The following is a 144,179-nucleotide window of genomic DNA, read 5'->3' as shown; positions in this document are numbered from 1 at the left end:
ACTTACTAATCAATTTTGTTTCCGCTTTAGGTAGCTGAGGCCACTGAGGGTAAATTTCCGTGACAATGGCCAGCCAGGCATCACGTTTTGAAGAGGAGGCTTTATACTCTTCACTGGTGCAGTCCCAGACCTCCAGGTGTTTTTCAATCTACAATGTTAAGAGATAACCAGTCAATACATTTTTTAAATTACACAGGTCTGCAAAAAAAATTTTTCAAGAGCTGTTTTGGTTATTCCACGTAATCTTTATGTTTTTAAGTGCACTGAATCCGAAAATGACCTCCGTTTTGTCATAGGACATCACATTTTCTGACAATTTAAGTAACTATGTTAAATAAGACAATACCTCAAAATAAATGAAAATAGACTCATAAAATTATTTTTTTATTACAAATGTTTCATGAAAATCATTTTTTAACTGCAATGAGCTCACTAACACACACTAAAATCGATTCTTCTTGACAGTGAGGCTTCTCTTGGTACATTTACGCTTGTGAGTAGCATCTGGAATGTTTCTTTGAAGCGTCCAACAGTAGTCTGCCATGATTGTAATGCTCCATCTTCTCTGGTATCTTTTTTCCATCTCTTTAAAGTACTGGTGGAATCGTTCACCTTGCTCTTCACTCACAGCTCCCAAATTTTCAGGAAAGTTGTCAAGGTGGGAATGGAGGAAATGCACTTTCAAACTCATCAGGCAAACCTAAAGCTTGAAATGCTTTCAGCATTCGTCCGACGATTTTTTTGTAGTCAGTGACTTTGTTATTGCCTAAAAATTTATCTACGACCTCTTTAGATGCAAACCACTCTTCTTTTTGAAGATGCGTCATGGTATTGATAAACTCTTGATCAGCTGTAACTGTAAGCCTTCTAATGTCTGGTCCGACGAACACACCTTCCTTCAATTTTGCCTCCGAGAGGCCTGGAAACTTGGTGACCAAGTATTTGAAGCATTCACCATCTTTTGGAAGTGATTTTACTTATTGCTTCTGTGGCATCCCTAGGGGTATTTGCCACAAAAACAGTTACTGACACTGGATACAAATACTAAAATAGCAAGACTGCACTACCACCTCCGGCCAGAAGGGGGAGCTCCAGAGACTCCCCTTGATCTATTCTGGTCTGAGAGAAGAACTGGCAGTTGGGCCAAGGAGCTGATAGTGAGAGGTCATACAGTTGAATCTCTAACAGCCCTGTGACTGTTACCAGGCCTAAATCACCGGCCTGAGGAGAAGAGGGATAGAGAAAAAGGACATTGTGAGAACCGGGTAGCATTAATCACTACCCAGAACAGGCGCAAAGACGGATACCGGATCCGTGGCTGTATTCATTATATATAATACAGCAACCGGAAAAACGTGAGGTGATATCAGCTTCACTAGGGTCGGATGCAGCAACAGACACAGAGTTCAGCGGTACTCCCAGAGGGGGTAAACCGATAAAAGGACTCGGGTTGCCCGTCGAACCAGGACCCGGAGGGGACAGATTGGGCCGGCAGCCAGTTCACATACAGCAGCAGGGCCACACAGAAATTGCGCACAATAAGAGGCGAAGACCCCGGCAGGGTCAAAGTAACTCAGAGTTCCCATACAGACTCCGGTGACAGGACTGGTTGTAAATCCTTTTATGTTAAAGTAAACTGGTTAAACGTTTCAGTGCCTCAGTCTTTCATTTGGACAATAGCCATCTATCCAGGATCGAGATCGTCACCGCTGGGAGAACCTGCTGCTGATCAAGTAAGTGCCTGTCCCCTCATGATACCCCTTACACTGTGCATTGCCTGAGGCCACAGCACCGGGTCAAGCCACCCGTGACATCCCCCTATCCCCCTCAAGAGACAGACTCCATTGGTCCGGTGCTGGGTATCCCGGTCTCCTGGGCGTCACAATTGGCGTCACGAACAGGATCTAGCCAGCCCGTATACCGGGTATTGTGTGCCGTGATTGGAGCCCAAAACTGTGAAAACTGGGATGAAAAATCTTGAAAATTGACTTTATTAAAGAAAAATCCATTCCCCATTGAAAACTATTGAAAGTGACTTTTCCCCATTGGTTATAATGGAGTAAAGATGGCCGCCATCCCCTGAGGTAATCACTTCATAACCGTTAGGCACGAGACTGTTAATTGAGCTACGCCATCACCTGAGCCCCAGTCTAACTTAAACACTTCAGAATCCGCCATTACAGAGCGCGGTGGGTGGGAGCAGCAGGGGGCGTGTCATTGTGGGCGGCACCAAGCTGAGCGCTCTGACATCAGAGCAAGGGGAAAATCGATCCTGCTGCACAGCGGAACGAATCTACACTATCCCGACGGAAGCGGAGGACCGGAAGGGTCCGGATTAACTAAGGGGGCACAGTATGTCGCAGCACGGAGACGCCGCAGCACTCGGCAACGCTAATGCAGCTGAAAGACAGAGTGTCAATAGAGAGTCCGGCAGCGCAGCGGTGCAAGGAGTGGCGCCCATCATGCCGGTGCTGATGCCATATACCCCGGGTGGCCCATGGCTTCCAATGTATGAAGGTGAGCCTAATACCCTTGACGATTTCAGAGAAAAGATGCTGGCCCATTTTGACATGTTCCCTGTGGGTGAAGTTCAGCGTGTTAGTCTCCTGATGATGCAGTTAAGTGGCCATGCTAAGCGAGAAATCACAGCATGGGCAGCTGATCTAAAAGGCACTGTTGAACACATATTTGCTGGATTAAAAGCTACATTTGAAACCACGGCCAGCAGCAAAGCTAAAATACGATTCTTTAGTTGCAAACAAAAAGCTAATGAGGGCGTGAGAGACTTTGCCTTAAACCTGCAGGAAGCCCTTAAATCACTTACACTGGCTGAACCCATTTTTAACACCGGAGCGGATAAACTGCTAAGAGATCAATTTATTGAGGGACTCTACACCCCTTCTCACCGGGGGCATGTGAGCATGCTTGTTTTTAAGAACCCTGAATTGACATTTGCCCAATTAAAGGAGAGCGCTATACGTCTCCAGCTGGCAGAGGCACCTCGGGATCAGGATCCTGCGCAACCCATGGCAGAGGCACCTCAACAACAGGGAGTGCCAGTGACATCAGCTATGTCTGGGGCCATTGCTAAGCCCCTGGGGCCCAGTACTAATGAGGCTCTTCAACAAAAGCTTGACTCTTTAGCTGATGTTGTTGCTTCAATGGCTAAAACCATGCAGGAGATGAGAGGACACAAGATGGAGTTGGCAAACTGTAGAGAGGATGTTCCATGGATGAGACCCCGGAGATACCCGACATGGAGAGGACGACCCCGCGACCGCTACCAACCGGATGGACAGCCCATTTGCCGCCGTTGCCAGCAGCCGGGCCACTTTGCATGAGATTGTGATTTAAACGGGAATCCCCTGGGAATGCGGGCCGCTTCGCAGGAATGAACTTTCAAGGCCCAACACCCTGGCACGACAGGTACATCGGAGGACGACCCATTATCCCTATCGTGCTGGACGGAATTCCCCTCAACGCTTTGCTGGACACAGGTTCCCAGATTTCATCTATACCGTATATCCTTTATAAGAGGTACTGGGCTGATGCAGATATTGATAAAGGGCCCTCTGATGTTGAACTAGATATATGGGCCAGTAATGGTAAGTTGGTACCGAAACTAGGATTCAGGGAGATGACCATAAAGATTGGTAAAGTAGAACTGAAGAAACAGGGTATAATTGTTGTTGATGTTGACCGGCGGAACTGTGAACCAACTGTATTGATAGGAATGAATGTGTTAGAGAACTGCTTTTCCGAAGTCATTTCTGTCTTACAGCAAATTGCTGAAACTGCCCAATCCTGCCAGCAGAGAGTTCTCCGGAGGGAAATAAAAGTATTGATGTTAAGGCAACAGGTAGAAGTTGCAGGTGGAGAAATCGGCAGTGTGAGGGTAAGTGATCCAACGTCTATTGTAATCCCACCAAAAACAGAAATGCTGGTATGGTGTAGAGCAGCCATTGGTACTAAGGGACGAGATTATCAAGCCTTAATAGAACCAGTGTACACCGACAGCAGGCCCACTATACTCACAGCACGAGGGATAGTCGAGGTACACCGGGGACGAGTGCCGGTACGACTTTTGAACTGTGGAGAGGAAGAGGTCACTTTGCCAAGGTATGCTACAATGGCAAAGCTATATACTGTTGACAACAATGCCATCACAACCATTGAGCCCTTAGAACCAACCTGTCAGGTGGAAGGCAATGGCTCAGATGGAGAAATGGAGGATTGGTGCCAACAGCTACACGTGGGCATAAATTCAACACCTACCCATCAAAAACAAGGGGTGTATAGGCTAGTGACGGAATATGAACAAGTCTTCAGTAAACACCCATTGGACTTCGGACGGATAGAAGGGGTAGAACACACAATCCCCACAGGTGACCATCCCCCAATAAAAGAAAGATATAGACCCATACCGCCCGCTCACTATCAATGTGCAAAAGATATGCTGAGGGAAATGAAACAGGCCGGGGTAATAAGAGACAGCTGTAGCCCCTGGGCGGCCCCTCTAGTGATTGTCAAAAAAAAGGACGGAACCATGAGAATGTGCGTAGACTACCGGAAGATTAATAACATCACCCATAAAGATGCCTACCCCTTGCCTAGGATAGAAGAGTCCTTAACTGCTTTGAAATCTGCTAATTATTTTTCCACCTTAGACTTAACAAGCGGGTATTGGCAAGTCCCTGTGGCTGAGAGAGATAAGGAAAAGACGGCATTCACCACACCAATGGGTCTATGTGAATTTAATCGCATGCCGTTCGGACTCTGCAACGCATCCGGTACCTTCCAGCGGCTGATGGAATGCTGCCTCGGACACAAGAACTTCGAGACCGTCCTCCTGTACCTAGATGATGTGATCGTCTACTCAAAGACTTACGAACAACACTTAATAGACCTGGCAGAAGTGTTCGAAGCCTTATCCAGGTATGGCATGAAAGTCAAGCCATCCAAATGTCACCTTCTCAAGCCAAAGGTACAGTACCTGGGACACATCGTGAGTTCGGAGGGAGTAGCACCAGATCCCGAGAAAATAAGCGCCATAAGGGATTGGCCAAGACCTACCAGCGCAAAAGAAGTGAGACAATTCCTAGGATTGGTGGGTTACTATCGCAGATTTATAAAAGGATTTACCAAGTTGGCAGCACCCTTGCAAGACACCTTGGTAGGGCAGACGAAGAAACCTTCAAACCGAAACCCTCCTTTTCAGTGGAACGACGAAAGGGAAGACTCCTTTGAACAACTAAAGAAGGCACTAACCGGAGAAGAGGTTCTGGCATACCCAGATTACCATAAACCTTTCATCCTCTACACCGATGCCAGTAATGTGGGACTAGGAGCGGTGCTGTCACAAAAGCAAGAAGGTCGGGAGAAAGTCATCGCCTTTGCAAGTAGAAAGCTCCGGCCTACTGAAAGAAATTCAGAAAATTACAGCTCCTTCAAATTGGAACTACTGGCAGTAGTTTGGGCTGTGACGGAGCGTTTCAAACACTATCTGGCCGCTGCAGAATTTATTGTCTATACTGACAACAATCCGTTGACCCACCTGGACACAGCCAAATTAGGTGCGTTAGAACAGCGATGGATAGCCCGGTTATCTAATTACAACTTCATAATCAAGTATCGAGCAGGTCGCAAGAATGGAAATGCCGATGCCCTATCCCGGATGCCACACTTGAGAGATGTAGAAGAGGAAACGGGGGAGCTTGAAGAAATTGAACTACCAGCCTTCCATCGTCCCAAGGCAAAACATCATCAGTCAAGTACCTATCAGAAACAACAAGAGGTGAATTTTAATCCGTTAGCACACCATAGATGGGCTGACACCCAAGACAGCAATCCGGCTGTGAAGTTGGTGAAGGAACTGTTGACTGAGCAAAGTGCATATCCCTATGAGGATGCCCCAGAAGAGACGCATCAACTCTGGAAAGAGAGAGGCAAAATGTTCCTGTATCAAGGGAAGCTCTGTAGAAGATACACCAATCCGAAAACACATGAATTGGTTTGGCAGATTATTGTGCCTAAACAAGATGTGAAGATGGTCCTCAAAGCTTACCATAATGGTGCTGGTCACTTCGGTTGGAAAAAGTTAGAAGTACTTCTAAGAGAAAGATTTTATTGGGTCAGGATGAGAAAATCAATCGAACAGTGGTGCAGAAATTGTGGCCCGTGCAACCTCAGAAGAAACGATCAAAAGAACCAAAGAGCACCACTGCAGCCCATAATCACCAAACAACCACTTGAACTTGTAGCCATGGACCACGTGAAGTTGACACCAAGCCGGTCCGGCTATGTCTATGCCTTGACCATCGTGGACCATTATTCACGTTTCTTGGTAGTAGTACCCGTAAAAGATCTGACAGCAAAAACAGCAGCCAAAGCGTTCCAAACGTACTTTTGTAGACCCCATGGATATCCGGAACAGGTTCTCACCGACCAAGGTACAGCCTTTGAATCAGAGATCTTCAGAGAATTCTGTAATATGTATGGTTGCAAAAAGATCCGGACGACGGCCTATCATCCACAAACAAACGGCTTATGCGAGAAGATGAACCATATTGTAATAGACCTACTAAAGACTTTACCTGAGACAGAAAGGAATCAATGGCCAGAGAAATTGCCTGACTTGGTGGATCTGTATAATCATGTCCCGGTGAGCTCCACCAACTGCACCCCAGCTTACCTTATGCGTGCAAGACCCGGCCAATTACCAATCGATCTAGAAATGGGAATTCTGAAACCAGACGCAGAAGTTCAAGACTCCAATTGGGATATCATACGGCAAAAGCAGTATCGCCAAGTGCAAGAGAGTGTGGAAAGAAGCCTTCAGCAAACTAGAGAAAGACAAGAGCGAACTTTCAACCAGAATGCTCTAGCGACCCCATTAAGACCGGGTGACCAAGTGCTCAAGAGAAATCGTCGAACCAATAAACTGGACAATCAGTGGGAAGCCGTACCCTACACAGTTTTACCAACAAGAGTGGATAATCCTAAAATGTGTCTCATTAGCAAAAACGGAGGCTTAACATCTGTACTAGTGTCAAGAGACAATCTTAAATTATGTCCGGAAGCATTGAAAGAGCCAGACGTTGTCCAGCCAGAACCAGAAGTTATTCAACCCATACAGGTTCAACCAGTAAAGGAAAAAGAAGAGGAAGTGTATCACACCTGTATAGGAGACTTTCCCAAAACCCTACTAACATACCATGGTGCAGTAGTGGTTCCCATGGTGGCCTTTTACCCAACACCGAACCCAATACCAGAAGTCCCAAGACAGGAAGAGGCTTACCCCGTACTACAGGAGGTTCCAGGCCAGGAAGAACAGATTCCTGGTCAGAGTAATCCCATTCACGGTGGACTTGCCAACTCCATAGTCGTGGAATTATCTTTAGCAGAGCGGGCAGATACTACATCCGCAGTAGACAGTAGTACACCACATGAAGAGACACCGCTATTACGTAGATCACAGCGTAGTACCCAGGGTCAATTACCGGCCAGGTATGCAGATTACCAACTATAAAGCTCATAATGTGAATTGTATATATGTTATGCCGTATATAGTTAAACAGAAAATGTAGTATAGTCATTGCTATCATTCTGCAACGTTTAAGCCCAGTACCTACAGAGACTTGTCTGTATGAACTTCTTGCATATTCTTGAACTTTTTATCAGCCCGGAGGCACTAAATCAAAGCTCCGGAAAGACTGCTTTTTGAACTTTGCTTTTTGCTCTTTTTGAACTTTCTTTAGACTTTATATTGGTAACTCCGTTGGAAAAATGGAACTAAATTCTTGGACACAAAGTGCAATGCCTTTCCTAGTACCTTCAAGGATAGAACTGTATTCATGGACGCTATTTGAAGTGACTTTTTACAGAACTCTATTTTTGTTTCCTTGAGTGGTTTTTGTAACTTTTCATTTTTAAGACTCTGTACATATTAATTGTTATTTCAAAATGTTATCATCCCACAGTCCCGGAGTACTGTTCTTAACTAAGGGGGAATGTGGCACCCCTAGGGGTATTTGCCACAAAAACAGTTACTGACACTGGATACAAATACTAAAATAGCAAGACTGCACTACCACCTCCGGCCAGAAGGGGGAGCTCCAGAGACTCCCCTTGATCTATTCTGGTCTGAGAGAAGAACTGGCAGTTGGGCCAAGGAGCTGATAGTGAGAGGTCATACAGTTGAATCTCTAACAGCCCTGTGACTGTTACCAGGCCTAAATCACCGGCCTGAGGAGAAGAGGGATAGAGAAAAAGGACATTGTGAGAACCGGGTAGCATTAATCACTACCCAGAACAGGCGCAAAGACGGATACCAGATCCGTGGCTGTATTCATTATATATAATACAGCAACCGGAAAAACGTGAGGTGATATCAGCTTCACTAGGGTCGGATGCAGCAACAGACACAGAGTTCAGCGGTACTCCCAGAGGGGGTAAACCGATAAAAGGACTCGGGTTGCCCGTCGAACCAGGACCCGGAGGGGACAGATTGGGCCGGCAGCCAGTTCACATACAGCAGCAGGGCCACACAGAAATTGCGCACAATAAGAGGCGAAGACCCCGGCAGGGTCAAAGTAACTCAGAGTTCCCATACAGACTCCGGTGACAGGACTGGTTGTAAATCCTTTTATGTTAAAGTAAACTGGTTAAACGTTTCAGTGCCTCAGTCTTTCATTTGGACAATAGCCATCTATCCAGGATCGAGATCGTCACCGCTGGGAGAACCTGCTGCTGATCAAGTAAGTGCCTGTCCCCTCATGATACCCCTTACACTGTGCATTGCCTGAGGCCACAGCACCGGGTCAAGCCACCCGTGACATCCCCCTCAAGAGACAGACTCCATTGGTCCGGTGCTGGGTATCCCGGTCTCCTGGGCGTCACAATTCATCAATCCCAATTTTATGTGGAGAGGTGGTAGAAGAACTTTATGGGGAGGAACCAAAGTTTCTCGGAGGACATTTTTTTCACCAACTGTGAGCACCCTCGTCTGCCAATTCTTCTTGGTCCTGTGATTTTGTCGGTCTCGACTGTACCATAGACACAGAAAACAAGGGTATTTGGTATACCCAGCTTGTTGCCCGAGCAGCATTCACAAGACTTTCAAATCCCCGCACACTTGCCAACCGTGGTCTTCATATTTAAGTTTACGAAAAAAACAATTCCAAGTTCTCGTAGGTTTCCTTGAGGTGTACAGAATGACCTACAGGGATGGAAGCATAAAAACCACCGTTGTGGAGTAAAACTGCTTTGAGACTTCTTTTTAAAGAATCTATAAAAAGAAGCCATTGCGCTGAATCATATTGGATTTTGAATTGGCCCATCAAACCTTCGACATCGATGCAATAAACCCACTTATCTTCCTGGGCAAAGTAAGGAACGAACTCGTTTTCGCGATGACTGAACCATGAAAAAGACACTCCTGGCAATAATAAATTCTTGCTTTTGAGCCTTGATCCGAGTAACTCAGCGGCATCTTTGGGAAGATTCAAGTCTCTTACCAAATCATTCATCTCCTCTTGGGAAACAATTTTGGTCTTGTATCATCTTCAAAGTCAGAACTTGATTCATCATCTGGTTCAGGTATGACTCCACCTTCATCGGAGCTAATTATCTCTTCCAAGGTAGCAGGGGCCTTGGGTACTGATATATCTGTGCCATGGGGGATGGGACGAATTGCTGAGTGAATATTGGGGTATGAAATGGAATGCTTCTATTTTGAATTATACCCTTTCACATTGCATGAACAAAAGTAACAATCGTCACTATGATTCTTTTGCTCTCGCCATACCATAGGAATCCCATAACGGAAAGCTTTTTTCTTACCCTTGAACCAATTTCAGAGGTCCTCAACACACTGTTTGCACACTTTATGAGGCGCCCAAGCTTTATCTTGATCTCCAAGCTTTAGTCCAAAATAAGTGAAGTATACTTTTTTTCACAAAGTTTGTAATATTCAGCTGTTGCTTCAACACTGTATATTCACCACAAATGTAACAGAAACTGTCAGGTGAATTAATACACTTCCGCTGAGCCATAATGTTAATTTTGGGAAACACAGTTGAATATGACAAGCTAACACGAACTGAGATGAAAAAGTGTGAACAGGCGAGAACCAAGATAAAACAATTGAATCATTCAGCCTGCAACATGTTGATGCTGGTTTCATTAGCTCACTCTGAAAGTTCTTTTCTTTGAAAGTTATATTTTTTGGGCATTGTATATCTTCAATGCATTGATGTGAATTAATTAATAGTAATTTTGACTTTCAAAGCCCTAAGATAAAAAAAAATACCAAAAATTGAGAAAAATATACTAAATTTGAAGAGACTTTTGCATTTTGTGGCAAATCCTGACGTCCAGGATTTTTTTTCAATATTTTTTTGCTTTCAGCACACCAAAATTCATGGAAATTAGATGAAAATAATCAAACAGCTTTTTAGTCGCAGACCTGTGTTATTAGTTGATTAAAAAATCAAACTATTATATCTATATATACATTTGCACACATATATGTCTATATATCCATACTGAAACATACACGCAAAACCAATGTAGATATGTATGAATCCATGTACACATGTGCGCGCACACACACACACACAAAACACCCCCTACACGGCTCTTTCAACAGAATCTCCTGTACGAATCTAGATATTTTCTACACATACGTTAAAAAACATAAGCAACACATCACAGCTGGACACAATGCACAAAGCAATGTGTTTCTGGACGTTGAAAAAATATATTTCTGGCCACAATTTTCCCATTTCCCATGTGCAAAAATTGGACCCCAAAAGTTTTTGTGCAATTCTCCTGAGTACACCAATACCTTGTATGTGGGAGTAAACCTAGGTTTGGTTGCACGGGAGAGCTTGGAAGGGAAAGAGAGCTGTTTCACTTTTTCTACACAGAAATGGCTGGAATTGAGAACAGATGACAGCTCGCGTTTGCAGAGCCCCTGATGTGCCTGAAGAGTAGAAACCCCCACAAGTGACCCCATTTTGGAAACTAGACCCTCCAAGGAACTTATCTAGATGTGTGGTGAGCACGTTGAACCACCAAGTGTTTCACTAAAGTTTATAACGCAGATGAGTGAAAATAAAAAATCCTTTTTTTTCACAAAAATGATTTTTTTACCCCCACATTTGTATTTTCCCAAGGGTAACAGCAGAAATTGGACCCGAAAAGTTATTGTCCAATTTGTCCTGCGTACGCTGATAACCCATATGTGGGGGCAAACCACTGTTTGGGCGCACGGCAGAGCTCGGAAGAGAAGGAGCACCATTTTACTTTTTAAAGGCAGAATTGTATGGATTGAGATCAGACGCCAGCTCGCGTTTGCAGATCCCCTGATGTGCCTGAACAGTAGAACCCCCAATTATAACTACAAACCTAACCCCAACACACTCCTAACCCTAATCCCAAAATTAGACCCAAGTCAAACCCTAACCCTCTCCCCAACCCTAGCCCTATCCTTATCCCCAACCCTAGCCCTAACCACAACCCTAAACCTAACCATAACCCTATCCCTAACTGCAACCCTAACCCCAACCCTAACCCTAGCCCCAACCCTAATCCTAGCCCCAACCCTAACCCTAACCAAAACCCTAACCCTAATCCCAACCCTGACCCTAGCCCCAACCCTAACTCTAGCCCCAACCCTAACCCTATCCCTAACCGCAACCCTAACCATAGCCCCAACCCAACCAGTCCATGTTGACGTGCATCATTCAGGAAGATGGAAATCATATCATCTTCCTGGATTATGGGATGCACGTAACATGGCATGATTGGATGGGCACGATGGGATGGCCACATGTCACTTCCTGTTTGCTGCGTTTTTTACCGCTGGTAATGCTCTTGAAATCCGCAAAGATTTTTAATATTTGCAGATTTCAAGCATTTCAATAGAAGTCTATGGGAGCGGAATTGCCGCGATTCCACAAATTAATGAACATGCTGTGTATTTTTCCGCAATACATTTCCGCTGTGGAAAAAAATGCAGTATGAGCACAACAATTGTGGATTGCATTCTAATAAATAGGATGCTTAATGTTAGCATTTCTTTCGCATTTTATAGTGTTTTTTTAGCGAAAAAAAACTTTTAAAAATGCGAAAAATACGGAACACAGTCTTAGCGGGAAGACCATCAAGGTCTTTCATGGGCTCTACTTGGGGAAGGTGAGCAATAGTGTCGTCATTGATATTGGCAGGGCAATAAATGATGCTCTTGAATTGGTCACCACCGATCCCGAATCTGTTTCTTTCCTGTCATCAGCATAGTTCTGTTTGCATTGAGGAGAGATGAGGAGTTGTGTGATTGGGGTCCATATACAGACTTTAGCGCATCATAGAAGTGCCTCAGGTCGTGACTGTCTATATAGCCCTGGATTTCTTCAGTCTTCTTGCTAAACCAGTCCAAATACACTGTTATCCCTATTTGTAAATGTGGTGATAACAGCAGAGATTCAGAGCAAACACTAAAAGATTATTAATGTGTAGTAGCAAAATTAACTTTCAATGAAGGAAAAGCACCTAGGAAGAAAGTAAGGAGATTGCAAAGAGACTGCAGTCTATGAGCTACTCAAGATGCTCACCAGGACTGAAGATGCTCACCAGGCTATCATACTGTGCAAGAAAACACACATAAAATTATGAAGCTCATCAGTACTTAAGTGGATATACAAAAAAAATCTGCATAATATCTATAGCACCCAATCATTTAGACCAGACATCTTAAAGGGAAAAAGAAAAAAATATATACCAGCTCACCTGTCGGCATGTGTTGTGGGGAAGCACGAATAACGTGTAGTCATCACGTGAGCAAGCAATCCAAAAAAGAGAAAAAAATCCAGCTTTCAAAAACTTACAAATTTATTCAGGATAAAAGGCAAAGTCCAGTCCAATCCAATAAATTACATAGTGAAGAGTAGCAAGCAATGCGTTTCGAACAATGGTATGTTCTTTCTCAAAGCTTTGAGAAAGAACATACCATTGTTCGAAACGCGTTGCTTGCTACTCTTCACTATGTAATTTATTGGATTGGACTGGACTTTGCCTTTTATCCTGAATAAATTTGTAAGTTTTTGGAAGCTGGATTTTTTTCTCTTTTTTGGACATCTTAAAGGGAGCCTGTCAGCAGGATTGTGCATAGTAACCTACACACAGTGTCAGGTTGGCGCCGTTGTACTGAATAAAATGATACCTTGGTTGATGAAATCCGTCTTGTTGGGGTGGGGTTGGGGTTCATGTATGTGGTGCTCTGATTATATATTCATAATGCAGACTGCTGACAGGTCACTGATCCCTCACTGACCTGCCCCCTTGTTTGCATAATGAATATACTAATTTGTGTATTTGAAAAAAAGCATGTGACTTAATCCAAATGGCAGTGCCTGGGCACTTTCTCTTATCAGTTAGTGCCTATTATCTTCCTGTGTTTCAAAGGAAAAAAAATCACCATCAATATGGCGCCATCGGGTGCGCTTGCACACTAGCATCTATCGTGTTCCGATAGATGCTACTGCGCAAGCGCTGCAGGCTCATTGTTGATGCAGCCCAAAAAATGTACACTGCAACAAAATGGAGGCGGCGCTTGCGTAGTAGCATCTCTCAGTATGCGATAAATGCTACTGCGCGTGCGCCGCCTCTGAATACCTAATCAGAGCACCACATACACCAACCCCTCCTTAGGCCACGAGAATCTCATTAACACAAAACTGAAAATAAAGATTAAGAAACAACTACAAGACAGATTTCATCAACCAAGGTATCATTTTATTTAGTATAATGGCGCTGACCTGATACTGTGTGTAGGTTACTGTGCACAATCCTGCTGACAGGTTCCCTTTAACTATTATATCTTATGCTTATAGATGACACTAAATTACCTCCAATTTAATTAGATAAGATAGCAGCCATCAGAGTCCAGTGCCTCATTTCATTTTTCATTCCTGAAATTACCACTATGCCTGGTGTATCAAGTCATACCCTGCTTCAATGTTACCTTCTCTATGACTGCCCTGTGGTCCAATGCAGATCATATTCAAGAACCAGACCACGACCAATAGAGCAAATTCTATCAGCAACCAAATAGCAGACCAATTAGGCAGATTGTATGCCTATGGTATGCATAAAGACAGTCTGCAGAAGGCTGTAGAAGGGCTCATACTCATCATGGTTAAAAAAAACGATTTTGGTCCAGAAAAGTGAGATGAGTGTCAACCAAGCGTTGTAAAATATTTGGAATTGAGAGTCCTCAGTTGATACCTTTCTATCTACTGGCTAACATGGTACCAAGATATATATGTTTCTTGTATGCAAGTGCTGTGCGATTTTCTTGTGAGTACAATCCGATTTTTAACACCTAGCATTCAATTTACATCCGATTATGATGCCAATGCGAACTGATTGCAATGAGATTTTAACATGAGTTTTTACATAGAGCAATTCTCTAAGTTATTTACACTTATTTTTACAAGGAAACATTCTTCAAGATAAATATACAGTGAAGAGCAAAAGGGTAATAATGTTTTGAACTTTTGATTTTCAGGCTCTGTATCTCATCATCAACTTCTGATTTGAACTTGAGACTGCCATCATTTTATAAACAATTATCTTGAATATTTAAAACTTAAATATGATTTGCAACTATTTAGCATATGATTAATAATGCAGATTCTTGTCATGTCACTGCATTGTTGCTGTTTTGCTCCTTAAGATCAAAATTTGTAATTTTTATTATTTTGTTAGTATTTTGTAAATCTACTTTTGACTTTCAATACTGCCTGAATCCTTCTGTGCATGCTCTCAGTCAGATTCAAACATGTGTCTTGATCTCAGATCTCTCCTACACCATCCCAAAATTGTTGCATACTGGTCATCTCACTTCAGTATGTATACAGTTTATTCTTCATTTCTACCTGCAAGTGTTTGATTGGGTTGAGGTCTGGGGACTTTTAGGGGCATTCCAGCACCACTACTTCATTGACATTGAACCATTTATTTGCCAATCTCGATATATGCTTCTGGTGGTTGTCCTTTTGGAACACTAAGTCATCCTTTTCATTCCCATAAGACTTGAGTGTACAAAGTAACTCATCTTGTAGGATACTCACATATAGCTTAGCATTGAGACCACCATCGATCTTGGTCAAATATCCAAAGATTCACCGAACTTGACATTTTCTTCAATTTCTCAATCCGTTAGCCCCTTTTTCCTTTTTTTCTTTCAAATCCATTTACACCTATTAGAGCCTAGTCTATTGACATTTGTGTCATCTCTCCAAATCACCTGTTTCAAATCTTTAAATATCTACTCTTCGTACTTGTTTGCAAACTCGAACCGACGCTTCTTATGACAATATTGGAGTTGGGGCTTCTTCACCTTTTTTCTGGCCACCATTCCAGACTTATGTAATGTGCGTCGCACGGTGTTTGCATCAACATCTGTGATCTCACTATTATGAAGAAAATAAGACACCTCCACTGCCGTGTTTGTTGCGCCAGAACTTATATACTTTGGGATGTGCCAGCTTGTTGACTCCAATATTTTGCCTAGATGTCCACCTTTTGGCTTCTGAATGGATGGACGGACTTCATTTCATATTTTTCCAAGAATCACAGCACTCAAATGATGCAGTTTGGCAATCTTCTTGGCTGAAAGACAGCTATCGAAGAGCTGGATGATGCCGTTTCTCTTTTCTTGGAAAATCACTTTTGTGGCTGCTCCTCAATTCGAACCAATAACCTTTCACTTGGGAATCAACCTAATAATACACTGATTGATTAGGAAATGTGAGAACAAATTGTATTTTGTAGTATTCAAGAAGAAAAATATTTTTTCACTACCAGGAGCAAAACAGTAACAATGGAGTGACATGACAAGAATCTATATAACTAATCTTCTGCTAAATATTTGCTAGTCAAATTTGTGTATGAGGTAGCCAAGATGATTGTCTATAAAATGATGGTAGTCTCCCAATGAAAGCAGCAGTGGATTGTAAGATATGGAGTCTGAAAGTCAAAAGTTCATAACATTGTTATCCTTCACTGTATATATTATAGATAGATTAGATAGATAGATTCATGATAATTTTCATGAATATTTAAATGAAATAGATTAAACAATCAAGTTCACATTAGTGTCTTCTAAAATAAACATACAATTTGTAAATGTTCTATTTAAAAAAGAAAATGGTAAATTAACCACATTTCTTTTTGTCAAACAAACAGACAGAAACAATTTATTGATGTACAGCAGTCAACATCCACTCAGTATGGTAAGATCTAAACCCCTGAGCCAACTTTTAACATTGCGTCAGATAGTTAATGAAATGGATAAAGTGAATGAGGTCATGGATTCCTTAGTGGAAAAGTTTAGGCACAGGGGTTATCCTGAAATTTTATTGGGTCAAAATAACAAGAAGGTTTTAAAACAAAAAAGAATCTCATTATTACGAACTAGACACAAGAGAAAAGAATTTACTCGAATCCCGTTTGCAACAACGTTTACGGAATAAAGCAGGGATGTAGCAGGCATCATTAATAAACATTGGGGGATGCTAGCCAGATGTAGTAATATAGAGGGATTCAGGAATTCACCACTCCTCTCCTATAGAAAAATAAAAACACTAGAGGCCATCTAATAATATCGAATATTGGCCCGTTATAAAAGCTTATCAGGCATCTTTAATGGGAAAAGAGAGGAAAGGCTGTTTCCCTTGTCTAACATGCGTAAATTGTCCACTTATGATAAAGGGAGCAACCTTTGATCACCCTCGTACCCTCGTACCCACAAAATGTATACAATAAAACATTATTTGACGTGAAACTCCGATTATGTCATCTAACTTCTTCTGCTCCCACCATCTACTAACCTCCCTAAACCTGACGTTTCCCTTTCCGTGGGTGGCACCATAATAACACCCCGGCAGCAGGTGCGCTGTCTGGGTGTTATGTTTGACTCTGATCTCTCCTTCACATCCCATATACAATCTCTTGCCCGCTCGTGCCGCTTACACCTAAAGAACGTCTCTAGAATCCGCCCTTTTCTCACCATAGAAACAACAAAAACCCTCACTCTTGCCCTGATCCACTCCTGCCTGGACTACTGCAACGCTCTATTAATTGGCCGCCCCCTTATTCAACTTTCCCCTCTCCAGTCCATCCTTAATGCAGCAGCCAGGGTCGTCTAACTAGCTAATCGTTATTCAAACGCGTCCGCTCTTCGCCAGTCATTACACTGGCTGCCCATTCATTACAGGATACAATTCAAAGTACCATATAAACTCGAGTATAAGCTGACCCGAGTATAAGCCGACCCCCCTAATTTTGCCACAAAAAACTGGGAAAACCTATTGACTCGAGTATAAGCCTAGGGTGGAAATGCAGCATTTACCGGTGAATTTCAAAAATAAAAATAGATCATTATTTCCCCATAGCTGTGCCATGTAGTGCTCTGCACCGTTCATACTGCCCCCATATCTGTGCCCCATATAGTGCTCTGCACCGTTCATACTGCCCCCATATCTGTGCCCCATATAGTGCTCTGCACCATTCATACTGCCCCCATATCTGTGCCCCATATAGTGCTCTGCACCGTTCATACTGCCCCCATATCTGTGCCCCATATAGTGCTCTGCACCGTTCATACTGCCCCCATATCTGTGCCCCATATAGTGCTCTGCACTGTTCATATTGCCCCCATATCTGTGCCCCATATAGTGCTCTGCACCGTTCATACTGCCCCCATATCTGTGCCCCATATAGTGCTCTGCACCATTCATACTGCCCCCATATCTGTGCCCCATATAGTGCTCTGCACCGTTCATACTGCCCCCATATCTGTGCCCCATATAGTGCTCTGCACCGTTCATACTGCCCCCATATCTGTGCCCCATATATGCTCTGCACCGTTCATATTGCCTCCATATCTGTGCCCCATATATGCTCTGCACCGTTCATACTGCCCCCATATCTGTGCCCCAAATAGTGCTCTGCACCGTTCATACTGCCCCCATATCTGTGCGCCATATATGCTCTGCACCGTTCATACTGCCCCCATATCTGTGCCCCATATATGCTCTGCACCGTTCATACTGCCCCTATATCTGTGCCCCATATAGTGCTCTGCACCGTTCATACTGCCCCCATATCTGTGCCCCATATATGCTCTGCACCGTTCATACTGCCCCCATAGCTGTGCCCCATATAGTGCTCTGCACCGTTCATACTGCCCCCATATCTGTGCCCCATATATGCTCTGCACCGTTCATACTGCCCCCATATCTGTGCCCCATATAGTGCTCTGCACTGTTCATACTGCCCCCATATCTGTGCCCCATATAGTGCTGTGCACCGTTCATACTGCCCCCATATCTGTGCCCCATATAGTGCTGTGCACCGTTCATACTGCCCCATATCTGTGCCCCATATAGTGCTCTGCACCGTTCATACTGCCCCCATATCTGTGCCCCATATAGTGCTGTGCACCGTTCATACTGCCCCCATATCTGTGCCCCATATAGTGCTGTGCACCGTTCATACTGCCCCCATATCTGTGCCCCATATAGTGCTCTGCACCGTTCATACTGCCCCCATATCTGTGCCCCATATAGTGCTGTGCACCGTTCATACTGCTCCCATATCTGTGCCCCATATAGTGCTGTGCACCGTTCATACTGCCCCCATATCTGTGCCTCATATAGTGCTGTGCACCGTTCATACTGCCCCATATCTGTGCCCCATATAGTGCTCTGCACCGTTCATACTGCCCCATAGATGCGCCACATAAATCTGTGCCGCTGCTGCAATAAAAAAAAAAAAGCCATACTCATCTCTCTTGATTGCAGCTCCCGGCGTCTCATTCCGGCGTCCGGTCCCGGCGTCTCTCTGCGCTGACTGATCAGGCAGAGGGCGCCGCGCACACTATATGCGTCATCGCGCCCTCTGACCTGAACAGTCAGAGCGCAGAGACGCCGGGAAGACGGAGCGGCGCTGGGAAGATGGAGTGACGCCCGGCGGCTGGAACGGGGACAGGTAAATATGCGATATTTACCTGGTCCCGATGTCCGGCTCCCTCTGCCTGTCCCACGGTCTTCGGTGCCGCAGCTTCTTTCTCTATCAGCGGTCACCGTTACCGCTGATTAGAGAAATGAATACGCGGCTCCACCCCTATGGGAGGTGGAGCCGCCTATTCATTTCTCTAATGAGCGGTCCCACGTGACCGCTGAAGAGGGGAAGAACCTGCAGCACAGAAGACCGTGGGACGGCAGGGACAGCGCCAGGATCGCTGGGACTAGGTAAGTATACCTCAGCGCCCTCACCCCCTCACCCGCCGACCCTGTCACCCACCTTGACTCGAGTATAAGCCGAGAGGGGCACTTTCAGCCCAAAAATTTGGGCTGAAAATCTTGGCTTATACTCGAGTATATACGGTACTTGTTCTCACCCACAAAGCTCTTCACAGTGCAGCACCCCCTTACATCTCCTCCCTCATTTCTGTCTATCGGCCTAACCAACCTCTTTGCTCTGCAAATGACTTTCGACTGACCTCTGCACTAATCCGTACCTCCCAATCCTGACTCCAAGACTTCTCCCGTGCTGCACCAATCCTCTGGAATGCTCTACCCCAAGAAATTAGGACAATCCACAATTTGCATAGTTTTAGGCGCTCCCTCAAAACACATTTGTTCAGAGCGGCCTATCATGTTCCCTAATCAGTTATTTTGTTTGTGTGTAGCCCATTCACTACTTCCATCTATCCCCCACTCCCTGAAGATGGCTGGACCATCATTGTAAATACATCATTGTAAATAGAAACCTGTACTTTGTATTTCCCCACCTCATTGCAGATTGTAAGCTCTCACGAGCAGGTTCGTCTTGTGTTGCTTTAATTATTGTATTGTTAACATTGTTACTTATTACTGTTGTGTTTGAAGCTGTTAAACTGTAAAGCGCTGCGGAATATGTTGGCGCTCTATAAATAAAGATTATTATTATTATTATCTACCTTCTTCAGTGTCCTTGTAAATCTGTGGTATGTCGGTGAAACAACCTATGATTTTAAAACTCTACTAAATGACCACCGGTATAACATCAGAAAAAAGAAAAAAAGAGGTTAGACCTTCTGGTCTCTAAGCACTTTGTTGAGTTTAAAAACATACAAAGAAACAACTCTGGTTTAGGATAATAGATACAATCCTGATCCAAAGAAGTGGGGGTGACAGAGTGCATCTCCTGAAGCGGAGGGAACGTAAATGGATTTATGAGTTAAATATCCTTAAACCGATGGGACTAAATGTAGATTTCAAAATTCATTTTCTCTCTTAATTTCATCTATAAACCCCTCCATATAAAATTCCTTGTCCTTTTTGTATAAATAGGAACTATAGTGCCTCAGAAATATTTTTCCATTTTTATATTTATTTTATTTATAAAACAAATATTTTAAATTCTAAAATATGTATACTTATCTTTTCAGATACGTCACTACTACTCACGAATCACCAACACGTTATATACTCACCCAAGAGTATACGCAGCCGTATGGACAAATGATTATTGTTGATATATAATTATTATTATTTTTCAGTAAAAAAGAGTTTTTATATCATTGCATTGCAAAAGACTGTTTGCCAATAGTAAGAAAAAATGTAGAACTGTGTTATAATCACTTTTGAGAATAGGAATTTGGGAAATTATTGTGTTGGGACAGCTTGGTATACTCACCTTTATGGAGACTTTGGCTGAGGGATCTTGGTACCTCCCAATGATACCATTGGTGACTGGAGGTAACCCAGTCAGGGGACCGTTATGTACACAAGGGTGAGTTCAAAATACCAGTATCCCTCGACACACAATACACCTCCTCCACCCTTGCTTATAACCACAAATATAAAGAAGATACATATCAATATATATGAGAATATAAGGAAGATATTAAAAATATACCGGTGGCTTAGAATTTAATATAAAGATTTGGCATACAAGCACATAACAGTATATAATAATCAGCTGTTTTCTTGGCCTTTTTTTCAGAGAATATGAATAACACCAAAACTTTTTCTCCACTCATGGTTAGTGGTTGGGTGAAGCCATTTATTGTCAAACTACTGTGTTTTCTCTTTTTAAATCATACTGGCAACCCAAAACATCCAAATGACCGTGATTAAAAGTTCACATACTCCATTTCTTAATACTGTGTAATGCCTCTTCTAACATTAATGACAGCTTGAAGTCTTTTGTGGTAGTTGTGGATAAGGTTCTTAGCTTAGTTGAAACTATATCATCTTCCATTCCAGGCAAAAACTTGGCTTTATCTAACTGATTCCAGGCAGCTGAAAATCTGTCAAGCAACTTTATATTTGGACCTGATGCGTGCCACAATTTATTAACATGTTTGCAATAATTAGTTCATGAATGTGGTGCCTACATGGCAAACTCAGTAGTTTTTTGATGCAAGAGGACACACGCACCTGCCTTTGTACCAGGGTAACTACTGGCCAATCCTGCAGAACCTTGAATACAGCCTTGTGCTGCTCCAGTGCTTTTAGGTGTCACGGTCAGCTGCAGCCGCTGATGCAGCTCAGCCCATAGATGCCCCACGTTGACCGACCACAAGGGCGTGGGGCGCGCGTCCCCCAGGGATGCAATACGGACCCTTTATACCGCAGAGGGGGACCTGGGCCTACCCGAACTAGGGGAGGGCAGAGACTGGGGTTCTTAGGCAGCTGAGTTTGTGGACAAGGAAAGAGACATGTATGGCTTGATTACACCGCACAACTTCAGGTATAGAGAAAGTAAGTTTACTAAAATAAAGTCACACAGTACATAAGCAAAACATGATGATGTCAGGCTCCCGATTCCACACCTCCAGAAGGGTACCACCCAGTGAACCCCAAGGCACCAACGGATCACCGAGGCACACATAGGCGGGACATCAGGACACAGGCAGGACATCAGGGTACATGAGGACATAAGGACACAGGCAAGACATCAGGATACAGACAGGACATCAGGACATCTGGACACAGGAAGGACATCAAGGAAAACGAGGTCATCAGGATGCAGGAAAGACATCAGGACACACGAGAATGTCAGGACATCAGGGTCAATGAGGTCATCAGGACACAGGCAGGACATCAGGGTACAGATGGGACATCAGGACATCTGGACCCAGGGTCACCGGCAGACATCAGACAGTAGTCGTTCGGTTCCGGACATCCAACACGACATACAGGCACCACCAGTCATCAGGCTCCAAGCTCCCGACAGCGGTTGTCAGGCTCCTGGCATCGGACCTTGGAAGGAACTCAAGTGGGATGGTGCTAGATCTGCAGGATTACTGGGCCTGCCAGGAGCTAGCACCGCATGGTATCCAGAGCACAGAGTAGATGCTCAGCAGAAACACCGGTTACAAGAGACTCAAAGTTACTGGGTGTGATGCTCCAGATGCAGAGGGATTCCAGGAAATAATCACAGCAGACACAGTTCAGACAGGTTCAGGTACAGGACAGGTATAGGATCAAGGATTCGGGCATGGATATACCGCCTCCAGGACAGGCACCAGAACAGGACAAAACAGGAATCAAGGCAAGGACTTTGGTACCAAAACATAGACAGGAGAGGTGCAGGAACACAAACACACATAGCAATGTTTAGGAGCTTTGTGAGTAGCTCAGGCCCCGCCCATAGGGCAGGGGAACTTTATATAGGAGCTGCCCCGCAGCAGGAACACAAACACACATAGCAATGTTCAGGAGCTTTGTGAGTAGCTCAGGCCCCGCCCATAGGACAGAGGAACTTTATATAGGAGCTGCCCCTCAGCAATTGGCTGGGGACAGCATTTCAAGTACACACCCTAACCCTGATAAAAGCAGGGGAGGTGTGGCCGCGCACGTCCTTAGCACACACAGAAACTATTATAGCACAATCAGTGCAGGAACTGTGGCTTAGGGCACCAGGCTGTGACTGAACGCATTGGCACATGTGGAAAGTCATGCACCAGTTGCAAATGACCTCACAATCCGTGGACAGCTTCCCCAGTGGCAACCAAAGACCACACATGAGGAAGGTCATGTAATAGAAAAGACCTAACCACCATGTACGGCTGTACAGCAGAGCAGGGAACTGAGAAGGCTCCATCCAGGTAACAACCAACAGTATCCCAGCTCAAATTAGGAGGAAAAGAGTAAAGGGTTAAAGAAAACATATGCATTGTCATGCCGAAAACCAGATACAGACAGAACGGCGTGACATTAGGGATCTCTGGGACCTACAACAACCTCTCAGTTCCTCCTCCTGACACTAGTATTGCCAGTTGCTCAGAAATTTTACTGCGGGTGTGGTTTGCAAACCATTTTCTGTCCCAGTATACAGTCAGTGAACCACTGTTATCAAAGGAAGCTTTGAAAGCATTTGCTGCAATCTCTCGATTCCAGCAACGAGACTGTCTGATAGATTCCTTATTCAACGTGACACTGTCTGGATCATGGCCAAAAGCCATGATATGCAGCAGCAAGCAGGTAGGTCAATTTTATATCACTGGTATTAGCTATGTCTAGAGCTGCAGCTACTTCTGAAGTCACAATGTTGACAGATCTTATGTTTCTTGAGACTAAAATGCTCTTCACCCTCTTGACTATTGTTGTTGGAAGTGCCGTTATCAATGCAACTGCTACTACTACTGCAAAGTTCAGCCGATTCTGTTGACTGCTGAGCTCGTTCAGTTTCCCTTTTTCTTTGTTTCTCTGCCTGTTATTTTCTCATGAATCTTCTTTGTTCAACCTTGGCGAACTTTCTGTCTAATGGTCCCATGCTTCCACGGTGACCTTTTTTTCTTTGAACTAGGAAGAAGTCATGGTCTTCCTAAAGTTTTATAGGCTTCATGGCATCAGCATGAGTGACATGAAACAAATCATCAAGTTTATTAACTAATTCCTTTTCCTTGGATTCATGTGTTTTGATTCACTGTTTAGCATTCTTCTTGAGACTCTTCCATTGACCAAACAGACTGTTCAAGTTACTGATCACGTGATATTGTTACCTTGCTTTTTGCCAGAGCCGAAGTAGTTCGCTGACTGTGATGGTAACACTGTTACATGTTGATTGCAATTCTGGGCAGTGTAGGAGATAAAACCTGGCCAACACCTGTCGATTCTACAGCAGCTTAGAACCAGTAATACTCATGCTGTCTCTCCATTTAACCATATTCCTCTAACACTGCAATTTGACGATGCCATTTTTTATGATAACAGTTACTAAACCTGTAGAAGGACTAACTGTCAAACATAAAACCACATTTCATTAAAGTTTGATATGTTGCTGCTAGGGATGAGCGAATCCCTGTGTATTCAGCCGTGCACGTTCTCCTTCGCCATAAGCAACCTATACTAATGACTGAGGGAGGTTATACAGCCTCAAAGTCTGTTGATTGGCTGCCCTGCATTCAGCCTTTTACCAAACTTTATTGGAAAGTGAATGGAGCACGAGTGCTACTGCACATGCTTGCCCTCCGCTACATTCATTTCTAGCGCAGGCTGGGCAGCGGCCGAAAACTAATACACAGGGACTCGCTCATCCCTAGTTGCTGCATCTCACACTAATATTGCTCATCAATGCTTACAAATTACTATTATAAATTAAAGTAAGTGTATTTCATGCAAAAAATAATTAGACTGTAAAATACACATGGGAGAGGTGTATGCTGTTGTGTAAATATTTAGAGATTTAGACTTACCTAAAACCGTGAATAATACTGAATATTGTCTGTAATTTGGGAAGTTTACTTTGAAACAGAAAATATAAACTAATAATAATATTAAATATTCTTTATAAATTGCAAATAAGTAAATTGAAGAGAGTTTCAAGGAGCGGTGGGGCCCTCATTGCTGCTCTATATTAACACTACCCAAATCCTATTGTAACGACTCTTAAAGGGAACCTGTCACCCCCAAAATCGAGGGTGAGGTAAGCCCATCGTCATCAGGTACTTATCTACAGTATTCTGGAATGCTGTAGATAAGCCCCCGATGTATCCTAAAAGATGAGAAAAAGAGGTTATATTATGCTCACCCAAGGACGGTCCCGGTCTGGTCCGATGGGTATCGTGGTCCAGTCCGGCGCCTCCTATCTTCATCAGATGACGTCCTCTTCTGGTCTTCATGCTGTGGCTCTGGCGCAGGCGTACTTTGTCTGTTGAGGGCAGAGCAAAGTACTGCAGTGTGCAGGTTCCAGGCCTCTCTGATCTTTCCTGACGCCTGCGCACTGCAGAACTTTGCTCTGCCCTCAACAGGGCAAACAAAGTACGCCTGCGTTGGAGCTGCAGTGTGAAGACATGAAGAGGACGTCATCTGATGAAGATGGGAGGCGCTGGATCGGACCTCGACACCCATCGCATCGGACCACCCGCCCAGGTGAGAATAATATAACCTCTTTTTCTCATCTTTTAGGTTACATCAGGGGCTTATCTACAGCATTCCAGAATGCTGTAGATAGGCCCCTGATGCAGGTGGGCTTAGCTCACCGTCGATTTTGGGGCGTGACAGGTTCCCTTTAAGTGTTCAAGGACTGATATTGAGCCACCTTTTAAACACAACCAACAGAAGCGATTTTTTAAAGGGTATTGCAGATGATTATGTGTAATAACTATAGGACGTGAGACTTTAAATAAAACTAATCTATATCTTTTCTATAGAATGCATTGTTACCGTTCTGCACATCCACCTGTTATTGATTTGAGTATGGAGAAGATGTGCAGTACTAGGTCGGGACCACTATACAGTCGATGGAGCTGTGCCGCGCAGATCCATAACTGAACAGTGCCAGCCGCCGCCAATATCGGGATCAGCTGATCATCGGGGTGCCAGGTGTCCCACCTCCACCGATCAGACATTGATGACCTATCACAAGGATAGCTCATCAATGTTAAATTACAAGACTGCCCCTTTAAGGAGTTCATTTACTGTTTGCAAACTATTAACTATTTAATAGCAATGTTCATTGAGAATCTTTGTCCACCTTCCTTACATATTGGCTTCTTTCCATTCTCTCCCAGGAGATGAAATCCCTGTAGTACAGCACTTCTTAAAATTGCATGTTCACAAAACAGAAACCTTATAAAATCTCTCTGCCTTCACAAATTGCTACACAGCTGTGTTTTACAATTTCCAAGCATTTGTGGTACCACATTACTTGAAAAGATGCTGCTATTAAAGGCATTGTTTGATAATTGAATAATTTCATATTTCAATCCGGGTTTTTGCTCTTTACTTTTTATCAGGACCCTTATTTTTCATATATATTTACTATTTTAAGGGGAAAAAAAATAACTGAAAAATATTTTTACATGCAGATTTCTCATTGTGTTTTCCTCCATTGATGTAAACTGCCGTGCTGCAATGAAAATAATGCATCATTAAAATAAAGTATTTGCATCAACCCAGGCTTTTCTGCATATAGGAAACTCGGAATGCTATGCTCAGAGCAGCGGAGGCCGACGAGATGACAGATAGATGGATGTGATTCAGCAAGAGTTCATATAATAATCGTAGACCAGCTTGAGCAGATAACATTAACATTAGCAGATAGCATTAAAAGCTATTACAACATTTCATTCCTTTCTGCAGTTATGCATATATTTAATAAAAGCGATGGGTTTCTTCTAATGGAGATTCACTATTCTTCAGCGCTTAAAATTACATTTTTTTTAATTCTCATGAACGTCTACTTCATCACCGTGCTAGGAAACATTGTCATCATTGTCATCATTTCTACAAATAGACAGCTACACACACCAATGTATTTTTTCCTTATTAATTTGTCTTTCTTAGATATATTCTTTACCAGCACAATCGCACCAAAGTTACTTTCCCTCCTGGCAAATGGAAATGGAATGATCAGTTATATGGGCTGTATGATACAATGCTACAGCTTCTTCTTCTTGGGTGCAACAGAAATATTACTTCTAACAGCTATGTCATTTGACAGGTTTGTGGCTATCTGCTATCCTTTACGATATACGGCTGTGTTAAGCCCCAGACATTGTCTATGTCTAGCTCTGGGCTCATGGACATGCGCTTTTGTAGACACCATATCCCCAACCGTACTGGTACTTCGTCTAAATTTTTGTGGCTTTAACAGAATTAACCATTTTTTTTGTGATGTAGAACAACTTTTAAAGCTGGCCTGTACAGACACCAGATATCTAAATCTTTTAAATTTCATGGTTTCTGCTGTGATTGTGTTTGGATCACTTGCGCTTATTATTTTATCTTACTTAAATATAATAATTGCCCTTTTGAAGATACCTGCATCAGGTAGGCGAGGAAAATCATTTGCAACGTGTTCTTCTCACCTTCTGGTTGTGTTTATATTCTATGTTGGAACGGTGTTTATGAGCTTAAGATCTATTAAAACTTCCTATGTAGATTTTAATAAGTTGGCTGTAATATTGAACACTATTGTCACGCCACTTTTCAATCCATTCATTTATACTTTGAGAAATGACCAGGTAAAATGCGCTTTGAGGGGCTGGTGGAACTGTGGAGACAAATATATTGGAAATAGTCTTGGGAACCATCACAAAAAAGTGGCAATCTCACTCCAGTAGGAGAGTGTCATACAAAATAGAGACAGTGTTTTTTAATATAAAGATTGTGCAACACCTTATTATATCTGGAAAAAATAATGATAATAGAGCCTCAATAATTGTGACTTAAAAAGTCCAATTGTAATTTTTCCTTTTGTTTCTAAAGTTAATAATATGAGATGAAGTTTACCTGTGAGATTAAAAAGAGGATTATTCACTCTTTTGATATCAAGGATTCTTGTGGCTATATCAAGTCTGATATATCTAGTATACATAGTTGAAGTTGAAGAATTAATGTTGAATACGAATTACTTTTTAATATGATACTTTATAACAGATTATGAATTTTCATAGTAGGGATATGTTTTGTGTAGCAACCTGCATTTGTTTAATGATTTATGTCAGAAAGACCATTCAGGAGATGAGAAGATGGATCTCCAAGCACATTAGTGCTGTTAATAGTGGCAAAGACACACCATTAGTCGAGATATATTACACCAACTCGTAGAGGAAATACAAAGCTACTTAATTGAGATGCACGGATCTTTTGAGATTTGAATTTGCTAACTGTTGAATTTTCCCAAAATATTTGATTCGCAGTGAATAACTGTGCATGAGTCGCATAATTCAAAAGGCACCAATTGCCTGGAAAATATGTGTAGAATACTGTGAGTTCCCCCTACAATTTGAGCTCTGCAATGCAAATAGAGCCATTTTAATGTTCAAATGACTTTAACCAATCCAGTTGGGAGAAAACAGATGGTAACCAACAGCATATTTAACAAACAATGCAGTATCAGCCTTTAACACTACTTAAATTGTTTAAATAGTCTAAAAATTATCTATTTTAGGGGGCAGATTCAGGCATTGCAATTGTTTGTGCAAAGGTGGTGCAAAGAGAAGAACAATTTCACATGATTCGGTGTAATAATTACCGTATCCCTATTTCAGGAGTATAAAGAAGCTATAGCTTTTGCATAAGCATTCCAAAAAGTATTCTTTTAATTAGGGAGACAACACATGTGTACTGTTTTCAATGTAAAGAAGTAAAGGACTTCCAACAAGAAAGGAAAAAAAAATCATTTGTGGGAGATCTGAAACTCATTTGCTAAACACAAAATGAATTAGGCTATTAAAAAGGCATTCTATGAAGTCTTCCAAAAATTATCCCCTGGTATCAAAACAGTTGCTGTGTTTTAAATGTGAAAATGTTATGGCTTGTTATAACCAAACATTTTAACCCATTATCTACCAATGTCCTTCTTTTGGGACACCTAATCTTTAGCTTCTAGCAACTAAGATTTAATAATTTTTATAATTAGGTCCAATTTTTTCTGTTGTGTTTGTAAAATGAATGTTTTCAAAATAGGAAATCATGTCATTGTCATTTTTAATTGCATATTGGGACGCCCTTTTCTGAAAAATCCATACTTGTAAAAATTTTAATTTGGCAAGTAATGGGTTAAATAAATAACTTTATATTGAGAACTTTTGCTTTTTTTACCTCATTTTATTGAAGAATAACATATTTAACATAACATCTAGTATACGTATTTTGTAACAATTCTCGATAGTTCCAGACAAACCTAAGACATTTTGTTGCAAACTTATTACAGAATACTTTGTCCTTTCAGTAAAACAAAAAGAAAAAACATGAAAAATTATTATAACTTTTATGGATTATAAATGACTAGTGATGAGCGAGTGTACTCGTTGCTCGAGATTTCTCGAGCACGCTCGAGTGACTTAAGAGTATTTGTTAGTGTTCGGAGATTTAGTTTTCATCACCTCAGCTGAATAATTTACAGCTATTAGCCAGGCTGAGTACATGTGAGGATTCCCTAGCAACCAGGCAACCCCCACATGTACTCAGCCTGGCTAGTAGCTGTAAATCAATCAGCTGAGGTGATGAAAACTAAATCTCCGAACACTAACAAATACTCGGAGGACACCCGAGCGTGCTCGGGAAAACCAGAGCAACGAGTACACTCGCTCATCACTGCTCATTTATAATTCATAAAGGTTATAATAATTTTTCATGTTTTTTCTTTTTGTTTTACTGAAAGGACAAAGTATTCTGTAATATGTTTGTAGGCAACGAGTACACTCGCTCATCACTATAAATGAGCTGTTTACTGTATCCACGGTTTGCTAGGGAAATTTAGAGAGGAAGATTGTAAGTAGGTCTCTTGTTGGCATATAGTCTGAGGATTGACTTTTCTAATATGAACAAAATAGAATTACTTTTTTTGTAGTTCCAAAACCTCTCATATTACAAGATAGAAAACTTAGTTTCATGAGTCAAGTAACTAAATATCTAGCTACAATATATATAAAACAAAATAGAACTGTTCATTATTCCCTAGTGCAGGGGTGAGGAATCTTTTTTCTGCCAAGGGCCATTTGGATATTTATACCATCCTTCGGGGGCCATGCAAACTCCGCTCACATAGTACATCCTGACCCTGGCACTGGTTTCATTGCATGCCCTTCAGTGTTCAGTAGTGAACACTGCGTGTGTGTGCTAACAAAGCAAGAAGACATTAATGAGCTGGTTGTAATCCAAATTCACCTCCCTGCGCAAGAATGCGGTCCCTGAGAATCTGCTGGGGGTCTGATAAAAGGTCATAGAGGGACGTAAATGGCCCTGGGACCTGAGGTTCCCCACCCCTGATCTAAAGCAATAGTTTAGACAGTTTTACTAACTAATTTCAGAAAAGATTTTGATGTCCAATGGGCACTGTTATTATGGTGTCTTTTATAGACCAAGTATCAGTTACGTGGCTAATGGTAATAACGGAGGTAGTCTGGGAAAATAGAACTCGTCTTGTGTCACAGACTATAGCTCATTTACTGAACAATATAATAAAACTTGGGTGTTCAACAGTATTATATCAGTATGCTACAATATGCCTCTAAATACAATATGGTATATTACAAAAGGATAGAGAGGAGAGAGCAACAAGAAAAGATGCAGGGCAAAATAAAAAGGGGGAATAAAAAACGGAAAAGAGGAAAAGAAAAAGTTAGGTGGGGGAGAAAGGGGATGGGGATAAATATGTTAGACAATCAAAGATTATTATCTTTCGTTAGTATTATGTAAGTCAAAAATATCTCATATGGATGTCCACAGTATTCTTATTGTACTTCCAAACTGAAAGTCAGCAAAAGAGTTTGTGCAAAGATATAGGTGCAGTTTCTTCTTCTATGTCTTCAGCGATTCTTGTTGCACTTCAGAAAATTTAGCCAGTTATAAGCCTCTGATGGAGTTGAGAAGAACAATGTCTTTTCATCATGTATTACTCGCAGGCGGACAGTAAAGGCCATAGAGTGGGAGATCTGTAGCTCCTTTAGTATTTTTTTAACATTCATAAATGTTGCCCTAGATTTCTGCAGCGATGCTGAGAAGTCCGGGAAAAGTGCTATAGATGAGTTATTATAAGTGATTGGGCCTTTACTGTTTGCTGTCTCTGCTACATAGTAGTCTTGCCAGGAGGGGTCTGGGTTGAGCACCCGGTGGAGGTGGTCAGGTTGGAACTCGATGTGCTCTTTCTATTATAAATGTGGAAGACAGGTTGATATCTGTAAATGTAGATTTGAGCCAGCTCTCAAGGAATGTACAGAGGTCTTTGCCCTCTTCCTGCTCTGGAAATCCCAGGATCCTCAAGTTGTTACAGCGGAGGCAATTCTCTAGGTCCTCTGCTCTTTGGGACCACATACTAGCTGCCTTTTCAAGAGATAGCAGTATACGTGCCACTGAAGCTGAACTGTCCTCCAGAGAAGATATTCTAGTCTCAGTTTCTTTAACCCTTTCCCTGAAATTTCGCAGGTCCAATCACAAAAGTCCCACATCTATCTTCACCTCATATATTTTTCCTGTAAGAAATATCTTAGTGTGTTGTGCAGATACCTGCTTTAAGGTTCTTCTGGGTGTATTTCACTCTCTGCATCTTTCTGTGCCATCTCCTCCCCCTGTTGTTGTGCTGAAATCTCGGCACCATCTTGCGATGAGTTTCTGGCGAATTCACTGAGCTTTTCCATCGCTAAAGTTTGGCATCTTCTATTCACCTCTCCTCTCCTGACACACACCACAGTACAAGGTTCCCAAAAATGTGGTGTGTCACCCGATTGCAACAGGATAAAGGTAAGTAATCTGAGTTAGAGATGAAGCTCTCTCTAAGTGCCTCTGTTCATGTCAGCTGCTGACCACACCCTGACAGCTGTTGCTTAACGGTATAAAAACATTAAAGTAAATTTTTTCCAGCCTCAGCAGTACTCTCTAGCACTATAAAAAACATAGTTGGTAGCCAGGAAATATATGACTCACATGGGTATGTAGTGATCGCGGCAGAAGTAACATTTTAGAGAGTTTTACAGAGCTGGTAAGAAGATGCTTGGTAGTTTAGGGCCAGCAATGGCAGCCTTGGCAGCAGCAGTTCAGTCTAGCACTACGTATAATACACAATGGGAAGCCAGGAGGTGTCATGATCTACTTTTAGATTTGTGGCAGATCTGGTTTCCCTCAGATTAAAACTTTTTTCCTTTCAGGTCATCGGGGGTTAATGCAGTTTGCCCCTCGGTGGCCGCTGGTGTAATTACATTGCTGCCTAGTCTGCTGATGTGTTGGTGACCACTCCCACCATCCTTCAAAAGGTCACCTGATGCATCAGCTCACTGTTGGTTATACAGGTCCTTTTGGAGACCAACCTAGCTGGAGACAGGAGCTTGCAAAGTGCCATGGTTCTTCAGCTGAATACTGATATCTGGTGCCTTATTTTTCTGTGCTGTGCATTGCAGCAGAGAAAGCTAAGTGTGGTGTTTATTGTTGCTTTGTCCCTTTGTTGTCTGTAACTTTCCCCTGTGTTGTATTAGTGCAGCGGTGGGACCAGTGCTCTCACCTGCCAGTTCCCTACTTAGGAATAGGAGCAGGGCAAGTGAGGGATTAGATATCCTGCTCGGCAATGGGGTGAAAGAACCCAAATAGGGACAATAGTAAGAGCAGGGCACATCCTCAGGTGAGTGCAGGAGGTGTCCAATTCCCCGTTCCCTATTGTCAGAGGCCACCGCTGTTATTATGTCCTCGGTGTACCCTTGTGTTTCACCATTTTGTGACCGTCCACTCGTCGGGCCGAGTCATGCTAGGACAGTCACTTTGTGACAGGAGGCGTGTAACTGGCATGCCTGTGCAGTGCCTGCAGCAGGAGCAGCATGGTAGTGAGATAAGATGAGGAAGGACATGAGATGATTAGCAGTTTAGAGCCACCAACAGCATTAAAAGAGTATAGATGGCATTATGGAGAGGAAGTACATGCCTAGAAAAGTGTTCTTCATTAGCACTAGCAGCAGCAGAATAGTTGACGAAAGTCAACAGACAGTCAATTGGGCAGACAAATGGTATGGCTGATTTAATCATTGGTATCAGCCATTGGTGCATGAAAGTCTGTACTTGTCCACACCGGATTCATGTTGACACATGTTTATAACAGATAGCCTGGTCTACTTTAGTGTGTCAAATCCACCAGCCTTGCTGAACAAACTCTGTGATATTACAATGGAGCTTGGACATGACAGTACACCCATAGTAAACTAGTTCTTGCAACTGGTCCAACTACTTGACCTAGAAATCCATGGGATCAGAGCTTAGGTTATCTGCTTGAAAAAGTACATAGGTTAGATAGGACTGAAACTGGGTGTTGAGGTGGTGCAACTCTGCTTGCTAATGTGCAACAGTTTTTGCACCAGAAGATAAACCACCTGGTCCACCATGATATATATATTGTAATCGATGCTGAAGATGGAGAAGGTCAAATGCTGATGGTGTCGCTGTCAGAGGCTACATCGTCCTGCTGGATTGAGATAAGGGAAGGGACTTATACTCCATTACACCTACACTTTATCCCCACTAATGCACTTACAAGTGTATGCAAAGGAGGCCAAAGGTGACTTGTGTTTGGTCCTATTACTTCTTAAACAGTTTCTGCTGCCAGCACTATCATTGGATTAAAAGCTGCTGCTTGCTTCAGCCACATTCTTGTCAGTGATGTTATTTTTTTTCTATTGTTCTGCCACGCCACATCCATTACCTCACCAATGTTTTGGTTTAGCACAAAAGTATAATGTTTGATTTGTTTATAACCTTTCTTAACAAATTAAACCAATTTTGGTTTAAAATTCTATTACCTTTTACAAAAAAAGCTAAACCCTACATAAAAAGGTTGATACCCAGCTACAAGCATGGAAAGTAATTTGCAGCACTGGCGATTGTTAAATGTGACTAGTTAAACAGTTGCAAAATCCTACTTTTAAATTAAAGGTTAAAAAAGCCACCTGCCTTAACAGAATATAATGGGACCATACAATCTAGAAAATCTAGGTAGAACTAAGCTCCAATAGCAAGCGCGTGCAACTGGCACCTGAGTTCAGGTGGCGTGTGTGCATGAAAAAAATTAAGCTATTGGAACGGGCTCAAAAAAATATTTTGAGCAATGTGCACACTGTGGTAGGTAAACACTTGTATTTAAGTTTGAAAATTATAGAGGCATGTCTCAAAACACAAGTATTACACATTCATTTATAAATTAACACAAACCTTGAAAAATTGGCAATTAGTGGTTTTAACTGCAATTGCTTGCTCCCACTGTGTGAAAAAAATCATCTATAAGGGCAGGTGACTTGTGCATATTTTTGTTCAAGTGCTATCCGATAAAACATGGGATCGCATTTCGACCAATGTTAGTCTATGGGGCTGTGCAAATGTTCGAGGCTGTATAAGGAAAAATTTGATGCATGCCCGAGTTTGATCCAATAATCAGAGTGTGCTCGGCCATGTAGGTTAACAAGTGCATGTGAAACATCGGACTGCATTCAGATGACATCTGAGTGCAGTCCGATTTTCGCGCACTCGCCTGAATGGAGTAAATGGAGAATTTTTTTTGTCCATCTTCTCATTAGAGAGATCACACTATTCTCACACTCTGATCAGAGTTTGCTCAGTGTCATTTGAATAATCAATTGAATTCTCTCAGATGGGAGAACATAAGTCCATGTGCACCTGCCCTTAAGGTGCTGTTGCTGCTGTATTTCAAAGATGTATAATTCACAGACACATGCTGAGTGGTGATGATGAGACTCTGCTACATCAGTTCACTGTATATCACTTGAATATTGGATTTCTATTTTTAGACTGAGACTATCACTCCCATTTTCAATCTGGTACATCAGCACTAAAGTAGTACACCAAAATCACATTAGGCCTTTGTCTATCCCTATGCTGTGTGCTCTGATTGCTCCTATCCCTAAATAATACAGTTATAAAATGATATTCCTGGGTGAGTCCCTATTTTTTATACTGCCTGTCATAGCTCCCATGATTGGCTGTGCTAGACCATGTGATCGGATTGCTGCTGGGTATTATGGGGAAGATCGTGCTGCTGTGCCTCTGTCACGGGGATACCACAACAAAGAGGGCTCAGAAGATCACGGTGTCTGGCTACACATGCACCTGTATTGGATGGGTCTGCTTTGTCCTCCATTTTGCTGTACAGATTTCCTTTGTTCTGGTGTTGCAAGGGTTAAGTGGTGTATATTTCCCTTGCTCTGAGGTTGCAAGGGTTAAACAGTTCTGTTCTTCTCCTAGAGCCCTCCATTCAGAGTTATCTCAGCTGTTCTGAGTGTGCCACTCCCCTTTGATATAAATGCTAACTTCTTAGCTTGAGTAGTTGGCAGTGATAGCTTGCTATAACCACCTGGTTTGGAACTGGAAGTGTGAGCTTTGTGAAGAGAGATTGTCTAGGGTTGTTCTTAGGGAAAGACAGGGATAGGAACATGATTTCCGCATGGGTGAACAAACCCGTCTAAGCACACTAGGGAGCTTAGGTTGCACAAAGCTAGTGTCATGGGTGCCCCACTTTAATCTTATCCTAGTGACAGAGCTTCACTTCCCTTCAGTCTCATCATGCGCTATCTTGCTTCTGGCAGAAGTTTGTTAGCTTCTAAACATGTGCCATCTCACTTAGCGTGCAGCATGTGCGACATGATGCAGAGAATATCTTTTGTCGATCCTCACAAGCCGAATAGCAGATTGCTTGAATTTGCATGGAACGTGAATACCAGGAAATTTGAGCCTCTGCAAAATAATTTGCTCATCTTTATCTTAATATATACTTACTTTGTAATATCTTCACATCCTGTTCCTTCCAGATGTGTCCGGATCCCAGAATTCCAAGCGGCGGAAGTTCACCGACCACCATATTGGGACACCCAAGTGATGGGTGTCCCAATATGGAAACTGCTGGTGGCACCAGCCTCTTGCGCGGTACCACCATCGGAACACCGTCGCACCACACACACACACTGTATATGTCGTACGCACCACCACACACAAGCACACATTGTATATGCTGTGCGCACCACACACACTGTTAAGGACTGACGGAACGCACCAAGTATAGCTGATATGAAACTAGGTGCGTTCGCAGTCCGAGGTCCACCGTGCAGGTATAAACCCTGCTGCTAGTAAGACGGACTATATGGCGGTACTATAAGTATACACGCACGGGTTAACTTGACCCTGCGTGAAGGAAGCGATCCTGTTGCGTCACAGGACCGCGGTACCGCACATAGAGCGCGAGCAAGAAGTCAGCGAACACAACCCCAACTCAGGATTGAAGTCCGATTAGACCACTTGCTGGCACAACACCGCAACTGGGTGTGTAATGAAACTATTAAATAGCGTATAGAGGCACGAGAGTGCATGCGGTGCCACACTGACGGACGCCACTAACCACCCAGGCTTGGGTAAGGAAAGCGCAGAGGAAGCGCACGGCGCCATACTGGCAGACACAGCAACTGGACGCTGTGATGTGTGTTACGTGCAGATGGCTAGTCAGGCGCTAGATAGCTACCATCATCCGCGAGCAGTCAACAACACTAGGGAGGGATACTTAGGAGCTTACATCCATCGACATACATCCATCTACACACACACATTATATCAAGACAATACTAGTGCATGGCCGTGCGGTCATGCGCAGTTTATATAGTTGCAGCACAGGAAGTAGCTACAGAAGTTTTGCCCTTTCAGGACCTGCCAAGAGGACCAATGGGATGTGCTGCAGTGCCTGAGCATGTGACCCTCGATCTTGCCCTGGGCATGCTCAGTGTGTGCAAATAAGGACTTAGTCCCAGAGAAGCCCGCTCGCCGCAGATCAGTGCAGGGTACAACAGGAGAGCCAGAAAAGGCAGCAGTAACCCCCTGCACAGAATCAGTCCCAGCAAGATGCTGGGAGCGACGCCTCCGCTGAGCAGAGCCCACTGCGGCTGAAGCAGAATGGGAGACCGCAGCAGACACGGATCGAGATTCCCCCTGTGCAGCAGAGGAAACTCGACTCCTAACATTACCCCCCCCTCCTAGGGCCCCCCCTCCTTGAGCCTCACTACGCTCAAAAGCCGCAATAAGCAGCGGAGCCCGAATGTGCTCCACAGGCTCCCAGGTTCTATCCTCTGGGCCGTGACCCTTCCAGTCCACCAGATAAAATTTCTTGCCACGTACCACCTTGCACCCCACAATAGCATTCACCTCAAACTCATCCGTGGATGAACCCGATGTCCCAGCAGATAACTCAGAAAACCGGGACAAATGAACGGGCTTTAAGAGGGAAACGTGAAAAGTATCGGTGATACCAAGGCGTGGAGGAATAGCCAAACGGTAGACCACAGAGTTGACCTGTTCCAGAACCTTAAAAGGGCCAATGTAGCGAGGAGCAAACTTAGTGGACTCAACTCTCAGCCTGACGTTACGGGCGGAGAGCCACACTAAGTCTCCAGGAGCAAAGACAGGAGCGGGGCGCCGGTGTGTATCAGCCGAAACCCTCATTCTCTCCTTGGAGGCCCGGATGGCATCCTGTGTGCGGTCCCAGATGTCACGTGCCTCCACTGCCCAGTCTGCCACCCTAGAATCGGTGGATGACACGGGCATGGGCACAGGGACACGCGGATGCTGGCCATAATTAAGGAGAAAGGGAGTTTGACCAGTGGAATTGGCTACAGCGTTGTTCAAGGCAAATTCCGCCCAAGGTAGCAAAGATGCCCAGTCATCCTGCCTAGCAGAGACGAAATGTCGCAAATATGTCACCAGAGTCTGGTTGGTTCTCTCCACCAACCCATTCATCTCGGGATGGTATGCAGAGGAGAGGTTTAACTGAATGCTGAGTAAACGGCAGAGCTCTCTCCAAAACCAAGACGCGAACTGGGGACCCCGATCGCTGACAATCTTATCAGGCATACCATGCAATCGGAAAACGTGCTTAATGAACAACACCGCCAAGGCCCGTGCTGAGGGTAACCGAGGAAGCGGCACCAAATGCACCATCTTAGAGAAATGGTCGGTGACAACCCAAATAATGGAGCAGCCACGCGACTTGGGTAAGCCCACCACAAAGTCCATCCCGACCATCTCCCAGGGCCTGTCTGCCACCGGTAGAGGGTAAAGCAACCCAGCAGGCCGTTGCCGAGGAGACCGATTCTGGGCGCAAGAAACACACGCCTGAATATAGTCCCTGACATCTCGGGCCATATGTGGCCACCAGTATGTTCTCGCCAAAAGCTCAGATGTCCTCTTGGTCCCAAAATGCCCACCCACTCTGGAGGAGTGAGCCCAAGAGAGAACCTCCGGTCGCAAGTTAGCTGGTACGAAAGTCTTGCCCGGGGGCACAGACCCTAGCGAAACCGGAGCTACAGTTCTCAGGCTCTCAGAAGGGACAATAAGCCGAGGCTCCTCCTCCTCCGATGACACTATGGAGCGGGAGAGAGCGTCAGCACAAACGTTCTTCTCCCCGGAGAGGAAATGGAGAGTAAAATGGAACCGGGAGAAGAACAGGGACCATCTAGCCTGGCGAGAATTCAGCCGCTGGGCCGTTTGTAGATATACCAAGTTCTTGTAGTCAGTGAAGACTTGGAAGGGAAAGCGAGCTCCCTCCAAGAGATGTCTCCACTCTGAAAAAGCCAACTTCATGGCTAGCAACTCCCTGTCCCCAATGGAATAATTCCTCTCCGCTGGTGTGAAGGTCTTGGAGAAGAAAAAGCAAGGATGCTTCCGACCTTGAGCATCCTTTTGGAAAAGGACTGCTCCAGCACCAACGGATGAGGCATCCACCTCCAAGATAAATAGTTTATCAACATCGGGGCGATGTAGGATGGGAGCGCTAGCGAAGTGTGACTTGATCGAGAGAAAGGCTTTGGAGACCTCCTCTGACCACAACTTGGGATTTGCTCCCTTCTTGGTGAGGGCAACCAAGGGAGCTACCAAAGTTGAGAAGTGTGGAATGAACTGGCGATAGTAATTAATGAACCCCATAAAGTGCTGCACCGCTTTAAGAGAATGGGGTTCCTGCCAGTCCATTACAGCCTGTAGCTTGGCAGGATCCATAGCCAAACCCTGGGCAGAGATGATATAACCAAGGAAAGGCAAGGACTCCTGCTCAAACACACACTTCTCCAACTTGGCGTAGAGGGAGTTTGCCCGTAAGAGGTCGAAGACTTTGCAAACATCTCTCCGATGGGAGTCAATATCTGGAGAGAAGATGAGAATATCATCCAGATAGACTACGACCGAGGTGGTGAGCATATCCCGGAAGATGTCGTTCACAAAGTCTTGGAAAATGGCTGGGGCATTACAGAGCCCGAAGGGCATCACCAGATATTCATAGTGCCCATCACTGGTGTTAAAAGCCGTCTTCCATTCATCCCCCTCACGGATGCGAATCAGGTTGTAAGCACCCCGCAGATCTAACTTAGTAAATATCCTCGCTCCCCGTAGCCTATCAAACAGCTCAGATATCAGGGGTAATGGGTACTTGTTCTTAACGGTGATGGCGTTAAGACCCCTGTAGTCTATGCATGGACGTAAATCTCCAGTCTTCTTCTGTACAAAGAAGAACCCAGCCCCTGCTGGTGACACTGACTTCCTAATGAATCCTCTTGCCAGATTCTCTTGGATGTACTGAGACATTGCCTCTCTCTCCGGGAGAGATAACGGATAGACTCGACCCCGGGGAGGCTCAGCACCAGGCAAGAGGTCAATAGGACAGTCATAGGGGCGGTGAGGCGGAAGGGTCTCCGCAGCTCTTTTGGAGAACACGTCTGCATAGGGCCAATAGTGCTTGGGGAGAGAGGAAAGATCTGCGGGTACCTGTGTAGTAGCAACCTGAACGCACTCCCTCTGACATCTACCCTCGCAGGATTTACTCCATCCCAAAATTCTCCCAGAGGACCACTCAATATGAGGAGAATGGTAGCGAAGCCATGGTATCCCCAACAGGACCTCATCAATACCCTCAGGAATGACTAATAGGGAGATTATCTCCTGATGTGATGGAGACACAGAAAGCGTGATAGGAATGGTTTGGTGGGTAATCTGTGAGGGTAGTGTTGACCCATTTACCACTCGAACGGTTACAGGCTTGGCGAGCATCACCAAGGGTATTGCGTGACCCTGGGCAAAAGAGGAAGACATAAAATTACCCTCTGCCCCAGAATCCACGCATAGCTCGACCATAAGAGTGGATGGGCCTATGGTAATTGTCCCCTTGAAGGACAACTTTGAGGCAAACGTCGCCGTGTCTAGTGTACCTCCTCCAACTGCCACTAGACGCTGACGTTTCCCCGACCGCTGAGGACCCTTGGAGGCAAGATGTCCTGACTGCTGGCAAACATGACGGACCCTATGTGCATGGGCGGACTGAGATTTGGATCCCGCTCGTGTCACCTCTAAGGCCTCATGTGACTCAGATGCCTGGATGGGAGATTCCAAAGGTTTGGCGAAGGTGGGAGCCAGCCGAAACCTCTGCCTACACTGGGCTCGCTCTAACCTCCGCTCGTTAAAACGGAGGTCAATACGAGTAGAGACAGTTATTAACTCCTCCAGTGTGGCAGAAATCTCCCTAGTGGCCAGAGCGTCCTTAACGTGATCAGCCAAGCCCCTCCAAAATATGGGGATAAGGGCTTTATCCGACCACTCCAGCTCAGAAGCTAAAGTACGGAAGCGGACGGAAAAATGGCTGACCAAGGACTCACCCTGAGTTAATGCCAGTAGTTGGAGCGCTGTGTCATGGGTGACTTGAGGTCCTAAAAAGACCTTTTTCAGAGTGCTCAGAAACAACGGAGCACTCTGCACCACATGATCACCACGCTCCCACAGCGGCGTAGCCCACTCCAACGCCCTGTCCGACAAGAGAGAGACAATAAATCCCACCTTAGCCCGCTTTGTAGGAAAACGTGCAGCCAGGAGCTCAAGGTGGATAGAGCACTGACTCACGAATCCCCTACAAGTTTTGCAATCTCCAGAAAATTTTTCTGGCAACGGGAGGCGAGATAATGTCGGAACAGGGGTGGCAGTGGACAAGGTTGCTGCAGCCACGCTAGCAGCCTGTACAGCAACTGCGGTAACATCCACAGCTGAGGTTGAGCTCTCGAGAGCCACCAACCTACCCTCCAGCTGCTGGATATACCGCAAAGATTGCTGAATGTCCGCCATTTACTAGCCAGACCTTGGCGCTAGTATTATGTTAAGGACTGACGGAACGCACCAAGTATAGCTGATATGAAACTAGGTGCGTTCGCAGTCCGAGGTCCACCGTGCAGGTATAAACCTTGCTGCTAGTAAGACGGACTATATGGCGGTATTATAAGTATACACGCACGGGTTAACTTCACCCTGCGTGAAGGAAGCGATCCTGTTGCGTCAAAGGACCGCGGTACCGCACATAGAGCGCGAGCAAGAAGTCAGCGAACACAACCCCAACTCAGGATTGAAGTCCGATTAGACCACTTGCTGGCACAACACCGCAGCTGGGTGTGTAATGAAACTATTAAATAGTGTATAGAGGCACGAGAGTGCATGCGGTGCCGCACTGACGGATGCCACTAACCACCCAGGCTTGGGTAAGGAAAGCGCAGAGGAAGCACACGGCGCCGTACTGGCAGACACAGCAACTGGACGCTGTGATGTGTGTTACGTGCAGATGGCTAGTAGGGCGCTAGATAGCTACCATCATCCGCGAGCAGTCAACAACACTAGGGAGGGATACTTAGGAGCTTTCATCCATCGACATACATCCATCTACACACACACATTATATCAAGACAATACTAGCGCATGGCCGTGCGGTCATGCGCAGTTTATAAAGTTGCAGCTCAGGAAGTAGCTACAGAAGTTTTGCCCTTTCAGGACCTGCCAAGAGGACCAATGGGATGTGCTGCAGTGCCTGAGCATGTGACCCTCGATCTCCAACGGGAGATCTTGCCCTGGGCATGCTCAGTGTGTGCAAATAAGGACTTAGTCCCAGAGAAGCCCGCTCGCCGCAGATCAGTGCAGGGTACAACAGGAGAGCCAGAAAAGGCAGCAGTAACCCTTTGCACAGAATCAGTCCCAGCAAGACGCTGGGAGCGACGCCTCCGCTGAGCAGAGCCCACTGCGGCCGAAGCAGAATGGGAGACCGCAGCAGACACGGATCGAGATTCCCCCTGTGCAGCAGAGGAAACTCGACTCCTAACACACACACACTGTATACGCTGTATGCAGCCTCTTGCACGGTACCACCAGCAGAACACCATCGCGAACACACCACTGGGATCAGCCGAATGATTCACTGACTGCTGCTATCTTTGTACAGGAGGAGCGCATGTGCAGTTTTAATGTGAACCCCGCTATCTGACTGCACAAAGATGGCGGTGGTCTGATTTACTGCGCCTGCGCAAATTCCGCACAGTGAATCATTCAGCTGAACCCGGCGGCAGATGCGCAACTTGTCTACAGGCAGAGGAAGCTGGTCACATTAAAGGGGTTTTCCCACAAAAGAAAGTTCGTTTTAAAAATTGTCTGTGTCTGACTGTGTATGGAGCATTTCACATCTACTGGGCAGGGGAGGAAGCAAAAGACAATACTGACATTACAGCAGGGGATCACAGAGGATTCATTTTGTCAGGTAAAATGTTTCACTAACTGTTTTTAAACAATATTTTAACTCATAAAATGCATCCTCTGCTATCTCCTGCTGTAATGTCAGTATTGTCTTTTGCTTCCTCCCCTGCCCAGGAGCTGTGGTATGTTCTGTAGACGGTCAGAGACAGACAATTTTTAAAATGAAGTTTTGGTCGTGGGAAAACCCTTTAAAAATCAAACGTGACATTACCGCCCTCCCAATGCGATAGCATCGGGCTTCCATCTAGTTTCTTAATTTGCCAGAAGATCTGTCAAACTATGGCCTAGAATTGCTGATCTTGATACAAAAAGAGGCATCCAATAGTCCAAAATACCTTAATGAAAGTTTTTCATTTTCATCATTTATTTAAAGTGAAAAATTAGAGGACATTTATATGAAGTATGTTAATGCAATACAAATGTGGGATTAAGGTATTTTAACCAATTTAATCCCTTTGAGACCTAACCTGTTTTCATCTTAATGACCCGGTCAATTTTTACATTTCTGACCATTGACAATTTATGAGGTAATAACTCTAGAATGCTTCAATGGATCCTGGTGATTTTGAGACTGTTTTCTCATCTAGTGTTGAGCATTCCGATACCGCAAGTATCGGGTATCGGCCGATACTTGCGGTATCGGAATTCCGATACCGAATTCCGATACTTCCCGCGTATCGGATACCGGAATCGGAAGTTCCCAGAATTCAAACTGAACGCAGCAGCCAATGAGGAATGATTGGAAGTGTGGGCACATCCTGTTTAGCATGGTGGGCATGTAAGTACTGGCAAGGCAGTGATTGGCTGCTGAAATGATGTCACTCTGCACTATAAAAAACGCTGCCGCCATTTTGCGCTCACTCTGCTGTGATTTCAGTTAGGGACAGGAAGCTGTGTTCTAACTGAGGGCCAGTTGAGCTAGCTAATTGCTTTATTTTCCTTTCCAAAGGCTAATTTAGCAAAACGCTGTGTGTTCTTCACTGTTCACCTTGCTCTTGTCTTGCAGCGCTGTTTTAACAGCATTCTGCAAGGTCTCTGTGTGTGTGTGTGTGCAGCTCACTCTGTAGTCTGTGTGCAGCCATATACCCGGTTGTATTCAGCTCAGGGGGGGTTCACACTGCCTCACACAGTTGTCCTTTTTTGCTCATAGTGCAGCCTGCTGCACATTTTTTCTCAAATTTCCTATTAGTGTTTTTCCACCCGTCTCCAGCTAAATTGTGGAAAAACACTACATAGGATAACCTAGAGGGGGGTTTTTGGGCCTTGCAGCGCCGTTTACGGCTGTCTGCACAGTCTCCGTGTGAGCCCAGCTCGCCCTGTAGTCTGTGTGCAGCCATAGCCAGTTGGATTCAGCTCAGGGTTCGTTACTGGCTCATACCTTGAGAAAAATTTTCCTTTCTTTCAAATAGTGCAGCCTGTTTAAAAATTTTAAAAAAAATTCCCTACTAGTGTTTTTCCACCCGTCTCCAGCTAAATTGTGGAAAAACACTACATAGGATAACCTAGAGGGGGGTTTTTGGGCCTTGCAGCGCCGTTTACGGCTGTCTGCATGGTCTCCGTGTGAGCCCAGCTCGCCCTGTAGTCTGTGTGCAGCCATAGCCGATTGGATTCAGCTCAGGGTTCGTTACTGGCTCATACCTTGAGAAAAATTTTCCTTTTTTTCAAATAGTGCAGCCTGTTTAAAAATTTTTAAAAAAATTCCCTATTAGTGTTTTTCCACCCGTCTCCAGCTAAATTGTGGAAAAACACTACATAGGATAACCTAGAGGGGGGTTTTTGGGCCTTGCAGCGCCGTTTACGGCTGTCTGCACGGTCTCCGTGTGAGCCCAGCTCGCCCTGTAGTCTGTGTGCAGCCATAGCCGGTTGGATTCAGCTCAGGGTTCGTTACTGCCTCATTGTCACGATATGGTATGAAATATCATAAGTTTAGTTGCTCGTCAGCTCATGAGGTGGGCTAAACCCCCCCTTCACTAGCTGACTCTACTTGTTTCTCTCTGGGCTACGGACTGTATGCTAGAAGGGGTTTTATTGCCCTGGGGTCGTAAATTCCAGGCTCAGAGGAAAGTCCCTCGCCCCTCCCACCTTCACTAGTCAGAACTGGTAAAGTGGCTCCAAAATTCATGAAAGATCCTTTGTTTGGTTTTGGTACGATATTATGCACCATGTTTACGGTAAGAACACGAAAATATATATTCGTATTCCCACTCGGTGTAGGTACCCATCCCTTTAAACTCGGGCTTCTAACTCCGTCTGGTAAAGAAGTAGGGTTTTCTCTGTAAATATGTATCCCAGATAGGACATATTTGATCTCATTAGAATGCTCACATTAACCCGAGATGATTGATGGGTTTGTTAGAACTATGACGTGTTAAGTAGTGAAGTTATAGAAATTAGAGAGAATAGTTTAAAGTTTAGGCAGAATGTAGAGAGAGGAGGGTCTGGATAAGCCAGCCTTTCTGTGATGTCACAGCCTTAAGGTATTAAGGTTGTGGCAGGCTCCCCAGCTTCCGGCTGCTAGATTTCTTCCTGACTTCTTGTCCTCTCCTGAAGCCAGCAGCATCCCATGGACTGGGATATATGGAAACTGCCCTAGCATGATTGCCTGCAATGCTTTTAACATGTGAGTGTTATCTTTTCTCATTTATTCCCTTTATGTTATAATTACCCATGTACATATTTGCAATTGTCTCATTTATAACCTCTTTATAAAATATTTTTGATAAAGCACTGCCTAATTATTTTTAATGGGATATACTATTATATATTAGTTCGTTCTCCTGTTCTAAACCGTACCCTAAGTCTCTGCAGGGAAATACGCTACTGTTACTGTTGTGTTGGGTTAGCTTCGGACCCGTTTAATCGAAGCTGGTGGCAGCGAAAGTGCGCTGACTGTTGGATTATGCTGAAGCAACTGCGGGTTTGATAATTATTGTTCCTGCCTGAGTGGGAGTAGTTATCGCGTCGCTGCAGCGTGCCCAATAGCCAGTACATAGCAGGCAGCCTTTCTGGCGACTAATTACCCAGGGTGCAGTACCTAATCTGACCTGAGAGTAAGGGGGGCGCCAGAGAGCTGCAAGTGTTAAGTGGAACTGTAAGCGGGATATACATAAATCCCTGCAGTTCGTGGTATATAGAAAAGCAGTGGGATACCTAGAATAAGCCCCTGCTGTAAACTAAGAGGTCAATAGCCTTGTGTGTGGTTTTTCATCACATCGTGGAGTGGAGGGATAACTAAGATAAGCCCCCCTGCACATGTGATAGCCGTCTGTTGGCCTAAAGTCACCTCAATCCGTGACGTAGGGGTGACGGTCACGGTGTGAATCCTGACCCATTGGTGACAGCGGTCAGGGGGAATCGTGACAATTGGTGGCAAGGCGGTGGGATATCTTAGAGCATTAGTGATTTGGTTTGAGTAATCATTCCTCTCACTAAAAACTTGCAGAAAGTTCTTGCGAGGACTCAAATAAGTTTGGAGAACGAACTCAGTGCTTTTTAGTTGTGAGACAATTGTGTACGGGTAATTATCCCCTCCCTTTCTCTTTGTTTTTCTATCCTATCTTTTATTTGGCAACCATGGCTGCGAAAGGGGAAGCCTGGTACAACCAGCAGAAGAAGGACATTCTTGCTGGGATATGCACGTACCATGGCCTGAACCCCCAGGGTAAGACCAAGATTCAAATGGTCGCTGAACTGGTGCAATTTGAAGCAGACCAAGCCAGGTCACAGAGCCCAGAGGCCGCAGAAGCCAGCACAAGCGAACATGGTGCTGCAGCAGAGGCCCAACCACTGAATACGGGCCCTACTGGCAAACAAGGGGGGTGCAGCCCTCCTCCTGCAGCTGGCTCTGCAACAATGCTCCGCAGATGACCTAGAGAGACGTCTGCAGCTGATCCAGCAATACCAGGAGCGAGCCGAGCGAGAGGCCCAGGCCCAGCGCGCCGAGAGAGAGGCCCGAGCTGAGCGAGAGGCCCAGGCCCAGCGAGCCGAGCGGGAGGCTGAGAGAGCCGAGCGCCAAGCCCAGCGAGAACATGAACTGGAGATGCTCCGGCAGGGGGGGATGCCCTCCACCGCCCAGAGACGTGAGCCCAGCAGCGCTCAGATACCTAAACCCCGGCCCGATCACTTTCCTGTTATGGAGAAGGACGGGGACTTGGACACTTTTCTGCGGGCCTTTGAGAAAGCCTGCAGACAGTACCAGCTGCCTACAGATGAATGGGCCCGATACCTGACACCAGGGCTGAGAGGCAAAGCTCTGGAGGCATTTGCTGCCCTCCCTCAAGAACAAGATGGTGACTATGAGGCCATCAAGCAGGCTCTGATAGCCAAGTACCAGCTTACACCCGAGGTGTACCGTAGAAAGTTCCGGACCCTCCAACGTGGCCCACACGACAGTTACAGTGATGTGGTGCATGGACTGGGGACCCACTTTGACCAGTGGACCCAAGGACTGTCAGTGACCACCTTTGCACAGCTGCGAGACCTGATGATCAAAGACCAGTTCTTTCATCTTTGCCCAGCTGAGGTGCGACAGTTCGTGATGGACAGAGAACCCAAAGACGTGACGAAAGCAGCGCAGATTGCCGATGCCTATGAGGCCAACCATAGATCGGAAGGGCGGAAGCCAGTCACCACCAGCTGGAGAGGGGGTAAGCCTGCAACCAACGCCAGTACCCCTGCCAGCCAACACACCAGAGGTCCTGGCCCCGTGGCCAACAGCACCAGACCGACCACCGAACCTCGCACGTGTTACACCTGCCATCAGACTGGTCATATCAGTCTCTCCTGCCCAACCAAGCAGAAGAACACCCAAGCCAAGGCCCCAGGGCCTAATGCAGCAGTTCTTTTGGTGGGTGGTGTGGTTGGGAGGGTGTGTGACAATGTACAGCACGTCACTGTGGGAGGCCATGTTGCTACAGGCCTCAAGGACACCGGGGCTGAACGAACCCTCATCCGACCCGAACTGGCGGCCCCTGAAGAAATCATTCCGGGGAAAACCCTAACTGTCACTGGGATTGGGGGCATCAGCTGTCCCTTACCGATGGCCCGGGTTTTTATTGATTGGGGTGCTGGGAGCGGGGTGAAGGAAGTGGGGCTGTCTGATAATTTGCCCACTGATGTTTTGTTGGGGACTGATTTGGGGAGGATGGTTGCGTACTACGTCCCTGACACCCCTCCCCAATCTACTAATAAGGGTAAAGTTAACCCTGATGATGATGATGATGGGAAATCGCATGTGTTACCTGACCATGCTTTATCTTGTAATGATGCATCTAATAACCATTTTTTCCCTAGGATTGATGGTGAAAATGTTGTACCTGTGCCAGCTGAACCTTTTAATGATTTTTCTGTGAAGGTTAATGTGTCCATAGGTACAGGCGTGCCCAGCCACGTCGCTCTGCAGAGTGAGACGGCTGAGGAACCCCTAACAGGGGCAAGTGTCGGTGCTACAGGAAATGGGGAGATGCATGGGAACCGTGAGGAAGGTGATGCCATGAAAGTGACCAGTGCCAACGAGGAAGGTAACTGGCCCATAAGTAGCACTGCCCCTGGAGTGTTGGGGGTGGATGGGGAGGTAGAGCCCATAGCAGCGCCGGCTGATGGGCCTGTAGAAATCCCCGGGGAGACAGCCTATGTAGCTGCTGTCACCCGCAGTCAGAGTGCCCGGAACGCAGATAACTGTCAGCCTTCCGGACCCTCCTCAGTCATCACTGTGACTGAACCAGAGGTGGACCCAGAGCAGGTCCCAGAGGGTTCCCGTGGGGAAGGGACCCTGACGTCGCTTTTGGCTTCCCCTAGCCAGGAGTTTCAGGCCGCTCTGCACACAGATGCGAGCCTAGAGAGTTTGAGACAACTCGCCGGGACGCGCTTCTCCGAGACCGATAAGGAGAAGGTGTTCTGGGAACAAGGTAGGTTGTACCAGGAGACAGTACCCGGAGAATCACAAAAGGAGTGGTTGAGGGAAAGACAGCTGGTCGTCCCACAGCAATTCCGGGGTGAGTTGTTGCGGATTGCCCATGAGATCCCGCTAGCTGGACACTTGGGGATCAGCAAAACTAAGGCCCGGCTGTCTCAACACTTCTATTGGCCTAAGATGGGGACAGATGTGTCAAACTACTGCCGCTCCTGTGTCACCTGTCAAAGGGTGGGGAAAGCGGGGCCTGCTCTTAAGGCTCCCCTGATCCCTTTGCCAGTGATAGAGGAGCCTTTCCAGAGGATCGCGGTGAACATTGTGGGCCCGCTGGCCGTCCCCAGCAGCTCTGGAAAGCAATACATCCTTACTGTGGTAGACTATGCTACCCGGTACCCAGAGGCAGTAGCTCTGTCGTCAACTAGGGCAGATAAGGTGGCGGATGCCCTGTTGGCCATCTTTTCACGTGTAGGATTTCCCAGGGAAATGCTTACTGATCAAGGGACCCAATTTATGTCTCGCCTAATGGAGGCTCTCTGTAAGAGAATGCAGGTGAAGCACCTGGTATCGAGTGCGTATCACCCACAGACCAATGGCTTGTGTGAACGCTTCAATGGTACCCTCAAACAGATGCTACGCATGCTGGTTGAGACTCAAGGACGCGACTGGGAGCGGTACCTCCCACACCTGCTGTTCGCTTACCGAGAAGTTCTGCAGGCCTCGACGGGGTTCTCCCCCTTCGAGCTCCTGTACGGCAGGCGAGTCCGGGGACCCCTTGGGTTGGTAAGAGAATCCTGGGAAGAGGAGCCGAACCCTTCTGAAGTGTCCATAGTGGAGTATGTCATGCGCTTCCGTGACAAGATGCAGACCTTGACGCAGTTGGTGCATGACAACATGACGCAGGCTCAGGCTGATCAGAAGCACTGGTACGACCAGAACGCCCGGGAGCGGACCTACCACGTGGGTCAAAAGGTGTGGGTGCTGGTCCCCGTACCAACGGATAAGCTTCAGGCAGCCTGGGAGGGCCCGTACGTCGTCCACCAACAGCTCAACCCGGTCACTTACGTGGTCACGCTTGACCACGCTCGGGGTAGGCGAAAGGCCTTTCACGTCAACATAATGAAGGCTCATCACGAACGTGAACCTTTCGTCCTACCGGTCTGCAGCTTGCCCGAAGGCGGTGAGGAAGACACCCTCCTGGACATGCTGGCCCAAGCTAAGGCCAATGGGTCCATTGAGGACGTGGAGGTAAGCGCCTCGTTAACTGAACCCCAGCGGTTGCAGTTGCAAACCACACTGGAACCCTTCCGGGTCGTGTTCTCCAACCGACCTGGGAGGACTGAGTTAGCCGTCCACGAGGTGGACACCGGGAATCACGCCCCACTACGGCGAACGCCCTATCGAATCTCTGACCAGGTGCAGCAGATTATGCGCCAAGAGATCGATGAGATGTTACAGCTGGGGGTGATTCGACGGTCAAAGAGCGCGTGGGCATCACCTGTAGTTCTCGTGCCAAAGAAGGACCGGACCACACGGTTCTGCGTGGACTACAGGGGGCTCAACGCCATTACAGCCTCTGACGCGCACCCCATGCCGCGCATCGAGGAGCTGCTTGAGAAGTTAGCTGGCGCAAATTACCTAACAATAATGGATCTGAGTCGGGGATACTGGCAGATTCCCCTGAGCCCCGAGGCGCAGGAGAAGTCCGCCTTTATCACGCCCTTCGGACTGTACGAGTCCACGGTCATGCCCTTCGGCATGAAGAATGCCCCTGCCACTTTCCAGCGGATGGTCAACCTCCTGCTTCAGGGACTGGAGACGTATGCCGTGGCGTACTTGGATGACATTGCCATCTTCAGTCCCTCCTGGAAGGAACACCTGAAGCATCACGAGGAGGTGCTCAGGCGAATTCACCAAGTAGGACTGACTATCAAGCCGGGAAAGTGTCAGATGGGCATGAGGGAGGTTCACTACCTGGGGCACCGGGTAGGCGGGAACACCCTGATGCCAGAGCCTGACAAAGTGGGAGTGATCGTGAACTGGCCCACTCCCGTGACCAAGAAACAGGTGATGTCCTTCTTGGGCACTGCAGGGTACTATAGGCGCTTCGTAAAGCACTATAGTAGCCTGGCAAAACCTTTGACGGACCTCACCAGGAAGAAGCTACCTCACATTGTCAACTGGACAGATGGCTGTGAGGGGGCCTTCCAGGCGTTGAAAACCGCACTGTGCAACGCCCCTGTGTTGAAAGCAGTCGACAGCAGTCGACCGTTCTTGGTGCAGACCGACGCCAGCGAGTTTGGCCTTGGTGCTGTGCTCAGCCAGGTTGACTCAGAGGACCAAGAGCACCCCGTGTTATACCTGAGCCGGAAACTTTTGCCGAGGGAAGTGGCCTACTCCACAATTGAGAAGGAGTGCCTGGCCATAGTCTGGGCCCTGCAGCGCTTGCAGCCCTACTTGTATGGTCACACTTTCACTGTGGTGACCGACCACAACCCTCTGCGCTGGCTAAACGCCATGTGTGGAACCAACGGCAGGTTGCTACGCTGGAGCCTTGCCCTTCAGCAGTTTGACTTCACCATTGAACATAAAACGGGCAAAGAGCATGGGAATGCAGATGGACTCTCCCGCCAGGGTGAACCTACTGAGGTGCCCATGGAGGCATACCGTGGGGTACTGCCTCCCTAGCGCACACCAAAAGGGGAGGTGTCACGATATGGTATGAAATATCATAAGTTTAGTTGCTCGTCAGCTCATGAGGTGGGCTAAACCCCCCCTTCACTAGCTGACTCTACTTGTTTCTCTCTGGGCTACGGACTGTATGCTAGAAGGGGGTTTTATTGCCCTGGGGTCGTAAATTCCAGGCTCAGAGGAAAGTCCCTCGCCCCTCCCACCTTCACTAGTCAGAACTGGTAAAGTGGCTCCAAAATTCATGAAAGATCCTTTGTTTGGTTTTGGTACGATATTATGCACCATGTTTACGGTAAGAACACGAAAATATATATTCGTATTCCCACTCGGTGTAGGTACCCATCCCTTTAAACTCGGGCTTCTAACTCCATCTGGTAAAGAAGTAGGGTTTTCTCTGTAAATATGTATCCCAGATAGGACATATTTGATCTCATTAGAATGCTCACGTTAACCCGAGATGATTGATGGGTTTGTTAGAACTATGACGTGTTTTGTAGTGAAGTTATAGAAATTAGAGAGAATAGTTTAAAGTTTAGGCAGAATGTAGCGAGAGGAGGGTCTGGATAAGCCAGCCTTTCTGTGATGTCACAGCCTTAAGGTATTAAGGTTGTGGCAGGCTCCCCCGCTTCCGGCTGCTAGATTTCTTCCTGACTTCTTGTCCTCTCCTGAAGCCAGCAGCATCCCATGGACTGGGATATATGGAAACTGCCCTAGCCTGATTGCCTGCAATGCTTTTAACATGTGAGTGTTATCTTTTCTCATTTATTCCCTTTATGTTATAATTACCCATGTACATATTTGCAATTGTCTCATTTATAACCTCTTTATAAAATATTTTTGATAAAGCACTGCCTAATTATTTTTAATGGGATATACTATTATATATTAGTTCGTTCTCCTGTTCTAAACCGTACCCTAAGTCTCTGAAGGGAAATACGCTACTGTTACTGTTGTGTTGGGTTAGCTTCGGACCCGTTTAATCGAAGCTGGTGGCAGCGAAAGTGCGCTGACTGTTGGATTATGCTGAAGCAACTGCGGGTTTGATAATTATTGTTCCTGCCTGAGTGGGAGTAGTTATCGCGTCGCTGCAGCGTGCCCAATAGCCAGTACATAGCAGGCAGCCTTTCTGGCGACTAATTACCCAGGGTGCAGTACCTAATCTGACCTGAGAGTAAGGGGGGCGCCAGAGAGCTGCAAGTGTTTCTTATACCTGTTAGGAGGAGCATTTCAGGAATAAGCACACTAAGGCCTTAGTACTTTTCTGCTTATCTTTATCTGTCAACCAAGATGAAGAGGGCAGGGAGTAAGGCACGTGGGCGTGGGCGCGGAGCAGGGAGAGGAGCAGGGAGAGGACGTGGTGATTCTGTGCCTGCTGCGGGCGCCGGTGACTCGTCGTCACTCAGTTTCAGCAGGGAACAGTCCTTCATGCGCAGCTTTGTCGGAGAGCGCCGTGCACCGCTGCTGCGTGAAGACCAAATTGAAGCCGTTGTCGGGTGGATGGCAGCTAACGCCTCGGCATCGACTTCAGTTAGTGCCACATCCTCTCAGGCACAGAGCACTGGAGAGCAGCCATCTGTCTCTTCACCACCTGCCAAATTGGCCAGGCAGTCAGAGAGCCCAGGACAGGAGCCGTCTCTACTTCTGTTCTCTGAATCTCTTGGCTTGGAAACAGGGGGCCAGCCAAGCAGCATTGGAGAAATGGAAGAAGAGGCAGTGTGCAGTGATGCCCAACAGCTTTTTCTCTCTGACTCTGAAGAGGCAGGTGGGCCAATGCCTCCGGTGACCACAGCGCAGTACGCATCTGATGATGAAACTCAGGTGCCGCTTTCTGATGCGTACTGTGCTGCCGAGACTACCCAGGAGGAGCAGTTGGTGGCAGAGGGTAGTGGAGATGATGAGGTCCTTGACCCATCGTGGCGTGAGGAACAGGAAGGTGGTGGGAGCAGGTCTGAGGAAGAGCTTCCCCTTACGGGCCAAAGAGGGAGAGGGAGGGGGAAGACTGCGGAGCCTGTAGCCTCCACTTTGGCACCCGTTAGGAGCCTGTCTCTTTCCAAAGCCAAAAAGGGCGCTCCCAAGACTTGCAGTGCCTGGTCCTTTTTTGACACAGTTGCAGATGACATTTGTTTTGTCAAATGCAAGCTGTGTCATCAGAAAGTAAAAAGAGGGAAAAATGTCAGCAACCTCAATACCACAAATATGTGGAAACATGTGCGGACCAGGCACGCGGTGGAGTTACAGAAACAGACTGAAGATGTAGGCCAACCAACAGCGGCAGCTACCACCTCTTCAGCTCGTGTTGCCTCTTCCTCCAGCTCACGCACAGCTGGTTTGGCTTCCTCCCAGGATCGCCATGGAAGAACCTCTGGCACTGTTGTCCAGAGACCTTGTGTAATTCCACCCACAGCACCACCTTCCCAGTCATCCTCACACTCCCAGTCTACTCTACAGCCATCGGTAGTACAGGCATGGGAGAAAAGGCGGGCATTCTCGGCCAACCACCCCCGAGCACAGGCTCTGAATGCAGGCATTGCCAAACTGTTGTCCCTGGAAATGCTCTCGTTCAGGCTGGTGGAGACTGACAGTTTCCGTGACTTGATGTCATTGGCAGTCCCACAGTACAAGGTGCCCAGCCGCTTTTACTTCAGCAGGCAGGCTGTCCCTGCCCTGCACAGGCATGTTGAGGCAAACATAAAACATGCGCTACTGAACGCCGTCAGTAGCAAGGTCCACCTCACCACCGATGCGTGGACCAGTCAGCATGGACAGGGGCGATATGTTTCCCTCACTGCCCATTGGGTTAATGTTGTTGAGCCAGGTACAGATCGTGCGAGTGGTGCAGGACGTGTCCTGCCCACTCCAAGGATTGCAGGAATCCAGTCTGTACGCATCGACTCCTCCTCTTACACCAGTTCCTCAGATTCCTCTCTGCAGGATCCGTCACAGTCCACCTCCACATGGACCCGTGAACGTTTACCTATGACCGACATGAGCACAGCCGTGGCCAAACGTCAGCAGGCCGTCTTGAAACTAGTTTCATTGGGGCATCGAAGCCACACAGCGCAGGAGCTCTGGAATGCCATCAAGCAGGAGAGCGATGTGTGGTTACTGCCAGCGAATCTCCAGCCAGGCATGGTAGTGTGTGACAATGGCCGAAATCTGGTGGCAGCTTTGGCCCTTGGCAACCTCACTCACATCCCATGTCTGGCACATGTGCTCAATTTGCTTGTGCAGAGTTTTCTGAGGGACTATCCGGATCTTGATGCCCTGCTGCACAAGGTCCGCCTAGAGTGTGCTCACTTGCGGCGTTCCAGCTTGGCCAGATCCCGCATTGCTGCTCTGCAGCGCCGATTCCGCCTTCCGGAACACCGCATCATATGTGACCTACCTACCCGGTGGAATTCCACGTTACATATGTTGGAGCGGTTGTGTGAGCAGCAGCAAGCAGTTATGGAGTACCAGCTGCATCAGGCGCAAAGAAGTCGCAGTCAGCGCCGATCAAACTTCACAACCACAGAGTGGGCCACTATGAAGGACGTCTGCCAGGTTTTGCGTCCTTTTGATTATTCCACGCGGATGGCAAGTGCAGATGATGCACTAGTCAGCATGACTGTCCCCCTTATCTGCCTGCTTCAGCAAACTTTGCAAGGGTTAAGGGATGATGTTGTGGAAGACGTGGAGGATGAGGAGTCACCTTTTCCATCAGCTTCTGGAGAGTCAGCGCCACGTGGTTCCTCACAAAGGGGTACGCAGGGGCCAATTTGTGAGGAGGATGAGGAGGAGTCAATGGAGGTGGAAGAGCTCCGTCCAGAGGAGGGAGCGACACAATTGTCCAGTGGTCAGTGTGTACAGCGAGGGTGGGGTGATGACGAGCGGGCAGAGATCATGTCTCAAGCAGGGGACAGCGTATCTGGGCCAGTTGGCACTCTGCAGCACATGGTGGATTTCATGCTGCAGTGCCTGAGAAACGACCGCCGCATCGACCACATTCTCAACATGCCTGATTATTGGGTGTTCACCCTCCTCGATCCTCGCTACCGGGACAACGTCCAAAACCTCATCCCTGCGTTGACCCGGGAGCGTAAATTGCGGGAGTACCACGACACACTGGTGAATTCCATCATCTTCTCCTGTCCAACTGAGAGGAGTGCTGCTAGTGCTTTACAAAGCAGCTCAGTGTGTCGAGGCAGTGGGGGAGGCTCTGCCCAAAGAGGGAGCAGAAGCAGTGCCTCTGCCCAAGGCAAGCCCAGTATGGCACAACTCTGGCACACTTTTGTGTGCCCGCCCCAAATGTCTACACCATCACTGGCGGCTCCAGTCAGCAGGAGGCAACGGTTCCGTCAGATGGTGACAGACTACATGGCTTGCCCTCTTACTGTACTCCCAGACGGCTCTTCCCCGTTCAAGTTTTGGGTCTCTAAGCTGGATACATGGCCAGAGCTAAGCCAGTATGCATTGGAGGTGCTGGCTTGCCCTGCGGCTAGTGTCTTATCGGAACGTGTATTTAGTGCCGCAGGTGGTGTACTAACAGACCGTCGCATGCGACTATCCTCCGATAACGTTGACCGGCTTACTTTCCTGAAAATGAACCAGGCCTGGATCTCGCAGGAATTTGCCACTCCTCTGCCTGATTAAGTAATTGGGTGTCATCCAGGTCTCCTGCTGTGTTCATCTTTCTACCACCTGAACTGCTATTCCTGGGCTCCAACACCGCCAGTTGCGGCTCAGAAGTGCAGGCTGCACAGTAAAAACATACGACCCAGTGTTATTGGGTTTCAGTAACGTCAGCTGATCCCCAGCTGTGTAGCCGGCAATGTGTCCTGCGACCGCCACGCTGGCACAACAACCTAAATGTAAGGGAATCTGTCCCCCCCCCACCCCCCCGTCGTTTGTTACTGAAAGAGCCATCTTGTGCAGCAGTAATGCTGCACAAGGAAAAGGTAGCTCTTTTTTTTTAGCTCCTTGCACACGCAGAACTTAACACTTATAAAATGTGTTCACTGATACCGTTATACTGTCCCGGAGCTGGGACTTTCCTTCGTAATGTGACGCAGCACAGCCGTCATTCCTACCCCCTTGGTGCCATGCGCTGCCTCCTCAGCGTTGTTTTAAGCTGTCACGGAGCCTGCGCTGTTCTGTTATCCCTTGGGCATGCCCTATTTGCGCTGCCTGTCTTCTGACATAATTTGGTGTCAGGCTGGCTGCGCCTGTGCGGCCGCGCTGCCCGAGATCCCGCCTCGCAGTGTCTTCTGATTGAGTCACACTGCGGGCCTGGGATCCATGGGCATGCGCAGTGCATATCTTCCCCTCGGGGTCTCGCTCATTTCCCTCCGCCTTCTTTAGACTGTGCGCCGTCAGCTGATCCCTAATAGCATGCCACGGCCGTGACACCGCACAGTCTGAAGAAGAGGGAAGGAGGGGAGTGAGAGTCGAGGATATGCACTGTGCATGCCCATGGTTCCAAGGCCCGCAGTGGGATTACGTTAGACGAGACTGCGAGGTGGGATCTGGAGCAGCGTGGACGCACAGGCACTGACAGCCTGACACCAAATTATGTCAGAAGACAGGCAGCGCTAATTGGACATGGCCAAGGACTAACAGAACAGCGCAGGCTCCGTTACAGCTTAAAACAACGCTGAGGAGGCAGCGCACGGCACCAAGGGGATTGGAATGACAGCTGTGCTGTGTCCCATTACGAAGGAAATTCGCACCTCCGTGACGGTTTAACGGTATAAGGGGACACATTTTTAGTGTTTACTTCGGTGTTTGCAAGGAGCATAATTAAAAGAACCACCTTTTCCTTTTGCATCCTTAGTGCTGCACAAGATGGCTCTTTCAGCTACAAACGTCTTGGGGGGGGGTTAAAGGTTCCCTTTCAACTTGCTCCAATCAGGCTTCGGCCTACACTCTGTTCCTCTGCTCCTCCTGCTGTCCCTGGGCTCTAACACCGCCAGTTGGTGCCTGGAAGTGCTGTGTGCACAGTCAACAGTCGCTCCTCTGTTATTGGGGTTCAGTAACGTCAGCTGATCCCCAGCTGTGTGTGCGGCAATACCTCCAATCTGCTCCTCCTGCTGTCCCTGGGTTCTAACACTGCCAGTTGGTGCCTGGAAGTGCTGTGTGCACAGTCAACAGTCGCTCCTCTGTTATTGGGGTTCAGTAACGTCAGCTGATCCCCAGCTGTGTGTGCGGCAATACCTCCAATCTGCTCCTCCTGCTGTCCCTGGGCTCTAACACCGCCAGTTGGTGCCTGGAAGTGCTGTGTGCACAGTCAACAGTCGCTCCTCTGTTATTGGGGTTCAGTAACGTCAGCTGATCCCCAGCTGTGTATCCGGCAACGTGTCATGCAACCGCCACGCTGGCACAACTAAAATGTAAGGGGACCTGTCCCCCCCCCCCCCTAGGCGTTTGTTACTGAAAGAGCCACCATGTGCAGCACTAATACTGCACAAGGGAAAGGTCGCTCTTGAAATTATGCTCCTTGCAAACGCTGAACTACACACTCATGTAATGTGTCCCCTCACACCGTCCAACCGTCCCGGAGGTGGGACTTTCCTTTGTAATGTGACGCAGCACAGCCGTCATTGCTACCCCCATGGCACCGTGCGCTGCCTCCTTAGCGTTGTTTGATTCCGTCATGGACCCTGCGCTGTTATGTTATCCCTTGGCCATGCACAGTTTGCGCTGCCCGTCCTCTGACATCATTTGTTGTCGTCCTGGCTGCGCCTGTGCGTCCACGCTGCCCGAAATCACACCTCGCAGTGTCGTCTAATGTGATCCCACAGTGGGCCTGGTATCCATGGCCATGCGCAGTGCATATACTAGCCTCTCACTCCCCTTCTTCACGCTTCTTCAGACTAGGCGGCGTCAGCTGATCCCTAATAGCATGCCACGGCCGTGACGCCGCACACTCTGAAGAAGCAGGAAGGAGGTGAGTGAGAGGCGATGATATGCACTGCGCATGCCCATGGATCCCTGACCCGCAGTGGGACTACATTAGATTACACTGCAAGGTTGGATCTCAGGCAGCTTGGACGCACAGGCACTGCCAGCCTGACACCTACATGATGTCAGAAGACGGGCACCGCTAACTGTGCATGGCCAAGGGATAACATTACAGCGCGGGCTCCGTGACAGAACCAAACAACGTTGAGGAGGTGGCGCCCGGCACCAAGGGGGTTGGAATGACGGCTGTGCTGTGTCACATTACAAAGGAAAGTCCCACTTCCGGGATGGTTTGACGGTGTGAGGGGACACATTATATGAGTGTGTACTTCAGCGTTTGCAAGGAGCATAATTTTCGGAGCCACCATTTTCCATGTGCAGTATTACTGCTGTACAAGATGGCTCTTTCAGCAACAAATGCCTGGGGGGGGGTTAAAGGTTCCCTTTCAACTTGCTCCACTGCCGTCTTCGGCCTACACTCTGCTCCTCTTTGATTCCCTGGGTTTCAACACTGTCAGTTGCCACCTGGAAGTGTTGTCTACACAGAAAAAACACTAGGTGATGTGTCAGTGGGGTTCAGCACCGCCGGCTGTTCCCCTGCTGTGTAGTCGGCAACGTGTCCAGCACAAGCCACGCTGGCACAACAGAACAAAAGCTGCCACCAGTGCAGGCTTCGGCCTACACTCTGCTCCTCTCCTCCTCCTGCTGACCCTGGGCTTAAACACCGCTAGTTTTTGCCCGGTAGTGCTAGCTGCACAGAGAAAAACACCAACCAATGTGTTAGTGGGGTTCAGCAACGCCAGCTGTTCCCCTGCTGTGTAGCCGGCAACGTGACCTGCAAACGCCACGCAGGCACATAAACTGAAATTAAAGGGAACCTGGCCCCACCCCCCCAGGTGTTTCTATGCATAACAGCCACCTAGTACAGCAGTACTGCTGCATTTGTACAAGGTGGCTGATTTTTTATCCTTGCCCACGTAGAATTAAAAACGTAAAATATGTGTCTCATTACAGACCATTACAATGTCCCTGAGGTGTGACTTTCCTTTTTAATGACACGCACCACCCCCCTTGGTAGCGCTGCCCGTCTTCTGACATCATTGGTTGGCTGCCTGTGCCTGTGCATCCGCCCTGCCCGACACAACCCCCCTCGTTTCATATATTTTGGCTGCGAGGGTGTGATTGATGGGCATGTGCAGTGCATATGTTCGCCTGTCTTAACTCATCTCCTTCCGCCTTCTTCAGACTGTGCGGCCTCCTGGCCGTGGTAGGCGATAAGGGATCAGCTGAGGCCGCCCAGTCTGAAGCAGGTGTAAGGACATGTGTGAGCGGCAAACATATTTACTGCACAAGGCCACGAATCCCAGCCACGCAGTGTGATTTTTTGAAAACACACTGTGGGCCTGGGATTCATATCCATTGCTAACCGCAACGGCCAACATGAAATGAGGTGAGAAGACAGGCAGCGCTCAGAGCGCATGGCCAAGGGATCACAATAGCGCAGACTCCTGTACAGCTAATACAACGCTCAGGAATCTGCGCCCACCACCTAGGTGTAAATTTTGACACCTGTGCTGCGTCTCCATAAAAAGACAAGTCACGCCTCCACTACTGTTTGACAGTTTAATGGGCTAAATAGTGTACGTGTTTTATTCAGCGTGTGCAAGGAGCAAACTAAATAGAGCAACCTTTTACTTGTGCAGCATTAATGCTGCACAAGGTGTGGCTCTTCTACCTTGCAACACCTGAGGGGGGGTTAAAGGTTACCTTTGAAATTGGTTCAACTAGGCTTCGGCCTACACTCTGCTCCTCTCCTCCTCCTGCTGACCCTGGGCTCTAACACCGCTAGTTTTTGCCCGGAAATGCGAGCTTCACAGAGAAAAACAACAGCCAATGTGTTAGTGGGGTTCAGCACCGCCAGCTGTTCCCCTGCTGTGTAGCCGGCATCGTGTCCAGCACAAGCCACGCTGGCACAACCGACCAAAAGCTGCCACCAGTGCAGGCTTCGGCCTACACTTTGCTCCTCTCCTCCTCCTGCTGACCCTGGGCTCTAACACCGCCAGTTTTTGCCCGGACATGCGAGCTGCACAGAGAAAAACACCAGTCAATGTGTCAGTGGGGTTCAGCAACGCCAGCTGTTCCCCTGCTGTGTAGCTGGCAACGTGTCCTGCAAACGCCACGCAGGCACATGAACTGAAATTGAAGTGAGCCTGCCCCCCACCCCCAGGTGTTTCTATGTATAACAGCCACCTTGTACAGCAGTACTGCTGCATTTGTATAAGGTGGCAGACTTTTTCTCCTTGCCCACGTTTAATTAAGCACGTACTAAATGTGTCTCATTGAGACCATTCCACTGTCCCTGAGGTGTGACTTTCCTTTCTAATGATACGCAGCACCAACCTTGTTAGCGCTGCCCGTCTTTTGACATCATTGGTTAGCTGGCTGCGCCTGTGCGTCTGCCCTGCTCGAAACAACGCCCATCTGTGTCTTATTTTTTTGGACAACGAGGATGTGATTGATGGGCATGTGCAGTGCATATGTTTGCCTGTGTTCACTCATCTCCTTCCGCCTTCTTCAGACTGGGTGGCCTCATGGCCGTGGCAGGCGATAAGGGATCAGATGAGGCCGCCCAGTCTGAAGCAGGTGTAAGGACATGTGTGAGCGGCAAACATATTTACTGCACAAGGCCACGAATCCCAGCCACGCAGTGTGATTTTTAGAAAACACACTGTGGGTCTGAGATTCATGTCCATCGCTAACCGCAACGGCCGACATGAAATGAGGTCAGAAGACAGGAAGCGCTCACAGCGCATGGCCAAGGGATAACAAGAGCGCAGACTCCTGTACAGCAAATAACAATGCTCAGGAAGCTGCGCCCATGCACCAAGGTGTTATTTTCGACACCTGTGCTGCTTTTCTTTAAAAAGACAAGTCACGCCTCCACTACTGTTCTACAGTAGAATGGGCTAAATAGTGTACGTGTTTTATTCAGCGTGTGCAAGGAGCAAAACTAAGAGAGCAACCTTTTACTTGTGCAGCATTAATGATGCACAAGGTGTGGCTCTTGTACCTTGCAACACCTGAGGGGGGGTTAAAGGTTACCTTTGAAATTGGTTCAACTAGGCTTCGGCCTACACTCTGCTCCTCTCCTCCTCCTGCTGACCCTGGGCAATAACACCGCCAGTTGTAGCCTGGAAGTGCTAGGTGCACAGAGAAAAACACCCGCCAATGTGTTAGTGGGGTTCAGCACCGCCAGCTGTTCCCCTGCTGTGTAGACGGCATCGTGTCCAGCACAAGCCACGCTGGCACAACTGATCAAAAGCTGCCACCAGTGCAGGCTTCGGCCTACACTCTGCTCCTCTCCTCCTCCTGCTGACCCTGGGCTCTAACAACGCTAGTTTTTGCCCAGAATTGCTAGCTGCACAGAGAAAAACACCAGCCAATGTGTTAGTGGGGTTCAGCACCGCCAGCTGTTCCCCTGCTGTGTAGCCTGCATCGTGTCCAGCACAAGCCACGCTGGCACAACTGACCAAAAGCTGCCACCAGTGCAGGCTTCGGCCTACACTTTGCTGCTCTCCTCCTCCTGCTGACCCTGGGCTCTAACACCGCCAGTTTTTGCCCGGACATGCGAGCTGCACAGAGAAAAACACCAGCCAATGTGTCAGTGGGGTTCAGCAACGCCAGCTGTTCCCCTGCTGTGTAGCTGGCAACGTGTCCTGCAAACGCCACGCAGGCACATGAACTGAAATTGAAGTGAGCCTGCCCCCCACCCCCAGGTGTTTCTATGTATAACAGCCACCTTGTACAGCAGTACTGCTGCATTTGTACAAGGTGGCTGACTTTTTCTCCTTGCCCACGTGGAACTCAACACGTACAAAATGTGTCTCATTAGAGACCATTACAATGTCCCTGAGGTGTGACTTTCCTTTTTAATGACACGCAGCACCCCCATTGTTAGCGCTGCCCGTCTTCAGACATCATTGGTTGGCTGGCTGTGCCTGTGCGTCCGCCCTGCCCGACACAACGCCCCTCGTTGTCTCATATATTTTGACTGCGAGGGTGTGATTGATGGGCATGAGCAGTGCATATGTTCACCTGTCTTCACTCCCCTCCTTCCGCCTTCTTCAGACTGTGCGGCCTCATGGCCGTGGCAGGCAATAAGGGATCAGCTGAGGCCGCCCAGTCTGAAGCAGGTGTAAGGACATGTGTGAGCGGCAAACATATTTACTGCACAAGGCCACGAATCCCAGCCACGCAGTGTGATTTTTTGAAAACACACTGTGGGTCTGGGATTCATTTCCATCGCTAACCGCAACGGCCGACATGAAATGAGGTCAGAAGACAGGAAGCGCTCACAGCGCATGGCCAAGGGATAACAAGAGCGCATACTCCTGTACAGCAAATAACAACGCTCAGGAAGCTGCGCCCATGCACCAAGGTGTTATTTTCGACACCTGGGCTGCTTTTCTTTAAAAAGACAAGTCACGCCTCCACTACTGTTTTACAGTAGAATGGGCTAAATAGTGTACGTGTTTTATTCAGCGTGTGCAAGGAGAAAAATTAAGAGAGCAACCTTTTACTTGTGCAGCATTAATGCAGGAAGTGCTAGCTGCACAGAGAAAAACACCAGCCAATGTGTTAGTGGGGTTCAGCACCGCCAGCTGTTCCCCAGCTGTGTAGCCGGCAACGTGACCTGCAAACGCCACGCAGGCACAACAGAACAAAAGCTGCCACCAGTGCAGGCTTCGGCCTACATTCTGCTCCTCTCCTCCTCCTGCTGACCCTGGGCTCATAACACCGCCAGTTTTAGCCTGGAAGTGCTAGCTGCACAGAGAAAAACACCAGCCAATGTGTTAGTGGGGTTCAGCACCGCCAGCTATTCCCCAGCTGTGTAGCCGGCAACGTGACCTGCAAACGCCACGCAGGCACAACAGAACAAAAGCTGCCACCAGTGCAGGCTTCGGCCTACACTCTGCTCCTCTCCTCCTCCTGCTGACCCTGGGCTCATAACACCGCCAGTTTTAGCCTGGAAGTGCTAGCTGCACAGAGAAAAACACCAGCCAATGTGTTAGTGGGGTTCAGCAACGCCAGCTGTTCCCCTGCTGTGTAGCCGGCAACGTGACCTGCAAACGCCACGCAGGCACATGAACTGAAATTAAAGGGACCCTGCCACCCACCCCAAGGTGTTTCTATGTATAACAGCCACCTTGTACAGCAGTACTGCTGCATTTGTACAAGGTGGCTGACTTTGTCTACTTGCCCACGTTTAATTAAACACGTAAAAAATGTGTCTCATTACAGACCATTACAATGTCCCTGAGGTGTGACTTTCCTTTTTAATGACACGCAGCACCCCCCTTGTTAGCGCTGCCCGTCTTCTGACATCTTTGGTTGGCTGGCTGCGGCTGTGCGTCCGCCCTGCCTGAAACCACGCTCCTCGTTGTCTTACTTATTTTGACTGCGAGGGTGTGATTGATGGGCACGAGCAGTGGATATCTTCGCCTGTCTTTACTCATCTCCTTCCGCCTTCTTCAGAATGTGCGGCCTCATGGCCGCGGCATGCGAGAAGGGATCAGATGAGGCCGCCCAGTCTGATGCAGGTGTAAGGACATGAGGGACAGGCGACAAAATTTACTGCGCAAGGTCACGAATCCCAGCTCTGCAGTGTGACTTTATTAAAAGACACTGCGGGTCTGGGTTTCATGGCCATCGCTAACCGCACCGGCCAACATGAAATGAGGTGAGAAGACAGGCATCGCTCACAGCGCATGGCCAAGGGATAACAAGAGCGCAGACTCCTGTACAGCAAATAACAAAGCTCAGGAATCTGCGCCCAGCACCTAGGTGTAAATTTTGACACCTGTGCTGCATCTCCTTAAAAAGACAAGTCACGCCTCCACTACTGTTTGACAGTATAATGGGCTAAATAGTGTACGTGTTTTATTCAGCGTGTGCAAGGAGAAAAATTAAGAGAGCAACCTTTTACTTGTGCAGCATTAATGCAGGAAGTGCTAGCTGCACAGAGAAAAACACCAGCCAATGTGTTAGTGGGGTTCAGCACCGCCAGCTGTTCCCCAGCTGTGTAGCCGGCAACGTGACCTGCAAACGCCACGCAGGCACAACAGAACAAAAGCTGCCACCAGTGCAGGCTTCGGCCTACACTCTGCTCCTCTCCTCCTCCTGCTGACCCTGGGCTCATAACACCGCCAGTTTTAGCCTGGAAGTGCTAGCTGCACAGAGAAAAACACCAGTCAATGTGTCAGTGGGGTTCAGCAACGCCAGCTGTTCCCCAGCTGTGTAGCCGGCAACGTGACCTGCAAACGCCATGCAGGCACATGAACTGAAATTGAAGGGAGCCTGCCCCCCACCCCCAGGTGTTTCTATGTATAACAGCCACCTTGTTCAGCAGTACTGCTGCATTTGTACAAGGTGGCTGACTTTTTCTCCTTGCCCACGTGGAACTCAACACGTACAAAATGTGTCTCATTGAGACCATTCCACTGTCCCTGAGGTGTGACTTTCCTTTCTAATGATACGCAGCACCCCCCTTGGTAGCGCTTCCCGTCTTTTGACATCATGGTTAGCTGGCTGCGCCTGTGCATCCGCCCTGCGTGAAACAACGCCCCTCGTTGTCTTATTTATTTTGTCAGCGAGGGTGTGGTTTATGGGCACGAGCAGTGCATATGTTCGCCTGTCGTCACTCATCTCCTTCCGCCTTCTTCAGACTGTGCGGCCTCCTGGCCGCGGCATGCGAAAAGGGATCAGCAGAGGCCGCCCAGTCTGAAGCAGGTGTAAGGACGTGTGTGAGCATCGAAAATATTTACTGCTCAAGGCCACGAATCCCAGCACCGCAGTGTGACTTTATGAAAAGGCAGTGTGGGTCTGGGATTTATGGCCATCGTTAACCGCAGCGGCCAACATGAAATGAGGTCATAAGACGGGCAGCGCTAACAGGGCATTGCCAAGGGATAACACAAGAGCGCAGACTCCTGTACAGCAAAAAACAACGCTCAGGAAGCAACGCCTAGCACAAAGGCGTTATTTGGGACACCTATGCTGCGTCTCCTTAAAAATACAAGTCACGCCTCAACTACAGTTTGACTGTAGAATGGGCTAAATTGTGTACGTGTTGCATTCAGCGTGTGCAAGTAGACAAATTAATAGAGCAACCTTTTCTTGTGCAGCATTAATGCTGCACAAGGTGTGGCTCTTGTACTTTGTAACACCTGAGGGGGGGTTAAAGGTTACCTTTGAAATTGGTTCAACTAGGCTTCGGCCTACACTCTGCTGCTCTCCTCCTCCTGCTGACCCTGGGCTGTAACAACGCTAGTTTTTGCCCGGAAGTGCTAGCTGCACAGAGAAAAACACCAGCCAATGTGTTAGTGGGGTTCAGCACCGCCTGCTGTTCCCCCACGGTGTAGCCGGCAAAGTGTCCTGCAAACGCAACGCAGACACAAAGCTGACTCCAGTGCAGGCTTCGGCCTACACTCTGCTCCCCCTGCTTACCCTTTGCTCCAACACCGCTAGTTGGGGCTGTAGGAAGACAATGTTTGATAGGCAAAGCATCCGGGTTCCAGCACCGCCAGCTGGTTCTCGGCAGTGTTTTTGTCACAGGTACTCCCTTGTGCCAAACCTGGTTTCAGCACCGTCAGCTGTTTCCGGGTTGTGTCAAACTCGCTGAGACGCCTATGCTTGCCCCATCGTGTTGCAGTCGGGTTAGCCAACTCCAGGGTGCCTCCAGTTTAGGAGCTTCCTATGTGGGCTGCGTGAACTGGTAGTCAAGGCTGGTTCTGTAGTGCCAGTAGGCCCCCCTGTAGGACTGTTGGGGTTCGGTAACTGTGACTGCCTCGCGGCCTAGCTGTTCTCTCCTCTCCTGTGGGCCTTCGGGTCCACCTCCTGGTTCCAGCACCGTCAGCTGGTTCCAGGCCGAGCCTTTGGCTTAGGTGCCTCCTCCTGGGTATCCGAGTTCCGCCAACGTCAGGCGGTCCTTGGTAGTGCTTTTAAGCGCGGGCACCTACAGCTTAGTAACCGGGTTCCAGCACCGCCAGCTGGTCCTCGGTGCCATTGACTCTTGCACACTGGGGCAACGCATCTGGGTTCCAGCACCGCCAGCTGGTTCTCGGCAGTATTCTTGTCACAGGTACTCCCTCGTGCCAAGCCTGGTTTCAGCACCGTCAGCTGTTTCCGGGTTGTGTCAAGCTCACTGAGACGCCTATGCTTGCCCCGTCGTGGTGCGGTCGGGTTAGCCAACTCCAGGGTGCCTCCAGTTTAGGAGCTTCCTATGTGGGCTGCGTGAACTGGTAGTCAAGGCTGGTTCTGTAGTGCCAGTAGGCCCAGCTCCCCCTGTAGGACTGTTGGGGTTCGGTAACTGCGGCTGCCTCGCGGCCTAGCTGTTCTCTCCTCTCCTGTGGGCCTTTGGGTCCACCTCCTGGTTCCAGCACCGTCAGCTGGTTACAGGCCGAGCCTTTGGCTTAGGTGCCTCCTCCTGGGTATCCGAGTTCCGCCAACGTCAGGCGGTCCTTGGTAGTGCTTTTAAGCGCGGGCACCTACAGCTTAGTAACCGGGTTCCAGCACCGCCAGCTGGTCCTCGGTGCCATTGGCTCTTGCACACTGGGGCAACGCATCTGGGTTCCAGCACCGCCAGCTGGTTCTCGGCAGTGTTCTTGTCAAAGGTACTCCCTCGTGCCAAGCCTGGTTTCAGCACCGTCAGCTGTTTCCGGGTTGTGTCAAGCTCACTGAGACGCCTATGCTTGCCCCGTCGTGATGCGGTCGGGTTAGCCAACTCAAGGGTGCCTCCAGTTTAGGAGCTTCCTATGTGGGCTGCGTGAACTGGTAGTCAAGGCTGGTTCTGTAGTGCCAGTAGGCCCAGCTCCCCCTGTAGGACTGTTGGGGTTCGGTAACTGCGGCTGCCTCGCGGCCTAGCTGTTCCCTCCTCTCCTGTGGGCCTTCGGGTCCACCTCCTGGTTCCAGCACCGTCAGCTGGTTCCAGGCCGAGCCTTTGGCTTAGGTGCCTCCTCCTGGGTATCCGAGTTCCGCCAACGCCAGGCGGTCCTTGGTAGTGCTTTTAAGCGCGGGCACCTACAGCTTAGTAACCGGGTTCCAGCACCGCCAGCTGGTCCTCGGTGCCATTGGCTCTTGCACACTGGGGCAACGCATCTGGGTTCCAGCACCGCCAGCTGGTTCTCGGCAGTGTTCTTGTCACAGGTACTCCCTCGTGCCAAGCCTGGTTTCAGCACCGTCAGCTGTTTCCGGGTTGTGTCAAGTTCACTGAGACGCCAATGCTTGCCCCGTCGTGGTGCGGTCGGGTTAGCCAACTCCAGGGTGCCTCCAGTTTAGGAGCTTCCTATGTGGGCTGCGTGAACTGGTAGTCAAGGCTGGTTCTGTAGTGCCAGTAGGCCAAGCTCCCCCTGTAGGACTGTTGGGGTTCGGTAACTGCGGCTGCCTCGCGGCCTAGCTGTTCTCTCCTCTCCTGTGGGCCTTCGGGTCCACTTCCTGGTTCCAGCACCGTCAGCTGGTTCCGGGCCGAGCCTTTGGCTTAGGTGCCTCCTCCTGGGTATCCGAGTTCCGCCAACGTCAGGCGGTCCTTGGTAGTGCTTTTAAGCGCGGGCACCTACAGCTTAGTAACCGGGTTCCAGCACCGTCAGCTGGTCCTCGGTCGTGCCATTGGCTCTTGCACACTGGGGCAACGCATCTGGGTTCCAGCAACGCCAGCTGGTTCTCGGCAGTGTTTTTGACACAGGTACTCCCTCGTGCCAAGCCTGGTTTCAGCACCGTCAGCTGTTTCCGGGTTGTGTCAAGCTCACTGAGACGCCTATGCTTGCCCCGTCGTGGTGCTGTCGGGTTAGCCAACTCCAGGGTGCCTCCAGTTTAGGAGCTTCCTATGTGGGCTGCGTGAACTGGTAGTCAAGGCTGGTTCTGTAGTGCCAGTAGGCCCAGCTCCCCCTGTAGGACTGTTGGGGTTCGGTAACTGCGGCTGCCTCGCGGCCTAGCTGTTCTCTCCTCTCCTGTGGGCCTTCAGGTCCACCACCTGGTTCCAGCACCGTCAGCTGGTTCTCGCCAGTGTCTTTTGCTCTTGTACCTTCTGCTCCCCATCCTGGTTCCAGTACCGTCAGCTGGTTCCGGGCAGAGCCTTTGGCTTAGGTGCCTCCTTCTGGGTATCCAAGTTCCACCAACGTCAGGTGGTCCTTGGTAGTGCTTTCAGGCACGGGTACCTCCTGCTTAGTAACCGGGTTCCAGTAACGTCAGCTGGTCCTCGGTAGTTCCATTGGCTCTTGGACCTTCGGCTACCCATCCGGGTTCCAGTACCGTCAGCTGGTTCTCGGCAGTGTCTTTTGCTCTTGTACCTTCTGCTCCCCATCCTGGTTCCAGTAACGTCAGCTGGTTCCGGGCAGAGCCTTTGGCTTAGGTGCCTCCTTCTGGGTATCCGAGTTCCGCCAACGTCAGGCGGTCCTAGGTAGTGCTTTTTAGCACGGGTACCTCCTGCTTAGTAACCGGGTTCCAGTAACGTCAGCTGGTCCTCGGTAGTTCCATAGGCTCTTGAACCTTCGGGTAGCCATCCGAGTTCCAGTTCCATCAGCTGGTTCTTGGCATTTTCTCAGCCTTCTTGTACCTTCTGCTACATTTCCAAGTTGAAGACCCTAAAGTCGATGACCCGGAAGACCACTCCGATGACGACGACGACGACCCGGAAGACCACCCCGATGACGACGACGGCGGAGACGACGACGGCGGAGACGACGACGGCTGAGACGACGACGGCGGAGATGACGACACTGGAGACGACGACCCTGGAGACGACGACATGGAAGACCGAGAAGCAGAAGAACAAGAGGCTGCAGAACAAAGAGCAGAAGAACATTAAGCATAAGACTTAATATCAGAGCAAAAGATATTATCTAAATTATATGCAGAAGAAGACTAAGCAGTGTATGGGGGTGAGTCCGTTCCTCCTCGTGGTGCCCCTGGATAAAGCCTGATGCTGCAGGCCAAACTGAACGCGGACAAATGTAACTTTTGTGACTGGCAGAACGGAAGGTGTAATCTTCAAACTTTTATAGATAACAACTACGGGAATGCCTGTCAAAAATGAGAATATGATGAAGAAGTAGAATAGGAAGAATAATAACAGTGGAATAAAAAGAATATGTAGAATAGGAAGAATAATAATAGTTGAATAAAATGAATATGAAGAATGTAATCAAAAAAAAAAAAGGTAAAGGATGAAGAAGAAGATGAATAAGGTGAAGAAGAAGTTGATGTCAAAGATGCTGATGATGATGATGAAGATGAAAGTGTGGGAAAAGTAAAAAAAAAAAGAAAAAAAAGAAGGGGAAGGGCGTGGAATAGTGAAACATCAATATCTGACAAAATAAAAAAAAAAATTTACATAGTCAATATCTTTGTCACTCCGAACGTCTTAAAAAAAAACAAAAAACATGCTATTCTATTTGATTGGGATAAACCTCTATGACTTTAATGTCTCCGCCACCTCCCCAAATACATCTGGCATTATTCTTAGTTGTTTTCCTTCATGTAGAATGAACCTACAAGGCAAGAAAGGGTTTATTTTAATTCCGATATTTTGGTCCCATTGACTTGCATTGGGATCGGGTATCGGTATCGGCGATATCCGATATTTTTTGAATATCGGCCGATCCTATCCGATACCGATACCTTCCGATATCGGAAGGTATCGCTCAACACTACTCATGACATATTGTACTTTATGATAGCAGTAAATCTTCATCTTCTTTGATATGACTTGCATTTATTTGTGAAAAAAATTGAAATTTGGCAAAAATTTTGAAAATTTTGAGATTTTCAAACCTTTAATTTTTATACCCTTAAATCAAAAGTCATATCGCACAAAGCAATAAATAAATAACATTACCCATATGTCTACTTTACAACAGCACAATTTTGGAACCACATTTTTTTTCTTAGGAAGTTATAAGGGTTAAAAGTTGACTTAAAATTTTTTCAACAAATTTTACAAAACCATTTTTTAAGGGACCACATCACATTTGAAGTCACTTTGAGGGTTCTATATGAAAGAAAATACCCAAAAGTTACACCATTCTAAAAACTGCATCACACAAGGTGCTCAAAACCACATTCAAAAAGTTTATTAACCATTCAGGTGCTTTACAGCAGAGGTCCCCAACTCCAGTCCTCAAGGCCCACCAACAGGTCATGTTTTCAGGATTTCCTTAGTCTTGCCCAGGTAATAATTGCATCACCTGTGCAATGCAAAGGAAATCCTGAAAACATGACCTGTTGGTGGGCCTTGAGGACTGGAGTTGGGGACCTCTGCTTTACAGCAGCTGAAGAAACGTGGAAGGAAAAAATGAACATTTTACATTTCACAAAAATGATCTTTTAGCAATGATTTTTTTTCATTTTCACAAGCGTAAAAGGAGAAAATGGTCTGCTAAAGTTGTTGTGAAATTTCTCCTGAGTTCGTCAATATGCCATATGTGGGGGAAAGGACTGTTTGGGTGCACGGCAGGGCTCGGAATGAAAGGAGTGAAGTTTTTTATTACAGACTTTGATGGAACGGTCAGCAGGTGTCATGTTGCATTTGCAGAGCCCCTGATGTGCCTAAATAGTGGAAATCTCCCACAAGTGACCCCATTTTGGAAACTAGACCTTCCAAGGAATTTAGTTAGGTATGTGGTGAGCACAGTAAACCTCCAGGTGCCTCACAGAATATTATAACATTAAGTCGTGAAAAAAAACCAACACATTTTTCCCCAAAATGATCTTTTCGCAACAATTTTTTTATTTTCACAAGTGTAAAAGGAAAAAATGGTCCACTAAAAGTTGTTGAGCAATTTCTCCTGAGTATGCAGATACCCCATATGTGGGGGAAAACCACTGTTTGTGCACATGACAGGGCTCGGAATGGAAGGAGTGATGTTTTGGATTGTAGACTTTGATGGAATGGTCTGCGGGCGTCATGTTGCATTTGCAGAGCCCCTGATGTGCGTAAACAGTGGAAACCCCCCACAAGTGACCCCATTTTGGAAACTACACCCCTGAAGGAATTTATCTAGAGGCATAGTTTTATACTATTGATTACAAATATAGTATTTATTATAATGCTTTTGGTTTTACTGGTGTATGAATTAAGAACGTGGTGTTATGTGTAAGATGTGCAGGGTACTTCAGATTATAAAAGTATGTTGTGTCAACAGGGTATAAACTAATTTTAGTAATTTTTGAATGCGTGTTATGCTTTGTAACAAATGTTTCCTTTAGGATTCCTCTCTTGGAGCATACTTTGCATTATTTTTGTGATCGTCCTGTCCTCGCTGTTTGGGGAACTTGTCCTGGGAAATGACTTGGGACAATACAGGCACTATAAGATTCAGAAGGGACCCTCACCTCCCTGAATGCCAAACATTAGAGCCTTGATGACTTCCTCTTGAAACTGAAGGAAGGACCTCGTATTGCCTGCAGATCGGAACAGCACAAAAGCTTGTACAGTGCATGTACAATGTGCATGGCAAGTTTTTTGTACCATTCTTTGGCTTTTTGCATGGCACTGTATGTTTTGAGGACCTGATCTGAAAGATTTACACCCTCCATGTAGTGATTGTAATCCAAGATACAATCTGACTTTGGGACTTGTGTTGTGGTCCCATGAAAAGTGACAAGGGAGCTGTTGTCACGTGTATAGTGGTCAAGATAAGGACATCCCTTCTGTCCTTATACTTGACCACCATTTTCTCGTCGCTACATTGGGCTCTGCCTTCACCTTTTCTCAGCATTTGCCCAATTAATGGCTCAGGGAGGGAGTCTTGCTGATTTTTTTGCACAGTGCCACATGTGTTGTGAATTCTGTGGCTGAATTCACTCCTGTGGTCACAAGTGGTATTGCAGCCTCTGGGCTTCCTCCCTCAGGTGTTTTGGTGAGCTCGTTGGCTGCCTTGCTATTTAACTCCACCTGAGTCTGTCTTCCTTGCTCCTTGTCAATGTTCCAGTGTTGGATCTGAGCTACTGCATCTTTCCTGTGGCCTGCTGCTCTGCTAGATAAGTGTTACTTTGTTTTTGTTTCCGTTTTTTCTGTCCAGCTGTGCTATTCTCTTTTGCTGGAAGCTCTGAGACGCAAAGGGTGCACCGCCGTGCCGTTAGTTCGGCACGGTGGGTCTTTTTGCCCCCCTTTGCGTGGTTCTGCTTTAGGGTTTTTTGTAGACTGCATAGTTCTCTTTGCTATCCTCGCTCTGTCTAGAATATCGGGCCTCACTTTGCTGAATCTATTTCATTTCTACGTTTTGTCTTTTCATCTTGCTAACAGTCATTATATGTGGGGGGGCTGCCTATTCCTTTGGGGTATTTCTCTGAGGCAAGTCAGGCTTGTATTTCTATCTTCAGGCTAGTCAGCTCCTCAGGCAGTGCCGAGTTGCATAGGTAGTGTTAGGCGCAATCCACTGCTGCTTTTAGTTGTGTGAGGATAGGTTCAGGTATTGCAGTCTGCAGAGATTCCACGTCTCAGAGCTTGTTCTATTGTTTTTGGGTTATTGCCATATCACTGTATGTGCGCTGATTACTGCACACTGTGTTGCCTGATAGCACAGCATAACAGTACAAGGAGCCAAACCAATGATTCTCAATAGAGGGAAAAAAGAAGTCCTGACATCATTTTTTTTTTTTTTTTTCCCCTAGACATTAGAGTGCTTCAGGACACAGCTGTGGACATGGATATTCAGGCTCTGTGCTCCTCAATGGATAATCTCGTTATAAATGTACAAAAGATTCAAGATACAATTGATCAGAAATCTATGCTAGAGCCAAGAATTCCTATTCCTGATTTGTTTTTTGGTGACAGAACTAAGTTCCTGAGCTTCAAAAATAATTGTAAGCTATTTCTGGCCTTGAAACCTCATTCTTCTGGTAATCCTATTCAACAGGTTTTGATTATTATTTCTTTTTTGCGCGGCGACCCACAGGACTGGGCGTTTTCTCTTGCGCCAGGAGACCCTGCATTGAGTAATGTTGATGCGTTTTTCCAGGCGCTTGGATTGCTTTACGATGAGCCTAATTCAGTGGATCAGGCTGAGAAAAATTTGCTGGCTTTGTGCCAGGGTCAGGATGATATAGAAGTATATTGTCAGAAATTTAGGAAATGGTCAGTACTCACTCAGTGGAATGAATCTGCGCTGGCAGCTTTGTTCAGAAAGGGTCTCTCTGAAGCTCTTAAGGATGTCATGGTGGGATTTCCTATGCCTGCTGGTTTGAATGAGTCTATGTCCTTGGCCATTCAGATCGGTCGTCGCTTGCGCGAGCGTAAATCTGTGCACCATCTGGCGGTATTGTCTGAGAGTAAACCTGAGCCTATGCAGTGCGACAGGACTATGACTAAAGTTGAACGGCAAGAACACAGACGTCTGAACAGGCTGTGTTTCTACTGTGGTGATTCCACTCATGCTATTTCTAATTGTCCTAAGCGCACTAGGCGGTTCGATAGCTCTGCCGTCATTGGTACTGTACAGTCCAAATTCCTTCTGTCCATTACCTTGATATGCTCTTTGTCATCGTATTCTGTCATGGCGTTTGTGGATTCAGGCGCTGCCCTGAATCTGATGGATTTGGATTATGCTAAACGTTGTGGATTTTTCTTGGAGCCTTTGCGGTGTCCTATTCCGTTGAGAGGAATTGATGCTACACCTTTGGCCAAGAATAAGCCTCAGTACTGGGCCCAGCTGACCATGTGCATGGCTCCTGCACATCAGGAAGTTATTCGCTTTCTGGTACTGCATAATCTGCATGATGTGGTCGTGTTGGGGTTGCCATGGCTACAAACCCATAATCCAGTATTAGATTGGAACTCTATGTCAGTAACCAGCTGGGGTTGTCAGGGAGTACATGGTGATGTTCCATTTTTGTCTATTTCTTCATCCATTCCTTCTGACATCCCAGAGTTCTTGTCTGACTTTCAGGATGTATTTGAAGAGCCCAAGTCTGATGCCCTACCTCCGCATAGGAATTGTGATTGTGCTATCAATTTGATTCCTGGTAGTAAATTCCCTAAGGGTCGTTTATTTAATTTGTCCGTGCCTGAACACACCGCTATGCGCAGTTATGTGAAAGAATCCCTGGAGAAGGGACATATTCGCCCATCGTCATCACCATTGGGAGCAGGGTTCTTTTTTGTAGCCAAAAAGGATGGTTCGCTAAGACCGTGTATTGATTACCGCCTTCTTAATAAGATCACTGTTAAGTTTCAGTATCCCTTGCCATTGATATCTGTCTTGTTTGCTCGGATTAAGGGGGCTAGTTGGTTTACTAAGATTGATCTTCGTGGTGCGTATAATCTGGTGAGAATCAGGCAAGGAGATGAATGGAAAACGGCATTTAATACGCCCGATGGTGATTTTGAGTATCTGGTGATGCCGTTCGGACTTGCCAATGCTCCATCTGTTTTTCAGTCTTTTATGCATGACATTTTCCGTGAGTATCTGGATAAATTCCTGATTGTTTACTTGGATGACATTTTGATCTTCTCTGATGATTGGGAGTCTCATGTGAAGCAAGTCAGAATGGTTTTCCAGGTACTGCGTGCTAATTCCTTGTTCGTGAAGGGATCAAAGTGTCTCTTCGGTGTGCAGAAAGTTTCATTTTTGGGGTTCATCTTTTCCCCTTCTACTATCGAGATGGATCCGGTTAAGGTCCAGGCCATCCAGGATTGGACTCAGCCGACATCTCTGAAAAGTCTGCAGAAATTCCTGGGCTTTGCTAATTTTTATCGTCGCTTCATCTGTAATTTTTCTAGCATTGCCAGACCATTGACCGATTTGACCAAGAAGGGTGCTGATTTGGTTAATTGGTCTTCTGCTGCCGTGGAAGCTTTTCAGGAGTTGAAGCGTCGTTTTTGCTGTGCCCCTGTGTTGTGTCAACCAGATGTTTCTCTTCCGTTCCAGGTCGAGGTTGATGCTTCTGAGATTGGAGCAGGGGCGGTTTTGTCACAGAGAGGTTCTGGTTGCTCAGTGTTGAAACCATGTGCTTTCTTTTCCAGGAAATTTTCTGCTGCTGAGCGTAATTATGATGTGGGCAACCGAGAGTTGCTGGCCATGAAGTGGGCATTCGAGGAGTGGCGTCATTGGCTTGAGGGAGCTAAGCATCGCGTGGTGGTATTGACTGATCATAAGAATCTTACTTATCTCGAGTCTGCCAAGCGCTTGAATCCTAGACAGGCCCGTTGGTCGTTATTTTTTGCTCGTTTTGATTTTGTGATTTCGTACCTTCCGAGCTCTAAAAATGTGAAGGCGGATGCTCTGTCTAGGAGTTTTGTGCCCGACTCTCCGGGGTTATCTGAGCCGGCGAGTATCCTCAAGGAAGGAGTCATTGTGTCTGCCATCTCTCCTGATTTGCGGAGAGTGTTGCAGAAATTTCAGGCTAATAAACCTGATCGTTGTCCGGCCGAGAAACTGTTCGTCCCTGATAGGTGGACTAGTAAAGTTATCTCTGAACTTCATTGTTCGGTGCTGGCTGGTCATCCAGGAATCTTTGGTACCAGAGAGTTAGTGGCTAGATCCTTCTGGTGGCCATCTCTGTCACGGGATGTGCGTGCTTTTGTGCAGTCCTGTGGGATTTGTGCTAGGGCTAAGCCCTGCTGTTCACGTGCCAGTGGGTTGCTTTTGCCCTTGCCGGTCCCAAAGAGGCCTTGGACACATATTTCGATGGATTTCATTTCTGACCTTCCCGTTTCTCAAAAGATGTCGGTCATTTGGGTGGTCTGTGATCGCTTTTCTAAAATGGTCCATCTGGTGCCCTTGGTTAAATTGCCTTCCTCCTCTAATTTGGTGCCTTTGTTCTTCCAGCATGTGGTTCGTTTGCATGGCATTCCTGAGAATATTGTTTCTGACAGAGGTTCCCAGTTTGTCTCGAGGTTCTGGCGAGCCTTTTGTGGTAGGATGGGCATTGACCTATCTTTTTCCTCGGCCTTCCATCCTCAGACTAATGGCCAGACCGAACGAACCAATCAGACCTTGGAAACATATCTGAGATGTTTTGTTTCTGCTGACCAGGATGATTGGGTGTCATTTTTGCCGTTGGCTGAGTTCGCCCTTAATAATCGGGCCAGCTCGGCTACCTTGGTCTCTCCATTTTTCTGCAATTCTGGGTTCCATCCTCGTTTCTCTTCAGGACAGGTTGAGTCTTCGGACTGTCCTGGTGTGGATTCTGTGGTGGACAGGTTGCAGCAGATCTGGACTCAGGTAGTGGACAATTTGACCTTGTCCCAGGAGAAGGCTCAGCTTTTCGCTAATCGTAGACGCCGTGTGGGTCCCCGACTTCGTGTTGGGGATCTGGTTTGGTTATCTTCTCGTCATATTCCTATGAAGGTTTCCTCTCCTAAATTTAAACCTCGTTTTATTGGTCCGTATAGGATTTCTGAGATTCTCAATCCGGTGTCTTTTCATCTGACCCTCCCAGACTCCTTTTCCATACATAATGTATTCCATAGGTCGTTGTTGAGAAGATACGTGGCACCTATGGTTCCATCTGTGGAGCCTCCTGCCCCTGTTTTGGTGGAGGGGGAATTGGAGTATATTGTGGAGAAAATTTTGGATTCTCGTGTCTCTAGACGGAAACTCCAGTATCTGGTCAAATGGAAGGGTTATGCTCAGGAGGATAATTCCTGGGTTTTTGCCTCTGATGTCCATGCCCCAGATCTTGTTCGTGCCTTTCATGTGGCTCATCCTGGTCGGCCTGGGGGTTCTGGTGAGGGTTCAGTGACCCCTCCTCAAGGGGGGGGTACTGTTGTGAATTCTGTGGCTGAATTCACTCCTGTGGTCACAAGTGGTATTGCAGCCTCTGGGCTTCCTCCCTCAGGTGTTTTGGTGAGCTCGTTGGCTGCCTTGCTATTTAACTCCACCTGAGTCTGTCTTCCTTGCTCCTTGTCAATGTTCCAGTGTTGGATCTGAGCTACTGCATCTTTCCTGTGGCCTGCTGCTCTGCTAGATAAGTGTTACTTTGTTTTTGTTTCTGTTTTTTCTGTCCAGCTGTGCTATTCTCTTTTGCTGGAAGCTCTGAGACGCAAAGGGTGCACCGCCGTGCCGTTAGTTCGGCACGGTGGGTCTTTTTGCCCCCCTTTGCGTGGTTCTGCTTTAGGGTTTTTTGTAGACTGCATAGTTCTCTTTGCTATCCTCGCTCTGTCTAGAATATCGGGCCTCACTTTGCTGAATCTATTTCATTTCTACGTTTTGTCTTTTCATCTTGCTAACAGTCATTATATGTGGGGGGGCTGCCTATTCCTTTGGGGTATTTCTCTGAGGCAAGTCAGGCTTGTATTTCTATCTTCAGGCTAGTCAGCTCCTCAGGCAGTGCCGAGTTGCATAGGTAGTGTTAGGCGCAATCCACTGCTGCTTTTAGTTGTGTGAGGATAGGTTCAGGTATTGCAGTCTGCAGAGATTCCACGTCTCAGAGCTTGTTCTATTGTTTTTGGGTTATTGCCATATCACTGTATGTGCGCTGATTACTGCACACTGTGTTGCCTGATAGCACAGCATAACACACATGCAGCTGTACCTCTGGCAGAGAGGGTCTGGAAGGGTGGGATGCTGGTGTAAAAGTTATCAATGTAGAGTAGTGTTGAGTATTCCGATACCGCAAGTATCGGGTATCGGCCGATATTTGCGGTATCGGAATTCCGATATCGAGTTCCGATACTTTCAGTATATCGGATAGCGGAAACAGAAGTTCCCATAATGCAAAGTCCTGGTTTTATTTAATTCAGCCAATGAGAAATGATTAGAAGTGTGGGCACATCCTGTTCTGCATGGTGGGCATGTAACTACTGGCATGGCTGTGATTGGCTGCTGAAATTATGTCACGATGCCCTATAAACGTCGCCGCTGCCATTTTGAGTTCACTCTGCTGTGAATTCAGTTAGGGACAGGACGCTGTGTTCTGATTGAGGGACAGTTTTGAGATAGCGGTTTGCTTCATTGTGCTTTACCAAGGCTAATTTATCAACCGCTGTGTGAGAACCTTGCTTTTGCCTTGCAGCGCTGTTCACAGCTCTCTGCAAGGTCTCTGTGTGTGTGTGAGTGCAGCTCACTCTGTAGTCTGCCCACAGCCACAGCCGGTCGTGGTCAGCTCAGGGTGCATCACTGCCTCATACTGCTCAATCCATTGTCCTTTATTGCAATTAGTGCAGCCTGCTGCACATTTTTTCAAATTTATCCTATTAGTGGCTTTCCATCCGTATCCTGCTAGATTGTGGAAAAACACTATATAGGATTAGATAGAGGAGCTTTTCTTGGCATTGCAGCACCGTTCTCGGCTGTCTGCATGGTCTGTGTGTGAGTGCAGCTTGCTCTGTAGTCTGTTCTGCTGCCCCAGCCGGTGGTTCTCAGTTCAGGGTGCGTCACTGCCTCATACTGCTGAATCCATTGTCCTTTATTGCAATTAGTGCAGCCTGCCGCAATTTTTTTCAAATTTATCCTATTAGTGGCTTTCCATCCGTATCCTGCTAGATTGTGGAAAAACACTATATAGGATTAGATAGAGGAGTTTTTCTTGGCCTTGCAGCACCGTTCTCGGCTGTCTGCACGGTCTGTGTGTGAGTGCAGCTCACTCTGTAGTGACTGTTCTGTGAAACAAACCAAAAGTTTATAAAGTTCACCAAACATTCCACTTTACAGTTCTGTAGGCCACATTAGCTCATATTAAAGTGTAGTCCACACTTTATAAAATTAGTGTTTCTTATACCTGTCAGTAGCTGTTCAGGAATAAGCACACTAAGCCCTTAGTAGTTTTCTGCCTATCTTTATCAGTCGACCAAGATGAAGAAGGCAGGGAGTAAGGCACGTGGTCGTGGGCATGGAGCAGGGAGAGGACGTGGGGTTTCTGTGCCTGCTGCGGGCACCAGTGACTCATCATCCCCCAGTTTAAGCAGGGAACAGACCTTCATGCGCAGCTTTGTAGGAGCTCGCCATACCCCGCTACTGCGGGACGAACAAATTGAAGCCATTGTCGGATGGATGGCAGCTAATGCATCGACTTCAATTAGTGCCACATCCTCTCAGGCACAGAGCACTGAAGAGCAACCATCTGTCTCTTCACCACCTGCCAAATTGCCCAGGCAGTCAGAAAGCACAGGACAGGAGACATGTCTACTTCTGTTCTCTGAATCTCTTTGCTTGGAAATATGGGGCCAGCCAAGCAGCATTCTAGAATCTGAAGAAGAGGCAGTATGCAGTGATGCCCAACAGCTTTGTCTCTCTGAATCTGAAGAGGCGGGTGGGACAGTGCCTCCGGTCAGCACACCTCAGTACGCATCTGATGATGAAACTCAGGTGCCACTTTCTGGTGCGTACTCTGCTGCCGATACTACCCAGGAAAAGCAGTTGGTGGAAGAGGGTAGCGTAGATGATGAGGTCCTTGACCCATCATGGAGTGAGGTACAGGAAGGTGGTGGGAGCAGCTCTGAGGAAGAGATTCTCCGAACGGCCCAAAGAGGGAGAGGGAGGGGGAAGACTGCGGTGCCTGTAGCCTCCACTTCGGCACCCATTAGGAGCATGCCTCTTCCGAAAGCAAAAGCGGGCGCTCCCAAGACTTTTAGTGTCTGGTCCTTTTTTGACACAGTTGCAGCTGACATTTGCTTTGTCAAATGCAAGCTGTGTCATCAGAAAATCAAACGAGGGAAAAGTGTCAGCAACCTCAATACCACAAATATGTGGAAACATGTGCGGACCAAGCACGCGGTGGAGTTACAAAAACACACTGAAGACCTAGGCCAACCTACAGCGGCATCTACCACCTCTTCAGCTCGTGTTGTAGCTTCTTCCTCCAGCTCACACACAGCTGGTTCGGCTTCCTCACAGGATCGCCATGGAAGAACCTCTGGCACCGTTGTCCATAGACCCAGTGTAATTCCACCCACAGCACCACGTTCCCAGTCATCTTCACACTCCCAGCCCACTCTACAGCCATCGGTAGCACAGGCATGGGAGATAAGGCAGCCATTCTCGGCAAACCACCCACGAGCACAGGCTCTGAATGCAGGCATTGCAAAACTACTGTCCCTTGAAATGCTCTCATTCAGGCTGGTGGAGACTGACAGCTTCCGTAACTTGATGGCATTGGCAGTCCCACAATACAATGTGCCCAGCTGCTTTTATTTCAGCAGGCAACTCATCCCTCCCCTGCAAAAGCATGTGGAGGGAAACATTAAACATGCGCTACTAAACGCCGTCAGTAGCAAGGTCCACCTCACCAGCGATGCGTGGACCAGTCCCCATGTACAGGGACGATACCTTTCCCTCACCGCCCATTGGGTTAATGTTGTGGAGCCGGGCACAGATCGTGAGAGTGGCACTCTACATGTTCTGCCAACTTCTAGGATTGCAGGAATCCAGTCTGTGCACATTGACTCCTCCTCATACTCCAGTTCCTCAGAATCATCGCTGCAGAAGCCATCACGGCCCACCTCCACATGGACCCGTGAATGCTTACCTGTTCCGACCGATACGAGCACAGCCGTGGCCAAACGTCAACAGGCCATATTGAAATTAATTTCTTTGGGGAATCGAAGCCACACAGCGCAGGAGCTCTGGAATGCCATCAAGCAGGAGAGCGACGTGTGGTTTGTGCCAGCGAATCTCCAGCCAGGCATGGTAGTGTGTGACAATGGCCAAAATCTGGTGGCAGCTCTGGGCCAAGGCAACCTCACTCACATCCCATGTCTGGCACATGTGCTCAACTTGGTCATTCAGAGTTTTTTGAGGGACTATCCGGATCTTGATGCACTGCTGTACAAGGTCCGCCTAGAGTGTGCTCACTTGTGGCATTCCAGCATGACAAGATTGAGCATTGCAACTCTGCAGCGCTGATTTCGCCTTCCGGAACATCGCATCATATGTGACCTACCCACTGGGTGGAATTCAGCGTTACATATGTTGGAGCTTTTGTGTGCGCAGCAGCCAGCAGTAATGGAGTACCAGATGCATCAGGTGCAAAAATGTCGCACTGCGCGCGTTCAGACTTCACAACCACTGAGTGGGCCACTATGAAGGACGTCTATCAGGTTTTGCATGCCTTCGATGATTCCACGTGGATGGCGAGTGCAGATGATGCACTAGTCAGCATGACTGTCCCCCTTATCTGCCTGCTTGAAAGAACACTGCAAGCGCTAAGGGATGAGGTGCTGGAAGAGGTGGAGGATGAGGAGTTAGAAATGCCATCTGCTTCTGGACAGTCTGTGCGACGTGGTTCCTCAAAAAGGCCTAGGCATGGGACACTTTGTGAGGAGGATGAGGAGGAGTCAATGGAGGAGGAAGAGATCTGTACAGAGGAGGGAGTTACACAAATCTCTCAGTAGTCAGTATGTAGAGCTCCTCCTGCTGTCCCTGGGCTCCAATACCACCAGTTGTTGCCCGAAATTGCTGGCTGCACAGAGAAAAACACTCGATCATGTGTCAGTGGGGTTCAGTAACGCCAGCTGCTCCCCTGCTCTGTATCCGGCAACGTGTCCAGCGACCGCCATGCTGGCACAACAACAGACATTAACCTGCTTTCATTGCAGGCCTCGGCCTACACTCTGCTGCTCCTGCTGTCCCTGTGCGCCAATACTGCCAGTTGGTGCCCGGAAATGCTGGCTGCACAGAGAAAAACGCTCGCTCATGTGTCAGTGGGGTTCAGTAACGCCAGCTGCTCCCCTGCTGTGTATCCAGCAACGTGTCCAGCGACCGCCACGCTGGCACAACAACAGACATTAACCAGCCTCCATTGCAGGCCTCGGCCTACACGCTGCTCCTCCTGCTGTCCCTGGGCTACAATACCACCAGTTGGTGCCCGGAAGTGCTGGCTGCACAGAGAAAAACACTCACTCATGTGTCAGTGGGGTTCAGTAACGCCAGCTGCTACCCTGCTGTGTATCCAGCAATGTGTCAAGCGACCGCCATGCTGGCACAACAACAGACATTAACCTGCCTCCATTGCAGGCCTCGGCCTACACTCTGCTCCTCCTAGATTCCCCGGGCTCCAATACTGCCAGTTGGTGCCTGGAAGTGCTGGCTGCACAGAGAAAAACACTCGCTCATGTGTCAGTGGGGTTCACTAACACCAGCTGCTCCCCTGCTGTGTATCCAGCAACGTGTCCAGCGACCGACATGCTGGCACAACAACAGACGTAACCTGCCTCCAGTGCTGGCCTCGGCCTACACTCTGCTCCTGCAAGATTCCCCGGGCTCCAATACCACCAGTTGGTGCTCGGAAATGCAGGCTGCACAGAGAAAAACACTCGCTCATGTGTCAGTGGGGTTCAGTAACACCAGCTGTTCCCCTGCTGTGTAGCCAGCAACGTGTCCTGCGACCGACACGCAGATTCAACAGATATTAAACTGCCTCCAGTGCTGGCCTCGTCCTACACTCTGATCCTCCTGGATTCCCTGGACTCCAATACCACCAGTTGGTGCCCGGAAGTGCTGGCTGCACAGAGAAAAACACTCGCTCATGTGTCAGTGGGGTTCAGTAATACCAGCTGTTCCCCTGCTGTGTAGTCGGCAACGTGTCCTGCGACCGACACGCAGATTCAACAGATATTAAACTGCCTCCAGTGCTGGCCTTGTCCTACACTCTGATCCTCCTGGATTCCCTGGGCTCCAATACCACCAGTTGGTGCTCGGAAGTGCTGGCTGAACAGAGAAAAACACTTGCTCATGTGTCAGTGGGGTTCAGTAACGCCTGCTGCTCCCCTGCTGTGTATCCGGCAATGTGTCCAGCGACCGCCACGCTGGCACAAAAACAGACATTAACCTGCCTCCATTGCAGGACTCGGCCTACACTCTGCTCCTCCTGGATTCCCCGGGCTCCAATACCACCAGTTGGTGCCCGGAAGTGCTGGCTGCACAGAGAAAAACACTCGCTCATGTGTCAGTGGGGTTCAGTAACACCAGCTGTTCCCCTGCTGTGTAGCCGGCAACGTGTCCTGCGACCGACACGCAGATTCAACAGATATTAAACTGCCTCCAGTGCTGGCCTTGTCCTACACTCTGATCCTCCTGGATTCCCTGGGCTCCAATACCACCAGTTGGTGCTCAGAAGTGCTGGCTGAACAGAGAAAAACACTCGCTCATGTGTCAGTGGGGTTCAGTAACGCCAGCTGCTCCCCTGCTGTGTATCCGGCAATGTGTCCAGCGACCGCCACGCTGGCACAAAAACAGACATTAACCTGCCTCCATTGCAGGACTCGGCCTACACTCTGCTCCTCCTGGATTCCCCGGGCTCCAATACCACCAGTTGGTGCACGGAAGTGCTGGCTGCACAGAGAAAAACAATCGCTCATGTGTCAGTGGGGTTCAGTAATGCCAGCTGCTCCCCTGCTGTGTATCCGGCAATGTGTCCAGCGACCGCCACGCTGGCACAAAAACAGACATTAACCTGCCTCCATTGAAGGCCTCGGTCTATACTCTGCTCCTCCTGCTATCCCTGGGCTCCAATACTGCCAGTTGGTGCACGGAAGTGCTGGCTGCACAGAGAAAAACAATCGCTCATGTGTCAGTGGGGTTCAGTAATGCCAGCTGCTCCCCTGCTGTGTATCCAGCAACGTGTCCAGCGAACACCACACTGGCACAACAACAGACATTAACCTGCCTCCATTGCAGGCCTCGGCCTACACTCTGCTCCTACTGCTGTCCCTCAGCTCCAATACCGCCAGTTGGTGCCTGGAATTGCTGGCTGCACAGAGAAAAACACTCGCTCATGTGTCAGTGGGGTTCAGTAACGCCAGCTGCTCCCCTACTGTGTATCCGGCAATGTGTCCAGCGACCGCCACACTGGCACAACAACAGACACTAACCTGCCTCCATTGCAGGCCTCGGCCTACACTCTGCTCCTCCTGCAGTCCCTGGGCTCCAATACCGCCAGTTGGTGCCTGGAATTACTGGCTGCACAGAGAAAAACACTCGCTCATGTGTCAGTGGGGTTCAGTAATGCCAGCTGCTCCCCTGCTGTGTATCCGGCAATGTGTCCAGCGACCGCCACGCTGGCACAAGAACAGACATTAACCTGCCTCCATTGCAGGCCTCGGCCTACACTCTGCTCCTCCTGGATTCCCCGGGCTCCAATACCGCCAGTTGGTGCCCGGAAGTGCTGGCCGCACAGAGAAAACACTCGCTCATGAGTCAGTGGGGTTCAGTAACGCTAGCTGCTCCCCTTGCTGTGTATCCGGCAATGTTTCCAGCGACCACCACGCTGGCACAACAGACATTAACCTGCCTCTATTGCAGGCCTCGGCCTACACTCTGCTCCTCCTGCTGTACCTGGTCTCCAATACCGCCAGCTGTTGCCCGAAAGTGCTGGCTGCACAGAGAAAAACACTCGCTCATGTGTCAGTGGGGTTCAGTAACACCAGCTGTTCCCCTGCTGCCTCCAGTGCTGGCCTCGTCCTACACTCTGATCCTCCTGGATTCCCTGGGCTCCAATACCACCAGTTGGTGCTCGGAAGTGCTGGCTGAACAGAGAAAAACACTTGCTCATGTGTCAGTGGGGTTCAGTAACGCCAGCTGCTCCCCTGCTGTGTATCCGGCAATGTGTCCAGCGACCGCCACGCTGGCACACAAACAGATATTAACCTGCCTCCATTGCAGGACTCGGCCTACACTCTGCTCCTCCTGGATTCCCCGGGCTCCAATACCACCAGTTGGTGCCCGGAAGTGCTGGCTGCACAGAGAAAAACACTCGCTCATGTGTCAGTGGGGTTCAGTAACACCAGCTGTTCCCCTGCTGTGTAGCCAGCAACGTGTCCTGCGACCGACACGCAGATTCAACAGATATTAAACTGCCTCCAGTGCTGGCCTCGTACTACACTCTGATCCTCCTGGATTCCCTGGGCTCCAATACCACCAGTTGGTGCTCGGAAGTGCTGGCTGAACAGAGAAAAACACTCGCTCATGTGTCAGTGGGGTTCAGTAACGCCAGCTGCTCCCCTGCTGTGTATCCGGCAATGTGTCCAGCGACCGCCACGCTGGCACAAAAACAGACATTAAACTGCCTCCATTGCAGGACTCGGCCTACACTCTGCTCCTCCTGGATTCCCCGGGCTCCAATACCACCAGTTGGTGCCCGGAAGTGCTGGCTGCACAGAGAAAACACTCGCTCATGTGTCAGTGGGGTTCAGTAACGCCAGCTGCTCCCCTGCAGTGTATCCGGCAACGTGTTCAGTGATCGCCACGCTGGCACAACAACAGACATTAACCTGCCTCCATTGCAGGCCTCGGTCTATACTCTGCTCCTCCTGCTATCCCTGGGCTCCAATACTGCCAGTTGGTGCACGGAAGTTCTGGCTGCACAGAGAAAAACAATCGCTCATGTGTCAGTGGGGTTCAGTAACACCAGCTGCTCCCCTGCTGTGTATCCGGCAACGTGTCCAGCGAACACCACACTGGCACAACAACAGACATTAACCTGCCTCCATTGCAGCCCTCGGCCTACACTCTGCTCCTACTGCTGTCCCTCAGCTCCAATACCGCCAGTTGGTGCCCGGAAGTGCTGGCTGCACAGAGAAAAACACTCGCTCATGTGTCAGTGGGGTTCAGTAACGCCAGCTGCTCCCCTACTGTGTATCCGGCAATGTGTCCAGCGACCGCCACACTGGCACAACAACAGACACTAACCTGCCTCCATTGCAGGCCTCGGCCTACACTCTGCTCCTCCTGCCGTCCCTGGGCTCCAATACCGCCAGTTGGTGCCTGGAATTGCTGGCTGCACAGAGAAAAACACTCGCTCATGTGTCAGTGGGGTTCAGTAATGCCAGCTGCTCCCCTGCTGTGTATCCGGCAATGTGTCCAGCGACCGCCACGCTGGCACAAGAACAGACATTAACCTGCCTCCATTGCAGGCCTCGGCCTACACTCTGCTCCTCCTGGATTCCCCGGGCTCCAATACCGCCAGTTGGTGCCCGGAAGTGCTGGCCGCACAGAGAAAACACTCCCTCATGAGTCAGTGGGGTTCAGTAACGCTAGCTGCTCCCCTTGCTGTGTATCCGGCAATGTTTCCAGCGACCACCACGCTGGCACAACAACAGACATTAACCTGCCTCTATTGCAGGCCTCGGCCTACACTCTGCTCCTCCTGCTGTACCTGGTCTCCAATACCGCCAGTTGTTGCCCGAAAGTGCTGGCTGCACAGAGAAAAACACTCGCCACTGTGTCAGTGGGGTTCAGTAACGCCAGCTGTTCCCCTGCTGTACAGCCGGCAATGTGTCCTGCGACCGCCACGCAGACACAACAGATATTAAACTGCCTCCAGTGCTGGCCTCGGCCTACACTCTGCTCCTCCTGGATTCCCTGGGCTCCAATACCACCAGTTGGTGCTCAGAAGTGCTGGCTGCACAGAGAAAAACACTCGCCACTGTGTCAGTGGGGTTCATAATGCCAGCTCTTCCCCTGCTGTGTAGCTGGCAACGTGTCCTGCAACAGCTGTTGTGAATTCTGCTCTTGGGTTCCCTCCAGTGGTTGTAGCTGGGAATGCAGTTGTCTCCGAGTCACAGTCCTGGCCAGGTGTATCTGCTAATTGCTGTTCTGACTGGGATATTTAAGTGTGCAGGATTTATTAGCCCTGGCCAGTTGTCAATGTTTCTTTGGAAGTATTGGATCTCTGCCTGGCCTCACCTGCTTAGCTGCCAGTTCAGCAAAGATAAGTGTCTGTTTCTTTTTCTGAAGCACACTTGCTGTGTGCTTATTTTCAGTGCTGATCTTTTGTTTCTATTTGCTCCAGCTTTGACTGTGTCAGTTGCTTTTCTCAGTCTGGTTGGATTCTCTGGAGTTGCAGTTATATTCTCCACATCTTTAGTTAGGTGGTGGAGTTTTGTATTTTCTGCTGTGGATATTTTTGTAGTATTTTTATGCTGACCGCTTGGTATCCTGTCCTGTCCTTTTCTATTTAGCTAGAAGTGGCCTCCTTTGCTAAGCCTGTTTTCTGCCTGCGTGTGTCTTTTCCTCTCCAACTCACAGTCATTATTTGTGGGGGGCTGCCTATCCTTTGGGGGTCTACTCTGAGACAAGATAGTTTTCCTATTTCCATCTTTAGGGGTATTTAGTTCTCCGGCTGTGTCGAGGTGTCTAGGTTTTGTTAGGCACACCCCACGGCTACTTCTAGTTGCGGTGTTAAGATCAGGGTTTGCGGTCCGTATAGTTACCACCTACTCCAGAGAAAGTTTTCATGCTGCTCCAAGGCCACCTGATCATAGCAGTACAACTGGACAACAATGAGTTAAATGCATCTCAGAAGAAGGGAGGAAAGGTCTTGTGCCTTTTTTGTCTTCAGTCTACTTTGTCTTCTCCCTCTTAATCTCTGGGTGGCTGAAGAGCCTTGTGCTAGCATGAATGTTCAGGAATTAGCTTCTCGTGTAGACCAGCTTGCTGCTAGGGTTCAGGGTATTTCTGATTACATTTTTCAGACTCCGGCTTTAGAACCGAAGATTCCTACTCCTGATTTGTTTTTTGGTGACAGGTCTAAATTTTTGAGTTTTAAAAACAACTGTAAACTGTTTTTTGCATTGAAACCTCGATCCTCCGGTGATTCCATTCAACAAGTTAAAATCATCATCACCCTGCTGCGTGGTGATCCACAGGATTGGGCATCTTCCCTGGAATCTGGGGATCCTGCTTTGCTTAATGTAGACTCCTTCTTTCAGGCATTAGGATTACTGTATGATGAACCTAATTCGGTGGATCAAGCGGAGAAGACCTTGTTGGCCCTGTCTCAGGGGCAAGAGGCGGCTGAATTGTATTGTCAGAAATTCAGAAAATGGTCTGTGTTGACTAAATGGAATAATGATGCTTTGGCGGCAATTTTCAGAAAGGGTCTTTCTGAATCCGTTAAAGATGTTATGGTGGGGTTTCCCACACCCTCCAATCTGAGTGATTCTATGTCTCTGGCCATTCAGATTGACCGGCGCTTGCGGGAGCGCAGAACTGTGCGCGCCATGGCGTTATCCTCAGAGCAAATTCCTGAGCCTATGCAGTGTGATAGGATTCTGTCTAAAACAGAACAACAAGGTTTCAGACGTCTCAATAGGTTGTGTTATTATTGTGGCGACGCTTCCCATGTCATTTCTGTCTGCCCTAAGCGGACAAAGAGGATCGCCAGTTCATTTACCATCAGTACTGTACAACCTAAATTTCTGTTATCTGTGTCCTTGATCTGTTCATTGTCATCATTTTCTGTCATGGCGTTTGTGGATTCAGGCGCTGCCTTGAACTTAATGGACTTTGACTTTGCTAGGCGTTGTGGTTTTCCCTTGCAGCCTTTGCAGAACCCTATTCCTTTAAAGGGCATTGATGCTACACCCTTGGCTAAAAATAAGCCCCAGATTTGGACACAGGTGACCATGCGCATGGCGCCAGCCCATCAGGAAGATTGTCGATTTCTGGTGTTGCATAATTTGCATGATGCTATCGTGCTGGGTTTTCCGTGGTTGCAGGTACATAATCCTGTGTTGGATTGGAAGTCCATGTCTGTGACTAGTTGGGGTTGTCAGGGGATTCATAATGAGGTTCCTCTGATGTCTATCGCCCCTTCTTCCTCTTCTGAAATTCTGGAGTTTTTGTCTGATTTTCAGGATGTATTCGATGAGCCCAAGTCCAGTTTCCTTCCACAGCACAGTGACTACTGCGATTGTGCTATTGACTTGATTCCAGGCTGTAAGTTTCCTAAGGGCCGACTTTTCAACCTGTCTGTACCTGAACATGCCGCCATGCGGAGCTATATTAAGGAGTCTTAGGAGAAAGGGCATATTTGGCTATCTTCTTCACCGTTGGGAGCGGGGTTCTTTTTTGTTGCTAAAAAAGATGGTTCCTTAAGACCCTGTATTGATTATCGCCTCTTGAATAAGATTACGGTCAAGTTTCAATACCGGTTACCTTTGCTTTCCGATTTGTTTGCTAGGATTAAGGGAGCTAGTTGGTTTACTAAGATTGACCTTCGGGGAGCGTATAATCTTGTCCGTATTAAGCAGGGTGATGAATGGAAAACTGCGTTTAACACCCCCGAAGGCCATTTTGAATACCTTGTGATGCCATTCGGACTCTCTAATGCTCCATCTGTTTTTCAGTCCTTCATGCATGATATCTTCTGGAATTATCTTGATAAATTCTTGATTATATATTTGGACGATATTTTGATTTTTTCCGATGATTGGGAGTCTCATGTGCAGCAGGTCAGGATGGTATTTCAGATCCTTCATGACAATGCTTTGTTTGTGAAAGGGTCTAAGTGTCTTTTTGGGGTGCAGAAGGTCTCCTTTTTGGGCTTTATTTTTTCTCCCTCGTCTATAGAGATGGATGCGGTTTAGGTTCAGGCCATTCATGATTGGATTCAGCCCACATCCGTGAAGAGCCTTCAGAAATTTTTGGGTTTTGCTAATTTTTATCGCCGTTTCATTGCTAATTTTTCCAGCGTGGTTAAACCCTTGACTGATTTGACGAAGAAGGGCGCTGATGTGGCGAATTGGTCCCCTGCGGCTGTCTCTGCCTTTCAGGAACTTAAACATCGTCTTACTTCTGCTCCAGTGTTGCATCAACCGGATGTTTCTCTTCCGTTTCAGGTTGAGGTTGACTCTTCTGAGATTGGGGCAGGGGCTGTTTTGTCTCAGAGGGATCCTGTTGGTTCCTTAATGAAATCGTGTGCCCTCTTTTCCCGTAAGTTTTCGCCTGCTGAACGCAATTATGATGTCGGCAATCGGGAGTTGTTGGCTATGAAGTGGGCGTTTGAGGAGTGGCAACATTGGCTTGAGGGTGCTAAGCACCGTATTGTGGTCTTGACCGATCATAAGAATCTGATTTACCTCGAGTCTGCCAAACGGTTGAATCCTAGACAGGCTCGATGGTCCTTGTTTTTTTCTCGTTTTGATTTTGTGGTCTCGTACCTTCCGGGTTCTAAGAATATTAAGGCTGATGCCCTCTCTAGGAGTTTTTTAGCCTGATTCTCCTGAGGTCTTGGAACCGGTCGGTATTCTGAAAGAAGGGGTGGTCCTTTCTGCCATTTCTCCTGATTTACGACGGGTTCTTCAGGGATTTCAGGCTGACAAACCTGACCGTTGTCCTGTGGGGAAACTGTTTGTTCCTGACAGATGGACTAGTAGAGTGATTTCTGAGGTTCATTGTTCTGTGTTGGCTGGTCATCCTGGCATTTTTGGTACCAGAGACTTGGTTGGTAGGTCCTTTTGGTGGCCTTCTTTGTCGCGTTATGTGCATTCTTTTGTGCAATCCTGTGGGACTTGTGCGCGGGCCAAGCCTTGTTGCTCCCGTGCTAGTAGGTTGCTTTTGCCTTTGCCAATCCCTGAGAGGCTCTGGACTCATATTTCTATGGATTTTATTTCCGATCTTCCTGTTTCCCAGAGGATGTCGGTTATCTGGGTTGTTTGTGACCGATTCTCTAAGATGGTTCATTTGGTGCCTTTGCCTAAATTGCCTTCTTCTTCTGATTTGGTTCCGTTGTTTTTTCAGCATGTGGTCCGTTTGCATGGTATTCCGGAGAATATTGTGTCCGACAGAGGTTCCCAGTTTGTTTCTAGGTTTTGGCGGGCCTTTTGTAGCAAGCTGGGCATTGATTTGTCTTTTTCTTCTGCATTTCATCCTCAGACAAACGGCCAGACCGAGCGAACTAATCAGACTTTGGAGACTTATTTGAGATGCTTTGTGTCTGCTGATCAGGATGATTGGGTGGCTTTTTTGCCATTGGCCGAGTTTGCCCTTAATTATCGGGCTAGTTCGGCTACTTTGGTTTCGCCTTTCTTTTGTAATTTTGTTTTTCATCCTCGTTTTTCTTCTGGGCAGGTTGAGCCTTCTGACTGTCCTGGTGTGGATTCTGTGGTTGACAGGTTGCAGCAGATTTGCGCTCATGTGATGGACAATTTGGTGTTGTCTCAGGAGGAGGCTCAACATTTTGCTAACCGTCGTCGGTGTGTTGGTTCCCGGCTTCGGGTTGGGGATCTGGTTTGGTTGTCTTTCCGTCATGTTCCTATGAAGGTCTCTTCTCCTAAGTTTAAGCCTCGGTTTATTGGTCCTTATAGGATTTCTGAGATTATTAATCCGGTGTCTTTTCGACTGGCGCTTCTGGCCTCTTTTGCTATCCATAATGTCTTCCATAGATCTTTGTTGCGGAAATATGTGGAGCCCGTGGTTCCCTCTGTTGATCCTCCGGCCCCTGTGTTGGTTGATGGGGAGTTGGAATATGTTGTTGAGAAGATTTTGGATTCCCGTTTTTCAAGGCGGAGGCTTCAGTACCTTGTCAAATGGAAGGGTTATGGCAAGGAGGATAATTCTTGGGTTTTTGCCTCTGATGTCCATGCTGCTGATTTGGTCCATGCCTTTCATCTGGCTCATCCTCATCGTCCTGGAGGTCCTGGTGAGTGTTCGGTGACCCCTCCTCAAGGGGGGGTACTGTTGTGAATTCTGCTCTTAGGTTCCCTCCAGTGGTTGTAGCTGGGAATGCAGTTGTCTCCGAGTCACAGTCCTGGTCAGGTGTATCTGCTAATTGCTGTTCTGACTGGGATATTTAAGGCTGGTTTCACACTAGCGTTTTTGAACGCATGCGTTTTTCTAAAAAAAAACGCATACGTTTTTTTCCCTATATTTAACATTAAAAACGCCTGCGTTTTTTGATGTCCGCGTTTGTCCGCGTTTTTGAACGCATGCGTTTTTTAACTGCATGCGTTCACTTTCTAAAATGCAACATGTAGTATTTTGCAAAGCGTTTTTTTTTTCCAAAAAAACGCATGCGTTCACATGCGGTTTTTTTTGGAAAAAAATTGCATTGGAGTCAATGGAGACGCATGCGTTTTTTTGGACATGCGTTTGCATGCGTTTTTTTTGACGCATGCGTTTTTTTGAAGCATGCGTTTTTTTTGGCACCATAGTTAAGATAAGGTTGTCTAGACACTGATAAGGCTCCCCCATAGCTGAAGGGTTATAAAAGGAAGGCTGGGGGAAGTTTCTGGTCACTTCTCATCAGACTCCAAGGAAGACAGCACCCTGCCCGGACGCATTGTTGGACAAGACACAGAGCAATGTGAGTATATCCTTGCCAATGCATTATTCTTCAATTTTTTGGATCTACATGTCCTAATTTTTTCAATGTTTTTCTTTCAACACGCATCAGAATGTCTTCTCCGGTTTCTTCGTCTGATGATGAATTCCAGCCACGGCAATCAGAAGTGGATCACGTGAGCGAGGTAATTTTTTGTTCCGTCAGCTTGGTAAGTATTGACTGTCACATCGACACATGAGGCAATTATATTTTTTTTATTCTATAGAGCACTTCAACTGAGGGACAGAGAGGTACGGAGCAGCGGAGTCAAGGTCCAGGTGGAAGACGGCAGCGGGTATGTATACCAGGCAGACTGTCCTTATTTAAGTTGTCTTTCATATTTCTGCCCTTTCTCATTTTTTTTTTTTTTTTTTTTAAATGTGGTTGAGCAAACTTAATTTTTTTTAATTAAATTTTAGGTTTCACAACGGGACGATGACCACATCGATAATGACCTGCTAATCACTCTGGTACAGGAGCGAGTCCCGTTGTGGGACAGCCGGGATCAACAGCACTCCGTCAATAGTGTTATCCGTCGTTTGTGGAGTGAGGTGGCCCAAGCGTTGTGGGATGGCTGGGAGAATTCAACGCCACGGGTCCGTAATGCATTTGGTAAGTATTGCACGATAGTGTGAAGAAACAGACCTTGGCCATGCTCTCTTGACTGTGTGTGATGACAGAAACTTTTCGTAGTTTCTGTCATCACACACAGTCACGAGAGCATGGCCAAAAGTCCTGATTCTGACCATTATATTTTATTGTTATTTCACAGTGGACAAAGTAAGAACACGTTGGCGTTCCATGAAGGACCGCTTCAACAAGGACCTGCGTGCAGAGAAGAGTGCAGCTAGTGGTTCCGGAGCAAGGCACCGGCTGTACAAGTACCACCGTGTGCTGGCCTTCCTGAGACCGGTCCTTCTCTTGAGAACGTAAGTATTTGTCACATGCCTCCGGTTGTATTGCATTGACATAATCTGTCATTTTTAATTCCATAGGATGTACCGTCTTGTTATCGTTTAGTATTAATTTTCTGTTTTATTTTTTCACAGCACACACTGCACGACTGTCGCCACAGGTTCTGGAGCGGTCCTTCAGCCGACAGCCACGGACCCGTCCCAGCCATCCAGCAGCGCAGCACCAGGTGGGTCTTCCACAGTCACTGGAGACCAGGGAGCTGGCCCATCAGGTCTTCCCCTTTCGCAGTCCTCTTTCGCTGCACCCATTTTTGCGGGCTCATCCCGGCAGCGACAGAGGGCTTCGGATAGGTCCCTCATGCCCGAGTTTTTGCACTTGAGCTCGGTTTTACACGAAGCTATCAAGGCTTTAAGTGACAAAATGGATGTGTCCCATAACCTGTTACAGTGCCGCATCCAGGATGTCGCTAAAAGCCTTGATCAAGTTAAAGCCGACCTCCAGAAGCCAGCTCATCATTTTTTTAATAAAATCCACCAGAGCATGTCGGAACACCTTAGCCCTGATCTCCAGCTGAGTGTGATGCAGGCCTGCAATGTTGCTTTGGGGCAGGCTATGCAGCAGAGTCAGAGTCGTAATGTGGCGGCATATCCAACTGTGCCGTCACTGTCCGAAGTAAACACCATTCCTACCTCTGCTGCATACCACTGCACGGCCATCTCTATTCCCTCAACAGGTGTTCTCCAGTACAGCGCCAACACGATGACGAGTGCTGTTGGACATCCCACCGCCACCACCGTGACGACCGCTGCTCCGGCTTGGACCTCCTCCGCTGACACCTCTATGACGCAGGACCCTGGCGTGGCTTATCGGCCCGGCAACCTCCCGATGCAGCAGGACCAATCCATGCAATATCGGACCGGCCCACCCCCGATGCAGCAGGACCCATCCATGCAATATCGGACCGGCCCACCCCCGATGCAGCAGGACAGAGGCCTGGCATATCGGACCGGACCAACCCTGATGCAGCAGGACCGAGGCGTTGCTTTCCGGGCAGGAAACCCCCCGATGCAGCAGGACACATCCATGGCGTATCGCACCGGGCACCCCATGATGCATGACCAAGCCATACGTTTCCGGGCAGGACCCACCCCGATGCACCTAGAACCATCCATGGCTTTATGTTCCCCCCCACCAGCAATGCAGCAGGACGCTGGTATGGGATTTGTTTCCCCCACCCCAACGATGCCCCAGGACCCTGGGAGGGTGTTAATTTCCCCCCCCCCCAACGAGGCACCAGGATCCTGGGAGGGTTTTTGTTTCCCCCCCCCCAACGAGGCACCAGGACCCAGGCGGGACTTTATCTTTCCCCCATTGAACTCAGAGATTGCCGAGCGCTCCACAATGGAGACTGACTGTGAAATTGTGGAGCCGGGTCCTGACGTGTCTCCCACCCAAAGTTTACACCCTAGCCCCAAAAGACTTCCCCCAACCCGGAAAACACAGAAAACTGGCAAAACCCATAAGAAACAGAAAACTTTGTTTATTCCTCCCCCATCACCTTCCGATGTGTCTCAACCATGCAGTTTGTCTCAAGCCCCTCATGTTTTAAGCCCCATCCCCGAACTTCCAGACCCTTCAAGTTTTGTTGCCCATTCTCCTGCAACCTCTGCCTCCTCCACGGTGAGCCAGGCTTCAGTTCTAAATACCCCCCAGTTACGGCACTCAACCCCAAGCCGGCGTGGTTCAACCCGGCGCGGTAAAAAAAAATAAATTTGTGTTTTTCCCCAATAAAAAAAAGTTTATTTTCAACAATTATGTTTGGTTTATTGTGTCTTTCACCGCTCTAAATACACACCAATAAACTGCGTTTACACACTTTTATTCTTTTGGCCTACACATATCTCCAGTAGTATAAAATACCAGACAACATCTATATGTGTTTCTTTAGTATACAGATATGAGTTGGCCAAAAAAATAGTAGTTATTTCCATACTCTTATTTTTAATTTTTAACTGGTGTAGTGTCACTGTACAAAGAGAAAATGGTGTAAATCAAGTTCAGATCTCAACTGAACCGGTCAGATGTCAAAATAGACACCTGACCTGTTTAGTTGATTACTGACTTGTATATTCACCATATTCTATATAGCACATTATGTGACAATGTTTGTCAAACTGATGGGACAATGGTTGGCACACGCTAACTATCTATCCTCACCTTGGCAGGTGTAAGAAATTTTGAATTCATGATCATGTTTATGTTCATCATGAATTCATTATTTCTTACACTTGACTTGACGGGAATAGAGAGCGTGCCAGTCGTGACGCAATGACGTCAAGAAGATTACCAATAAAGAAATTTAAATCTGGTTACATTATAAGTATGCGTGTTTATATCATTGTTTGTAAACCAAAATAGGGAGTGCAACAGAGGTCAATTATGATTAAAAAAATCAAATTATTACCTCATCAACTATCACCCACTCCTTGTTTTGGATTACAAATTATGATATACTACTACTGCCCATCTTTGTTCAACCTTTAGAGAGGAAAAAGACAGGAGACCTGGTGAACACAAAAAAGTTTATTAATTTGAAAAATTGGTATCAGTATTTAATATTTGGTAAACATTAACATACAACAGGACATTTAAACAACATTGTCCTGCCATGAAACCCGTCCAATATCGGACACAAAATAGGCCGCAAATTGGTCACGCATAAGACCAACGGCAGCAGTTGACCTCATCGGGTGATGATGAAAATCGGGCAATGGGTGTGAAATTGGTTCATCAAGTTCAATGTGGGGTCGCTCCTTAGCCATTATATAATTGTGTAGAACCACACAGGCTTTGACCACCTCGTCCACTGTTTCCACTTTTAGATTGATGGCTGTTGCGAGAATGCGCCATTTTGCAACCAGAATGCCAAAGCTGCACTCTACGGTTCTTCTTGCCCTTGTCAGTCTGTAGTTGAATATTCTGCGAGTATGGTCCAAGTCCCTACTAGAATATGGCTTCAGGAGATTTTCACACATCTGGAAGGCCTCATCCCCAACCATAACAAATGGCAGCGGTGACCCTTGAGTGTTGGGGAGAGGCTGTGGAGGTGGGAAATTAAAATTGTTGCCATACACATGGCGGCCCATATCAGAGCTCTTGAAGGTCTGGGAATCATTGCCACGGCCAAAAGCTCCAACGTCCACGGCGATGAAGCGACACTCCGCATCCGCTATTGCCATGAGCACTATCGAAAAATATTTTTTATAATTAAAAAACTCAGATCCGGTTCTTGCAGGTTTAACAATGCGGATGTGCTTCCCATCCACCGCCCCTAAACAGTTTGGAAAATCACACACGTTCAAAAATGTTTTGGATATTTCCCGCCACATGTCCACGGTGGGTACGGGTATAAACTCCTCACGGAGTACATTCCATAACGCACGACAGGTGTCCACAACAATTCCGGACAGGGTTGAGATTCCAAGGCGGTATTGGAAGTGCAGGGAAGATAAACTCTCTCCTGTGGCCAGAAATCTAGAAGGAAAAGAAACCAAAAAAAAATTATAAAACGGCTCTTATTTTATGTTGTTTTTCAATAAGAAAAATTTAAAAAAAACAACCCAAAATACATGTCATAACCCCAAAATTTGACTATCATTGGTTTATTTTTGGAACGTACCGTAATGTCACCAACAGACGTTCCTCGGGTGGAATTGCTCTACGGAGCCGTGTGTCCTGTCGCCGTATGGAACCTTCGACACGAGACAGTAATTCACGGAAAGAATATTGCGACATTCTGGTGTAATCCTGGAATTTCTCCGGGTTGGCATTCAGCTCTGCATACAGGGTGTGATATGCTCCGCGGGTCTCACGCACTTCAATGATGGGGTGCCTCCAAAAACGCCGACGCTGTCTCCTTCTCCATCTTTGGCGGTTTCGGTCTTGCTCCCAAGCAAAAACACAGGCAAGGAAAATCTTGAAGCTGAACTCCAGTTGGAAATTAAAGTTCGCTATTGAAAGATCCATCGTGACACCGGAAACAGTAGCAAGCTCTGAAACTTTATGTACCCCTAGGGTCTATATATTGAGTCCCAATCATGTACGCCCTCTCTAGCCCACTCTATTCTCATTGGTTGGTTATTGTAACCTTTTTTTTTTTTTTTTTTTCCCAAAAATGCACAAAAAACGCAAACGCATGCAAAAACGCATGTAAACGCGTGTAATCGCTGCGTTTTTTTGACGCACGCGTTTAACGCGTGCGTCAAAAAAACGCAGCGTTTACACGCGTTTACATGCGTTTTTGTACCATGCGTTTTTTTTAAAAAACGCATGCGTTCAAAAACGCTAGTGTGAAACCAGCCTAAGTGTGCAGGATATATTAGCCCTGGCCAGTTGTCAATGTTTCTTTGGATGTATTGGATCTCTGCCTGGCCTCACCTGCTTAGCTGCCAGTTCAGCAAAGAAAAGTGTCTGTTTCTTTTTCTGAAGCACACTTGCTGTGTGCTTATTTTCAGTGCTGAAAATTTCCCACGGGATCAATAAAGTGTATCGTATCGTATCGTATCTTTTGTTTCTATTTGCTCCAGCTTTGGCTGTGTCAGTTGCTTTTCTCAGTCTGGTTGGATTCTCTGGAGTTGCAGTTATACTCTCCACATCTTTGGTTAGGTGGTGGAGTTTTGTATTTTCTGCTGTGGATATTTTTGTAGTATTTTTATGCTGACCGCTTAGTATCCTGTCCTGTCCTTTCTATTTAGCTAGAAGTGGCCTCCTTTGCTAAGCCTGTTTTCTGCCTGCGTGTGTCTTATCCTCTCCAACTCACAGTCATTATTTGTGGGGGGCTGCCTATCCTTTGGGGGTCTACTCTGAGGCAAGATAGTTTTCCTATTTCCATCTTTAGGGGTATTTAGTTCTCCGGCTGTTGTGTCGAGGTGTCAAGGTTTTGTTAGGCACACCCCACGGCTACTTCTAGTTGCGGTGTTAAGATCAGGGTTTGCGGTCCATATAGTTACCACCTACTCCAGAGAAAGTTTTCATGCTGTTCCAAGGCCACCTGATCATAACAGACCGCCACGCTGACAGAACAGATATTAAACTGCCTCTGTTGCTGGCCTCGGCCTACACTCTTCTCCTCCTGGATTCCCTGGGCTCCAATACCGCCAGTTGGTGCTCGGAAGTGCTGGCTGCACAGAGAAAAACACTCACCACTGTGTCAGTGGGGTTCAGTAATGCCAGCTGTTCCCCTGCTGTGTTGCCAGCAACGTGTCCTGCGACCGCCACGCAGACACACCAGATATTAAATTGCCTCCAGGGAAGGTCTCAGCCTACACCCTGATTGACCCCGGACTCCAACACCGCCAGTTGGTGCCCGGAAGTGCTGTCTGCACAGTTAACAGCTGCTCCTCTATTATTGGGGTTCAGTAACATCAGCTGATGCCCAGCTGTGTGTGCGGCAATGTGTCATGCGACCGCCACGCTGGCACAACATCAGATATTAAACTTCCTCCAGTGCAGAATTCGGCCTTCACTCTGTTCCTCCTGCTGTCCCTGGGCACTTACACCGCCAGTTGGTGCTCGGAAGTACTGTCTGCACAGTCAACACTTGCTAGCGTGTTATTGTGGTTCAGTAACGTCAGCTGTTCCCCAGCTGTGTGTGCGGCAATGTGTCATGCGACCGCCACGCTGGCACAACATCAGATATTAAACTTCCTCCAGTGCAGAATTCGGCCTTCACTCTGTTCCCCCTGCTGTCCCTGGGCACTTACACCACCAGTTGGTGCTCGGAAGTGCTGTCTGCACAGTTAACACTTGCTGCCATATTATTGGGGTTCAGTAACGTCAGCTGTTCCCCAGCCGTGTGTGCGGCAATGTGTCTTGCGACCGCCACGCTGGCACAACATCAGATATTAAACTACCTCCAGTGCAGGCTTCGGCCTACACTCTGTTCCTCCTGCTGTCCCTGGGCACTTACACCCCAGTTCGTGCTCGGAAGTGCTGTCTGCACAGTTAACAGCTGCTCCTCTGTCATTGGGGTTCAGTAACGTCAGCTGATCCCCAGCTGTGTGTGCGGCAATTATTACAGTCAGTTTCTAGCAATGACCCTGGGCTCCAACACCACCAGCTGCTGCTCAGAAGTGTCTTTGGCACGGGTACACCCTCCTGCCCAGCCTGGTTCCAGCACACCAGCTGTTTCCGGGTAGTGTCAAGGTCACTTAGACTCCAAAACGTTGTCCTGTCGTGTTGCGGCCGGGTTAGACGACTCCATTGTTCCTTTAGTTTAGGTGATTCCTATGTGGGCTGCGGGAAGTGGCAATCAAGGCTGCTTCAGTAGTGCCAATAGGACAAGCTCCCCTTGTAGGACTGTGGTTTTTCGGTAACTGCGGCCGGCTCGCGGCCTAGCTATTGTTTCTTTTCTTGTGGACCTTCTGCTGCCTATCTGAGTTCCAGCACTGTTAGCTGGTTCTTGGGAAGACAATCTTGACTAGGTCCCCCTGGATCCAGCACCGTCAGCTGGTTCCGGGCAGGGCCTTTGGCTTAGGTGCCTCCTTCTGGGTATCCGAGTTCCACCAATGTCAGGTGGTCCTTGGTAGTGCTTTCAGGCACGGGAACCTCCTGCTTAGTAATCGGGTTCCAGTACCGTCAGCTGGTCCTTGGTCGTGCCATTGGCGCTTCTACCTTCGTGTCGCCATCCGGGTTCCAGTACCGTCAGCTGGTTCTCGGCTGTGTCTTTTGCTCTTTTGCCTTCTGCTCCCCATCCTGGTTCCAGCACCGTCAGCTGGTTCCGGGCAGAGCCTTTGGCTTAAGTGCCTCCTTCTGGGTATCCGAGTTCCACCAACATCAGGTGGTCCTTGGTAGTGCTTTCAGGCACGGGTACCTCCTGCTTACTAACCGGGTTCCAGTACCATCAGCTGTTCCTCGGTCGTCCCATTGGCTCTTGCACCTTGGGCAAGGCGTCCGGGTTCCAGTACCATCAGCTGGTTCTCGGCAGTGGCTTTGGCACGGGTACTCCCTCCTGCCCAGCCTGGTTCCAGCACACCAGCTGTTTCCGGGTAGTGTCAAGGTCACTTAGACTCCAAAACGTTGTCCTGTCATGTTGCGGTCGGGTTAGCTGACTCCATGGTGCCTGCAGTTTAGGTGCTTCCTATGTGGGCTGCGGGAAGTGACAATCAAGGCTGGATCAGTAGTGCCAATAGGACAAGCTCCCCCTGTAGGACTGTGGTTTTTCAGTAACTGTGGCCGGCTCACGGCCTAGCTATTGTTTCTTTTCATGTGGACCTTCTGCTGCCTATATGAGTTCCAGCACCGTTAGCTGGATCTTGGGAAGACAATCTTGACTAGGTTCCCCTGGTTCCAGCACCGTCAGCTGGTTCCGGGCAGAGCTTTTGGCTTAGGTGCCTCCTTCTGGGTATCCGAGTTCCACCAATGTCAGGTGGTCCTTGGTAGTGCTTTCAGGCACGGGTACCTCCTGCTTAGTAACCGGGTTCCAGTACCGTCAGCTGGTCCTCGGTCATGCCATTGGCTCTTCTACCTTCGGGTTGCCATCCGGGTTCCAGTACCGTCAGCTGGTTCTCGGCTGTGTCTTTTGCTCTTCTGCCTTCTGCTCCCCATCCTGGTTCCAGCACCATCAGATGGTTCCAGGCAGAGCCTTTGGCTTAGGTGGCTCCTTCTGGGTATCCGGGTTCCACCAACGTCAGGTGGCCCTTGGTAGTGCTTTCAGGCACGGGTACCTCCTGCTTAGTAACCGAGTTCCAGTAACATAGTAACATAGTAACATAGTTAGTAAGGCCGAAAAAAGACATTTGTCCATCCAGTTCAGCCTATATTCCATCATAATAAATCCCCAGATCTACGTCCTTCTACAGAACCTAATAATTGTATGATACAATATTGTTCTGCTCCAGGAAGACATCCAGGCCTCTCTTGAACCCCTCGACTGAGTTCGCCATCACCACCTCCTCAGGCAAGCAATTCCAGATTCTCACTGCCCTAACAGTAAAGAATCCTCTTCTATGTTGGTGGAAAAACCTTCTCTCCTCCAGACGCAAAGAATGCCCCCTTGTGCCCGTCACCTTTCTTGGTATAAACAGATCCTCAGCGAGATATTTGTATTGTCCCCTTATATACTTATACATGGTTATTAGATCGCCCCTCAGTCGTCTTTTTTCTAGACTAAATAATCCTAATTTCGCTAATCTATCTGGGTATTGTAGTTCTCCCATCCCCTTTATTAATTTTGTTGCCCTCCTTTGTACTCTCTCTAGTTCCATTATATCCTTCCTGAGCACCGGTGCCCAAAACTGGACACAGTACTCCATGTGCGGTCTAACTAGGGATTTGTACAGAGGCAGTATAATGCTCTCATCATGTGTATCCAGACCTCTTTTAATGCACCCCATGATCCTGTTTGCCTTGGCAGCTGCTGCCTGGCACTGGCTGCTCCAGGTAAGTTTATCATTAACTAGGATCCCCAAGTCCTTCTCCCTGTCAGATTTACCCAGTGGTTTCCCATTCAGTGTGTAATGGTGATATTGATTCCTTCTTCCCATGTGTATAACCTTACATTTATCATTGTTAAACCTCATCTGCCACCGTCAGCTGGTCCTCGGTCATGCCATTAGCTCTTCTACCTTCGGGTAGCCATCCAGGTTCCAGTACCGTCAGCTGGTTCTCAGCAGTTCCTTAGCCTTCTTGTACTTCCTGCTACAGTTCCAAATTCAACACTCTAAAGATGACGACCCTGAAGACCGAGAAGCAAAAGAACAAGAAGCTGCAGAACAAAAAGCAGAAGAACATTAAGCATAAGACTAAAAATCAGAGCAAAAGATATTATCTAAATTATAAGCAGAAGAAGACTAAGCAGTGTATGGGGGTGAGTCCGTTCCTCCTCGTGGTGCCCCTGGAAAATACCTGCTGCTGCAGGCAAAACTGAACGCGGACAAATACTGTTGTAAATCTTTTGTGATAGGCAGAACGGAAGGTGTAATCTTCAAACTTTTATAGATAACAACTACAGGAATGCCTGTCACAAATAAGAATATGATGAAGAAGAATATGAAGAAGATGAAGAAGAATATGAAGAAGAACAAGAGTTGAATAAGAAGAATATGGAGAATTTTTACAAAATGAATAATAGGAAGAAGGTGAAGAAGAAGATGAATAAGATGAAGAAGATGTTGATGAAAAAGATGCTGCTGCTGAGGATCATGAAGAGGAAAGTGTGGGAGAAGTTAAAAAAAAAGTGCAGAGCATGGAAGTAGTGAAACATAAATATCTGACAAAATATAAAAAATCTAAACATAGTCAATATCTTTGTAACTCCGAACGTCTTAAAAAAAAAATTAATTCCTGCTCTTCCATTTGATTGGGCTAAACCTCTATGCCTTTAATGTCTCCTCCACCTCCCCCGATACATTCTATGTTATTCTTAGTTGTTTTCCTTCATGTGGAAATAACCACAAGGAAAGAAAGGGTTTATTTTAATTCTGATATTTTTGTCCCATTGACTTGCATTGGTATCGGGTATCACTATCCGCGATATCCGATATTTTCTCGATATCAGCCCATCCAATCTGATACCGATACCTCCGAATATCGGAAGGTATCGCTCAACACTAGTCGTTGGGCCTGCCAGTTCACCGGCTGAAATGCGATGTGCCCACACGGTGGAATTCAACTCTGCACATGTTGCAACGACTGTGGCAGCAATGACGAGCCCTGGTGCAATACGTTATGACTAGTGTTGAGCATTCCGATACCGCAAGTATCAGGTATCGGCCGATACTTGCGGTATCGGAATTCCGATACCGAGATCCGATACTTTTGTGGTATCGGGTATCGGTATCGGATCCATAGGAATGTGTAAAATAAAGAATTAAAATAAAAAATATTGATATGCTCACCTCTCCGGCGGCCCCTGGACATCATGCGGCTAACCGGCAGGCTTCTTTGTTTAAAATGTGCACATTTAGGACCTGAGGAATGATGTCGCGGCTTCTGATTGGTCGCGTGCCGCCCATGTGACCGCGACGCGACCAATCAGAAGCCGCGACGTCATTCCTCAGGTCCTAAACTCCTCATTCTAGAAATTAAGGACCTGAGGAATGACGTCGCGGCTTGTGATTGGTCGCGTCGCGGTCACATGGGCGGCACGCGACCAATCAGAAGCCGCGACGTCATTCCTCAGGTCCTAAACGCGCGCATTTTAAACAAAGAAGCCTGCCGGTTAGCCGCGTGATGTCCAAGGGCCGCCAGAGAGGTGAGCATATCAATATTTTTTATTTTAATTCTTTATTTTACACATTAATATGGATCCCAGGGCCTGAAGGAGAGTTTCCTCTCCTTCAGGCCCTGGGAACCATCAGAATACCTTCCGATTCTTGGTGTCCCATTGACTTGTATTGGTATCGGATATCGGTATCGGCGATATCCGATACTTTTCGGGTATCGGCCGATACTATCCGATACCGATACTTTCAAGTATCGGACGGTATCGCTCAACACTAGTTATGACGTATATCCTGGGCCAATGAGATCAAGAGGTGGGGCAAATCACGCTGCAGGAGTGGACTCAGATCAGGGACCTTTGCACCCTTCTGCACAGTTTTGAAATAGCAACGAAGATGTTTAGTGCTGACAATGCCATTATCAGCATGACCATTCCGGTGATTTACATGCTGGAGCACACCTTACACAGTGTTCGGAGTCAGGTGGTGGAACAAGAGGAGGAGGAGGAACAAGAGGAGTCGTATGCAGAAGGGATAATATCTCCAAGGTCAAGAAGGTTGGCAGCACCAAGGCGGCTGGCATTGGAGGCTGGGGGGAGGGATTACCGAGGGCGCATGGTAGCAGCCAAACTGTTGAGGAAGGTACAGGAGGCAAGGAAGAAGTGAAGGACAAACTGGCACTGGGCATGGAAGACTCATCAGCTGAGGGAGACCTTGATCAAATTTGTGTTGTGCGATGTTGGGGGGAGAGGGCAGACGAAGAAAGCTTGATTCTCACCTCGCCACCACCAAGACAACAAGGACTTGGTCCTCCTAGATGCGCAAGACACATGAGTGCCTTCTTGCTGCACTACCTGCAACATGACCCTCGGATTGTCAGAACCCGAAGTAATGCCGACTACTGGGTTTCCACACTCTTAGATCCCCAGTATAAAAGCAAATTTGGCGAAATAATTGCTGCCATACAAAGGGATTCACGCATGCAGGAGTATCAGCAGAGACTGTTACAGAATCTAACATCTGCTTTTCCACAAAACACCAGTGGTGCACGTAGTAAATCTCTGAGTTCTAACTTGCCAACCGTGGGACTATCGAGTCATCACTCAAACCATAACAGTAACCTCGTATCTGATGGTAACAGCAACTTTTAGCAATCGTTTCAAGATTTTTTTAGACCATCCTTTGCAAAGCCACAGGAGACAAGAAGTTTGACACACAGCCAACGCCTAGAGAGGATGGTACAAGAGTATCTCCAAGTTAACATCAATGCCTTGACTGTGGAACTGGACCCTTGCTCATTTTGGGCTTCCAATCTTGAAAAATGGCCTGAGCTCGCCACTCACGCCTTGGAGATCTTGTCGTGCCCCGCAGCCAGCGTTCTCTCTGAACGTGTGTTCAGCGCTGCTGGTGGTGTGCTGACAGATAAGCGCACGCGGCTGTCCAGTGACAATGTAGAATGTTTACCTAAGTACTATTTTGTAATGGTATCTAGCCCAGGAAATCCTTTTGGGCCTAGTCGAATTTAGTGCTACTCAGCAGCGTACCCCACGCATGAAGCAAGCTACACCGCCTGTTTACCTAAGTACTATTTTGTAACGGCATCTAGCCCAGGAAATCCTTTTGGGTCTAGTAGAATTTAGTGCAACTCAGCAGCGTACCCCACCCATGAAGCAAGCTACACCACCTGTTTACCTAAATACTATTTTGTAACGGCATCTAGCCCAGGAAATCCTTTTGGGCCTAGTAGAATTTGGTGCTACTCAGCAGCGTACCCCACCCAAGAAGCAAGCTACACTGCCTGTTTACCTAAATACTATTTTGTAACGGCATCTAGCCCAGGAAATCCTTTTGGGCCTTGTAGAATTTGGTGCTACTCAGCAGCGTACTTCACCCATGAAGCAAGCTACACTGCCTGTTTACCTAAATACTATTTTGTAACGGCATCTAGCCCAGGAAATCCTTTTGGGCCTAGTAGAATTTGGTGCTACTCAGCAGCGTACCCCACCCAAGAAGCAAGCTACACTGCCTGTTTACCTAAATACTATTTTGTAACGGCATCTAGCCCAGGAAATCCTTTTGGGCCTTGTAGAATTTGGTGCTACTCAGCAGCGTACTTTACCCATGAAGGAAGATAAACCGCCTGTTTACCTAAGTACTATTTTGTAATGGCATCTAGCCCAGGAAATCCTTTTGGGCCTAGTAGAATTTGGTGCTACTCAACAGCGTACTTCACCCTTGAAGCAAGCTACACCGCCTGTTTACCTATATACTATTTTGTAATGGCATCTAGCCCAGGAAATCCTTTTGGGTCTAGTAGAATTTAGTGCTACTCAGCAGCGTACCCCACCCATGAAGCAAGCTACACCACCTGTTTACCTAACTACTATTTTGTAACGGCATCTAGCCCAAGAAATCCTTTTGGGCCTAGTCGAATTTAGTGCTACTCAGCAGCGTACCCCACCCATGAAGCAAGCTACACCGCCTGTTTATCTAAGTACTATTTTGTAACGGCATCTAGCCCAGGAAATCCTTTTGGGCCTAGTAGAATTTGGTGTTACTCAGCAGCGTACTTCACCCGTGAAGCAAGCTACACCGCCTGTTTACCTAAGTACTATTTTTTAACGACATCTTGCCCAGGAAATCCTTTTGGGCCTAGTAGCAATTTATGCTACTCAACAGAGTACCCCACCCATGAAGCAAGCTACATCGCCTTCTTCCTTTCTCAATCTAACCCCTCGGCTCTGGGGTGTTCACTCTCCCTCCAGCTCTCTCCTTCTCACAGGTGGACTACCGCGTGTTTTCACACTGTGGCGAATCTTTTGGGCCCAGACACAAGAAGTCATCGAGGTAATGGATAATAATAATAATAATATGTGCCACCTTACAAACGTCCATGATGACACAATCGAGGAAGCAACTAAACGCCTTTTTGTGTTTGCCTGCCATTGGTTTCAATGGGGTTCGATGGTATTCATCGAATGTTCGACGAACTTTCGTCGAACACGTCCCAGTTCGATGAACCGAACTGAACCCGAACACTAGGGAGGTGGCTCAACACTAGTGGTGAGCACATTGAATCCCCAGGTGCTTCACAGAAGTTTATTACATTGAGCCATAAAAATAAAAAAATCACATTTTTCTCACAAAACTTTTCTTTTAGCTTCAAATTTAGCATTTTCTCATGGGTACTAGAATAATTTGCACCATGTGTTAGGAGTCGAGTTTCCTCTGCTGCACAGGGGGAATCTCGATCCGTGTCTGCTGCGGTCTCCCATTCGGTATCGGCCGCAGTGGGCTCTGCTCAGCGGAGACGTCGCTCCCAGCGTCTCGCTGGGGCTGATTCGGTGCATAGGGTCACTACTGCCTTTTCTGGCTTTCCTATGGTACCCTGCACTGATCTGCGGCGAGCGAGCCTCTCTGGGACTAAGTCCTTGTTTGCTCACACTGAGCATGCCCAGGGCAGGGTCTCCCATTGGAGGTCGAGGGCCACATGTTCGGTCACATGCTCAGGTGCTGCAGTACATTCCATTGGTCCTTCTGGAAGGTCCTGAAAGGGCAAAACATGCTCAGGTACTGCAGCACTTTCCATTGGTCCTTCTGGAAGGTCCTGAAAGGGCAAAAACTTCAGTAGCAGCTTCCTGTGCTGCAACTATATAAACTGCGCATGACCGCACGGCCATGCGCTAGTATCGTCTTATGCTATATGCTTTGCGCCAATGTGGTCATGTGTTTGAATGTGTTCAGGGACCCGGCTGAAATAAGCCCCTACAATGCTGGCACCTCCGGCGAGGAGATTGTGTTTAAGTGTGTTTAGGGACCCGGCTGAAATAAGCCCCTAGAATGCTGGCATCTCCGGCGAGGAGTTTTGTATGCATGCATGACCACTCACTGCTCACATCTGGGTAGTTGGCCTGTGCCTCTGTGAAAGTCTAACAGGGCACAGAGCTTTCCTCTCGCGGTTACTCTGTGAAGCTAACAGAGTTGGTATATACCGCCATATAGAGCCGTCATTATTTAGCAGCAGGTGCTTTCCTGCACGGTGGATCCCGGGTTGCGAACGCACCAATTCCATTTAATAAATTATATATTTGGTGCGTTCCGCCAACCCTAACAGTATACTAGCGCCAGGATCTGGTAAAATAATGGCGGATGAACAGCGATTGCAGGGGTACATCCAGCTGCTGGAGGGCCGGTTGGCGTCTCTTGAGCGTGCAACCTCGGCGGTGGATGTTACCGCAATAGCTGTTCAGGCTGCTAGCGTGGCTGCAGCAGCTTTACCCACTGCCACCTCTGTTCCGACCCTATCTCACCTTCCTTTGCCTGAGAGATACTCTGGGGACAGTAAGTCCTGTAGGGGTTTCGTGAGCCAATGTGGTATACACTTCGAGCTTCTGGCTGCACGTTTCCCTACTGAGCGGGCAAAGGTGGGATTCATAATCTCTCTCCTGTCGGACAGAGCGTTGGAGTGGGCTACGCCGCTGTGGGAGCGCAATGATCATTTGGTGCGGAGTGTTCCTAGGTTTCTGGACACTCTGAAACAGGTCTTTTTAGGACCTTAAGTCACCCATGATACAGCGCTCCAACTGCTGGCTTTGACTCAGGGTTCAACCATGGTCAGACATTTTGCTGTTCACTTCCGGACATTAGCGTCTGAGTTGGAATGGCCAGATAAAACCCTCATTCCCGTATTTTGGAGGGGGCTGGCTGACCATGTGAAGGACGCTTTGGCCACTAGGGAGATTCCCGCCACACTGGAGGAGCTCATAGCCGTATCTACTCATATTGACCTCCGTTTTAACGAGCGGAGGTTGGAGCGAGCCCAGTGTAGGCAGAGGTTTCGGCTGGCTCCCACCTTCGCCAAACCTTTGGAATCTCCAATCCAGGCATCCGAGTCACATGAGGCCTTAGAGGTGACACGAGCGGGATCAAAGTCTCAGTCTGCCCGTGCACATAAGGTCCGTCATGTTTGCCAGCAGTCAGGACACCTTGCCTCCAAGGGTCCTCAGCGGTCGGGGAAACGTCAGCGTCTAGTGGCAGTTGGAGGAGGTACACTAGACACGGCGACGTTTGCCTCAAAGTTGTCCTTCAAGGGGACAATTACTATAGGCCCATCCACTCTTATGGTCGAGCTATGCGTGGATTCTGGGGCAGAGGGTAACTTTATGTCTTCCGCTTTTGCCCAGCGTCACGCAATACCCTTGGTGATGCTCGCCAAGCCGGTAACCATTCGAGTGGTAAATGGGTCAACACTACCTTCACAGATTACCCACCAAACCATTCCTTTCACGCTATCTGTGTCTCCATCACATCAGGAGATAATCTCCCTATTAGTCATTCCTGAGGGAATTGATGAGGTCCTGTTGGGGATACCATGGCTTCGCTACCATTCTCCTCATATTGAGTGGTCCTCTGGGAGAATTTTGGGATGGAGTAAATCTTGCGAGGGTAGATGTCTGAGGGAGTGCGTTCAGGTTTCTGCTACACAGGTACCCGCAGATCTTTCCTCTCTCCCCAAGCACTATTGGCCCTATGCAGACGTGTTCTCCAAAAGAGCTGCAGAGACCCTTCCGCCTCACCGCCCCTATGACTGTCCTATTGACCTCTTGCCTGGTGCTGAGCCTCCCCGGGGTCGAGTCTATCCGTTATCTCTCCCGGAGACGGAGGCAATGTCCCAGTACATCCAGGAGAATCTGGCAAGAGGATTCATTAGGAAGTCAGTGTCACCGGCAGGGGCAGGGTTCTTCTTCGTACAGAAGAAGACTGGAGACTTACGTCCATGCATAGACTACAGGGGTCTTAACGCCATCACCGTTAAGAACAAGTACCCACTACCCCTGATATCTGAGCTGTTTGATAGGCTACAGGGAGCGAGGGTATTTACAAAGTTAGATCTGCGGTGTGCTTACAACCTGATTCGCATCCGTGAGGGGGATGAATGGAAGACGGCTTTTAACACCAGGGATGGGCACTATGAATATCTGGTGATGCCCTTCGGGCTCTGTAATGCCCCAGCCGTTTTCCAAGACTTTGTGAACGACATCTTCCGGGATATGCTCACCACCTCGGTCGTAGTCTATCTGGATTATATTCTCATCTTCTCTCCAGATATTGACTCCCATCGGAGAGATGTTTGCAAAGTCTTCGACCTCTTACGGGCAAACTCCCTCTACGCCAAGTTGGAGAAGTGTGTGTTTGAGCAGGAGTCCTTGCCTTTCCTTGGTTATATCATCTCTGCCCAGGGTTTGGCTATGGATCCTGCCAAGCTACAGGCTGTAATGGACTGGCAGGAACCCCATTCTCTTAAAGCGGTGCAGCGCTTTATGGGGTTCATTAATTACCATCGCCAGTTCATTCCACACTTCTCAACTTTGGTAGCTCCCTTGGTTGCCCTCACCAAGAAGGGAGCAAATCCCAAGTTGTGGTCAGAGGAGGTCTCCAAAGCCTTTCTCTCGATCAAGTCACACTTTGCTAGCGCTCCCATCCTACATCGCCCCGATGTTGATAAGCCATTTATCTTGGAGGTGGATGCCTCATCCGTTGGTGCTGGAGCAGTCCTTTTCCAAAAGGATGCTCAAGGTCGGAAGCATCCTTGCTTCTTCTTCTCCAAGACCTTCACACCAGCGGAGAGGAATTATTCCATCGGGGACAGGGAGTTGCTGGCCATGAAGTTGGCTTTTTCGGAGTGGAGACATCTCTTGGAGGGAGCTCGCTTTCCCTTCCAAGTCTTCACTGACCACAAGAACCTGGTGTATCTGCAAACGGCCCAGCGGCTGAATTCTCGCCAGGCTAGATGGTCCCTGTTCTTCTCCCGGTTCCATTTTACTCTCCATTTCCTCTCCAGGGAGAAGAACGTTCGTGCTGACGCTCTCTCCCGCTCCGTGGTGTCATCGGAGAAGGAGGAGGAGGAGCCTCGGCTTATTGTCCCTTCTGAGAGCCTGAGAACTGTAGCTCCGGTTTCGCTAGAGTCTGTGCCCCCGGGCAAGACTTTCGTACCAGCTAACTTGCGACCGGAGGTTCTCTCTTGGGCTCACTCCTCCAGAGTGGGTGGGCATTTTGGGACCAAGAGGACATCTGAGCTTCTGGCGAGAACATACTGGTGGCCGCATATGGCCCGAGATGTCAAGGACTATATTCAGGCGTGCGTTTCTTGCGCCCAGAATCGGTCTCCTCGGCAACGGCCTGCTGGGTTGCTTTACCCTCTACCGGTGGCAGACAGGCCCTGGGAGATGGTCGGGATGGACTTTGTGGTGGGTCAACCCAAGTCGTGTGGCTGCTCCATTATTTGGGTTGTCACCGACCATTTCTCCAAGATGGTGCATTTGGTGCCGCTTCCTCGGTTACCCTCAGCACGGGCCTTGGCGGTGTTGTTCATTAAACACGTTTTCCGTTTGCATGGTATGCCTGATAAGATTGTCAGCGATCGGGGTCCCCAGTTCGCATCTCGGTTTCGGAGAGAGCTCTGCCGTTTACTCAGCATAGAGTTAAACCTCTCCTCTGCATACCATCCCGAGACGAATGGGTTGGTGGAGAGAACCAACCAGACTTTGGTGACATATTTGCGACATTTCGTCTCTGCTAGGCAGGATGACTGGGCATCTTTGCTACCTTGGGCGGAATTTGCCCTGAACAACGCCGTAGCCGATTCCACTGGTCAAACTCCTTTTCTCCTTAATTACGGCCAGCATCCGCGTGTCCCTGTGCCCATGCCCGTGTCATCCACCGATTCTAGGGTGGCAGACTGGGCGGTGGAGGCACGTGACATCTGGGACCGCACACAGGATGCCATCCGGGCCTCCAAGGAGAGAATGAGGGTTTCGGCTGATACACACCGGCGCCCCGCTCCGGTCTTTGCTCCTGGAGACTTAGTGTGGCTCTCCGCCTGTAACATCAGGCTGCGAGTTGAGTCCACTAAGTTTGCTCCTCGCTACATTGGCCCATTTAAGGTTCTGGAACAGGTCAACCCTGTGGTCTACCATTTGGCTATTCCTCCACGCCTTGGTATCACCGATACTTTCCACGTTTCCCTCTTAAAGCCCGTTCATTTGTCCCGGTTTTCCGAGTCATCTGCTGGGACATCGGGTTCATCCACGGATGAGTTTGAGGTGAATGCTATTGTGGGGTGCAAGGTGGTACGTGGCAAGAAATTTTATCTGGTGGACTGGAAGGGTCACGGCCCAGAGGATAGAACCTGGGAGCCTGTGGAGCACATTCGGGCTCCGCTGCTTATCGCAGCTTTTGAGCGTAGTGAGGCTCAAGGAGGGGGGGACCCTAGGAGGGGGGGGGTAATGTTAGGAGTCGAGTTTCCTCTGCTGCACAGGGGGAATCTCGATTTGTGTCTGCTGCGGTCTCCCATTCGGTATCGGCCGCAGTGGGCTCTGTTCAGCGGAGACGTCGCTCCCAGCGTCTCGCTGGGGCTGATTCGGTGCATAGGGTCACTACTGCCTTTTCTGGCTTTCCTATGGTACCCTGCACTGATCTGCGGCGAGCAAGCCTCTCTGGGACTAAGTCCTTGTTTGCTCACACTGAGCATGCCCAGGGCAGGGTCTCCCATTGGAGGTCGAGGGCCACATGTTCAGTCACATGCTCAGGTGCTGCAGTACATTCCATTGGTCCTTCTGGAAGGTCCTGAAAGGGCAAAACATGCTCAGGTACTGCAGCACTTTCCATTGGTCCTTCTGGAAGGTCCTGAAAGGGCAAAAACTTCAGTAGCAGCTTCCTGTGCTGCAACTATATAAACTGCGCATGACCGCACGGCCATGCGCTAGTATCGTCTTATGCTATATGCTTTGCGCCAATGTGGTCATGTGTTTGAATGTGTTCAGGGACCCGGTTGAAATAAGCCCCTACAATGCTGGCACCTCCGGCGAGGAGATTGTGTTTAAGTGTGTTCAGGGACCCGGCTGAAATAAGCCCCTAGAATGCTGGCACCTCCGGCGAGGAGTTTTGTATGCATGCATGACCACTCACTGCTCACATCTGGGTAGTTGGCCTGTGCCTCTGTGAAAGTCTAACAGAGCACAGAGCTTTCCTCTCGCGATTACTCTGTGAAGCTAACAGAGTTGGTATATACCGCCATATAGAGCCGCCATTATTTAGCAGCAGGTGCTTTCCTGCACGGTGGATCCCGGGTTGCGAACGCACCAATTCCATTTAATAAATTATATATTTGGTGCGTTCCGCCAACCCTAACACCATGCAGTTGGCTGTGCAATTTCTTTTAAGTATTATGATACCTGTGGGGTAAAACTAAATTTTTGGTGCACATCCGGGCTTGAAAGGGAATTGGAGAGTCACTGATGTAACTAAATAGTGGAAATCCCCCATAAACGACCCCATGTTGGAAACCATACCCTTCAAGGAATGTGTCTAGATGTGTGGTGAGCACCTTCAACCTCCAAAGTGCTTCACAGAAATGTATCATTTTTAGTCGCAAAAATAAAAAAAATTTAAAAATCAAATTTTTCCCCACAAAAATGTTTTTAGCCTCTGTAGCATGGCTAAAGGTTGTATAGTCGACGGGAGATATGTGTCACATAGGTGGCTTGTCGCTGTATCATAACCCTGCCTATCTATATGTGTTTCAGGACCTGTGGTGATGTCATAACCACATGTCTAATCATGTGATGGGTTCCTGGGTGTGGTTAGACCTATAAAAGAAAGGCTAATGTTTAACACAGCAGATGTGTATGGAGGTGAAACTCTCCAGAGTGTGTTAAGGCTCCAGGACTGAGCCTGAAGGACTGGACACTTGTATTTTCTGTTCCTGAGCTAAAGGCTATTTGATTTCTGTTATCTACTATGTGGTTTATGGAGCAGTAAACCCTCTGAACTTTTAATGGAACGTGCCTCCTGAGTGTCAGCCGTCGCACCTGAGTGAGTGTAACCCCTACAATTGGTGGTAGACGTGCGGGCAGTGTTCCCAGCGGAGACGTAAGTCTATTATTTAATGTCCTGGGTCAAGTCTGTTGCAAGCCAGCAATCATTGCCGGGGAAAATGGAGGACCTGCTGAAACACTTGGTCCAGTTGCAGTCACAGCAGGAGCAACGGCAGCAGATACAGCAATAGACCAACAGGCTGTTGATGCAGCAGATACAACAGAGCCAGCAGGAGCAACGGCAGCAGATACAACAGAGCCAGCAGGAGCAATGGCAGCAGATAAAGCTTCTGGCAATCGCCATCCAGGCAGACGAGCACCCCAACCCCAGGTCTGGCTGATGACACCTACGTCCGGAAGGTAAGACGCGCATTGCAGAAAATGACCCCCGGGGATGATGTTGAGGCTTTCCTGACGGTGTTTGAGAGGTTTGCTGAGAGGGAAAAACTTCCGCCAGACCAGTGGGCAGAGGTACTGGCGCCATACCTGATGGGAGAACCTCAGAAGGCGTACTATGACTTGACCTTGCAGGATGCGAAGGAGTATCACAAATTGAAAGCCGAGATTCTCGCAAGTTTGGGGGTGACACTGACTGTCAGGGCACAGTGAATTCACTGCTGGGCCTATCACCGGGACAAACCACTTTGCTCCCAAATGTTTGATCTGTTGCACCTGGTCCAGAAATGGCTGCAGCCAGAGTCATCTACACCTGCACAGATGGTAGAATGGGTGATGATGGATCGGTTTGTCCATTCCCTCCCAAGGCCTATACAGACTTGGGTTGCCCAGGGTGATCCCCAGAATGCCGACGAACTGATCGGACTGGTCGAGAGATGCCAAGGGATGGAAGGCTCCTTCGGGAGGCAGCCCATGCAGTACTGGGGGTCCCAGAAAGGTGCTGAGTCCCAAAAAGGGGTGGGGTGTCCAAGGTCACAAAGGGTGGGGGAGGTGGTTCCCAAGGTCACTACGGGTTATATTATTTGCTGGAGGTGCCACGGACCAGGACATATAGCTTCCCGTTGTTCCCAGAACACTAAGCAGATGGACTGCAGCATGGGACACTGTAGTTCATACTATGCATATCCAGCCTACAATGTGAACTCTCCGCCCAACGAGGGGCCTCAAGCGTGTCCCGTAAAGGTGAACGGTCGAGCAGTGACGGCGCTGTTAGACTCGGGGAGCATAGTGACACTGGTGAGGGCCACTTTTCCTCTCCACCTGCTCCCAGGAAAGAAAGTTGGAGTGCGATGCATACATGGTGATGCAAAGGACTACCCTATGGCCAGGGTGGACACTGAAACGGCATGTGGCACTGAGTCCCATGTAGTCGGCGTCATTCGGGACTCGTTGCACCCTATAATTATTGGCCGGGATTTCTGTTTGTTTTGGGATTTGTAGCAAGAGCAAGAGTAGGGAACCAATGAACCCTAAAAAGGTGTCACCACACCCAGAGACAGACAGGTTTCCTTTTTGTGTTCTGGTTGGGGATGAGGAGGAAGTGTCCCCTGCATCTGACATTCTGGAGTTAGAGGTAACCGGTGAAAATTTTGGGACTGCCCAACATAGGGACCCCACTCTGAGGGAAGCCTTTAATAATGTCACAGTTGTTAATGGGGTTGTACAGGAGCCGGGGGCAGACACAAGATTTCCCTATTTTCTGATGAGTGGGGAGTTGTTGTACCGGGTCACGAAAATATGGGAGGAGTTGGTAGAGCAGTTGGTAGTGCCGGGTCCATATAGACGGGAGGTGTTGGATATGGCCCATTCACACATCTTGGGTGGACACCTAGGGGTGGAAAAAATGCAGGAACGGGTTGTGCAGAGGTTCTATTGGCCTGGGTGTCACCGGGAAATAGTGAACTATTGCAGGTCCTGCCCTACATGTCAGCTAACTGCCCCCACTTCTCATTTCCGGAGCCCCCTTGTGCCATTGCCCATTATTGAGGTGCCATTCGAGAGAATTGCCATGGACTTGGTCGGTCCCTTAGTTAATTCAGCCCGGGGCCATCAGTATATACTAGTCATCCTGGACTATGCCACACGCTATCCTGAGGCAATTCCCCTGAGAAATTCTTCCTTGAAGAGTATATCCCACAAGTTGGTCCATGTGTTTTCCCGGACAGGTCTGCTGAAGGAGATCCTGACTGACCAGGGGACACCTTTCATGAGCAAGGTGATGAGGGAGTTATGCAAAGTCCTGAAAATCTCCCAGTTGAGGACCTCAGTGTACCATCCCCAGTCAGATGGCCTTGTTGAGAGATTTAACAAGACACTGAAGAACATGCTTAGAAAAGCTATAGAGAAAGACGGTAGAGACTGGGACTGTCTCTTACCATATCTGATGTTTTCCATTCGTGAAGTTCCACAGGCCTCCACATGGTTCTCACCGTTTGAGCTTCTATATGGCCGACATCTGCGAGGACTCCTGGATATAGCCAAGGAAACCTGGGAAGCCGAAGTCACGCCCCACAGAAGCGTCATTGAGCATGTGGCCCTGATGCAGCAGAGGATTGCAAAGGTGATGCCTATCATGAAAGAACACCTCCTCCAGACACAAGAAGCTCAGGCCAGGGTCTACAACCGGTCTGCAAGAGTTAGGCAGTTCAATCCGGTAGACCAAGTTCTTGTGTTAGTTCTGACGGTGGAGAGCAAGTTCTTGTCCAAATGGCAAGGGCCATATGAGGTCGTCGAGAAGCTTGGTGAGGTAAACTATAAAATTCACCAACCAGGAAGACGGAAACCAATTCAAGTCTACCATGTCAACCTCATCAAGCCATGGCAAGATAGAGAGCCGGCAGTAACTCCATCTTTGCTAAGCAACCAAGAAGGTGAGGTTGGAGGGGTTACTATAGCAGAGACACTATCGAAGGCCCAGAAACAGCAGTGCCGGGAGTTACTCCAGAAGAACAGGGACCTGTTTTCAGAGTTGCCAGGATACACAAAGGTCATAGAGCACGAGGTCCTGACAGAGCCACATGTGCGGGTGAATGTGAAGCCCTACCGGATTCCTGAGGCCCATCGAGAAGTAATCTCCAAGGAGGTGGAGCGTATGTTGAAGCTTGGAGTCATTGAGGAATCCAAGTCATTGAGGTCAAGCCCAATTGTCCTGGTCCCAAAACCTGATGGGGAGTGGGGGTTTTGCAACGACTATCGGAAGTTGAATGGGGTCTCCAAGTTCGACGCATATCCCATGCCTCGCATTGATGAGCTCATCGAAAGGCTTGGGCACGCCAGGTATGTAACCACCTTGGATTTGACAAAGGGGTATTGGCTGATTCCCATGGCACAGGAAGCCAAAGAGAAGACGGCATTTTGTACACCAGATGGATGCTTCCAGTATGTCCAGATGCTGTTTGGCCTACAGGGAGCTCCGGCGACCTTCCAGAGGGCTATGGATAGAATCCTTGCACCCCATAAGACATACGCTGCTGCGTACCTGGATGATATCGTCATCTTTAGCCCAGACTGGGAGTGTAATCTGGAAAAAGTCCAAGCGGTGTTTGATGCTCTAAGGGAGGTGGGGTTTACAATAAACCCGAAGAAGTGTGCCTTGGGTAAGGAAGAAGCTAAGTACCTAGGATATGTAGTGGTCCGTGGAGAAATAAAACCCCAAATCAATAAAGTGGAGGCAATTCAAACATGGCCAAAGCCACTCTCCAAAAAGCAAGTTAAAGACTTTCTGGGGATCGTGGGATAGTTCAGGAGGTTCATCCCAAACTTCACCACGAGGCTGCGCCTCTGACTGATCTGCTAAAGGGGATAAAATCAGTAATGGTTAAATGGTCCGAAGATACAGAGTCAGCCTTCCAAGAAATGAAAGAGGCTCTGTGAAAGCAACCCGTTCTGATGGCCCCAAATTTTAAGAAAGAGTTTATTCTTCAAACAGATGCCATAGATGTTGGGGTAGGAGCAGTCCTTTCCCAAGAGCTACATGGAGAGGAGCATCCTGTTCTCTATCTGAGTAGGAAACTGTCTTCGTCTGAAAAGAATTACTCAGTCGTAGAGAAGGAGTGTTTGGCCATAAAGTGGGCGGTGGACATGTTATGATACTCTCTGCTGGGACGTAAATTTAGACTGATATCCGACCATGCCCCACTTAGATGGATGAGGGAAACGAAGGGTAAAAATGCTAGGGTCACCCGTTGGTTCTTAGCCCTGCAGGACTTCAATTTCCATGTGGAACATAGGGCCGGGAAGCTGCCTCAAGAATTCCTTGTCTAGTGGTAGAAAGTGCCAAGCCCCACGGCTTTAGGCAGAGGGGGGAGGTATGTAGCGTGGCTAAAGGCTGTATAATCGACGGGAGATATATGTCACATAGGTGGCTTGTCGCTGTATCATAACCCTGCCTATCTATGTGTGTTTCAGGACCTGTGGTGATGTCATAACCACATGTCTAATCATGTGATGGGTTCCTGGGTGTGGTTAGACCTATAAAAGAAAGGCTAATGTTTAACACAGCAGATGTGTGTGGTGAAACCCTCCAGAGTGTGTTAAGGCACCAAGACTGAGCCTGAAGGACTGGACACTTGTATTTTCTGTTCCTGAGCTAAAGGCTATTTGATTTCTGGTGTCTACTATGTGGTTTATGGAGCAATAAACCCTCTGAACTTTTAATGGAACATGCTTCTTGAGTGTCAGCCGTCGCACCTGAGTGAGTGTAACCCCTACACCTCAAACTTTGCATTTTTATGAGGTCAACAGGAGAAAATAGAACCCAAAAATTGTTCTACAATTTCTTTTGAGCATGCGGATACCCCAAATGTAGGGAAAAACTAATGTTTGGGCACACAGCAGGGCTCGGAAGAAAAGGAGTACCACTTGATTTTTTTAATGCAAAATGTGCTGGAATAATTAGCGTTCATGTCACTTCTGGAAAGCCCCTGATGTGCCTATGCAAGGGATTGCAGTGTACAGTATCTCGTTCAACCCCTTTTCTGTATTTCTCATTGTGATATGAATGTGACTGGTATTATACATATGTAAAACACTTTTCTGCTGTTATTGTATATTTATATTGAAATGTTATAGGGAAAGCACAGTGCTAAATTTAGCCACTAGATGGGGGTACAGAGATCATTACACTGTAGAAGGAACAAGGGAATAGACATTATTATTATTATTATTTATTATTATTATTTATTTATATAGCACCATTGATTCCATGGTGCTGTACATGAGAAGGGGTTACATACAAGTTACAAATATCACATACAGTAAACAAACTAACAATGACGGACTGATACAGAGGGGCGAGGACCCTGCCCTTGCGGGCTTACATTCTACAGGATTATGGGGAAGGAGACAGTAGGTTGAGGGTTGCAGGAGCTCCGGTGTTGGTGAGGCGGTAGCTCCGGTGTGAACATGTGAATAGTTAAGATAGGAGGGGCATGGTGGATAATGCAGGAAGGACTTCATTATAGATCTCAGTTGGGGCTAGGGTGCTCGTTCAGCTCACATGGGCTAACTAGCCCTTGGCAACACTGTGCCACGCAATGTTGGGTAAGTCTTAGGCCCAGCCATATAGTATCTGTGGCCAGGACCTCATCAGGAAGAGCAACAGCAACAGTCCTAGATGTAGAATATTAGTGGGACTGCAGTTGCAAGAGAAGACTAAGCAGTACGGGCAATTCACTCATTATGTGGCAGCTTATTGCGTGGGCTGTTGCCCTCAGAACCAGGGCAAAACAGCTGAGGGCATCCCCAAATGGAGTAAGGCTGAACAGAGAGGACGCTGAGGGATCGAAAGGTATGGTCCATCCCGGAAGTGAGCTTAGTGACAGAGAGAAGGACAGGGATAGAGGAGCAGTTGCACGTTGTGAGACCTGATGTTGATGCTGGAAAGAATACGAATATGCTGTGTACCAGAATCAGGAAAGTTACCTGTTTGAAAGTTGAACTTGACTGTGGCTCATTTTGTACTAAACCGGACTTAGGAAACCTTCATAAATGTACAGAGGACCCTGACTGTGCCAGTGAAGGAGCCACAGGTATGCAGAGCTATGGACAGTATTTGCTTGTGATGGGAGGTCAGGGCACGCTAACACAATTGTTCTCACTCATGACTACCGCCCTGGTCCTGCCCCTCTCAACCTAAACAGTGGAAACCCTACATAAGTGACACCATTCTGGAAACTAGACCCCCCAAGAAACTCATATTGTGTGTGGTGAGTACCTTGAACCCCAGGTGCTTCACAGAAGTTTATAACTCAAGATGAGCAAACTTTTCAAGGTTCGGTTTGGTTCAGATTGGCGAATGTCCTGATGTTCACCGAACAGTTTGTCAAACATATCCAAACCCCATTGAATTCAACACCTTAAGGGGGGACAAAAAGCTGGCAAACCAGCTCAAATTAGGAATAGACCTCAGGAAAAGTTGCATCAATTGACCTATAGCTGAAATAGTATAATTGTGCAGCATGAATGCATGGGACAAGGCCTGGGATAGTGCTTGGACCAGTATTTCTAGCTTAAACATTGATCAGTAACAGGTGAATTGGTGAATGGTGTAGGCCTGGTGCTTTGAGATCCTTGCCAAATTCAGGCAACACACATGAAGGAAACCCAACTTGTAGTCCAAATATTTCCAAAAAGTTGGGTCAGACATCAGGAAAAGTTGCATCAATTGACCCACAGTAGAAATGTTACAATGAGGCAGCAGTCAGGCATCATGGCAGAGATTGTACAACACAGCTGGCAACTGTCCTCTATGGACCCCTACTTCATGAGCCCAGTCCATACACTCACACCCTGCATAATATATACTACACTATTACATTGTAGAGATTTAAGTTGTTAAAGAACTCTACCCATGAACAATGATAAGACAAGTTTTTATACATCATTAACTATGAGAAATATGAGATAAACCATTGGCAGAGAAAAAGGTAAATCATTGATCTCTGCATGGAAACAATTATAAAACAGTTCTAACACTGAACTTTCCTTTCTGAGAGTTTTTTAAACATAAAAGTTTATGGACCAGTAATTAGAAAATTGGTCTTTGTATTTCCTCAAGGTCCTTGTGCCTGATACTATGCTACTGTACTTTGTCAAAACATTACAAACTATTTAGTATACCAAATGTACAATATAGGGAGCATCTAGTAGAGGTAGAATCTTTCCTTTTTTAACAGCTTTCATATTAACCATTTACACAATTACTTAAATTACTTTAAATTCATTCCATACAGAATTAACATGGGGCACAGGTCCAAGAGGGATCATTTGCTGGTATAAACATCCCCAAGTGTTGTAAAATATTATTCCTCAGGTGGTCTATTAAAATTATGCTAATAATTCACAGTAAGAAAATAATTGATACTATAGGGTCTCTGGTAGGTTGAACAGCAAATCAAGGATATACAGTATATATGCGTATGCCTCCGCCTAAGTTCCAATTCTTTGAGAAGATAATCCCAGTTCTCGGTCACATTTTTATGTGATGGTTTTTCTAATGCCTTATGTCATAGGTAGTTTGGCCCTCTTAGTTGAAATGCCAATCCTTTTATATTTAAACGACTTTTATTAACATTTTTAACTACTTACAGCATAAAAATCAGGTAATATTACAGAGGAAAAGTTACAATATAAAATATAACAATAAAATGAGGGAAAAAATCCTTTTATTAACCACACATCAAAGCTACAGAGGTAACTTTGTTCATACTTTTAGAGCTGTTAGCTGACATGAAAATCTCTCCTATTTATGTGATATGAATTAAATATACTTGTAACCTTATGATGATTCTGATAGCGTCTCTCTCATAGAAAGTTACAGAAGTGATTGGCCAAGAGGAGCACTCTTGTATTTGGAATAGTCAAGAAAGAAGGCTGTTGGCTGAACAATAATTTATCTGTCCGTTATCTAATGTGTAAAGGGGCTCTAAAACAGAGTTGTGTTAAGAAGTTTTATGGATGTGTGGTAAATTTGGTCCCGTCTCCAACAGTGTGATTTGGTCCTTTCAGATATCATGGCAAGTATTAAGTTTCTTAAGGATGATAATTGAATACCAAAACTTGAATTTCCTTTTTTGACCCAAAACAGACAATTATTTTACTGCAGAGAGACCTAAATTGTGAAGTAATTCTTTTGAAGAACACTTGAAATGTCATTAGGAGTCTTTCTTCATACTGTAGTTCTTCATGTTATCACTTTAGCTAATGATTATACCTTCTGTCCCTCAGCCATCCTTTCATATTTCAGGTATACATCACCACATCCAGTAACAGCTACTTTAGTCCTCGTAAAAATGTCCACTATAAAATCAAATCTGTATGAGAATGTTTAATATCACTAGTGGTTTCCTTCTGATACAATTCCATTACAGTAGACCTCTTCAGGTCTTCATTTTTGCACTCCTTCTACTGTCCTACTTGACCACTTTGGCTGGAAACATTCTTATAATCATTGTAACCGCAAAGCATCAGAGTCTCCATGCTCCCATGTATTTCTTTCTTTCAAACTTGTCCATAGTAGAAATATGTGCCACTACAACTATTACGCCAAAGCTTCTGTCAATTGTTGCATTTGGAAACAGCACAATATCCTATTGGGGTTGCGTTTTACAGTGCTATTTCTATTTTGTCTTAGGTTCAATTGATTTCATTCTCTTAGCAGTTATGTCTTTTGACAGGTATGTGGCAGTATGTCAACCTTTACATTATGTTACTGTGATGAACCACAGATTATGCCTGTACCTTGCTGCAGGCTCTTGGTTGTTTGGCTTTGTGGATACTTTACCGCCAACAATTTTCACTTACAAGCTACCAATTTGTGGTTCTGTTGTTGAACATTTTTTTTGTGATATTGATCCACTTCTAAAACTTGTCTGTGAAGACACTAGTCTTATAAACCTTCTAAATCTGATAGCTTCTTCATTTACTATTCTAGGGTCAATTGCATGCATCACGGTATCTTATACACTTATTATCTTTGCCATTTTCAAAATACGGTCAGGTGGCCAGCGATGGAAAACTTTTTCAACTTGTTCTTCCCACCTTATGCTTGTTGTGATATTTTATTCAGGCTCTCTCTTTATGTGTTTGCGTTTCGTTAACGGATCTTCCTTTGAATTCAACAAAATGGCAGTTGTCCTGAACACCATAGTAACACCTATGCTGAACCCATTCATCTACACTTTGAGAAACAGCCAAGTACAACATGCCATACGAGTAGTGTTTCTATAGACCTACAAAATATTTTACTTTAAACGCTGTGTATTTCCACTATTTCACTTTTTGTTATACCCAAAGAACTGTTAAATAATTGCAAATAAATATAGCCAATGTTCTTGGGATCATGCAAAAAAAAAGTAGCAATTTTATGAAATGATGTCGTCCAGTTTAGATAATCCCTTTAAAATCTAGTGCAACAAGCAATATATTTGTGAGCATAACTGCTTATCTTGCAGGTAAAATTATAGACAGTATTATCCTCTGCATGTTGGAGAGATACAGTGTTAATAAATTTTTGGAAGAACTGCTAAGAATACAGCAGAACAATGGTTTGGAAACTCCTGCCCTGTATCTTACGTGATATACAGTAGTCTCTATATACTATGTTATCTATGTACATTTAGCTGATGTGTATTGCGGCACAGAGACAACCAGGACCCTGCACTGATATACATGCCACCGGACTATCAGAAGCAGGCAGCTGATGTTGGGAAGTCTGTCTTGGGTTGCGAATGACAGTTACATCATGGCTGCCAGTGGCTGGGATCTCAAAGTCAACTGCCAGCCTCTATGCCGGCTATGGATGACATTGCATGTTGTGTTGGAAAAGAGCAGCAGAACGGTGGACATCATAACAGGAAGGAATTCAGGATGGGGGGAACATTTCATACAAGCTGCGGTCCAGGGTGGTGAAATTAGGAAGAGGATAGGAAACATTTCTTACAGGCTGCGGAACTGGATACAGATATTATCATAGGAAGGAGCCCAGGATGAGAGACATTTCTTACAGGATGTGGCTTAGGATGGGGGATATTGTTATAGGAAGGAGCCAGGATGGAGGGCATTTCTTATAGGATGGGGCAAGGACATTATTACAGGATGGGGCCCATGATTACAGGATGGAGGCCAGAATGAAGAACATTATTAGATATGGGGCAAACAAAAATGTCTTTATATGATCTAGAACACTGCAAGGGCCCATACATCTGACCAACATTCAGCTGGGGCACAGGTCCAAATTTTGCACTGGGGCCCAGTAGTGTATGTAATGCAGTCTCAGTTTATCCTATGTGATATATGCAGCAGCACAGCAGTCTCAGTGTCTCCTATGTAATGTATACAGAGGTCACAGTGTCTACTATGTGCTGTATTTAGCTGTCACACTGTCTCCTATGGGATGCACACAGCAGTTTCAGTGTTTCAGATGTGATGCACACAGTAGTCACAGTTTATCCTGTCTGACTGCACTCCAGACTGACTTAACCCTGGAAAGGCAGTTGCGAGTAGCATTAGTATTAATACTACCTCACAAAACACATCTTAGAAAAGAAGCAGATCCAGCCATCACACTAGGGGTGAGTTAATGTCAGATGTATGCCCCAAAAGAGTTACTAACAAGTGGCTGAAACATGATGTTAATTGTTATGACCTGGTGGTCAGGACAATAATGGACCTGGTGGTTAAGAGCACACGGAATGACCTGATAGTTACTGATAATATAGGACGAGCTCTGGGACGTGGGAACTCTGCTGACCGCAATCCCTAATCCTATCAGACACACTAGAAATAGCCGTGGATTGCTCCTAACGCTCCCTATGCAACTCGGCACAGCCTAAGGAACTAGCTAGCCCTGAAGATAGAAAAATAAAGCCTACCTTGCCTCAGAGAAATTCCCCAAAGGAAAAGGCAGCGCCCCACATATAATGACTGTGAGTAAAGATGAAAATACAAACACAGATGAAATAGATTTAGCAAAGTGAGGCCCGACTTACTGAACAGACTGAGGATAGGAAAGGTAGCTTTGCGGTCAGCACAAAAACCTACAAAAAGACCACGCAGAGGGCGCAAAAAGACCCTCCGCACCGACTCACGGTGCGGAGGCGCTCACTCTGTGTCCCAGAGCTTCCAGCAAGCAAGACAACAATCAAAATAGCAAGCTGGACAGAAAAATAGCAAACCAGAGAAATACAAGCAGGCACTTAGCTTCTGCTGGGAAGACAGGTCACAAGAACGATCCAGGAGTGAACTAGACCAATACTGGAACATTGACAGGTGGCATGGAGCAAAGATCTAAGTGGAGTTAAATAGAGCAGCCAGCTAACGAATTAACCTCGTCACCTGTGGAAGGAAACTCAGAAACACCCACAGCCACCCGAGGAAGTCCATGGACAGAACCAGCCGAAGTACCATTCATGACCACAGGAGGGAGCCCGACAACAGAATTCACAACAGTACCCCCCCCCTTGAGGAGGGGTCACCGAACCCTCACCAGAGCCCCCAGGCCGACGAGGATGAGCCAAATGAAAGGCACGAACCAGATCGGCAGCATGAACATCAGAGGCAAAAACCCAGGAATTATCTTCCTGACCATAACCCTTCCACTTGACCAGGTACTGGCGTTTCCGTCTCGAAATATGAGAATCCAAAATCTTCTCCACCACATACTCCAATTCCCCCTCAACCAACACCGGAGCAGGAGGATCAACGGATGGAACCACAGGCGCCACGTATCTCCGCAATAACGACCTATGGAACACATTATGGATGGCAAAAGAAGCAGGAAGGGCCAAACGAAATGACACAGGATTGATAACCTCAGAAATCTTATATGGACCAATGAAACGAGGCTTAAACTTAGGAGAGGAAACCTTCATAGGAACATAACGAGACGACAACCAAACCAAATCCCCAACGCGAAGTCGGGGACCCACACAGCGCCGGCGGTTAGCGAAACGTTGAGCCTTCTCCTGGGACAATGTCAAATTGTCCACCACATGAGTCCAAATCTGCTGCAACCTATCCACCACAGTATCTACACCAGGACAGTCCGAAGACTCAACCTGCCCTGAAGAGAAACGCGGATGGAAACCAGAATTGCAGAAAAACGGCGAAACCAAAGTAGCCGCGCTGGCCTGATTATTAAGGGCGAACTCAGCCAACGGCAAAAAGGACACCCAATCATCCTGATCAGCAGAAACAAAGCATCTCAGATACGTTTCCAAAGTCTGATTAGTTCGTTTGGTTTGGCCATTTGTCTGAGGATGGAAAGCCGAGGAAAAAGACAAATCAATACCCATCCTAGCACAAAAAGATCGCCAAAACCTCGAAACAAACTGGGAACCTCTGTCAGAAACGATGTTCTCCGGGATACCATGTAAACGAACCACATGCTGGAAAAATAATGGCACCAAATCAGAGGAGGAAGGCAATTTAGACAAAGGTACCAAATGGACCATCTTAGAAAAGCGATCACAAACCACCCAAATGACCGACATCTTTTGAGAGACGGGGAGATCCGAAATAAAATCCATAGAAATATGCGTCCAGGGCCTCTTCGGGACCGGCAAGGGCAATAGCAACCCACTGGCACGAGAACAGCAGGGCTTAGCCCGAGCACAAGTCCCACAGGACTGCACAAAAGAACGCACATCCCGCGACAAAGACGGCCACCAAAAGGATCTAGCCACCAAATCTCTGGTACCAAAGATTCCAGGATGCCCAGCCAACACAGAACAATGAATCTCAGAGATAACTCTACTAGTCCATCTATCAGGGACAAACAGTTTCTCCGCTGGGCAACGGTCAGGTCTATCAGCCTGAAATTTTTGCAGCACCCGCCGCAAATCAGGGGAGATGACAGACAAAATTACCCCCTCTTTGAGAATACCCGCTGGCTCAGGAACACCCGGAGAGTCAGGCACAAAACAGGGCATCAGCCTTCACATTCTTAGAGCCCGGAAGGTACGAAACCACAAAATCAAAACGGGAGAAAAATAACGACCATCGAGTCTGTCTCGGATTCAACCATTTGGCAGACTCAAGATAAGTCAAATTCTTGTGATCTGTCAAGACTACCACGCGATGCTTGGCTCCTTCAAGCCAATGACGCCACTCCTCGAATGCCCACTGTCACGCCCGCACATACTTACCCATCTTCTTCCATCCAGCGGTGCACTCGCGATCCCGTTCCTCGCCGCTCTGCTGCTTCTTTCTCTGGCTCCCGGCGTCCAGCGTCTTTGCGCATGCGCGGTCGCGTCTCCTCCAGCGCTGAGCCCTCTGGGAGGTCGCGACCCGATAGCTCCGCCCCAACATGGCGGCGCCCTTCGGCTATTTCTTCCCGGCGTCTTCCTAGGTAAGACGCCTTTGCTTTGTAGGTGCACTGTCTGTCGTCAGTGTCCCTATGCCCTAGGCTCCCCTGTACCAGTGTCTTTTCTCAGCCCAGTCTTTACTTTGTCTCAGTACCCTGCCAGTCCGTGTTCCTGCTGTGTCCTGCCAGCCCGTGTTCCTACTGTATCCTGCCTGTCCGTGTTCCTGCTGTATCCTGCCAGTCCGTGTTCCTGCTGTGTCCTGCCAGTCCGTGTTCCTGCTGTATCTTGCCAGTCCGTATTCCTGCTGTATCCTGCCAGTCCGTGTTCCTGCTGTATCCTGCCAGTCCGTGTTCCTGCTGTGTTCTGCCGTTCCGTGTTCCAGTCATTTTCAGTTAAGTCTTGTTTTCCTATTATTCCCTGCCATCCTTATAGCCTGTGGTTTCCTTCTTTATCTTGAGTCGCCCCTTTGGCTCTAGCTGTTGTGTCTCCATTCCCTCGAGGTCCTGCTCCTAACACTCCCTGTATAGGGGGTGATTCCATCTGGTCCGCTCGACCCCGGGGGCTCTAGAGTCACGACCCAGAGGGTCCACTCTCGGATTTCTGCCCAAGTACTTACAGTAAGCAAAGGCCATGGACCCCGCTGGGGCCTCTGCTGCGCAGAAAGAGCTACTCTTTTTGCGAGAGAATCAGTCCCGCATGATGTCTTTCATGAAAGCTATGGATTCTCGCTTGTCCACGCTCCAGTCCTCCGATCCTGGCAACGCCGCTCTACTCGTTGGCTTACAGCAAGAGTTAGCTCAGCAGCGTGACACCCAGGCCCATATACTTAGTTATATGTCTTCTATTGACGACCAACTGCTTTCCATCCAGACAGCCGCTTCTACGTCTGCTCCTGCGTCCCACCCCCCACCCCGCTTGGCTAAACCGCCTCGGTACAATGGGGATCCTAAGTCCTGCCGAGGATTTCTAAACCAATGCCGTCTTCACTTTGAGCTTCTGCCCCAGCATTACCCGACGGATCGGTCCAAAGTTGCGTTTTTGATTTCCCATCTGGAGGGTGACGCCTTGGCATGGGTTAACCCACTCTGGGAGAGAGACGATCCCCTAGTCTCCCGGTTGTCTGAATTTTTGGAGACTTTCCGTCTTGTCTTTGACGAACCTGGACGTCTGGCCTCTACAACTGAAGCTCTATTTTCTCTCCATCAGGGATCGTTATCCGTAGGCCAGTACGCTATTCAGTTCCGCACCCTCTCCTCTGACTTGGGCTGGAACAATGAGGCGTTGGTGGGTGCTTGCTGGCGGGGGCTCTCTGGGCGCATCAAAGATGAGTTAGCTGGTCGGGACACCCCTACTGTTTTGGAGGAATTAATTTCCTTAGCTACCCGTATTGACCTTCGGTTCCAAGAACGCGCCCGCGAGCGGAGATCTCTTCGCCCTTCTTCTGCCACCCGTAAGCCACTCAGTCCTCAGCCTAGAACCTCCTCTCAGACGTCCGCACCAGAACCTATGCAAGTGGACCGTCTTAAGATGTCCGAACAACGTCGTAAAGAGAGGCGCACTCAGGGGTTATGTTATTACTGCGGAAGTTCTGCTCATTTATTGCGCTCTTGCCCTGAACGTCCGGAAAACTCCTCCGCCTAGGTCAGGTAAGAGAGGCCTCCCTAGGTGTATGTGATTCCTCTCAACCCCTTACTTTGTCCGTTCTTTTGCATATTGCGGGCAAGGGCATTTCTCTAGATGCGTATGTGGATTCGGGCGCAGCAGGGAATTTTATCAGGTTGGAAGAGGTTTTGAAATTCTCCATTCCAGTCAAAACCTTAGAGGCTCCGGTGGTTCTTGCATCTGTGGATGGTAAACCTTTACAAGAGACCATTACTCAAGTAACACTTGAGGTGGAACTTCAAGTTGGGGCTCTGCACAAGGAGAGAATTGCATTTTATGTTTTAGCGGGTCTGTCTCATCCTATGCTCTTAGGTCTTCCGTGGTTACGGTTCCACGAGCCCGTTTTAGATTGGCGCAATGGCAATATCTTGCGCTGGGGTGAGCTTTGTCGGGAACGTTGTCTGCTGCCGGTGCGTCCTGTGGGGTCTTCCTCTAATCCTTCTCCTTCCTCTTCTCTTCCCGCTTTACCCTGTGTCTACAGCGCTTTTTCTGATGTCTTCAACAAGAAGGAGGCTGAGGGCCTTCCGCCTCATCGTCTCTATGATTGTCCCATAGATCTCGTGCCAGGAACTAATCCGCCCAGGGGCAGAATCTATCCTCTCTCTCCTGCTGAGACTCAAGCTATGTCTGAGTACATTCAAGAAAATCTTGCTAAAGGATTCATTCGCAAGTCTTCTTCACCGGCAGGAGCAGGGTTTTTTTTCGTGAAGACGAAAGACGGTTCTCTCCGCCCCTGCATTGATTATCGAGGCTTAAACAACATCACGGTGAAGAACAAATATCCTTTGCCACTCATTCCGGAACTCTTCGACCGTCTGCGGGGTGCGCAAATTTTTACCAAATTAGATCTACGTGGCGCATACAATCTGGTTCGTATTCGTGCAGGCGACGAGTGGAAGACTGCCTTCAATACTCGTGACGGTCACTACGAATACTTGGTTATGCCGTTTGGTCTCTGCAACGCACCCGCGGTTTTCCAGGAATTTGTGAACGATGTATTTCGGGATCTTCTCTACTCCTCAGTCGTGGTTTACCTTGACGACATTCTCATCTTTTCTCCGGATCTCTCCACTCACAGGCGAGATGTCCGCCGAGTTCTGCAAAGGCTAAGAGAGAATCATCTGTTCGCTAAGATTGAGAAGTGCGTCTTTGAACAATCTTCTCTTCCCTTCCTTGGGTACATTGTCTCAAGATCTGGCTTAGAGATGGATCCAGAGAAGGTTTCGGCTGTCCTGAATTGGCCTCGTCCTCTTGGAACAAAAGCAATCCAACGTTTTCTTGGCTTTGCCAATTACTATAGACAATTTATTCCTCATTTTTCTTCCATGACCAAGCCTATCTCTGCCCTAGTTCACAAGGGAGTCAATTCCGGTCTTTGGACCCCTGAGGCTGAAGAGTCCTTTCTGTCCCTTAAACAAAGTTTCGCTACGGCCCCTGTGCTTCATCATCCTGATGCTAATAGACCGTTTGTCCTTGAGGTCGACGCATCCTCTATTGGAGCTGGAGCAGTACTTTTGCAAAGATCTTCGTCCGGACGTTTAGTGACCTGTGGTTTCTTTTCTAAAACTTTTTCCGCTCCTGAGCATAACTACTCTATAGGGGATAAGGAACTATTGGCTATCAAGCTAGCCTTGGAGGAATGGCGTTATCTTCTTGAGGGGTCTCTTCATCCATTCACCATTTACACAGACCACAAGAATCTGGCCTATATTCAGTCAGCCCAAAGACTAAATCCACGACAAGCCAGATGGTCTTTATTCTTCGGACGATTTGAGTTTGAGCTTCATTTCCGACCCGGAAATAAGAATGTCAAAGCAGATGCTCTTTCGAGATCCTTTCAGCCTCAGGACATTGAGGATTCTCCGGCTCACATCATTGATCCTACGAAGATCGTCACTCTTGCTCCTCTAAGAGTGATTTCAACTCCTCCTGGCAAGACTCTTGTGGCTAATCAAGACAAGGAGAGAGTTTTACGTTGGGGTCACTCCTCCAAAATTGCAGGACATGTAGGAGTCAAGAAAACATTTTCTCTTATCTCTCGGCACTACTGGTGGCCATCTCTCCGACAAGACGTCACCAAATTCATCGCTTCTTGTCCTTCTTGTGCTAAAAATTAAGTTCCTAGGCAGCCTCCTTCCGGTCTCCTGCATCCTCTGCCTGTACCTTCCGTTCCTTGGAGTTTTATAGCTATGGACTTCATCACTGATCTACCTTGTTCCTCTAATTATTCTGTCATCTTGGTTGTTGTAGATCGGTTCTCTAAAATGGCTCACTTCATCGCATTGCCTGGTCTGCCTTCCGCTCCTGAGTTGGGAAAGATCTTTTTACACCAAGTCTTCCATCTTCATGGTTTCCCACATCATATCGTCTCTGACCGTGGAGTACAATTTACCTCACGTTTTTGGAGAGCTCTCTGCAGTCTATTAAAGGTTAACTTGGACTTCTCTTCCGCCTATCACCCTCAGTCCAACGGACAAGTGGAGCGAGTTAATCAAGTTCTGACTACATATCTGCGACATTTCTCCAATGCACACCAAGATGACTGGGTCTCTCTTCTCCCCTGGGCTGAATTCTCTTACAACAATCTTCCCAGCGAGTCTTCCTCCAAATCTCCCTTTTTTGTAGTCTATGGTCAACATCCGAACATTCCTCTTCCTGTTTCTCTCTCCTCGGGGGTACCGGCAGCGGATTTCTTGTCCCGGGAATTCTCTACAATTTGGAATGAGACCAAAGTGGCTCTTGAGAAAGCTAGCCTTAATATGAAAAAGTTTGCTGACAAGAAGCGTTTGGATGCTCCGCCATATTCTCCGGATGATAAAGTTTGGCTCTCCTCTCGCGATATCAAGCTTAGAATTCCCTCTTGCAAACTGGGTCTTCGCTATATTGGTCCGTTTTCTATCTTGAGTCGCATTAATGATGTCTCTTATAAGTTAAAGCTACCTGCCTCTTTGCGCATTCCCAATGCCTTCCATGTGTCTCTTCTCAAACCCGCAGTCTTTAATCGTTTTCATTCCGCTACATCTCCCTCTCCTCGGCTCTGTACTTCTGATGGAATCTTTAACGTTAAAGATATTCTTGCCAAAAAGGTAGTTAGGGGTAAAACTTATTTTTTGATTGATTGGGAGGGATTTGGTCCTGAGGAGAGGTCTTGGGAGCCTCGAGAGAACATCAATGCTCCCCTTATCATGAAAAGATTCCTTTCTAGCATTAAAAAAAGGGGGACTAAGGAGGGGGGTACTGTCACGCCCGCACATACTTACCCATCTTCTTCCATCCAGCGGCGCACTCGCGATCCCGTTCCTCGCCGCTCTGCTGCTTCTTTCTCTGGCTCCCGGCGTCCAGCGTCTTTGCGCATGCGCGGTCGCGTCTCCTCCAGCGCTGAGCCCTCTGGGAGGTCGCGACCCGATAGCTCCGCCCCAACATGGCGGCGCCCTTCGGCTATTTCTTCCCGGCGTCTTCCTAGGTAAGACGCCTTTGCTTTGTAGGTGCACTGTCTGTCGTCAGTGTCCCTATGCCCTAGGCTCCCCTGTACCAGTGTCTTTTCTCAGCCCAGTCTTTACTTTGTCTCAGTACCCTGCCAGTCCGTGTTCCTGCTGTGTCCTGCCAGCCCGTGTTCCTGCTGTATCCTGCCTGTCCGTGTTCCTGCTGTATCCTGCCAGTCCGTGTTCCTGCTGTGTCCTGCCAGTCCGTGTTCCTGCTGTATCCTGCCAGTCCGTGTTCCTGCTGTATCCTGCCAGTCCGTGTTCCTGCTGTATCCTGCCAGTCCGTGTTCCTGCTGTGTCCTGCCAGTCCGTGTTCCTGCGGTACCCTGCCAGTCCGTGTTCCTGCTGTGTTCTGCCGTTCCGTGTTCCAGTCATTTTCAGTTAAGTCTTGTTTTCCTATTATCCCCTGCCATCCTTACAGCCTGTGGTTTCCTTCTTTATCTTGGGTCGCCCCTTTGGCTCTAGCTGTTGTGTCTCCATTCCCTCGAGTACCTGCTCCTAACACTCCCTGTATAGGGGGTGATTCCATCTGGTCCGCTCGACCCCGGGGGCTCTGGAGTCACGACCCAGAGGGTCCACTCTCAGATTTCTGCCCGAGTACTTACACCCACTTCATGGCCAACAACTCTCGATTACCAACATCATAATTGCGCTCAGCAGGCGAAAACTTTCTAGAAAAGAAAGCACATGGCTTCATCACCGAGCCATCAGAACTTCTTTGCGACAAAACAGCCCCTGCTCCAACTTCAGAAGCATCAACCTCAAACTGAAACGGGAGCGAAACATCTGGCTGGCACAACACAGGGGCAGAAGAAAAACGACGCTTCAACTCCTGAAAAGCCTCTACAGCTGCAGAAGACCAATTGACCACATCAGCACCCTTCTTGGTCAAATCAGTCAACGGTTTAGCAACACTAGAAAAATTAGCGATGAAGCGCCGATAAAAATTAGCAAAGCCCAGGAACTTTTGCAGGCTCTTCACAGATGTCAGCTGAGTCCAATCGTAAATGGCCTGGACCTTAACAGGGTCCATCTCGATAGTAGAAGGGGAAAAAATGAACCCCAAAAATGAAACCTTCTGAACTCCAAAGAGACACTTTGACCCCTTCACAAACAAGGAATTAGCACGAAGGACCTGGAACACCATTCTGACCTGCTTCACATGAGACTCCCAATCATCCGAAAAGACCAAAATATCATCTAAATACACAATCAGGAATTTATCCAGGTACTCTCGGAAGATGTCATGCATAAAGGACTGAAATACTGATGGAGCATTGGAAAGCCTGAATGGCATAACCAGGTACTCAAAATGGCCCTCGGGCGTATTAAATGCTGTTTTCCATTCATCGCCTTGTTTAATACGCACAAGATTATACACCCCTCGAAGATCTATCTTGGTGAACCAACTAGCCCCTTTAATATGAGCAAACAAATCAGACAACAACGGCAAAGGATACTGAAATTTGACTGTAATTTTATTGAGAAGGCGGTAATCAATACAAGGTCTCAAAGAACCATCCTTCTTGGCCACAAAAAAGAACCCTGCTCCTAACGGTGATGACGACGGGCGAATATGGCCTTTCTCCAAGGATTCCTTTATATAACTCCGCATAGCGGCGTGTTCTGGCACAGATAAATTGAACAATCGGCCCTTAGGAAACTTACTACCAGGAATCAAATTAATTGCACAATCGCAATCCCTATGAGGAGGTAGGGCACTGGCTTTGGGCTCATCAAATACATCCCGATAATCCGACAAAAACTCTGGGACTTCAGAAGGAGTGGGAGACGAAATAGACATAAATGGAACATCACCATGTACCCCCTGGCAACCCCAGCTGGACACAGACATAGATTTCCAGTCCAATACTGGATTATGAACCTGTAGCCATGGCAACCCCAAAACGACCACATCATGCAGATTATGCAACACCAGAAAGTGGATATCCTCCTGATGTGCAGGAGCCATGCACATGGTCAATTGGGTCCAGTACTGAGGCTTATTCTTGGCCAAAGGCGTAGCATCAATTCCTCTCAATGGAATAGGATACTGCAAGGGCTCCAAGAAAAAACCACAGCGCCTAGCATACTCCAAGTCCATCAAATTCAGGGCAGCGCCTGAATCCACAAATGCCATAACAGAATAGGATGACAAAGAGCAAATCAGAGTAACAGACAATAGAAATTTAGACTGTACCGTACCAATGGTGGCAGACCTAGCGAACCGCTTAGTGCGCTTAGAACAATCGGAGATAGCATGAGTGGAATCACCACAGTAAAAACATAGCCCATTCCGACGTCTGTGCTCTTGCCGTTCAGCTCTGGTCAAAGTCCTATCACATTGCATAGGCTCAGGCCCATGCTCAGATAGTACCGCCAAATGGTGCACAGCTTTGCGCTCACGCAAGCGTCGATCGATCTGAATGGCCAAAGACATAGACTCATTCAGACCAGCAGGCATGGGAAATCCCACCATGACATCCTTAAGGGCTTCAGAGAGACCCTTTCTGAAGATTGCTGCCAGGGCACATTCATTCCACTGAGAGCACAGACCACTTTCTAAACTTCTTCGCTTCATCCTGACCCTGACACAGAGCCAGCAAGATTTTCTCTGCCTGATCCACTGAATTAGGTTCGTCATAAAGCAATCCAAGCGCCAGGAAAAACGCATCAACATCACGCAATGCCGGATCTCCTGGCGCAAGGGAAAATGCCCAGTCTTGAGGGTCACCACGTAACAAAGAAATAATGATCTTTACTTGTTGAACAGGGTCACCTGAGGAGCGAGGTTTCAAGGAAAGAAACAATTTACAATTATTTTTGAAATTCAAGAACTTAGATCTATGACCAAAAAACAAATCAGGAATTGGAATCCTAGGCTCTGACATCGGATTCTGAACCACAAAATCTTGAATGTTTTGTACACTTATAGTGAGATTATCCATCAAAGAGGACAGACCTTGAATGTCCATGTCTACACCTGTGTTCTGAACCACCCAGAGGTAAAGGGGAAAAGAGAGACAAAACACACTGCAAATAAAAAAAAATGGTCACAGAACTTCTCTTATCCCTCTATTGAGATGCATTAGTACTTTGGGCCACCTGTACTGTTATGACCTGGTGGTCAGGACAAAAATGGACCTGGTGGTTAAGAGCACATGGAATGACCTGATAGTTACTGATAATATAGGACGAGCTCTGGGACGTGGGAACTCTGCTGACCGCAATCCCTAATCCTATCAGACACACTAGAAATAGCCGTGGATTGCTCCTAACGCTCCCTATGCAACTCGGCACAGCCTAAGGAACTAGCTAGCCCTGAAGATAGAAAAATAAAGCCTACCTTGCCTCAGAGAAATTCCCCAAAGGAAAAGGCAGCCCCCCACATATAATGACTGTGAGTAAAGATGAAAATGCAAACACAGAGATGAAATAGATTTAGCAAAGTGAGGCCCGACTTACTGAACAGACTGAGGATAGGAAAGGTAGCTTTGCTGTCAGCACAAAAACCTACAAAAAGACCACACAGAGGGCGCAAAAAGACCCTCCGCACCAACTCACGGTGCGGAGGCGCTCCCTCTGCGTCCCAGAGCTTCCAGCAAGCAAGACAACAATAAAAATAGCAAGCTGGACAGAAAAATAGCAAACCAGAGAAATATATGCAGGCACTTAACTTCTGCTGGGAAGACAGGTCACAAGAACGATCCAGGAGTGAACTAGACCAATACTGGAACATTGACAGGTGGCATGAAGCAAAGATCTAAGTGGAGTTAAATAGAGCAGCCAGCTAACGAATTAACCTCGTCACCTGTGGAAGGAAACTCAGAAACACCCACAGCCACCCGAGGAAGTCCATGGACAGAACCAGCCGAAGTACCATTCATGACCACAGGAGGGAGCCCGACAACAGAATTCACAACAGTTAATATAGCCTAAGATGCAGGATTTTCTGCTTCTGGGAATTCAGAAACATAGGCTCAAGACAAATTCTGTTATTTACACATTATTTTAATATACTCATTAAATGGTGTTATATGAGGAGCTATTTATGTCAAATGTGTAAAAGGTTGTATATCAGTGTGGAAGTTAAAGCACAGAATGAAGTAAATTTGTATAGAGAAAATTGCATTGCTAGAAATCTACTAGACATTAGTAGAAATTACCAGACATCTGAGAGCAACATGATCATGGGCAGAATCCCTTGTTTGGCCTTCCTCCACATATGATGCTGTATGGATTCCAGCATACAGCTAAACCCTCTTCCACTTCCCAGTAAACAGATTGTATGGATTCTTAAGTCTATATTTATTGAGATGATGATGTGAACAATAACGGTCAACAATAATGGTGGATGATAATAGTGATGATATTGGTAAAAACTGCATAGAATAAACAACGTATCAGTACTGGCACGCCACAGCAACAACAGCATGATACAGAGTGCAATTTCATAAGTAACTGGGACATTATAGCAAAGAATAATACAGGGTGCATAATACAGAAATTCTACTAGCACTGCCCTATTCCATACAGAAATGCATCACACCCGTGGTCAAAATAGTTGGGACCCCTTGTTTAATGACAGAAAAACTCACAATGGTCACAGAAATAACTTGAATCTGACAAAAGTAATAACAAATAAAATATCTATGAAAATGAACAAATGAAACTCAGACATTGCTTAAAACATGATTCCACAGAATTAAAAAAAAAATAAAACTCATGAAATAGGCCTGGACAGAAATGATGGTGCCCCTGAAAATAATATGACAAAAGGGACATGTTAAATCAAGATGTGTCCACTAATTAGCATCTCAGGTGTCTACAATCTTGGAATCAGTTAGTGGACCTGTATATAAGGCTACAGATGCTCACTGTGCTGTTTGGTGACATACTGTGTATCACACTCAACATGGACCAGATGAAGCGAAGGAAAAAGTTGTCTTAGGAAATTAGAAAGAAAATTATAGACAAACATGTTAAAGGTAAAAGTTATAAGACCATCTCCAAGCAGCTTGATGTTCCTGTGACTACAGTTGCACATATTATTCAGAAATTTAAGATCCATGGGACTATAGCCAATCTCCTTGGATGTGGCTACAGGAGGAAAATTGATGACAAATCAAAGAGATGGATAATATTTATGGCAACAAAAGAGCCCAGAAAAACTTCTAAACAGTTTAAAGGTGAACTTCAAGCTCAAGGAACATCAGTGTCGCACCATCCGTTGTTGTATGAGCCAAAGTGGACTTCATGGGAGACGACCAAGGAGGACACCACTGTTCAAAAAAAATCATAAAAATGCCAGACTGGAATTTGCCAAACTACATGTTGACAAGCCACAAAACTTTTGGGAGAATGTCCTATGGACAGATGAGACATAATTAAACTTTTTGACAAGGCACATCAGCTCTATGTTCACAGATGGAAAAATAAAGCATATAAAGAAAAGAACACTGTCCCTACTGTGAAACATGGAGGAGGCTGTGTTATGTTCTGGGACTACTTTGCTGCATCTGGTATAGGGTGTCTAGAATCTGTGCAGGGTACAATGAAATCTCAAGGCTATCAATGAATTTTAAGGAGAAATGTGCTGCCCAGTGTCAGAAAGCTTGGTCTCAGTTGCAGGTCATGGGTTTTGCAACAGGATAATGACCCAAAACACACAGCTAAAACACAAGAGAATGGCTAAGAGGAAAACATTGGACTATTCTGAAGTGGCCATCTATGAGCCCTGACCTAAATCCTATTGAGCATCTTTTGAAAGAGCTGAAAAATGCCTTCTGGACAAGGCAACCTTCAAACATGAGACAACTGGAGCAGTTTGCTCTTCAAGAGTGGGCCAGAATACCTGACGAGAGTTGCAGAAGTCTCATTGACAGTTACAGGAATCGTTTGATTGTAGTTATTGCCTCAAAAGGTTGTGCAACAAAATATTAAGTTAAGGGTACCATCATTTCTGTCCAGGCCTATTTCATGAGTTTTATTTTTTTTATTTTTTGTGGAAGCATGGTTGAAAAGCAATGTCTGACTTTTATTTGTTAATTTTCATAGATTTTTTATTTATTATTACTTTTGTCAGATTCAAGTTTTTCTGTCACCATTGTGGGTTTTTCTCACAATCCCATCTCCTCTCTTCCTACAAGATTTTTTCCAATACAAATGAAACAGAGTCAGCACTTTCATGACAGGCTTCAGTTGTTTCTCTGCTTAATCCCTTCACAATGGGCCAATATCCGTTTTTGCATTTTCATTTTGCCACCCGGACTTATTCCCAGAGCCATAACTCTTTTACTTTTCTTTCCACATACACATGAGGGTTTGTTTTGAGTGAGTGAATCCGCACGTTTCACTGAACACATGTGGATTCACCTACGTTCAATAGACAGCAGAGCTTTGCACGCAGCGAATATAAACTGCATTCAAAGTGCTGCCACTACGGATCGTTTGCACCCGGCCTAACACTTACAGTTGTCAGAAATGCCGTCATACTGCATATTTATTAAGTTTTTTGTGTTTTTTTCTTGTGCAGCATCAAATATCCTTCAAGGAGTGCCAACAAAATACAGCATGCAGAACAAAATACCTCCCCAGATGTGTGAAAGACCACAGAGTTGCACAGCATCCCATCTCATGCACACCCAAACTTTTATTTCATTATGCTAATGATTACTTCTAGGCTCTGGGGTGTGCGCTGCCTGGAAGAAATCCCTGCCTCTGCTCTTCATTATACTATCACCCCCTCCCATTCAGGTCACACTGACCTGTGTTATGCAGTTGTGGCTCCAGAATCCCACGCATGCACCCTGCACTTGACAATCTGTACCTTTTCTTTCTCACTATGGTCAGTGTATTCAGCGTTCTTGTGCGCCGGTGCCACAAGAATGCTGAATAACTGACCATAGAAAGAAGAAAGAGGTACACATTGTCGAACAAGTGCAGGGTGCATGCTTAGGATTCCGGCACAGTATTCAAGCAACACAACTACATATCACAGGTCAGTGGGACGTGCATGGGAGTGGGTGATAGTACAATGAAGAGCGGAGGCAGGGATCTCTTGTAGACACGTTTTTCTTTTGCATACCTGTTTTAAGGTTCCCATTTTGCAACCGTGCACCCTACAAATATACTCTAGTCTCTGGCTGCATTTCCTGGCATTTGTTCACACATCATCCTTTTTTGACATTTGAAAACTATATGCTTTAAAGGGGTTGTCCAGTCTAAAAAGAAAAGTATGCAGTCAAGAGGCTTTTAAACATCATCCGTCTGGAATATCACAGAATCAAGACCAAGACAGAGAACCTCTGGGAGATTACCTACACTGCATAGGCGTCCCCAATTTTACAGGTATCAGCACACTGTACATGTACAGGTATCCCAGTTTTGGCATCTGTTTTAGTCATGTTTCTCTGGTCTTTCTAGTGATTTACACTATGTAGTAACTCTAGTTTCACCTAGCCCTTCAAGTGGCCAGCTATCAAGGTTGTATGAAACTGAGATTTTATGGAGTCATCAGACGAGGGGCCATAAAACCCTAGAAAATAAAAGCCACAAGAATTTAGATCAAACCACCACAGGCAGAGTTATAGTAAGCCTTAATGTTTTACAAGGACAAACAGCAAACATATAGAGGCTTAGAACTGTTTGTGAAGTGAATAAACAAACATTTCTCAAGATTGTGTTACTATGAGCATTGTCTGTCACATCTGTAAATGTTTTACAAGAAATGCAGCTATGTGATTGTCTGAATGCATTCGGTATACAGTATTTTAATCTGGATTCCAAATCGTCATTTGTATATTCGCCATTTGTACATTTGAGGCAGCCAAAGTTATGGCTCTCAAGGAGAGAAACTAATATATGTAACGAATGGAAACAGAGGCACAGATGTAGAAGTTCACATTCGTATTTATTAAAGTTTGATGTGGAACCACTAGACCACAGTCCAGGGGGCTCCGATGGGGGCGTTACTGCATGAGCCCCAGACACCCGTAGTAAGTGCCCTCGAACAGGGACAGAATGGAATGCCTGGAGGATATGGGTGCTACCTTCAGTTAGACCCCGTACTCGTGGAGGCTGTCCCAGCAGAACAGACGGACCAGCAAGGTTAGCGGGTATTGCAGAGCCGACTGGAGGATACCGGGTGTAGAAGCTGGCACCAAGGGTACTGGCGTGGTCCGGAAATGAGGCTGGCGGACTGGCAGGACTAGACGGGTCCAGTGTAGATACTGCGGATGCAGTCCTGCATAACTGGGTAACTGGTAGCAGAAGATCTGTGGAGACAGACAGAATAAGCGAAGTTCCTTGCAGATACTTCAGAAACAGAAGCGCAAGATAACAGGAACCGGAAGTTAGCAACAGTAGATACTTGTTGCTCCGGCACCCTCCCTGTGGAGGAAGGGCTAGAAATAATAGCTAAACACACGCCATTGGTTAGAGGCAACATTTGGAAAATGCACACTGTCTCTTTAAGAGACCGGGAGTGACCGCGCGTCCGGCCTAAGAACCCTGCCAGGGAACCTGCTGGCCGCACGCCAGGAAGCAGGAGAGGAGGAGGGGTGGAGGCCGTGTCCAGACAGCGTGAAGCCAGCACAGAGCGAGAGTCCTGACGGAGACCCCCTGGAGGTACAGTAAACAGACCGGGTGTAACAATATAGTTGACAAAGAAATATTTGTTCAAAGCAAAAAGAAAAACATGTGTGTGTCAGATATCCAGCGTATATGCCACTTGCAGAACTTGGGTGCTGCCACAGAAATATAATCCATGAAATAGCAAAAAACTGTAGAAAAAAAGTGGGCACTCACCATCTGCTAATATTCAGTCTTTATTGTGCCACATGCCAAATGCAGAAACAGCAGGGAGAAACGTGATATAAAAAGACGACGATCGTTTCGCGCTGCTGCGCTTCCTCGGGTCTTGATCATCATACTATTGCCATCACAGCCCCCCTTGCTCAAAATTCTGGGGTCTATAAAAGTGCAGAACACGTTCACCCAGTTCATGTCGTCGGAGATAAGGAAGAGACATTGCAGGAAACAAAGTTAAGAAGTAGGCCCAATGTAGGGGTGTGAGTCTCTGAGTTTTGTAATGGAGGGCATGAGCTGACAAACAATTCCCCAATGTGGGGTCCTTTTTTTGATAAATAAACTACTGCCATCAAAACCCCCTTACCCAAAATTCAGTGGCCTATAACAGTACAGAGCACGTTAACCCTGGTTATTTAGTGGCAGTTAAAGGAGACATTGCAGGAGACATTGTTAAGAAGTAGGCCCAATGTAATGTAATGCCCAATTCCCCAATGTGGGGTCTTTTTTTACTAAATAAAATAGTGCCATCAGAGCCACCTTGCCTAAAATTCACCGTACAGAGCACATTCACCCTGGTGATCTAGTGGCAGTTAAAGGAAACATTGCCGGAGACAGAGTTAAGAAGTAGGCCCAATGTAATGTGATGCCCAATTCCCCAATGTGCGGTCCTTTTTTTACTAAATAAAATAGTGCCATCACAGCCCCCTTGCCAAAAATTCACCGGCCTATAACAGTACAGAGCACGTTCAACCTGGTCATCTAGTGGTTCTGGATGATGAGGATGAGGAAAAGGAGGAGGATAACAACAAACAGACCAAATCGGGAAGCGTATACCCATGTGTGGTTGTGAAGAGGTGCATGAGAATACACCTTCCCAAACCAGAGAATGTATTTGAGCTTATGTTTCGCTGTTTTCACTTGGTGGTGTACAGAAGTCTTTCCCAATCCAGCCCTTGTTCATTTTTATAAGAGTCAGCCTGTCAGCATTTTCAGTTGACAGGCAGATGCGCTTATCTGTTATAATTCCACCAGCGGCACTAAAAACCCTCTCTGACAGAACGCTAGCAGCAGGGCAGGCCAGGACCTCCAAGGCGTAAAGAGCCAGTTCATGCCACGTGTCCAGCTTGGATACCCAATAATTAAAAGGCACAGAGGAATCAAGGAGGATGTTTGTACAATCTTTAAGGTACTCCTTCACCATCTTCCCAAACATTGCACTACTTGTGACAGCACCCCTTGCCTCTATGCCGTCACGATGGGAGGGTCAGAAAAAACTGTCCCAGAACTTTGCATTGTTCCACTGCCTGAGCTGGATTGTACTTCTGTCTCTCTCACTTGGACTCCTTGGTTGTACAACAAACTCTGACGTCTGCTGCCAGCGTTCTCACATGGGAATTTTCTAAGTAATTCCGCTACAAGGGCCCTCTGGTACTGCAACATTTTAGTAAACCTCTCTGCCTCAAGCAGAAGGGATTGAAAGTTATCCTTTTAGCGTGGGTCTAGAAATGTCACCAACCAGTAATGAGTGTCACCCAAAATTTTTATAATGCAAGGGTCACGTGAAATGCAGTGCAACATAAAGTCAGCAATGCGTGCCAGACTGCTAACAGGCAAGACTTCCATGTCCTCACCAGCAGGATGGCTGACCAAGCTGTCCTCCTCATCCTCATCCTCCTTCTCCCTATCCTCAGGCCATCCATGCTGAACAGACGGTATGACAGCTGTGCTTGTAGTACCGTCTATAGCGCATGAAAGTAGCTCCTGTTGTTCCTCCTCCTCTTCATTGCCTACCAATCCACGTTGAGAAGACATGAGGCTGCGCTGAGTGTAATCCCTCTGTATGGTTCCTTGCTCCATGTCCTCGTGCTCTGCCTGCAATGCATCATCTTTAATTGTGAGCAGAGAGGTTTTCAGAATGCTGAGAAGCGGGATGGCAACGCTAATTATGGCAGTCCTCAAAGTTTTGGAGGATGGTACATATGTCTGACATCCATGTCCACTCCTGAGGTCTTATGTGTGAAGTCTGAACTGAATATCGACAGCCTTGTTGATGTTGGTAGTCAACAACTGACCTCTTCTGCTTACAAGTCCTTTACAACATATGCAGCGTAGATTTCCAACACATGGGGACATCACACACCAGTCGGTGAGCTGGAAGCTGCAAACGCTGCTGAAGCACAGCAAGGGCATCTGAAGCTATAGCTGACTTTCTAATATGGGCGTACTTTCCCTAGCAGATCCGGCAGCTCTGGGTAGCTTTTCAGAAAACGTTGAACCACGAGGTTAAGCACATGGGCCAAGCAAGTTATGTGTGTGAGCTCACCTTGCCTCAGAGCCGCCACCAGGTCACGGCCATTGTCACACACAACCATGCCTGGCTGTAAATTCAGCGTTGTCATCCAAATATCTGACTGCTCTTTCAGCGCTGTCCACAACTCTTCTACATTGTGCGGTTTGTGCATATATGCAGATTAGCTTCAGCACAGCCTGTTGCCGCCTGGCTGAGGCAGTGCTGCAGTGCTTCCAGCTTCTGACTGATGTGTTGATTTCAGAGATGGAGGATGAGGAGGTGGAGGAGGTGCAGGATCTGTAGACTGTGGGGGCAACCTGATTGACGTAGGGCCAGCAATCCTTGGTGTGGGGAGGATGTGTTCCATCCCAAGGTCCCACTGGGTCCCGACTTCCACTATGTTAACCCAGTGTGCCATCAGTGAGATGTACCCTCCCTGCCCACAAGCACTTGTCCACGTGTCTGTGGTTAGGTGGACTTTCCCTGTAACAGCATTGCTGAGGGCACAGGTAATGTTGTGGGACACATGCTGGTGTAATGCTGGTACGGCACACCGGGAGAAATAGTGGCAACTGGGGACCAAATACCTTGTGATGGCCGCCACCATTAGGTTGCGGAAAGCTTTGGTCTCAACTGGCCTAAAAGGCAACATTTCGAGAGCAAGCAGAAGAGAAATGTTAGAATTTAGGACTGTGGCCTGTGGGGCATTGGCTATGTATTTCCGCTTGCTTTCTAGAGATTGGGGTATAGACAACTGAAGGCTGTGCTGGGACAAGGACGTGGACTGGCTTGATGATGGTGCTGCTTCACTGTGGGCAACAACAGGTGCAGGGCTAGAGGCATCTTCACATGCACGGTGTACTGGGGATTGGCTTCTACGCAAAACAGTGGAAGAAGCAGTGGTGTGACCTGCAGACAGTGGTCCTGGAGCCTGAGGTTCGGCCCACAAAGTGGGGTGCTTTGCTGCCATGTGCCTGATCATGCTGGTGGTGGTCAGGCTGGTTGTTTTGCTATCTCTGCAGATGCAAGCATGGCAGGTGCTGCAAATGGCCTGTTTGGGGTTATCGGCAGAGTCTTTAAAGAATAACCAGACTCGGGAAGATCTAACAGTTGGAATGGCTACTTCCCTCATGTTGGTGTTACGGGGAATGGATGCATGCCTTCTTTCTGGGGCCACCACACTGCTTCTTCCTGCCTGTTGGGGTGATATGCCTCCTTCCCCATGTGTGCTGCTGCCCTCGCTCTGCATGTCCTCCTGCCAGGTTGGGTCAGTCACATAGTCATCCTCCACCTCGTCTTCCACATCCGCACCCTGCTCCTCCTCCTGACTTTCTGGCAATTGTCTCATCATTGTCCACCTCTTCTGACACTCTCCCACTATCGCCTTTGCATGACCCGGGCTGGTCAAAGCTTTGGGCATCTCTACATGCGATCTCAGCTGTCACCACTTTAAGTTGACCGGCCGAGAGTCCGGAATCTTGAAATGGAAAACTGATCAGCTCTTC

The 144,179-nt window shown here is 47.4% G+C and overlaps 2 protein-coding genes across 2 annotated transcripts; both read left to right on the top strand.

Moving 5' to 3' along the window:
* Positions 1-26,734: 26,734 nt before the first annotated feature.
* Positions 26,735-121,445, top strand: LOC138667342 (olfactory receptor 6F1-like). The gene is made up of 2 exons (XM_069755602.1): positions 26,735-27,529; positions 121,371-121,445. Exons 1-2 carry the CDS (start codon positions 26,735-26,737, stop codon positions 121,443-121,445), a joined length of 870 nt encoding a protein of 289 aa, XP_069611703.1.
* Positions 121,446-121,609: 164 nt separating this feature from the next.
* LOC138667241 (olfactory receptor 6M1-like) lies at positions 121,610-122,353 on the top strand. Its single transcript, XM_069755530.1, has one exon. The coding sequence runs from the start codon at positions 121,610-121,612 to the stop codon at positions 122,351-122,353; it is 744 nt and encodes a 247-aa protein (XP_069611631.1).
* Positions 122,354-144,179: the final 21,826 nt, after the last annotated feature.

This window comes from Ranitomeya imitator, chromosome 1, assembly GCF_032444005.1.
Source record: "Ranitomeya imitator isolate aRanImi1 chromosome 1, aRanImi1.pri, whole genome shotgun sequence".
NCBI lineage: Eukaryota > Metazoa > Chordata > Amphibia > Anura > Dendrobatidae > Ranitomeya > Ranitomeya imitator.
Note: the sequence above shows the minus strand (reverse complement) of the source record. Positions and strands in the feature narration are given on the sequence as shown.

What these genes read in the sequence shown, in the direction of transcription:
- LOC138667241 (XM_069755530.1), top strand. Translation starts at nt 121,610, where the DNA reads ATGTATTTCTTTCTTTCAAACTTGTCCATAGTAGAAATATGTGCCACT.
- LOC138667342 (XM_069755602.1), top strand. Translation starts at nt 26,735, where the DNA reads ATGAACGTCTACTTCATCACCGTGCTAGGAAACATTGTCATCATTGTC. An exon ending in ATACTTTGAGAAATGACCAG is followed by an intron (nt 27,530 to 121,370) that starts GTAAAATGCGCT and finishes TTCATATTTCAG; the next exon opens with GTATACATCACCACATCCAG.